Consider the following 143,003-nt stretch of genomic DNA (forward strand, 5'->3'; position numbering starts at 1 on the left):
GATATTCATCTAATTGTCGAGCAGTTCGTCTGCGTATCTTCATTATCATGGTGGGATAGCCATACGAAGACATAACTATACCGTGTTCGTATGTATACTTACTCGTTAATAAAGGTGAAGTTAACTAACTAATTGAACAAGAGCACGCTACGAATAGATATTAAAGTTTAGTACACGAACTCATTTCTGCTTACTATTGAGAATTAATTAATATGGGGAAGTACATTTATCAAATAATTTGCTTGTAACATTTGAGGTTGAATTATTTTTAGATATTCCGTCTGCTGGTGTAAGTCCCATCTCGCATTTTAAAACTTTACAGCTATGTTTTTAGGACATTGAACTCACTGTGTTCCCGCTCGATCATTATTAGCTTGTGTCGCTTCCCAAGTAAGTGACTACAAATGATCCAATATTCATGATTCAAACAGATTTTGGTCATGATTGTCACATCTGAATAGCAACAGCTCATCTCTCTCGTAATTGCACCTAGGGATACTCAAGATAATAAAATTTCCAATTAAACTTCTATTATTTCGTTTGCTTATACGGAAAGTGAATCAACTTCCACATCCGTGCCGAGTGATTGACGATTTTTACGTTTTGGTGTGATACTATAACGTGACACAATTAATATACATATTTTAAAAGACCAACATTGCACGTTTATCTGAAATGTTTTCGCACGTTTAAAGTGTTTAAGATCATGTCGAATAAAATGTCTGCCCTTAAACTTTAAAATAACTCGGGCGTTTACCTAATGCATTTATGAGCCATTAATAGCCGATAGATATCTATACAAATTTGTATTGTTTGCGATTTATGTTTACCTCACCCCGTTTTTTTGCTCGTCACGCAGTTCAAATAATCCCTTGACTTTAGATCAGATTACTCGATGGTATCACATTCATTTGTATTCGGCACTGGAATAATCCTCATGTGCATTGTTTATCCAGCCGCGCCACCAATCCACAGCACGTGCCTTCAGACAAAGTTAGATCCCTAGTATTCTACGTTTCACACTATAAATGTATCCTCAAGTAGTCAGGACGTTCATCAGAGATGTCATCATCAGAGTCATTTTAACCAATACGGGCTTCATGTTACCAGGACAACTGTTTTTTGTTAAAACCAAACATACTAACAGGCGACTTTTTTCGCGATTTCGCTTGAATTATTTAGAAAACTGATAACTTCGACGAGACGGAGCTTTATGGCGTTATTCTTGACATTGCAACGGGATGAATTCAAATGATGGGCATGATATTCTACGAAGTACTTGTGCGCTTACTTTCAATACTATTTTTGCTCAAGATTCGGCAACTGGTTGGCTGCGGACTTCCCCGAGCGCGCCTCCCGGTTGCCCTAAGAGTGTACAGTGGCGATAGATTCGAACGGAAACGACTGTCTGACTAGGCTGCCTGGTACAAAATTGTCGGAAGCTTGGCACGTTTGTGCCTTAGCAAGGCAACACGAGCTTCCTCTTGATTCTCACTTACAGTACTATATCGTGGACTCGAACGTTCATCTCCTATCCCATGTATTTAGTTTCCATGTCTACAGCTACACCCTTCGATTGTACTTCCGGGTCCTGAACGTTGCCCATCGGTGTGTAAAATAGAACACTCCCCTGGGATCATCTCAGCCCGCGAGCCCCTCGTGGGTGGCTAATCAGACCATGACCCCCTGGTTCGTTAGCTTCCATTCCCTCTCCCCCCGTTGGTATACAACGATCTCTTATACAACGGTTAGAACAGCATGAGGGCAGGTGGCTCAAGTAGGGTTTAATCGGTAGGAATCACTTGCTCCAAAGACAGCCATTGTTTCATTAATTTTGTCCTTTAAACATTCAATTACTATTCGGGAATAGTTTCTTTGAAATGCCACCGATAACGGCATGGAACTATATATAATGTATTTAAAACAAACTTATCAATTCCATAGTTGGAAGTTTTCATTATGGCACGTCGTATACTACAGTTTTGAAAAACAGTATATTTGATAGAATTTAACCTCTGCCTTCAGTGCAGAAGTGCACGGTTAAATAACATCACATAAATATATGCATCCTTTTCGAAGAAATAATTTCGCATTTGTTACATGGCTACATGGCGAATGCTATATTTTGTCTACCCTGGTTATATTTAGGTTTTGCTTAATTACGTTGATCTAAGCAATTTTTCGCTGAAGATATATTGGTAATATTTGAATTTAGATTTAGTACACCAGTTCAGTCGATATGGCGGTGAGTTAAGAAATCTGCATAGTTTTTCGAAAAAAACGAAGGAAGTACAGATGTTACAACTGTCAGCATCTTTTCAGGAAACATTTGCAAAAGCTTTTGGGAAGCCATTCAGAACGATGTTCAAATTTTGCATGTCCTAAAATGCTTACAAATATGTATTGAGAAGTCACGTATTCTGCACTTGAATTAATGAATCGCTGACACAACTGAAGTATTTAGAAAATGAAAAATGTTTGCCAATAAAAGGCGTTGTTTCGCAATATAAGTTCTGCCTCCAAACATTGTCTTGGTTTTCGTTATGTTGTGCTTCATGGACTATCGACAAAACATAGATAATCTAAACGTGTCACAGGTAAAATAAAATATGAAATCCACCGGGGTCGAGACTGTAACTACTTAAAACGCTAATTTTTGTTTTTTTTGGAATTGGAATTTAATTGTAGTACTTTCCTAGGAGCATAATTCAAAGGGAAAATTCGATCAATTCAATTCACAGCGTGCTTTATTCGTGATGTTAGTACAACACACACATCGCTACAGCACCCGCACCTAAGTTACCTCATTAAATAGTTCCCAATAACTACTAGGGTTGCAAAACCTTAACAGGAGAATTCACAAAAAATATATTAATAAGAGAGTAATGCTTTTAAAGGTCGAGTAGAACGGGTTAATTAAAATTAGGGTAAATCTTACTTGAAGTTCAACTGTATTTAAGGTTGAACAAGCGTAGTTAATTTCCGACGTGTTTATTAATTTTAACTCGATCTGTTCTAGTTCTACACCGATGTGTAAACGCGTATATTGGCTCAAGGTGGTTCGTTTTTGATGGGGAAAAAAATATAGTGATTGAAGGCTGAAAAATATAGGCCATGTTTTTCTCCTGAACACCGTGAACTCCAGCTATTGTGCTGTTATACAAACTCCAAACTTAAGATTTCGCGGATGGAGGTCTGAATGTAGCAGAGTAACAACTTACTAAATATTCTCGAACTTTTCAGTTTGAATATTGAACAGCAAACATAAACGTAAACAACGGCTATCTCAATTTTACCCGAACCATTTTCATTGCTCTTTCCATAGACGCTTTAGTGTTCTTATGTATACAGGCTGTGGATCACGAAGGACTTCAGGTTCATAAAAAAAATCTAATCATTTATTAGACGAAACAAAAGGGCTTGAGTCACTGGAATTAGCTTGGTCACCCTTTGATGCCTGGCGAGTAGCTTAAGAAATCAATTCGCTGATCAAACCGTAAATGGTCCCCTGATCAGTGTTTCTGTTAGCATTATCTTGACTAAATAGCTGCGGATACTACTTGAACTTGGGAATTCAGCTGAATCCACTGAATTCGAGGAGCAGACAGAGTATCTATGGAGGTAGCCATAATTTTGCTAAACAAACCTAAAGAGAGAAGGCTTCTTATGGCAACCGATTACACTGTTCGGGCCAAAACCTACGGAAAAAGATCACCTACCCAAGATGAGCTTAAGGAGCGTGAGGAATATTTGAGACGTGAGACGATACTTTGAGATGAGCTGCATATGTGTCCCTATTTAACGAATTAATTCGTTCACTAAGGTAGGTGAGTAATCTGAGTGAGCCTGATGATTCAAAGCCGCCAGCCATTCCGTCCTGTTAGAATGTAGCACTCTTTAAGGAAGATCACTTGTTCAAAGTGAAAGTTTACAGAAAAATTGAGCACTAGTGAGTATTAAAGTGGGCCGCAACACTCCATGAGTTGACCTGTCAAAAGATGCACCCGATGTACTGGTCACTATCTTAATCAGCTAAGATGGGTCACCTTTTTGCAGCGAGACCATTTTTGTACGACTATATGCGTGTACCTAATTAGAGCTATTGGATTTTTATAACGGAAATAAAAGCAGCAGAAATATTGATTTTTTATTGATTTGAAAATCAAAGATAAGACAGATTTTAGCTCAGTGTTACCGTTCAGGTTAGCTTTTCGTACCAGCAGGGTTGGTGCTTGGTAATTATAGGTTGCTATATCCTTTCGAAAGGTTTCACCACATCAAAGTAACATTTCCAGTCCAGCGCTGTCTGTGCCGCTTCAAATAAATACACACTAAAATTAGGGGTAAGTCGAAGACTTAAATTAGTTATTCAGCGATGTTAGCGATTTAACACACTTACTCAAATTTGGGTGATGGATCAGGAAATGCTGCTTTGAATAGTATGCAAATTACCTACTAGATATTTATGCGTTAACCATATTTATTCAGCGTAGCTGGACATCTGAGCTACATCACTACTATCACTTCGATCTTAACTGGTTTTACTCGTCACATGCCGGTCTTGGATTATTCGATACCATTCTACTCTCGAATCTTACATTATTGCTCAGTCTTTTTGACACGCTTTCTACACTAAAAGTATTCGAAATTAAAAGTTAATTTTCTTCACCCATAAGACAAACTCCTTGATCGTCCTGCTAAATAATAACACTAATTTGAGTAGACATGAATTTTTTGAGTCTTCTGCGTCGCTAATATTTATTTAATTAACACAATCATCATCCCCCTTTGTCATTCCCTAACCATGTCCAACTTTTTTGTTTTAATCATCGTCAAACTCTATCGTCTTAATACCATATTGAACTGAGGTCATGCAAGGACACACTGAACTGTTCCTCGTTGTTTTTTTCGTTATCTTATATATTCGTTACCACGCAATTTGCTCCACTGTGTGAATGTGTATCTCCTGCTTCGTCTGCCTTAATGTTTTTTAACGCCATTCATTTTTACTTTATCTGCTTATCAATTTCTCTATTAATTCTCTAACCTTGTGTTTGCTTTTTTCTCTAACAGAATTTAAAGTTGTCCACATTTTTGCCGCATCCTTGTCTTCCCTATATAATCCCACAGAAGGAATTTTATTATGAGTAATGATTCTACTAGCATGAGTAGTAATAGTATAGCAGGAGTAGCAGCAATTATGCTAGTACTAGATAATAATTACAGTAGAATGTAAAACAAGCTTTGTTGCTCTTGTCGCTGAACTTGTTGCTGTCGTTGATTACGTTTTAGTAACGAAACGACACGAACACGTTACGCGAGTAGAGGGATTCTAAAGGGCGGGGGGGGGGAGGAGGATGGACTAAGCGAATATCAAGTTCATCGATCAATCGCCATCACCATACATACGTGTTCGTGTATGGACGCATGCTATTACTACGAATTCTATATACGGCATATAGATATGTCAACTAGCATGTAATGATACACAACACAGATCAACGTAAGTGACGATCAGAGCAATCGGACGAGATCAAAATGAGGAACTTAGCCTCGTGCAGATCAGCAGTGTTTCGTACCATCGCCTTTCTCGAAATGTCATGACGAACCCTATACACTACATATTTCTTGTATGTATGTTCGCCCATCACGTTGCACATTGGCTGCCTCCATGTCCCGTCGTCTCGCACATGAGCCGACTCCTCTAGTATTGCCGTCATTAAGGGGAAATAATCAGCCTTAATAGATGTTCTATATTTTATCATTGTTGACGACGTGGCAGAAATTTGTGTACAAATTTACGTAGTAAGCAATTTGTTATCGTTTCTAGTCTATCTATATCTATATATACGCGCGTATGTAGATGCACAAGAACGCAGAACAAAACAAAAAACAACACATGATCAGATAATCTTGGTCGCAAGCAAATAAAGTAAAAATGATATTAGTAATAGTTGTAGTTATAATAATAGCATATAATACAGAGCAACAATTACGGTGCCCCCATTTGATGGTGATGCTATTTATTGGTCTTTCACATATTTTACGGTTATCGCCTCATTACCATCAGCATCATTCATCATTACAGTAATCATAATCTAATGAATTGTTGTTTTATTTTTGCTACACCTTTTTGCTGCTGTCATTGCTGCTTTTGTCGTATTTGCTTTCTTTGCTATTACTTCTTTGTTTATTTGTTTTTATTAGCTCATTATACTGTTGTATAATTTGGCTGCATGAGTGACCGCATGGTGATTGACTTCTGCTGTTTTTGGGTGTAACGTAATGAGCGTCTCTAGCTGGGGAAGTATTATGCAACGGGCTTGTGTATGCAGTGGTTGAAACTGTGCACTTGTGTGCCCGTAAGCGAATTATGGCTTACTGAGCATCATTTTCGTGTGTGAGTGAAGTTAAGCAAAAAAAACTAGATCGACTGATGAACGGATGAATGGATCGGTTGGTTGGTTGATTGATTGATTGAATGATGAAACGAAATACCTTTTTTCACATTATGTACGTTAGTTATCGTGCAAAGTTGCCTTCGTATACTTCCTAGCTGTTTTGTTGCTGTTGCTTCGGTCGGTGTGATGTCATTAGATAGATATTTTGTTGTTGTTGTTGTTGTTGTTTACGTGCATCTCATCTGTGTGCCCTAGTGTCTGTCGTTCAAGAGAGGAAAAATGCAAAACAATGACACTTCACCCTCAAAACATTCTCGCGATCTCTTTGTGTCGCTCTCCTCCTCTTTGTCTTATTTTTTTGCTATGGATTTTTATCCGCACTGCGACGACGATAATATATCGTATTCATTTTTTGTTTTCTCCTTTAGTATTTTTGGACCATGGCGACTATAGGTACACTTTAGTGTTAGTCGAGTTTAATTCATCGACCGCTCTTCTGTCCCTTCAAAGATAAAGGTCAGCGTTTACCTACGATCGACTTGTCTGCTACGCGCTGTCCCAAGTTTGATCTACCGTCTGTACGGGTGGTATGAACCGGCAGCGCCTGGAGGAGCCATCGGTGCGCCGTTGGCCCTCTCAGTGCCTGGAGCTGTCGCTGTTGTATAGGCCGAGCCGTAAGTGTCATATGCGCCCCGGGTAGGTCCATAGCTCGAAGCGTCCTGACCATAATTTCCACCCATATTGTTGTAACCATTAGGCGGCGCTGGCGCAGGACCTCCCGGAGCTCCATAACCACCGTAGGCTGGAGCGGGCGGTGCGGGCCCAGTAGGGCCGCCTGGTGGGCCGTAACTACCTGCCGGGGCACCGTAACCACCATATCCAGGAGCGGCCGCTGCGGCAGCAGGACCAGGCCCTGCATAGCCAGGTCCCGGTGGGTAACTGCTTGGTGGCTGAGAGCTGCTCCACCCTGCATGAGGTGGTGCAGCTGGAGGGGGGCCCCACGCTCCACCTGGACCCGTTTGCGGGCCACCATATCCACCTGAATAAGGAGTAGGGCCTAAATCAACATAAGAAAAGCGTTTAGTTTATATTGAATATTATATCTATGAACAAATATATTTTGAAATAGACTGAACTGAAATCTTTCGCGAGACTCTCAGACTAGCAATATTATTAAGTAATCGTTTTCAATAGTAAAACACCTAACAACTTGCCTTCCTGCGGTCCAGGTGCACCCCATCCTCCTCCGAAGCCTCCGTTGCGGAAATCACCAGGTGGTCCCTGGGGAGGTCCTCTTGGTCCGGCAGGGGTGCCGTACGCATAGAAGTCGCCTCCGCCACGAGGTCCTCCCTGTGGTCCAACGGGTGTCCCCATCTTTGACTCAAGTACGTCACGCGGCTGGGCACGTTTGCACTCGACCTGTGAGCACGGATAATAGATAAAATGGTTAGGTACAAAACAAACATGTATGATTTTGCACCGTCTTGTAGCTCAGAAAAAAGCCACTTCTAATAACGAATTTTTCAAAGACGCAGTTAGCTATTGTCATATTAGAGAATTAAAAACAGCCTTCTCATGTTCTGGCTTTCCAAATAGAAAAGAACAAGCGATACATACAGATGGATTCAGCAGGATATGTCTGATTTCTATATTATAATCGCAAGACATAAGAACATCCCAACAAAACGTTTGTACAATTGAATTAGCTAACTAAGGTATAGCATAGAAATGACAAAATATTGGTAAACACACTTTTTATACTAACCGATCCGTTTAGTTCTAGCTAAACCAAGTTGTTACATTACTATTTGCACTAAAAGTAGTAAGACTTGAAAACGGTGACCAAATAGACACGCAGGTATAGTATTTTCTAATAGATACATAGGTGAATGCGACTACTGGATACAATATTTAGATCTTCGAGCCCACTCAAGGTATACATAGGCCGTACCTATTACTCGTCAATAACAGTACGTAACCAATATCTACAGTCTACGAGCTACTATGTAAATGTATCTAGACGCCGTCACCTACTTACATGTAGCTACTACTTAAAATTATTCCAAATCTAAACCTTAGCAGGTTGTTACACGCTCGAGGAGGGGCCCACGACGCAACAAATGAGAGCCATAGTCAAGTCCAGATTTAATGCACTCTACTCTAACCGTAAGACGTAGTACATTTGAATGAGCTCAAAATCCTTCGCCGTAATAGGAATAAAGCACAGCATATTTATTTACATATTAGATAACGCCTAACCGCCTATAAACTACAGTATACGCTATAGTGGTTTCTGTGAAGGCACCAAACTCAAGTGCAATCACAATTCTCACACTGAACAATAGCGGTAGTGGCAACGGCACACCCGCGTTAAAATCGAATGTCCAGATAATATGGTAACTGAAAAACCATGTAAAAAATAAAATCCTAAAACAGCAATAAAAACAACGAAATCACTAAATTTCCCCACCCTCCCCCTCGAAACCTCGTCCGCGTCAAATCCTATGTTAGTCAGTGTTTTTTTTTGGCTTTACGATGGGCACGTTCAACAGAGGAGGCGCGTAGGAGATGTTTGAGAAAGAAGGTGTGACACAGCGATTTCCGAGAGAAGAGAGACAGACAAATTAATGGTTTTACTCAAGTACCTGTTTTCCATTGATTGATACGTAGTGATCCCTACAAGCCCGTTCGACGGCGTCGTCGTTTTCAAAGGACACGAATCCAAAGCCTACAACAGCAAACCAGAGACAAAGCAACAATACATACAGAATGGCAACACCAAATGGACAACTAACACCGTCACTACACCTCGGCAACGATCAACACCCATCTTCTCCCCAAAAGCCCACAGAGCGCCCTCGTCATTTTACGGCTGACAGGGACTCGCCAACATTTAGCGCAGACTCCTTCTGCCACGAAACGAGGTCAACGTGAACAGAAACGAACAGTCCACTCTTTACGACGAGAGCTACAGCAATACAAACATGATATAAAGAGTGTCTCTGTTGTCACGCACACGGGAATAGGCCGCGAAAAGCACGGAGAAAACTTATTTCATTGAGCAGACATTTATCCGAACACTGGCGTATATATCTCGCGGGTTGCTGGGCTAGGCATCGACGTTTGTCAAAAACTTCGCCTATATCCAATAATTGTTTTGATGGCAATAAAAACCAAGTGTCGCACTTGTAATCGTAAAATCCAACATTCGCTTCGTTCATGCCTCGCGCCAACCCACAAGTGTATGTAACAAACAGCAAGACCTGCTTATATGAACGACCAGATGGTTCACAGTTTCGTGGTAGAACAAAGTCGTCTTTAAATGTCGCGAAGGCTAAATGTACCTACATAAAAAAACGGTTGACGGAACTAAAAAACAAAAGACCAGGACGCTATTTATTTACGGGTGATTGTAGCAGTTAACTAAAACCGACAGAACGTTTTACGTTGTCGTAAAGAATGTCCTGCCTCAGCAAAGCCTGACCCCCTCCCCCCCACCCTGGTAAAAGCGCGGAACGGATCAGCCCGCATCGAGCCCATGTAATGCCGAGACTGCCGGGTGAGTGTGTGTGTGTTGCGCCTCTGTGTGCAGTAGTTGTTCTATAGCACTTCTTAGCAGTAGTAGCTCATAGCGAAGGTAGTACGAAGTAGAACGAGTACTGGTAGTGGCACGAGGTAGATACGTAGATAGTTTCCTAAATAAAAGCTGGTTAGTAACATACATTATATACATAACGGTACATACTACAGTAACCAGACAACAGTTATTCGGTTTGAACATAAATTCGAGGAAAATCAAGACAAAATTTTTGTCAGAAAAACGATAACTTGGGAATATCACTTTTCCCATTACTGCCCGTTGCTTAGGCGATTCCCTTGTCACAGACAAATCTGTTCGGCACTCCACCTTTAACGGAACTCAAGGTTCAAAATGCAGAAATCAGTCCGTAAGGGATTACGTATTTAGAAAAGTGAAAACGGAAAAGTTGTGAAACTGTTAGCGAATTTATGATCAAACTTTGTAACAATGTCCACTACGAAATACGTTTCTACTAAATTACTTAGGTTTAATTAAAACAAACTTACACTTAGTAGGATGGAAAGTGCCTAATACGAGGTAACTCACTGTGTAATTAAACTTGGAAGGACTAAACGAACCAGGGAACTAGGTTATCAAAAGGAAGACGACATGAAGTGCACTTTATACTTTATGAGTGGCTAACTCATTAGCACTAGAGCCAAGCTGCATATAATAATAACACGCCATATCTACGCCTTAGGTTATCTAGACAGAAATTATACCTCTATACTAGTATCAGTAACTATATCAGCCTAATTCGAATAAAGACTGGAACTACTATCAGATATAAGGCTACGGACATCGCGCACGTGATGTTGACTTTTTATGTGTACACGCTCAGCTACGATAGCTCCATATAAACAAACAAGAATCCAACTACATCCAGAAGTATTGCTGTCAAGGCGGGACATCATTTTCACACTTACCTCGAGACTTGCGGCGTTCCTGATCGTACATAATCACCACTTCGAACACCTGCATTTGTTTAGAACAAAACCAAGATAATTTTAAATGCCGAAACTATTAAGTATATTAGTCTAATTTTACGACAGTCGTCTTCTATATTAACATAAGCCAAGAATATAATTGCATATACAAAGGATTCTGCTTTTCAACAAAGGATATTACGACCTGTAGACAAAAAACAAGAAACACAGACTGCCAGCAACTTAGGTCTTCAACAAACCCATAAAACATTAAATGAGAAATAGATGCCATACCTCGTGTTTACAACTGATTAATGAGGACGACAGTTTCTCACTCACAACTATTACTCAGAAAATAGGTAAACGCCTGTATATTCCACAGTGAGAAACTAAACTTATTGTAAATAGAAATTAAATGAATTTCTAAAAAAGATTCAAGATACTTACGTCGCCATAGTGTTCCTGGAAAAATTGTTTCAGTTCGTTTTCGCTAAGCGATGTCGGCAATCCGCCAACAAATATCTTTGGATAGCCTCGACCGCGTTTGCCGCCACCTTTGCCCGGACCACCGCGTGGGTTGCATGGTTTCGGATCTACCACGCGGTTATCGATCCGGTGCGGCCCTCCTTGGCATACAACTTGCACAACCTAAAAACAACAACACGAACGCAGAAATATGCCCAAGTGTGCCGAGTAGATTAGCGGCTGAAATTATCAATACTCAATGGCCTTTTCATATATATATATATATATATATATATATATAGCTTAGCATCACTTTGCGGTGACTAAAACAGTGAGATTCTGGACCGAACACAGCGCCCTTCTCGAGATGGTAACAGTCGAAAAAATTGCACTCGAATAGTACAGCGATTTCAAAGAGATATAGGGGGACACACCTGAGGATCCTTAAACGTGACGAATCCGAATCCACGAGATCTTCCTTGATCGTTGGACATCACGACACAATCCACAATTTCACCGAAACGGCAAAAGTATGTTTGGAGGCCCTCCTTGGTCGTGTCCCAGGAGAGGCCTCCTACAAACATTTTGCTGTAATAAGAACAAAAATTCGTTAATGTGACGACTGATAGTATATGCTGCGTCAAACATGCATTACTCAGTTCGATCATTGCTCATTCGTTTACTCCTTAGAACTCTTCAATAAAATCACTTTAAACGGACTTTGGATCCTTCATCTCTTTTACACATTAATTCTATCAAAGCTTTTAGGGCAAGTCCCCAACGCCAATAAGACTTCAAACTCTTCTGGTTACGAAAGTTACGCTCCTCTGAGTATTCTCCTAAAACAAAATTTGTTTAATTAATAATTAATTAATAAGTAAAAAAATTGTTTGGATTCTTCAGCCAGCAAAAAGACACCCAAAACTATTTTTTAGCCCCAGAAAGATATTCGTCAGAAAGCTAATCACAAGGAGCGCCCGCCTGAACTCCCTCCTTGATTAAACAAACTACATACAGCACATCAAAACTGTCACTCCACTTCGCAAATGTGCTGCACACAAAATCCGAACTCTTCATATGAAATAGTATGTTTTTAATGCTATAACATAATAATGACATACTCGAAATGAATCCGTAGCTTAACCAACAAAAGTTTTCGCTCCATAAATTTTCTACAGACAATTAGGCAACAACGTTTATCATACCTCGTACTGTGATCGACCCACTACCAATGGACTCGGCATGTGATCTAGTAAAGTCCAAGTCTAAATAAGGCGCCTCTATTAATTCACAACCATCCAAAAACTTGGCGGTCAAAAAACATTTGTAAACGCTCCCCATTTCAGTGACAATTATCACTGTGAAGCTTACTAAAACTCAGACAAGACAGTTATTTACGAGAAATAACATATACATCAACGCGTTCAAACCAAAATTCTCGATCTATGCTTACTTAGCCGGCACTAGCGACTTATTATCAACGTTATTCAATTTATCTAGCCGAATAAAACGTGTTAATTGTACACATAACAACGATTTTGACTTAGTCGCGTGCAAAGAAAAACATACAAAAAGCTATATCTATTGTTGTTATTGTGGCCAGTCGTGTTTTCGTGCCAAGAGATCATGACGATTTCACGTAAATTGATCGAGCCGATAGGCCAACCCACCGCATCGCAAAGATGGCAGTTATCAGATTCTGCTGTAGCAGCCAGCTCGGGCTGTCGTCATAACGCTTACGACATGCCATCTTCCTCTAGAGTAAGCACATCGCCAACGAAACGCCGGTGCATGTGCATTAAAAGCGTATCGCTGAAAATTACTCCACTCTCTGCATCAATACGAGCAGAAAGCATTTCTATCATTATTAGATAGTATGTTTGCCCTACAATATCATAACAAATTACCATATACCTAAAAAATAATTAAACGTGCATGAGGTGTGTAAACTTGACTCTACTTAATTCTATGCAAGTGCTCTGTTCCATGAAGCATTCTAAAACGATTCGCTCGCCGGCTCCAGCAACATGGGCAACGGCAGGCGAATCAATTCACGTCGCAGATATAATTTCGCGCAATTTCGTCAAACAACCTTAGTTTTGGAGGGCAATCACTGCCCGCAAAAGCATACACTTTGCGCACAGAGAATACCGACGTTCATTAGATGACCAAAGGGTACCACAATTCGACAGGCTTTTTCGTGCAATTAAATCAAGAGATCAAGCCGTTTTGGGCTAGTCGGGCCATTGTATATACACCGCTAGACTCGTCGAGTAATCGCCTCTTGCGGCGTTTTGGCACCTAACACGAGTGTCGCGCGAAACTGGTCATCCTAACGTATCCACATGAAGTGTTAATGTAAAACACTTACCAGAGGACTTCTTTGTCATCCACCATCCTGCCCGTGGGCACTTGATCGCCGTAGGAATCAATATTTGCGCCAAATAGGTCCGACCCGGTATCGCGTCCCCACGCTAAGCCTAGACTGGACGCCGTTTGCTGGTTTCGAAGACAAAAGACACCACCACACTGACTCCTGACGTCATAACGACTTGTAAACAACCAAGATGGCTGCAAGGGGGCGCTGGCGAAGTGGCGCCAATTATTTCAATGTTCGAACACAGACGCTGACCATCATGGAGAGGGAATAAGGAAACTCAATTTGAGAGTGATGCCTTACGGGAAAATGTGGTGTAAATAGATTCACGTGACGGTCAATCGCAAACGACGAGAAATGTGAGACCTAGATATTTTAAATTGGCTTGACAAATGAGAATGATGATATTTGAGTCTAGACACCAGCATTTCCTAAGACTGGGTTATATTCAAGAGTCGAAAGGAGGAACGGCCGGAATATATACACGGACACACACACACATAAACGGGCAGTATATTATTGTGTTTCGCCATTTGCAGGTATATTATGGCTATAGTAAATTTTCGATTAATGGGAGCAACGCAGTAATACCTGCCGCCAGATATTAATGCGTCCTATGCCCTCGAAGAACTAGTAAAAGATGTCCGATGTCAGATCAGTGAGTTCACTGGCGTTTGCGCGGAAACAACATCCAAACACGATAAAAAATGATAATCAGCTGGCGGCTGGACTTTCTGTTGTAACCGGCGAGCTACCAGGAAACGGATTTTGCGTTGTTTTGACGAGGACATCACAGAAGTACAGAAATAACAGTGAGCTCCGAATCAACAGTACTCATGGGTACCAGACAGAACTCCCTGGTCGATTGGAAGATCGGAATAAACTCTGTGCCTACCTTGTAACTCAAAGGGGAGATCCTGTCATTCAATGTGATGGTGGTCATAGGAAACGCTTTCGTCGGGAAATTCTGCCGAAGCTTCAACTAGATGATGTCAAAGTGGAAGTCAGAAAATGGAGGGGTTCTTCCGATCGCCATATAGAGGACATGTTTGCCAATATGCAACGCACAAAACCAGTGAAAGTTGCGAGCGATCGTGATTTCGAAAAAACAGCAGTGGTAACAGCATCCCCAGCACGCTCAAGCAGTACTTCAAATACCCAAACCGTGGATAGAAAGAGACACGCCAAAGAAGCCAATATTTTATTAAAGCAATTTGAAAAAGCTAAAGCAAAAAAGAACTGTTGTAAAGAAAGCCGACTGAAAGACCCGATAGTCCTCACTTCAGTAGATTCTGACAATCATACTATAAGAACTAAAGCGGACTCACCAGGGAGTCTTACTGCCGACGATCAGACGGAAAAAAAAAGTTCGGACAACGAAAATCCTTCACAGGAGTCACAGACGTGTGACTCCGATGACTTAAGTACCAACAAAAAGCTTGCCCTAAAGGTTCTGAATAATCGGAAGACCTAGACTCGTCCATCAAACCTCAGAATTATTATCAGCCGTAAGTAAGAGGGATGAATGTGAGGCGCTTGCGGTAAGTAGCCACAACACAAAAAATAAACGCAAAGGGTGAACATTTAAAGCGCATTTGAAGAATCCGATGGTTAAGGTGCACCTAGATAAAGAGGACAATAAAGTACTTGTTCCAGGATCGTTAACTCATCGATTGCCCTGAAATAACACCAAAACCAAGGACGATGGACCGCCACTGAAAACATCAAGATTGAACCATGCTCAGAAGTTCCATTCAAGGAAAATATAAACGAAGTCGGGGCCGAGTCAAAGCCGAGGGATGTTTTTGTAAAGGAAATTCCTCATGTTGTTAGCAACGATACTGAAGAATCCGAAAAGAATGATCACGAAAAGAGCGCACAGTCTAAAAAAAATTTTATAGAGCAAAAAATCAACCAAAAAAATCCAATGCAATAACAACAAAAAAGAAAACTTCTAAAACGAAAGGCCCACAGCCCAGAAAACTGAATGCGTTTCTTAAAAAAAGTATGCCTAAGTTGGAATCGGTCTTGGTCTTCTAAGGTAAGGAATAGAAAACCCTATAAATCTATTTCACATGTACCAGATGTGATGGAAACATACAACTGTGTTCATATTGTGGCTTAAGTAGTGAGTCGAACAAGTCAACAAAAACCTGTATAGTGAACAGAAAACCCTATAAATCTATCACACATACATATATTGGATTAGAAAGCACGCATATATGTATATGAACTTGTATAAGATGTCCTGTTACTTTATTTACTTGTTGAACGCTACCTGATAAAGGTGAAACGCTATCTGATGAAGGTGAATAAGTTTGATTGATTGATTATTTAAATTACTGATAACGAATCTGGTAGATTCGTGGCTGTGGCAACGTTTAGAATACAAGGAGTCAATGATCTTTATTCTCAGCAATTATCTATTGAGATTTAAAAATAGGAATTCGCAACACTATATCTATAGACAACTAAAAGAACCTCATAAGGTCTAAAAGGTGCCCATTTGATTTAGCCACCAGCGTCGTGAACGGACATCTGAAAACTGTACTATCAAAAAGCTCTTGTTGTCTTAGTGTGTTAGCTCACAAATGCCGTTTGTCATGCGAACGACTTGTATATGCTAAACAATTCGTACGAATGATATTATTATTAGTTAACCTTACTAGTCAGGCAAACCTTTTTTAGTGGTAAGAATTTTACCATGAAGACTGACTCGAGACTGGAGAGTTCCCCACCGCGACCTACAACAGATAACAAATACTTTGTTTTGGTAGGATATGAAGCGGAGCCCGTGTTTAAAAACCAAATATTTACACTCCATTAGCTGACAATCAAACTTTTAATCAAATAAAAACACGGGCCTTAAATAGCGCATTTATTATGTTTGATAATTATTTACATTATATTCTCACTTCCTGGCTATGTCCTTCAAGTTGTTCTGCGTCTAGTCGTCCTATTTATTGTCGCCCTTGTTTAGCCTGTCTCTGAATACTCACTCCTTCGTCACCTTTCCCTCAGTTTCGCAAATTCTGGTTGGGATTATGCGACTCAAGAATATTCCTATGATTAAATATAAAACGATGCTTTCCAGCCGTTCTCCCCTGTGTCGTGAGTAGACTTTCTTTTATCGATTTTAAATTTTTTATCTATGTCCGTTTCAGAATTCAGACTTTATTTTCCTCCGTTCTGGAGAGCTTGGACTGTGAGTAGCCTTCAGTACCTCTCAGACCTTTAGATTAACAATGTTGTTCTCGATAAAAAACAATGCCATTATATCTCTCTTTCATTTTCGAAGGTTACCTAAAAAAATTTAACATTGAACATAAACAAATGTATAGCCAAGAATAGTTAAAGGCTGAATTATGGTTGCTTTTGCACGCTGCGTTTAAAACTCAGCTTTTTTCACTTGCATTGCAGATATTAATATTTCATGGTAGGGTGCGATGTTTAGATATCAAGTTTCCAGCAATTCATTAAATGTCTTCTCTAATTTTTTGTTTCAACAATTTCTAATTTACATTTTCTTTCACTCAGTCCCTGCGCGAAAAAATCTTGTTTCCTGCGTGAAGACCTTGCTTGTTGCGCTCCCCGGGGACTACCCACTGCGCCTATACACAAATCCCAAGAAATAGGATTTTACTCTGATCAAGCGCTTCAATCTTATAATCTATATGTTAAATGAATACGCACTGCAACAACAGAAACTGACATTAGATTATACAACATATGTGCCCAGTCTGTCCTTGATTCTTTCTCCATAGTTCAATGGGATGAGAAAAACCCAGATCGTTAAAGTCTGTGCTAATTTAACATTTGTTCTTGAAGTTGAAGGGTCTCTTGTTTTTTCAGCGAGCTATAAAACTCTTTTAATAAAAAGACCATTAACCGCACTGTATCTGCCCTGCGTATTTGCCTTCCGTGCGTATTTGCCTTATGATTGACTTCATACTTAGGTTTTAATCACCATTGCCATTTTCTTTCAGCCCAAATAAACGTTAATAATAGCAAGTCCATTGAACGAACGCCAAATCTCCACTAAACCGCGTTTCGCCGTGCATTCGTATTATTGTAGTTTCGTATTATTGCAGTTGCGAATAGTGTTACACATTTTCGTTCGGATTACATTATTGTTCAAAAAGCACGGTCCTGTAAAGAGATCAAGCCTTTTGCTTTTCCGGGCTACATGTGCTGGGGCGCTGACATCGGTGGCTGAGACGCTGGTGGCGAGAGTTGGGTTAACTGTTCAGTTTCCCGAGAGGGGACCGCGCCAGAATTATCTTCGAGTGCTGTTTGAGGAAGAACCGTACCGGCTGGGGGAGAGGTCCTACTAAATACCTGCTGGAACGTAGCAGCAGGTAGAGTGGCCGATACTGTGATAGGTGGCATACCGGGTAATGACAACGGCGTAGTGACCGCGGTTGGCTGGAAAGCGGACATATCTGTAAAGTCAAAAAGAAAAAGGCAACGATAACAGGTTATGTAAAAGACAATACTGAAGAGAAGAAAATTCTCGACCGTTGACTACGGACTCTCCTAGTTGTCACCGCGTGCCTGAATTGATGTGTGCACGCATTATCACACTGTAAAGTATACATGAGACACGACAGTGGAAATATTTGCCAAAGTCATGTCGGAAAATGGATTTGATTCACAGAAGTAATTATTCAAGGAAATAAAGAACAAAGTTTAATATTGATAATTTTCGAGTGTCTAGAACCCAGGTTATCATCTGCAATTCTGCACAATTCTAATATTTATAAGTAAGTTCACACAACATACGGGCTTCGGGTAGCATTTCAGTTATATTCATATTACCAGCTCAGGTATAATGAAAATTACGGCGTCACCGCAAATTACCGCATTGACTAGAATGAGCTAGGGTTACATTAAATTATGGAACCTTCTTATTATTACCATCAAAAACCTAGTCTTCCCTCTCGAATGCGTCGACTGGCATCAAATTATGTGTTAGCTATCATACACCCCTCTGACCTACCCGTAGAATGAGACCAGCGATTTTCACTCAAGATCGCCAACATGTTCTTCGAACCGCTTTATCAAAACAACTCCATGCGCTTCCATATTTCAATCAAAACAAACATAAAACCTATAAAACAAACAAATACGCGGAGAACTAATTGTTCTATAACTAATTATTCTGGCCAATTAATTACGCCGCTTTCTCACAAAAAAAAAATATAGTTTTTAGCCACCTCTCATGTCAAGTCTCGAATGTCAACTCATAGTCTCATTAATTTTCTATATATATATATATAATATACTCATCACCTAAGTATGTGATTCCCGAACCCTACTATCAGGTGCCCAACACCGCTAGTGAAGTATATACTTGCACACCGTGCAGTAAGAAGTAAGTACGTGTGCATACCTACAAGAAGCGCATGAAAACAAAGAAATCACATAGACGCATGTAAGGCTGCATCGTGCAATGAGAAGCACAAAACTTCTTCCGCCTTTTCTTCGCTGGGTCTCATTTTTCAATGAGGATATTTTTATTGACTGAGTTTGAGAGGACTGATCAGTTCAAGACAGTTAAGCACACTACTTATATAAACTAATACATGCGCTGCTTTACAGTACGTTATCTGGAGGTTCAAACCAAAAACAATGACAGATGGGTGCAGTTCGTTTATTTACGTGTAAGATTGTGTGTGTGTATATGTGCAGTAGGAACGATAATAATATATGAGGCATTTTTCTCTAAAGCTTTTTCTGTAGGCTGGCAAAAATCGAAAGCACAGTTTCAGATATTCTCAGTATGCTGGTAATACTAGAAATACACACCCACCTATGGAAATCGATCTGACGGCGTTATCTGTATCTCAGAGAAGAATAGTGGAATGTAGATCGTAAGTGGAGTATTCAACCGCACGCAACAACGGCAGCGTAAATCAAAACAAAAACAAAACATTTAAACGAAAAATGTAACTAAATAAGGTCAATGAAAGATATCTAGAAACGTCATTATAAAAAGAATTAAAGACAATATAGTGGCAAATTACCTGTGAAAATCAAACAGTATTTGTATTATAAATATAAACAATAACAACCCAGTGAACCGAACATTCGCACAAAATATAATTATTTAGAGCTACTAATCGCACTATTTTATTAGAAAACAGTTACATTACTATGCGGAGCAGAAAACTCCGAATAAGCTCAAGTCACCATTAAAATGAGTTATCCTCATTTCCTTTCTTTGCAAAAAATATCATTATAAGAGTGAAATTTAAGTCAACAGCAACAGATAAAACAGCGCTTATAACTAACATACATATTAAGCATAAAATTACCACGTGAGGGACTTCCGAGGCTAAGACAACGAAAAATAGATAAAGTACCAAACAGCACCGATCCGTCATCAGTCGGTACAAAGCAATCGATCACGTCGGGACACAGCAAACAAATCGTACTAACCAAACAAGGGGGTGGCCGTAGGTGGTCCAATGGATTTTTGAGCCGTTGGAATCGCCGTCGGAATCTGCCCTAGGTCACCACCTGCTCCAAGGGACTGCGCCGACTCCTGGGCTGGCGTTGTAATGTTGAAACTGTCTAAAACGTTTTGCGGCGTAAACGTCCGATTAGTTTCGATGGGGTTGTGGTATGGCGCAGCGCCCTGCGAGATTGTTCCAGATGCAACGGAACTTGGCGGAATACCTTGGAACGGAACCTGCTGAGATGATGGTATCAATGGTGGGATGACAGGTGTCGTCCCACTAACAGCCCCAGTCATGTCGGTACTACTCTGTAAAGGAAGTTGTTGTTGCTGTTGGGGGAGCGGTGGAATGGCTGCAGCAGAGACAAAATTAGGTATGAGCTGCCCGTTAGTAGGAGGTGCTGAAGTCTGGAAGAGGGCCGAGGCAGTGGAGTTCGGTGCCATCGTCAAAGACTGAGAAACAGCTAACGGTGGAATCGGAGCTGGAGGGGCTGGTCCTGGGGGCGGTATTTGCTGCCCATCGGTAGTAACTGCAAGAATAGAGTTGACGTTGATATTAACGGGAATGTGGAGAACAATGAAGTGCCGTTAAATCCGTAAATCCTCGATCTCTGTAGCAATTTCTTAACCAATCGCCACTACTATACCGACAGTTCAAAGACAATACCAAAAACGATCACGTACTCGGCACGGGAACCGGAGGCGAAGGCGGACTTTTTAGCGACATCCCGTCAAACTGCTGCATTAAGGGGTTCACTATAGGAGCTTGTTTTGTACCCGGTGGAACTCCCACACTCTGGTACGTCTGTGAGGGCAGCATGACAGGCTGCTGGGGATGATCCTGACCCATGTGACCACGATTATATTGTTCCAACTCTAGTTGCGCCTGTAACATCCAAACATGCTGAGGTTTACTGCAGTAATGATTTAACTAGCAAAAAACGCTTATTTCAATGAAACAGTATGTAAAACTAAATTTACTTCCACAAACATTTTACTAATGCGTTTATAGTTGACTGGAAAATATATATCAATACTTGTGTTTTTCGTTAGTTTGCAAAACGCAACACCTCCTGCATTGTTTCAAGCTTCCCGCGCATTTGTTTCTACTGACCTGCGTCAACTGTTGAGCTCCTGACGGGTTAATGTAACTTGCCTCCCCAGTGGTAGTAAGTTGCGGTCGCTTCTCCTCGCTCATGGGGTCATCTCGGATCGGGATCCGATGCAAGAGTCCATAGCCTATTCCACATCCGAGACTCCCGTCGCCACCCCATCCGCGTTGTGGTGTGATGACCACCTCCCGACACGCATCAGTGTCTGAATTGTACACGTACAGTTTGAGTGCGCGGCCTTCATGTGCATCGATTAGCGTAAATAGGTCTTCCGGCTCGTGCAGGATGGAATCCGCACCAATAATAAAATCGGTATTCGATCGCAAGCCAGCGAGGTCAGCCGGCGAGCCAGGAGTGACATCCTAAAAAACACGAAGCAAATTTAATTGGACGAATTGACCACTTATCTGTTCAAAAAATTAGAATGATTGGTTAATTTACTAATTTAGTTAAATCCTAAAAATACTCAGAATAAATAAACCAAGAACGTATCTTGAACCGGTATATCTACTTATGTGCGTATCAGAACATCTCATCAAATTATAACTAACGAGCGCCTTACCAGTACATGCCAAACAATTTCATTAGCTCCTTCAAAAGAACAAAATCGAATGGAGACGCCGAGCAGACCCTGTCCTCCCCATAAAGTCGATGGCACTATTTGTACTTCTCGAACGCGTTGCGTCTTTGAGGAGTAGACTGTCATTCGTAGAGGTTTCTCTACTGAAGACTTCAGTATGTCTTTTAGTGTATCATTATCCTGGTTCTGTAATAATAATCACAGGGAAGCGTAAGTTTAATGTAAGTCAAATAATTATGAACAATCGATTGCAAGCTCTTTTTCGTTGATTACTTAACCATTATTCGTAGTTTTTTTGCACGTGTCCATGGTCTTCTCAGACGGTAGCGCATTTTAGATGACAGGAGGGGCTTTGAGAACTCTAATCTGCAACTGTTTTCTAATGCTTCGTTTGATCATTAAAATTTAGAAAACTATCGCCGTATTTATAAACCAATATCATTCCTACGCAGAAAACTCTTGGTAAAATGAGCAAGAGTGACATCAATATGCAAGCTTTAACCATAAAGCCTGAGACATGACTAAAGTAAAAGCTAACATCGATAAAGGATTATCTTGTTACGGATGGCTGCCATAAACTTCTGGTGTTTGAAGCCATCGCGAAGAGTGCACCCCGCATGTCTGCTTAATGGCACGTTAATTATAGCCAACCTATTAAGCCTTCTTAATGTTATTACAGATGTTAGTATCGCAGTGTTCCCATAACGAACCAAACAGCTAAATGTCGTCTGGTTTAAACAAATAATAATTACATTAATCTAATAATATAAGAAACCCGCAAAAAACCAGAAGTATATAATGTCACGCCTATATGATGTCACACGATACAATCTGGAAAAACAGTTTAATTTAATCAAGAATTATTTAACAAATGCTGTAAACCTTTGAGTAAAAGATAATATAAACTTTCATAATCGTTGGGTACTCACCAGTCTGGTAGATCCTACAGCCACAACATAGTCAAAAAAAGCTTCTAACCCAGCTTTTTGGCCCGGAGAGTTATCTTGAACCTGCAAATACATTCAATTTGATCGTATACAAGACACCAGAAACAGTTAGGGTACTCCACAGAAAGCCAATCGAGTTACTTTAAAACAGGCTTAAATATCGGCCATGGACAGCCATCAATTAGCGTTCGAATTTTTAGACCATAAAAGGAACTCGAGCCAGAGGATTGAAAAAAAGACTCAATCTTTGCCTAATAAAATACATAGCAGCAAATATAGAACAATATGTGCGTCATCTGCCTGCTAATTATGTTGACTTACGATTTCCGAGTTCCGAAAGAAATCTAATAGAACGCTAATACGATGCCCTGAAAGCATTACAGCCGTCTCATAACATCTTAGGTGAAGCGACGGCAATATTCAACTGTCTTGGCTTTGATTTTTACCATAACTATAGTGTACATTTATCGGGCTATTAGAAAAAGAATTTACGTTAAAAACTACGCGTCAGTTCACTTACTCAGTTTCGGCACATTTACAATTGAAAGTGACAGTTAAGACCGAACGATTTGCTAGTTTCAAGAACATCTGTGCATGCGAATTTTTTCGCGAAAGACGTTCCAAGCTGACGCCTGCTAGGCCCACGTATATCGCAAGGTTTTTCTCGAGTTCTGTACTCACCCTCAGAATGTGGTAACCCTCAGTTCCGCCACCGGGAACAGGGTTGCTCTGGCCCGCTCCCATTGAAAAGTTCACAAAAACCGCACTAAAATATGCCCCGAGTGCAGCGCTCCAAATTACGTGGCAAAGCACAGATGTTCTGATCCATCGATAGCAGACCGGCTGATCGTGTTGCCGGCCACTGTCCTGAGGTATTTTGATGCAAAATCGTTTTGCAGGAAACGTAAATTGTATGCAGAGACATTTGTTGTTTTTGGAATAAATCTGCGTGATTGAATTAGCAAATAAAAATAAAAATCCAACAAAAAGTAAGACATTTTGTCAAAATTTAAAATATAAGGTCCTTCGGAGCGTAGGTCTGCGGCTGTACACACGACAGCGAGCAGACGATGGACAGTTTCGCGCCTTTCCCCTCACCGAGTTTAATGAGACAATACGGACACAGTTTCTCAGTGCGAACTGAGTTTTGGCGGGCATTGTTGGCGCTCCGTTTGCTCACGCTGGTGGTATCAAGGAAGGTTGTCATCTGCATTCTCACCTGCACTCCGTAGTTTCAAATTTAATTTCTACGCGACTGACGGCAAAATTCGACACACGTAGGACAGAAGGTATGCAACAGTGAAAGACGTAAAAATTAATAGAAGTTCACACGTTTCAGAAACTTTCTGAAACTTAATTCGGCAGAAAGATAGATTCGTCACCGATAAATGCCGCAAGCCGGTCGGCCAGAAGGGCATTTAATAGTACCATAATAATGCTAGCTGGATTGTTTTTTAGCTGATTGGACGTAAATGGGGCCTAGCAGTTCAGAAAAGTTATCTACAAAATTTTTGAACCACGGTACAGAATAGACGTTTAAGCTTAAGATAAGTATGTACCGTTCGTGACAAAAAGATTCGCTTAATGGATTGAGTATCCAAAAGGACTTGTGAATTTGTTTTTTGTATTTCGAATGGTCGGACCGTTCCTATTCGGCGTCCTAGCGTACGTACGATTCATTTTTATAGATACATCAGGGCCACAATAATCGATGGATAGTTGGAGGCAGCATTGGCAGGAACTAGTCACAGTCAACCGAACTAATATCTATGTAAATGCTCAATTCACATGGTGTAACCGTTGAACTATGCTTTAACTGTTTTAAACCATTTTAGGCATTTCTAGGTCATTTACTAATATTTTTATCTTGAAAAGAACTATTTGCATAACTCAGAGGCCCCATCACATGTTCTTCAGGGATTTATAGATAGTGTTCACAAAATGACATTTAGATTAAAAAGTTTTGTTAATTATACTTATTCTCCAAATTTTATCAATAAGCTTCTAAAGCGTTGCATTTTTTTATCGTATGTGCTTTTGTTAATTAAGGACTGCAGAATGCCCTGCCAAACCACTTTAAATCCATCGGTACGGAAAACGCGTTCCAGTGCAAAGGCGTTGAAGGAGGTCGCTGCTGAAGTAGCAGTCGGAATTGAGCTTTCGTCGCCGAAGTCATCTGGAAAGATCAGGGTCCGCGACAGTCGGAAGGCCGAGCAAGAGAATGGTAAGTGCAAAATGAGTGTATTGTATACTATACTACGCCTGTAATATTCCAATCTTATTCAGGGCAACATGAAGCATCATCAAGTTTTTGTATATTGTTGATCAACCTACTATTAGTTAATCTTTTGCTCGGCTTCAACGTTGTTCCTATGTACGTTTAGGCTTTTCATGTTACTTTGAGGGTGATTCATATTAATCGTAAAAAAACAGATATTGGTAAACTGAGCGCTATGAGCAGCACGGTTCATAGTACATGGTGATACACGTGGCAAAAAATAGAAGGGGTATACTGCACGCAGGTGGCGCCATAATCGATGATGTTGGCCAAGCACGCATATTTTTGCCTCTCCTCGAAAAATCCGTCTGGCACACTATATAAACGGGATCAAGGTAGCTATTAGTTCTTTTTGTTCGAAAACGTCGTTACAATGGGTCGCCCCAGACGTTCTACAAGGGGCTATTGCCACATCTGCAACCACGTGCCGAACACCCATACGAAGCAGATACTTCTAGGTAAACGTGTCGCTCATTAACGTATCGACACGATTCTGTGGCTGATACTGTGCATTGCTTCTAGAAGATCGCTGTTCATTCTGTAGCCTAATCGAAATTGTTATGAGAGTGGTATTTTGTCTATTAATTCTTATATGCATATAGATTTTCAAGTGACATTTTTTCCGCTTGACGTAATGCTCCAGCCATGAACTGTTGAAGTTTCGATGCAACAGACACACTACATTTTTGCACCTAATTTGTCGTAAGGTTCAGTGAAAGTGCCATTATGTTTGCGTGTATGGTGTAGATCTGAAAATCCGAGACAAAATGCCGTATCGATGTCTTAGCTTGTTCTACCGAATCAGTGCAGTATCGGCAAAAAGAAGCAGTTGTTATAGCGTGGAACAATTTTTCATTATAAGTTAGAATCCATAGATCTTCTTAAATTTAAAGCTCAAGGCAAAAATTACTATATGTATTCGTGATCTCGACCTGCATAGCAACGAAGCTTAGGTAGGGGATCTGCGACGGGAGTCCCCCCGTGTGCTGCTAAAATTGATAAGATGTAGAGTGTATATCTTAAACAGAGAAGTCGTCGGTACGCCAAAGTCACTCACGAACTCCTGCTTCTATGGTCTTTCTGGGTTCGATTATTATGATCTTCACCGAATGTTACACCAAATGGCCTAGCTAGGTTTGCCTGCACGAGCTGTATAGTCATTTGAAATACTAAGTCAAGATTATTATATTTCATGATATGCCTACCAACTTCGCGGCAGCTAAAAGCCCACCTCGAGTCGCTATCAACGGAAGCCTTGCTGTAGCTAAGGCCAATTCTACAGTGTATAGTCAGGCACGACACTTGCTGCATACGCAGCTCACGGACGTGATCATCGGGAGAGATAACGAAATTGCTGCCCTTAAAGGATTCATCGAACCTGCACTAAAAAACAAAACCGCACTTAGCCTCTATATTTCGGGTTGGTGTACTTAAGGACACTATCGCGTGCCGCCGGCTTGAGCCATTATTCATTATGTATGACTATAAGATTTCTCTGATTTATTTACTATATTATGCTAAACCCGCGTAATCAACTCAGTTTGCATATAATTCCCCCATAGGCAAACCGTACTGTCAACATCAAGACTCTTTTTTATAAGCGTAAAGCATTTACAGAGTAAATACACATGGCAACATGGTCAACTAGTGAGTGTGTCGCTATTCTGAATACGAGCCAAAATTTGGTAAGAACTCGCTATTTTTATTATCCTATCGAATCCGTCACTTGTTTTACGAAACCGTAGAAAAAAAAAGGGTTTTATAAGTAATATAGACACCCCCAGTTTTAGGTCATATTATAGCACTAATTTAGCGAAACTGTCACTAAGGGATTTTTTTGTTTACCTAACCTTCGATACCTCCCATTTATTTTGCAGGGGCCCCGGGAACCGGCAAGACTGTATCCTTGACATACGTTTTGGGAAATCTCGAAAACAAATACGACTTCAGGTCCGTATTCATTAATTGTATGACGGTCAAAAATGCATCGTCAATATATGCGAAAATTGCTGGAGGACTAAATTTCACCGGCCAAGATTTGGAAAGCGTACAGAAAGGTGTCCGAAAGCTGCCCTGTGTTGTTGTGCTCGACGAGGTTGATCAACTGCAAAGTTACAACCAACAAGTTCTCTACTCATTGTTCGAATTAGTTAAATTGAAGGACTCGAGGGTGGTTTTAGTCGGAATTGCAAATGCACTTGATCTCACTGACAAAACCGTTCCATTGCTTCAAGCGTATGGCTGTCGACCACAATTGTATCATTTTGCGCCCTATAACGACAAGCAGATTATCGATATTCTGAAGTCTCGTCTTGCTGAATTTTCTTCTATTATCAAGCCAGTGGCCCTCGCATTTTTGGCCAAGAAGGTTGCGACCTGCACCGGAGACGTTCGCAAGGCGCTGGATATCTGTCGGCGAGCTGTCGAAATCGTGGAGCGGCAGGTGCGCCAGCAACGCATTCTGATTGCCCGCGGGGGCCCTACCGCCAGTCCCCAGAAACAGATTCTAGTCGATATCAAGCACATCTCGGAAGTACTCTCTGACATATTCAATACTCGAGCTCGAGGCAACCAAGATCTCCATACAACATTGCCACTTCAGCAAAAATTACTCCTTTGTTCTATCCTGGTTTTCAGCAAGCGCCGTAAAGTTAAAGAGGTAACGATGGGCAAACTTCATGAAGTGTACAGTGGAGTGTGCAAAGTTGCAAAGGTTGCTGCCATTGACTACTCTGAACTTCAATCTATTTGTACGTTGCTTGAAGCACGGGCCTTGGTCTCGATCAAGAAGGCGAAGGTGGGTCGTCAAAGTAAAGTCAGTCTCGCAGTAGACGAGGCCGAAGTTGAACAGGTTTTGCAGGATAAAAGCATCCTAGCCATTTGCCTCGATGAGACGTTTGCAGTATGCTAAGCTTTAGAGGTCAGCGTAATACTGTAATCATTTAAAGCTATTAGCCGGATGCAGCTGCTCCAGAGGAATATTTGTTATATATATGTATAAGACAGATTTAGACTCAACTTCTTCTATCTAATCGAGGTTTAACACATAGTAGAACAATCGTGATTTCATTTAGCAGTCGAGGGATGCTTATAGGCATTGTAATAATAGGCAATTTATATAAAATTATTTAAATTGATTGACCTTCGAAAATAAGTTATCCATCTAGATGTACTATAAGCCATAAAACATGGAGCAACGATAAGTTTACGCGCGACTTGGCTCTAAATTATGTACACAAAATGGTATAACGGAAACAAAATAGTTTAAGGGATTCATTCCTCACATTGTATGATGACACCTTATGATTCGCTTTGTTTTTTGCTACAAGTCAATATATTAATGCGAATACACATATTACACAGTCGAATAATTGTGCTATTCACAACAGTAATGTTGATTTATATAGAGAGAAAACGTCGAAGAACGCTGACGTCAGGAGAAAGAGTACGTCCTCAAGGGGATTTCTTCATGGGGCTTAAGAACTCAGCAGGAGTTCAACGTAAGGATCGAAACGTTCAACTGAACACTTTGTATGTGCTTTAAGAATCTTGACGGTCATAATATTGTGAGCGACATGACGGTATCTGGATACGACTGATCTCCGGATGTATTGTATCTATTGTAAATAAAACTAAATGACTATGACTGAGTATGTATAAGAAAAAATGCGTATTTGATTCACCGAGTTTCTTAGGTTTTTTTGCTGGCTTTTTCAGAATGGAATTTTGGCAGAAACAGATATATATTTGTTTTTTGCGGTTTTCATGTTGGTTATGTCATTTGTAGCAACACTTCATGCAATGTCAATTAGCATAGCATTTTTGCTTTTTATTTCTTCATTTCTGTATAACTAAAAACGTACAAAATTTTTAAATACCGAAAAACTTGATTAAATATTCAAAGAGTAAGCAGAAGGTAAATGCGAGAAACATTTTGTGGAAATTAAACGTAAGTTATATAATGAAATAAGACTGGTGGCTCGCCAGCTACGAAGTAAAAGACCCCTGGCTTGAATCTTGCCACCCGATTCATACGCTTGTTGAATATTGAAAAGAGCCGTTGTAGACGCATAGTGTCCTATTGCAATGCCGCGGATAAAATATATATATATAGAACAAAAAATGTAAGTATAAAATAAACATCAGTTTATCATTCGGTGTCTTTCCCAGTCTTGCGCGCTCTTTTCAAATATTTCACTTTCTCTATAAAAAAAAGTGGCATGAAAATCGTCTGTGCTACTTTATCTGCTGATACACCTAAGCACGCGTACTTTAGCCTCTATTTGTTTTCGTGTACTTTTTAATATTATATACGATGCTTGCTTAAAGTAGTAAGGTGCCGTTTCGTTTGCACTGGGTGTTTTTCTTAGTGATTGAATTGTGACGTATTTAGTGACAAACCTATTGGATTTTGCGTACTGGTCAAAAAAAGGAAATGATAATTATTTACCTTAATTGACAAGCTACTTTATTTGGTTTTATTAAGAAGCAGATATTTGCTGCCATTGAATCTTAGATAATATAACGTCTCATATTGGGGTTGACTCGGCGGGCCAACTCTTGGTGTCGCGTTTGTTTTTGATTTGCTTATCCAAATGTTACCATTATGATGCAGTGGTAACGTGTTTGCCTGTTAGATTTAGAAATCGGCTGTAAACTCACCTCGTTTCTTACTGGGAGCCAGCCGCTCAAAGCAGTGATTAACGCAAGAAATCGACGCAATATTTTTGTGTCTAGTCGCGACTATACCTATGTACATTTGCATAGAGTCTCATTTGGTAAAAAAAAACTGCGCAGAAGAACCATCACAAAAAGCTAGTTTACCTTGGTCCCCACGTTGATACGTGCATAATAATGCTCGTGGCTGTTATTGCAATACTGTTCAACAGTGTGGCGATGGCGTGACGCCATATCTCTAAGCGCCCTTAATGTTAATGAGAAAAAAGTGTGGTTACCAACGCATTTGCTCCTTTGTCAAAGCATGAAAACCTAATTTTGGGTATACGATTGTGCATAGTATGTAGTTAATTAGCGAATTCGATTAATGCTAACAAGGATGCCCCTGCATAAACCCGTTGAAAAAAGATATCATTCAGTTCGTACCAAAATAACTTACGTCAGCAGCATTTGGACACGTACCTCTAACAATCGCCCCAAAAAAGCGACTTCTAAAACGCATTCTATATTAGAAAGACATCATTAGTGCTGACAGATAAAATAAAAAGTAGATTTCAAAAATAAGCATCCAAATGTTTGGGAATATGGTACAGAAGATTCGTATCGTAACAGTGTTTTGTGCTCTAATAATTGATCTCTGAGGAATGGGTTTACATTATAGAAGGTTCCTGATGTCACATACCGGATTTTAAAATTGATAACCTATAGTTTCAGGTGTTAAAATGTATAAAATCAAATCCAAATATTTTTTGTTTTTACAGTTTTCAAACTTTGGCATATTGAGAAAAACTCCTAATTCCTGCTCAATTTTTCTTTTCTGAAACTGTTATTGTTCTTATTGTTATTTATAAATCAGCTACTTTTCTGCGGTTCGCGATCGTCAAATACAGCCTTTATAGGTGATTATTACCTAGGATGTGCTGATTCAGTATTTGGTGGCGCACTTTTTATAGAGAAACCATGAAAGTTGTTGCTTGTGATGTCGGTACTGGTCCGCTGTTTGACCCGAGTACTGCGACGACGCACGGAACCTCGCCAAAATAGCGGCTTCAATTCGTTCCAAACCTGAAACAATCAAGGTAAGTTACGCTGTGCCTTTATTTTGCCTGAAGATTTCAGTCTATTTCGAATAATAGTATTGCGTTTAAATCGTGAGCAAAAAGACCATCCACGACCGAAAAGCGCAGCCCTCTAATGTTCCCTTGCATTAAGCATGGACTAGCAAAATTCTAATTTAATGCCCTGTACATGTGTATAGATCAAATGAACGTGTTCAGAATACTAGTATTATAATAAAGGTTATAAAGTAAATATGCTTACTGACAGTTATTATAAAGTTAAACACGCATAGAAAAAATCAAAGCTGCACAATCGTCGCCATAAGTACGAACACTCGCAACGATTTAACGGTTCCTTGATGCTTCCGTTAATTAGACATAACGCATAATTTTTTTATTCTTCGACATACCTACCTTGCGTTTACACGTAAAGGCAACAAAGATGAAGACCCCCTGTGCGCCTCCTAACACGAAAAACGGATACCACAACCAAGAGATATCAGTGAGGGCAGAAAGCACTCCGAAAAACCACGTAAATCCCAAAACCACCACCAGTCGAATGTACAGTTTAAGGCGGGTCATTTCGGTTTGGTAGCCAGACGGATTCGTACGGAATTTTTCGGATCTCGTCTGTACTTGTCGAACCGTGTATGCGGTGTAAACAAAGAGCATGAAGTTGAAAAGAAGGATCGTAACAATAGGTGCGACAAAAAACGCCATCAGTCCGTATCTTGAACCGATCCAACAAACTTCGCGACCATATCGAGGCGCATAACGACTGTACGGTGAAAATCCATCGTAGATTACGGACGAGCAAACGATAAGAGCGGGGCAGAAGATACCCAGTATACTGTATTTTATCATTAGATAGGGACCACCCGTTGCATTAAACACGTTTACTGCTAGACATCGACATGAGTCAAGAGCCATGACAAGCATCCAGAAAAAGGAGGCAAGATAAAAGTAATGTGCCATAAGCCCGATGCTGAAGCACATGTAGGTACCAGGTTGGATATCGTCCTTAATCAAGAACATTACGTGACCTAGTAGGATGGTTAATGAGAGGGACATAACGATTTTTCCAGGCCGTGTCACGCGTAGGGTTGGGATCAAAAGATAGACAATCAGTTGAAGAAGCAAACAAACCGAAGATGACATAAGACAGACTTCAGCCACCAATTCCTGCGCAGGATTAAGAGACACGGTGATCGCAGTCTTCAGGCAAACCCGTACATGAGTTGGGACGCCACTCTTTGATGTGATATTTGAGTATTGATTGAAGATCTGCTTTGAGTCTAGTAGCATAACCGAACCATTCATCATAAACTTTACCCATTCGGCCTCAAGAGTCAAATAGAAACATCCCACTTCGCCCTCCTGAGAGACACAATGAGCTCCGTTCCAAATCCAGCCGGGCTGACACAGCACAGGACTGCAAAAAGAATTTAACACAGCTACCTCGCCGGGTTTACAAATAAGCTTGTTGCGATACGAATTAAACATGTCCCCTTTCTTGCCAACTGGAGTCGTACGCTCCTCGGGGAGAGATGGCAAGCCGGGATTCAACCTGTTAAGGGGTACACCTCTGCAAAGTGCGCAATGCGCATTTTGATACGCATCTAATGTATCTGAGTGTACATAAGCAGTATAAAGAGGGCAGTACTTTTCCCATTCCTCCACGTCTGGATCAACTTCGAGGTTCTCATCACGAAGGGGACAATCTTCAATAACCGGCACCTCAGGACACAGTCGCGTATTGAAATGCGCAGAAAAGTTCCCCCAATCGTATTCCTCGGCGTCGACTGTGAATTTATAATCACTTCCATTGGCAGCCACGATGTATTGGCGAACTTTTGGGTCGTACTTCCATTTGTTAGTCAAACGAACCACCGACCAAGTGTCAGGCGTCATTTCCTCACTAAACCACATGTATCGCTGCTTCCAATGATAAATATCTCCACGAGCCTCCTTAATATTTGAAAATGGCATATTGCACAGCACACAGTAGATATTTTTATATAGGGTACGACTCTTGAGGTGGAATTGGGGCTGATCTATCAGGTGAGAAACGTTTTCCATGTGCTCTGGATTCTCTTCGCACCGATACTTTGCAAAGGTTGGATCATCTCCATCGTCTTCCCCACAGCCCATTTTAGTATAGAAAAACCGAAGTCCCAGTTGGCTGCAGTGATATCCCTGGCGTTCCTCTTTTTTGTCACGGATGTCCACATCGACACAACAGTCGCCATAGCGTGAACACTGACTGTCGCAGAAACACAGAGCGGTTCTTAATGACACGGGTGTCGGGGCACGTATATTATCTCGGAGGCAGAGGTACTGCTGGCGGTACAACTTACTAAAGTCCCTCTGGACCGCTTCTTTGATATCATGCTGAAGCTGATCAAAGGCAGCGAATGTCCTATAAATTACCAGAATCAACAGAAGGCTCATCAGCATCATTAGGTAGTGACTAAGTGAAGCGTTTGTCCTCATAATAGTTAACGTTATTATATAGTCAACAAGGAGTAACGAACCTTCATTAAATCAACAAACAAGTTTGGCAGAACTCCTGCTATCGACCTGGTGACTAGTCGCACTAGTGCGAGAAGGAATAGATTTATTGATGCTAAAACTAGCGTCGCTGAACGCAATACAAGCACCAACGCTCAGTGATGCGCGATACCTGTGATGCGCTTTAAGAGGCCCTTAGCCTAATAGAAAGTCCCATCCTCTGTAGTAAAGAAAAATGCCAAAACCTAAGATCTCAAAGGGGTGCAGCAACTGTTCTCAGAATATTTATGTATCTAATGCAGTTTAATATATGTGATATATATATGATAAAAGGCAGTCTAAATCGTTTACTCCTGGGCAATCTCTAATGTTGCACCTTTAATAAGATAAACATGTTTAATGCATTGTTGAGTACGTAATAACTATGTGTAACACTTATCTTACTATAGAAATCAACAGAAGATTTAAGGTGTGTACATGGTATTTATTTAGTCTATCTTTCTTTCCTAATTTTCTTTAGAAGGATTAGGAGAGGTTGATGTGCGGCAAACTGTGTTAAAGACTGATGGTCGATACTATCAGCGATCGCCGCTCTTTGTCCCAAACGGAAGCAATCCCTTCATTTTTCCACCAATTTTACCAACAGCGCCTACGAATCTTTGGACAATTCCTGAAAAACTTATCACAAATTACGCGTTTAATTTTCGGTTAGTAAAAACTTGGAACGACACACTCACTAAATATGAGAAAACTACAAAGGTACTACTATGGTTTATCCTAATGGGCTTGGCTTGCCTACAAACGAATGTATTTACTTAAATGTCTAATTTCTATTTTCAGATTGAATGAAAAATACGTGCAAGTTTTTCTACATCTATTTTCTTATATGCGCAGATATTCGATGCATAGAGTACGGTACCCTCTGAAAATGTCGTCAGTAGTAATATGGATGCGAACAGGAAACGATCAAAAAGCATTTAGCATATACATTACGCTAAACTTTTAAAAGACGTAGCGTTTGCTCGAGTTATTCCCCTTCGGAAAACTTTGAAACCGTGCTTATAAACGAAATTAGCTTTATTTGCCAACTCAACTTCACCGATTTACAATTTACATGAATGACGAATTTTGAATTGCACACAAATAATAATGTGTACCCATTTTGATCACCCCCTGGAATTACTCCCTGTTCGATAGTATATATACATATATATATATATATATATATATATATATATATATGTATATATTTACATATAGATTAATCTAGGTGGCACTATTGGTGAAAAAAAGTAATGAGCAAGCTATTTATTGTAGGTTCGCACCTTTCTTTTCCTCGGGTTCGTCATATTCAGCCGGTTCCATGGTGGTCTCGTCGTCCTGTCCTAGCGTCCTATCAACAGCTATAAGAAACAGTAAGACAAACACTAAACTAAACATAATTGAAAGCACAGATCGCATTACGACAATTTATTTTCCACACTTTTGCAGATAGACGCGGCAAACGGTTCGGTGCGGTCAAGTACGCAGTTCCTCTTAAAAGACGATTTAAGTTATGACGGGTAATAATTTTCTCGGAAGCCGCAGTCTTCGCTGCAGCTGAACTTGCGTTAGAGAAATTGTTTGTTTTCTAGCAAGGTGTGCAAACTTGACAGCCGTTAGAAGCATAGTACTTAGACAAATGATTAGTGAAGTAACCTGAGGAAATAAAACTGCTCTATGTAACACATGAGTACCTTAGCTTTAAAGAAGTCTCCGAATCTATTCCCACCCAGAAATTTATCGAAAACAGTAGAAGCTTTATTTTATGGAACGTATGACAAGCGAATAGGAAATTGATATAGTTTTTTGGCTAATCGTGACGGCTACTTTACGATCGAAGGGAATCTGGTAGAACCTGTCGAGATCATCAATGCTAAAACGCTATACTCTCTCGCAGGGTTAGAGGCCGCTTATTGATGTATGATACTTACTGCACTACTCAAAACTGCTCGAATTATTGAGTCAGATTGAAGGTAATTAGCGCTTGCCGGCAACTTACACTTTAAAAATGTTTTCAGAAAGCATTAAAAGACTTCCTCTTACAAAGCGATCACGCGGATCGCTTCATTCACTTACGCAGGAAATTTTCCCCACGTGTGCATTGCTTCGTTAACTTACGCAGGACATTCTGCCTCGCATCGATGCGTGACCGCGTACTATTGTATAAACATTGAACTCTTTCTTGCTTCGTTTATTCATTAAGGAAAGAATTCTGAAATACAAGTCTGGAGTTGTTGTTTAGGATTGTTTAGGATCTTTCAGTAGGATTTTTCACCTGAAAGAGTGCTAAAATGAAGTGCTAAATATTAACCTCATCAACTTCATCATCAGCATTCTGAAGTAAGAATTCTGAACTACGAGCCTCGAGTAGCCTCGAGTTTCTGTACGAGTTTTAGCTTTACTTTGATTTTCCATAGAGTTTTAGCTCTACTTTAGGTTTAGCATTTTTCATAAGTAAGGGTGCTAAAAATGCGTGGTTGACTATGTAAGTTAAGGTTACTTCGGATGAAAAGCTCTGGATATCGACCGAATATGATCCCATGTGTTCACTCCGAATATGATCCCATGTGTTCACTTCGCTACTTCAATGACTATCGACCGAATATGATCTCCGACCGAATATGATCTCATGTGTTCACTTCACTACTTCAATGACGCATTTTTCATAAGTAAGAGTGCTAAAAATGCGTGATTGATCATGTAGGTTAGGATTACTTAAAATGGAAAGCTCTCGATATTGTGATCCCATGTGTTCATGTCACTACTTCAATGACCAGTAATGCTTCTTCAATTGAAGCTTCGAATAATTTGAAATGAAAACAAACGCAGATAATTGTTACACAAGCGCTACAAATTAGGAAAATTTACTAGTTCCACCGTAAGCCTAATACATCAAGGGATTCTTTCCGGTTCAAATAATTTTAATACTGTTCAAATTATTTTTTTGTCATCTCCGTTTAACCTCAGTGGACACCGAGCATTACGATTTAAATGTTCTGAAGTGGCACAATTTCCTTTCTTGGGATGTTTTCTTAGAACTCGTCGCCGCCGTCATCTTCGGCTCCCCCTTCATTAGAGTCGATGCCAACCTCCTCGTAATCCTTTTCGAGGGCGGCTAGATCTTCGCGGGCTTCGGAGAATTCGCCTTCCTCCATGCCCTCGCCAACGTACCAGTGCACAAAGGCACGCTTAGCGTACATCAGATCAAATTTGTGGTCAAGGCGAGCCCAGGCTTCAGCAATAGCGGTGGTATTGGACAGCATGCACACGGCACGGGGAACCTTGGCAGTGTCACCGCCCGGGACAACGGTTGGCGGCTGGTAGTTTATACCGACCTTGAAACCAGTAGGGCACCAATCGACGAATTGAATAGTACGCTTAGTTTTGATTGCAGCAATAGCTGCATTCACGTCCTTTGGCACGACGTCGCCACGATAGAGAAGGCAGCAAGCCATGTATTTGCCATGACGGGGATCGCATTTCACCATCTGATTAGCTGGCTCAAAACATGCGTTGGTGATCTCAGCAACGGTGTGCTGCTCGTGGTAGGCCTTCTCGGCCGAAATGACAGGCGCGTAGGTAACCAGCGGGAAGTGGATACGGGGGTATGGCACCAAGTTGGTCTGGAACTCAGTGAGATCTACGTTCAGAGCGCCATCAAAACGAAGAGAAGCCGTAATCGAGGAGACAATTTGGCCGATAAGACGGTTGAGATTGGTGTACGTTGGACGTTCGATGTCGAGATTGCGGCGACAAATGTCGTAGATAGCCTCGTTGTCAACCATGAAGGCGCAGTCAGAGTGCTCAAGAGTTGTGTGAGTAGTCAAAATCGAGTTGTAGGGCTCAACAACGGCAGTCGATACTTGAGGAGCAGGATAGACGGCAAATTCTAGCTTCGATTTCTTGCCATAATCTACAGACAAACGCTCCATGAGGAGAGAGGTAAAACCAGATCCGGTTCCTCCTCCGAATGAGTGAAAAATAAGGAAGCCCTGAAGACCGGTGCACTGGTCAGCCAGTTTGCGGATACGATCGAGAACTAGGTCAATGAGTTCTTTGCCAATCGTGTAGTGGCCACGGGCATAATTGTTGGCCGCATCTTCCTTTCCAGTGATTAGCTGCTCGGGGTGGAATAGCTGCCTGAAAAAGGTAAAAAGTACATACCGAAATGCTAATTCCTGTATAAAATTCACGCATTGTTATTAACACCATCTTTTTTTAATTAATGCTTTAATTGCAATACATAGCAACTAGCTTGATTATCCTACTATATTATCCCTCAATGCTAGATGTACGGAAGTGGCACAACAGCAATCATACAAACTGCCATTACCCTGGTGGACCTCGTCCATATCGACCGATCCGGCATCTGGTTCATAGAGGCGCCATCTTTCCATTCCGAAAATAGAACGGGCCACCGACCTATCGAAAATCGTCTGCTAGTGCCACTGCGTTTGCGGTTATAATGATGATGGATTGTGAGAGGAGCGCGGCTACGATGGAGCAGCGGTGCAGCCAGCAAAAGCTAATGCTATGCTGCTGTAGCAGCAAAAGCCACTCAACCCGAAGGATGGGAAGTTCCCTGTTTATCGATAAACAGCTCTACCTTTGATGAGCTACGAAGCTGGCAGATGCGAAACTCCGTTAACTTACCAGTAAAATCTAAAAAACTCGTGAAATTTCATTACTAAGCAGATGCTAAACCCACCGATACAAAGTAGTTATGCGGAAGACTTAGTAGCCGTTATAATCATTTGGAAATGATGCGTCTGCAACACATACCTGTAGGTTCCGGTACGAACCTCGTCGACGACAGTAGGCTCCAGGTCGACATACACGGCACGAGGCACGTGCTTACCAGCGCCAGTTTCCGAGAAAAACGTGTTGAAGGAGTCGTCTCCTCCTCCTACGCCTTTATCGGACGGCATCTGGCCGTCTGGCTGGATGCCGTGCTCGAGGCAATACAGCTCCCAGCACGCATTTCCGATCTGCACTCCGGCCTGGCCGACGTGAACCGAGATGCACTCACGCATGATGTCGAGTCTGCATTGAAAAAGAAACTGTTAAATAACGTTCTGAAACAATGCGAAAAGTCGAAAACCAGCGAAAACAAGGAACCGCGCCTGCAAATAAATGTCCTTTACCTACAAAAAATCGGACATTCGTGTGTCTATGCTTGTATCCATTAGGCCACACCCAAATAAAATACAGCAGGTTACCGTAAATAGATACCGTTACTGTCAGAGCCGCTGGTTAAACTTGTGTATATTAGTAGTCATAGGTACGGTTGCACCTCGACGGTTTCAGCAAAATTGAGCAGAGCCCCCATGAATGCAGGATTATAGCGAGCAGAATAACTTCCATCAAATTTTGTCAATAGAGCTAGTCAGGTCGTAACCTAGGACCTCATAACCCCCTATGTTCCCTATGCCTCATATGCTATGTACGGAGTACCCCACCTAGAGCTTCAGACGTGTGTACAGAATGACCTCGTGTCTGACTCATTTGGGTGGTGTCCATTCATGGGTTGGAACGCTGTACATCGGTTGCACCGGCGCCATTAAGGAAACTCAATTGATGGAGAAGTATCTTTCGAACAAACTAAATCTTCGCGCGTATACTGCGATTTGCAGTTTAAACTACGCAGTACAAAATTCGCAAAAGGCAACATTATTTTAATTATACTGTAAGTAGCTAGCCGTTGCATCACGACTATGTGCCAGGTGTAACGGGCTCACGAAAACGTGGCATCGAGCAGTACATCGGAAAATAGTTTTCTTCCTCAGCCTAGCAAAATCGCTGGCGAAGCCAATCTGACCGCTACAGTCCAATGATAAATAAGTGGATCGTAAGCTCTTACAAAACAAAGTCGGTTGCGTGCTGGGCCTACATAAACTCTAGGAAGCAAACATGTGCTCAACACTGAAGTTTACTGGGTTACTCCAGTGCAAAATATAAATAACCCATTACAACTTAAAATAATAAAAACTAATTCCACATTACAATTATATGTATATATCTCAAGCCGAATAGCTAACTACCTCTACACAATAGTAGACCCCCATGTCTGCAAAATGAACCACCGCCCATGTGTGACGTTAGGCCTAACATACGAATATCTACTTCAATTCAAATATATAAGAAAAAATTAGACAAACTTACTATAGTGGACTGTTACTACCTTGTATCTATTAAATTCCTCATTACTACCGCGGTAAAATCGAAAGTCAACTTACTTGATGGTGGCGACGGATAGTCAATTAAACCAAAGCTCAGTTGAACTGCAGTGCAACGTGCACAAGTTCAATTGAATGTGTCACTCCAACGGTCGGATGAGCCTTTTATACGAGCCGCCCTTTCCACAGATTCCTCCGCTATGTGCAAATGCCCTACAATCTACTACCAACCATTTTAAAATTATTTTCAAACTAGGTACACTACAAACACTCCCGAGTTCAACTGTGTACAGATATCATTTGCTAAATGTCGTGAAAAACTGCTTATTACAAAAGACTGAGGATCTAGTTGCCGGCTGCGTGTCCATCGACCAGTCGGTTTGTTACCGTGACGCGGTCATTCTTCCGCCATCAATCTACTTTTCGATTTATTACATTCACTTGATCTAAGAAGTTCACCACATTTATGCGTATCGAAGCCTTTAAAGTAATACATCCATACTACACCTCGTAAGAAGTGAAGATACGAATTTTCAAACCTCTGTAAGAGAAACGTGTGTGGTTTCGTTCAGCCACTTTTGCAGACAAGCTTTCGTTGTTCTGCCAACGCCATCTAAACAAAACATTTAGCAGACATCTATCTAGGTAATCATTAGGCTAGGCAAACCATTGACTTGCGAAAATCGCTAGAGCAAAAGACAATCTTAGTTTCTAAGCTCAATGTCTCAAACGGCGGTTTCAGCGGAAAATGTGGCCTCCCCAGTGCACAGTGCCAAGCAACGGGCACTTGAAGATTATAAGCGAAAGGTTTGTACGGAAGTGTGCAAGTGTGACCTAAGATGTAGCTTTAAAAATCGTTTCAAAGGGATATGGCGGCTACGCATCTGCTATATACCCAATTGTAACTCAGCCATCTCACTATGAATAACGCAAAAGCAGTTGGTTTGTTGACAACACAGGCGTCTTAAAAGGTTTAGGTAAAATTTCCTTTGTAGATTTCAAATTTCAAAAATCTCTTCAGTTTTCTAAATGGCTTGCGATTTCCGAGTTCTTTCATATATATATATATAGGTCTTCCTCGTTTGATTCTTCGACCAGATTATCCATTTTTTTAAACATTTCTTAGTCGTAAAGATCCCTTTAAGAAAGAATAGTGTTCTTAATAAAGGCTTCTAGAACATTTATGCTGGAAGTTCCATTATTCCAGCTGATACCTGCTTGCACACATGCGGAAGTTAAAACTACAATCATTCTATATAATCTAAGAATCCAATGATATACTCAACAGTAGTGAGTATAAGATTATTTATATGCATGTAAAATGCATGTATATACATATCAGCGCACACTACTTGTACTACACGAGTGGGAATATAGTCGAGTCAACTTTTAAAGGAAAATCTGTGTTCCAATTTCACTTTAATTTCGATGTGTTAGGTGCTGGAGCATCGGGAGGTAGAGTCATCCCTGAAGGACATGCGAGAGCAGCTCAAGGAGTTGACAAAACAATACGACAAATCAGAGAACGACTTAAAGGCATTGCAGTCCGTTGGACAAATTGTTGGTTAGTAAAAAGATAAATGTTTTAGAAAACCTTTTATGGCTACATGACTGCAATTAATTATTCATAATAATAAGTGAATTCTACGAATGGATATATCAGCGGCATGTATATTTTAACAAGCTAGATTTAATTGTGAGATATCGCTCTTACAAATATTACATCCGCGATAGTTAGCTAAAATTTTCTGTTATCCCAAATGCCCCATATTTTAATGCGCCGTTTGGTTGAAGAATATTTTTGCCATGTGGTATATTAGATATAATTAGGATGTAACATTTTCACGAGCCTATTTGATGGTAATTTCATGCCCAAGCGTTTACACATCTGTGACATCATAATTGCACAGGTGAGGTATTGAAACAATTGACAGAGGATAAATTTATCGTGAAAGCAACCAATGGGCCTCGCTATGTGGTTGGCTGTCGGCGTCAGCTTAACAAAGAAAAACTCAAGGCTGGGACCCGAGTCGCTCTCGATATGACAACACTCACAATTATGAGGTAAGTCTCATACTGTTAATCATAGTATGTTCGTCTTCGTCTCGATTATACATATTTGTCGTTTACGAACTGCAATAAAAAGAAAAAGGATCTGAAAGTAATCGTCAGTATCACCCTTTTTCATCAAAGATTAGCGAAATGAGAAATCGTAAGAAAACTGTGTGAAATAGGATGTCAGGTAATGTGAAGGACATAAACCGAATGAAGTACTATGATATGAATGTGAACAATGAAGCTAAAATCACACCTGCTTTGGTACCTTCCACACACAGGTACCTTCCCCGTGAAGTCGATCCGTTGGTCTACAATATGTCACATGAAGATCCGGGCAATGTTTCGTATTCGAACATTGGCGGTCTCCAAGAACAGATTCGCGAATTGCGTGAAGTAATTGAGTTACCACTACTCAATCCCGAGCTCTTCCAGCGAGTCGGTATCACTCCACCGAAAGGTTGTTTGCTGTACGGACCTCCAGGGACCGGTAAGACGCTGTTGGCGCGCGCTGTAGCTTCGCAGATGGATGCCAACTTTCTGAAAGTCGTGTCCTCGGCTATTGTCGATAAATACATTGGCGAGTCAGCGCGATTAATTCGTGAAATGTTCAACTATGCTCGCGATCATCAGCCCTGTATTATCTTCATGGATGAAATTGATGCTATTGGTGGACGTCGTTTTAGCGAAGGCACGTCAGCTGATCGTGAGATTCAACGCACACTTATGGAGCTCCTTAACCAAATGGACGGATTCGACGCTCTTGGTCAAGTTAAAATTATCATGGCAACAAACCGACCTGACACATTGGACCCGGCCCTATTAAGGCCAGGTCGTCTGGACCGCAAGATTGAAATTCCGCTCCCAAACGAGCAGGCCCGTCTTGACATCCTCAAGATTCACGCCCGCAAAATCACGAAGCACGGAGACATTGACTGGGAGGCTGTTGTCAAACTCTCCGATGGTTTCAATGGAGCTGATTTAAGAAACATCTGTACTGAGGCTGGCATGTTCGCCATCAGGTACGGCTAGGCTTTTCGTGGTATTGTTATACTGTAGCGTTTTTCTTATTCGCAATATACGTTTTATTATTGGCGATTACTGCGCTATTTAGTAATTTTGAGTGTTTATCTATGTTTGGCAGGGCCGACCGCGAGTATGTGATTGAGGAGGATTTCATGAAAGCTGTACGGAAAGTTGCCGATGTCAAGAAGCTCGAAACCAAGCTTGACTACAAGCCTGTGTAAGCGGATTCGTTGATTTCGCTGAGTCGTGTGCACTGCAAAGCACGTATGACATATAGAAAGCGGCAGTTTTACAACGTTTGTGAAAGTGCTGAATAGACATAAAACTGAAATAAAGATAACTATATTGACATATTAGGTTGATTAAACTTGCTCTTAAACAAGTAATTAGCTTGTGTTCCTTTTAGCTTGTAATCGTGTTACACTGTTACAGTAGAGGTTCGAAATCGAGGTATGAAATGCAGTAATAATTTATGAAACGTAACTATTATTTTGTACCAGTGTACGAAGTAAAAATTCATCTAATATGCTTCGAGAATGTTACTCGCCGGGTTTTACTGTAGTTTATTAGTCACTTTTACTTTTCTCTTTCGATGTCGCTTTGACTATTCGCGTTTTCGTGTATAGGGGCAAGAGACTCACAGATAAAGAAGAAAGAAGTGTTGGGTTGGTACATTTCTGCAAGTCAACATCGTTGCAACATTGTTAGTTCCACCCTATCAGAAAGGAATTTACCTCCCAAAGCTGCAGTAACCCGGTTTACCGACGAACGCAATCTAGATCACGCCTGCTTACAATAGATGTTCCATTTGGAGCTACGGTTCTGAGAACTGTTCTTGGTTTGTTATTTGTTTTTTATAAATAAGTTGCATTTAATATTGGTGAAGTCTATTCTGTAAACCTCAGCAAATGGAAAGGTATGGTGTGTTATGGTAAATTAGTTAAACCTCAGCTAGGTACGTAAGAAACCTAAAGGAATCGAAACGGAGAGGAAGATATGCAAGCAGGTACGAAAGAAAGTTTACTACTGTTGTTTCAAAAATGTGTGGCACAGCGTGAAGGAAAATACGTGGGAAAGCTTTAATACTGGTTCGGAAGTATTTGCCAGTATTTTTGAAGCTTGAGAATTTCTTTAAAAATTGAGAAATGAATATTAGGACGCAAACAAAACCTCACGTCCAAGGCGTTTGGTTGGTGTTGAAAGTCCTCCACTCACTTAAACTTAAGCTATTACCTGGAGCCACTTCGTATTTCTTCGGGCTCCTCAGAAGTCTAATATCACTCCGTGTTGTACCGTCTAACTATGTGCATTATGTCATGTTGTAAACTTTTTAAAAATATACCAATCCTCAACTACTATATGAACAAACCGGGAAATCTAATTCCAGCAAATAATAGTAACAACAATAATAATTGTAATAAAATCGGTATTTTCAGCCCAGTCCCCATGTCCCATCTGCATAACAATGTTTTTCTGTGTTGTAAAATATTTTGAATAATGATAAGTGAGTAGGTTAATAAAACTAACTTAGTATATTCTCCAAGTGCTAAATGCATCCAGTGAAGAATATTTGCGGTCGATTTACATTTAAAACGATATTAATTTTGACACGCGCGGCCAATGTATATAACTATCCATCTCTCTTTTTACCAAAAACATAACTAAGCCGGGCATAGACTAGCTAAAAATTCGGATCCTGATAACATACCGTTTTCTATGTAAGTTGTGTTATATCATAGTTTGTACATTTAATGAGTCCCGTAAGATAGGCACGGCTTATACTTCGTAAAATTGTAATGCCCAAGACGATTTGCATTGTGAATTGAATCTCGACTTCTCCTAGAAAAACATTGTTCTTGTAAGCCTAGGATAAGTGTTATCAACGTATGGAAAGAAGAGAACATTCGTGGCCTTGCATTGCTAACGCCTGGGATTTGTGAAGCCCTGTCCGCGATTGTTGTTAATGCTGTCGATGGAGCTGAGACGAGAAAGCCTGTAAGTAAATGTAAGAAGGCTTGCACTCTCCGCTGTAAAAATCCCGTATGCAATGTCGGATGAAAATCCTGTTTGAGGAATCGGTTGACAAAGCCGGGTCATGAATAAAAAATATGTTCGTCCAGTTTCTAGTACAGTCGGCAGCACCTCTTCCGCCAATCTATTGTTCCATTCCGAAATTGTACGGCTCGATTGTATCATTGCGATAGCAAAAAATAGTTCACACTGTGTAGACGGAAATTGAAAATCCTGTCACTCGATTTAAAGTAATGACATGTCTCCGTCCCAATGCGGTGTCAATCTTGCAAAGCAATACACTACCCGTGTACTAGCGCGACAAAGATTTATCCTGCGTAACTGATATCCATAAGCAGCTGATCATTAAAACTTGGGTCAGTAATAGAGGCGCAGTTCTCTACAATCTGATTTATGAGCAAACACGTTAATCTTCTTTTTATTAAAAACCAGAAATTATTTCGCTATTGACAAATGCCTTACAGAATGTGTGATAAAATGAAGAAATGCAATATGGACTTAAAAAAGAGACAAAGAAACAATTCAGCTTATTGAGTCTGCTTAGAACAAGTCTGTGCTGAGCGGACTAATATATTTATAGCCTGTTGAACACGCAACCAAGCTTATACAACGGCATCTTTCGTTTCAAACAAAAATTATAATTGTCTACTTAGTCGTCGCACGATGTCGCCTTTAGTTGAAATTAATTATAATTGTTTGCTTATCTGCCACTCAAAATATGAACATAAACGCCGCAACAATAAGCGGTAATTCTCAATTGTCTAGGTAAGTTCTACATTTTGATACACATCTGGTCATGTGGTGTCGTGTCATATCGCATCTCTTTGGTATCCAGGATAGCTAGTGGCATGCCCTTACGTCAAACGAAATCAACGATAAAGGATACTATGTCTTGAAACCAAATATGCGTTCGTGTTTTGCTAGCTTTGTCTAAACTAATCAGTTATTTTTCGTTCATCCTTGCATATTCAACATTTTTAGGAAAATGTAAAAAATTATAAAAAAAATTGAAACCAGTTCTAGCGGCAGTTGCGTTTCAGCGTTCCTACTCGTAATGAGGTTCTACCAGATTTCACCACACAAAATACTTATACCACCAACTAAGGTGCTCGTTTCACTTGTTACCAGGTTCCGATATTCCTAGTAATTCAGAGAGGATCTGTACTCTAGAATTATACCGAGGCCTTTAATTTTGCCGCAGATTTAAGGGGTTTACTGACACCTTTTTTGTGTAGATCCGCTACAACTGTCAACGATCAAAGCACTGGATTCATTTACAGTGATTCAAACTAATATGAGTTTTCTACAACTTAGTAAAAGGATTAATAGAACATATAAAAAAAATTATCTCCAAGTTTCATATAGATACAAAAAAATTAAACGTAATGTATCAACGCTCTTTTCAAATATTCGCGGAGCAAGTATTGTACAATACGAGAAAGTACTACTTCAACGTGGGTATAGTTTCTGCTTCAACAAAATAGTAATGCATATATAACACTTTGGTGTAGCAGTATTCATTGAGTCAACAAAATCTGTTTATAGCGTAAATAACGTTTCTGATGGTGCATATGGTAAAAAAAAGTCTTGATACTTTTATAAAATACTTTTTCAAGTAAGTTTCAAGTAAGAAAATAAGTTTTCTTTAAATTAATTTTTATGATTCCCTAGTAATCTACTATTTATCTGCCTTATACATGCACATTTACTACACATTCAGATTGTTAAGATTTACGAAATCTGCATTCTTTATGCTACAAACATTGAAGGTATTTTGAGCGTGTCGAATTTTGTTGTGGGAAAGGCTTTTTCTACTGTGGGTAAAGTGAACACACAAAATTCGATCAGAAACACTAAAGTCGCCATAAAGATAGTTGTTAACTGTAAAATGTTGCTCTCGTTAGGCCTCGTTAACTCTGGGTCAAAATATAAACTAGAAATTGTGTGGAGTAAAGTTTGAGTTCTACTAGTGAACGTATCTGTTCGACTTTGTTTGCTTGATGTAGCTTTGCATCCTTGATGGTGTAACAGAAATTTCACTATTTGATACGATGACAAGCAAGAACAAGGAAATATTTAATATAATAGCGAGGCATATTTACTACTCCATTTAGCCTCCATCCGCTTCGGATTCTGTATAAAACATAATCGTGCGGTACTAAGCGCTGTTGCGCATGTTTTTTGGACTCAACAGGCAAGCTAATTTGTTTAATAGGGCCAAAACTACGCACTCTCATTGACTTTAATTAAACATTTACCCTCTTTTTCTAACAGTTTTTCGAAAGAGTGTTGTTAACATCCTTAGTTCCATAATTTGGTGCATACTAGAATCTCAGATTGGGATAGACTCGGGATAGAGATTCCATCGTGTTACACGGTTAATCGTGACTATATTGCAGGTGTTTGAAAGCACACATAGATTTGCCTTTGGTGGTCAGTCAAAATTCGATTTCTTTCAAAATGAACTGTAAGAACGTCGTACTGATGCGCGAAACCATTCTTTGCCGATTTCCAATAAAAGGGAATTTCAAAGCCACATTGATCTGAATATGAATCAAGTCAATTTCGGGTTCTAATCTGCCATTCAAACACAAACTCTAAGCAGCTCTAAAGCAGTATTGCTTTAAGCATATTTAATCACATATATAATCTCCATGATAATCATCGCGGTTGCAGTCTTGTCGTGACCACTCAACTTAGTCTAGTCGATATGTTTCAGAAGTCGTCACAATAATGTCTCTTTCAATAGAGTCATAATGCTTTATGGAAGCAGAAAAAACGCTTTGATGTATACCTAATACTCGTGGCGATGTATGAGATGGTGTCCGTTGCCGTGATCGAATTGGCTCAAGCACAGCGACTCTGTTGTATGGACTGCAGCCACGTTCGCTGCACAAATGCTGCTTTTTCTCCCTCTTGTCCAGCGCGTGAAACTGTGTTGGTGACGAATGTGGGTAACCCGTGAGGACTTAGTCTGCAGAATGATAATAAGCATCTTCTTCTGACTTTGCCTAATTCTAGACTGACGTAAACAATGTTCAAAAGCAAACTATAAATTGAGCTACTGTGGAGCATCTCGTCATTTGAAGCAGCCTTTTAGATGGACAAAGCTCTACTCGTTTTAGGTGTTAGTAGATTCTGTTCGGATCTAACTGCAGACAGTTCTGGTGCAAAGGTGACTATAGACCGCGAACCGCATATCTTGAATAGCGCACAATATTTATTATAATATCTTAAATTTGATAGTTGAAAATATTTCCCTATAGCATGTTACAACGAGATATTGAAGGCTTCAAAGCGCTCTAACTTTTGCAGAGAAAGATGGCCATTGTCCGTAGCACATATTGCCCCGCTGAACAGCCAGCAAAAAGTGCTGCGTTTGGTTGTTGTCTGCTTTCCGGCTTCAACCAAAAACCTCTAGACCGTGAAAGCACGGTAAGACCTACCTCTGCTTGTATGCGGTAACGGGCGGAGGGTCAAAAAGTTCTAAAGTAATGCATATTCAATACCTTGTTCTACTATATATTAAAGTTGTTTTGTCGCATATAAAAAGATTACCATCCAAGACTGTTTGCAACTATAAAGTGAACTTTTGAAAACTGTTATACTAACTCGTACATTGGACAATTTTGAGCTTCTTCGCTTTTGACCGGTGGCTCTACCTTTTCTCAGTCGTCGACTAAGTCGGTAACGTCGTGTTTGAAGCCTGGAAAGCGTGTGTTTCGATAGAATCGAAATCAAAATTGTGAGTCATATAGGATATAATTTTCACTCAATAAATATTAAAGTGTTTTCGAATCTGTAACCTTGTTGCAAGTGATTATGCAGCAAAATTATACAAATGCAGAGACGAACGCAGCAAATTTGAAAAATTCCCCAAGTTTCTAAACATCTGACATTTCCGGCGACATGAATAAGTCCTTAGAAATTATACAATATGTATTTTGCATTCTTAGCCAAGCGTACTGCATATTTTAGCAGATATAGCAAGCCGTATAAGAGTTCACGTCTCAAGTTTATTTACTATTATATCCCAGATGAGCCAGCTGTATCAATTATAGAACACTGTTACAGTTTTCACTGTATTTTAGAATATCGCACTGAAATGGTGTCTCTATTGCATTTACGATCTACACAGCACCTAATAAAATGTACATCTAACTCAGTACGTGCCTACCTGCTCAGTAATTGAAAATACAGTCCCATAGTACGTTTTGCTCCTTTTGATTTGAAAACACGTGAATAGAAGTGCGTTACCTTTTTGTATCACAAGGTAAACAACAACAATGTGCCATAATAATGTAAAAGAAACTCAAACAAAAATAGACAATATTTTTGTTTGAGTTTCCGAAAACAGTTCCTACAATAGCTATGAACGTGTCGTTTATGTGGTATTATCCTGTTGCAAAAATTAGGGATCTTCATGCTGCTCGAAGTTCAAGCGCATTTTTCATTCAATGAGTTATAGCCAACTGATTAAACTGTGCGTAGAAACTACAGGGAACTTCAATTTCTTTAATAGAACAATTTCTTTACGTAGAAGCCACTTGCAACAAGAAAAAACCCGAAGAATACAAATAAAGTATTTTACCTAAATGTATCGTTAGCATATACACAAAAAATGCTTTATTAATGAAGACATTGCTAGTTCAACAGATTGTACAAGAACAATATAAGGTAAATGTTACTTAAGCTCAGTTCTGTGATGGTCTGTCCCATTTACAGATATTTACGCCTAGATTTTCTCCGCCTCCGGAATCGTCTGTTATAGGAACACTCTTCCCAGCGAATGCCCTCTCTGGTGGGCTCTGAGACCGAATCTTATAACAGGCGACTTCACTACTTGGAATACATCGTCACAGCCACAATGACCCCGTAGACACCAAGTACCTCCGCAAAAACCAAGATAATCATCATTCCGAGAAACATTCGCGGTTGATGAACCATGGCTCGCACTCCACAGTCACCAACAATTCCGATTACAATACCTGCAGCCATACTGCAAAGACCTACAGCCAAACCTGCGCCAAGATGCATGAACCCTGTATAGAGCTTGTAATGTTCTTTTATTGCGTTTGCGATTAGGACGGCGACTACGAGACCGTAGATGGCGAGGATACCCGCCATAACAACAGGAATGATCGACTTCATGATGAGATCCGGCCTCATGACTGCCATCGCTGCAATTCCTGTGCCAGCCTTGGCTGTGCCATACGCCGCCCCAAGTGACGAAAAGACGATAGCCGCTGCAGCACCTATCACTCCGAAGAAGACCGCGTACGGAGGACTTTGATCGTCGCTCATCTTTGCTCCCTTCTCTGACTTCGCGAACTATGAGTTTTCGAGGTATCGGGGTCATGCACGAATTCTACTAAGTATCTGAAGGCGAACACTCAGACGTTTGCAGACATCGGCGCATAAGATGCTGTTACACAAGGCCAAGAACTAGCCAGTGAAACTAGGGAACTGGCAAGATTTGCCGCAGGTAAAAATTTCCGACGCTCGCAGTTGACTGAAGCTGATCTGTGCAGACTGCATTAGCAGCTGATACTCGAAGCCGATTATAGTCGATCTGGTGGAAGCCCTGACGCAGTTAGCTTGAACAAAACAGTCGTCACACCTCCTTTTTTGTAAGTCTGTGACGAAGAAATAACGAAGCGTTGGGGCGATAAGTTGGAAGGTAGGTCAGCGTACCAGTATAAAACATAAAGCAAAATCAATAAATGCCGATGTGTTAGAGTGTATGCATAATGTTATTAGTGTGCACGATTTTTTGACCATAATTGCCGAATACCCTAATCAAGCCAGGACTTTGAACGGTAAACCCTATATTTACTGAAGTGCACGATTATCTGTCAATCCAGTTGCAAGGGATGAAGAATCAGTGCTGAATCGTTGTGCCAGATCAGCTAGAAGCGCGCTTCTTAGTGCTGACTGAAAAATCGAGGCCTAAAAAACAACTCAATATTAACGAGGTCCCAAATATTTTTACTTATCTTTATTTATCTCATAATGTATAACTTACCCAACTGGCCCAAGCGAATGTGTGTATAAAATCAAACAACAGAAAGGAACTTTTTAGTAATGAGAAATTTTCATGTTCTTTTCACGAAACGCTTTCTATGGTACGTATCGACGTAAAGTATCATATAGTATTATCCCTTCTTGCCAACGGTGATACACAATCGCTTCATGCACAACAAAATTCCAAAATACGAGCAGTATATAATGTAGACATAATTGATACACGTAACCTAGAACGAGGTTCACAATTGTACACGAGAGTCGTGAAATAATGTGGATACATGGAAATGCCTCAGCGTGCACGGTAGATTAGACTACCGGATGGGGGTGAGCTATGGGGCAAAATAGGTTTGCAGTTCGGACAAGCTTAGGTAAGCAAATTGGAAAATTAATAATTAGATCACACTTGAAAACTCTATACTATAAACTGTAAATCTACCTTTTGTCAACCTTTACCTTATTCCTGTCACGACTAGAAACTTACATTTGCCGCCGCCTGTTTACGTCATTCTACCTATATAAATCCTCAAATCCGTTACTTCGATGAGTATGCAATGAATCTATTTAGACACTGAGCAAACAAAACAACAACGTGAGGCAGTTACGGTAGAGACTGACTGTTGGTCTATAATAATCACGTATCAGCCAATATGAGTCATTAACGCAATCGAGGGTGTATGTATGGAGTGCCCAGTGCGCTGTAACCGTAATGATTTTTCCTGGTAGCAGGCCATCGTCAGGGACGATAGCTTGACGTCGCGCAAAATGTGTCAATATTACAAAGTGCATGCCTCTTGCTTTTTTTTTGCGAAAACCTGCTGCGAAACCTCACTGGTACAGCTTGTGAGTATTGTCTTGTGAATCTTTCGTGTTAGACAGTTACTTAATCGTAAGTTACGAACTGGTTCGTGTTATTGCAAACAGCCTAACGCTGACAAGGGCCCGTTTTGCATTAGCGCTCCACTACAGGAGGAACGCTTCTTCTAGGATTCTGGTATTTAGGCATACACATGAAATGTCTGGAGTTGCATACTTTAGTTCTATTCCTAGAAACTGTGAAAGCTCTATAGCTTGCACGAATTTCTCGTCGTGTAATGATTGGGTACGCAGTCCTTGGTCAGTCTGGTAACATTGTTGATGCCTCCCATATCATGGCGGTGATGCGTTTCAGTCATAGACACATTTGGAATGGTTCGTTGCTGTTTAAGAAATTCATTGGCAATTCGCAGACATGGCCCTTCAACAAAAACGTATAAACATGTAGACAACGCTAAGGTTACGACGAGATGGCCGCAGAACGAGTAGAGCTGAAATTGTAATCATTATATCAAATTACATAGAATTATTTTTATTTGAACAAAATGAATAGATAACTACAAAAAATGAGAAATTAAAAAAGAAAAAGTAAAGGGAATTTTTTTACGTACAATTGAGTGTTTGTATAGCAAAGATCGTGAGAGGATGGATGGTACAATCGAAACTATGAGATTGGGTGGCTTGAACGATTTTAAATTACAGTTTTAGGTCGCCCAAGTTGTCCCACTGATGGCCGACAGAGAAATAAGTCAAGAACCAAGAACCCCCAGGTAATGGTGCTAGTTGTACGGCCGACCTAAGCTAGACGTCTTAATGCTAGACGAACAACTTATTCAAACGTTTACATTCGAGAGAGATCAATGTGTTATACATAAACAAAAGTCACTGTTAGGTTATCGATAACCATTTTGTTAGCTAGATAGCTTTGAAATTGCGCCAACACAACTTCGAAAAAGCAGCCTTGAGGTCGTCTTAAAGCTGAGATTCCGCAATACCGAATACGCTGAAATAGTTCGAGTGCCTTAGAGAGGAGTAAAATTTATGCAAAAACTCGCTATATTTTCTATTTTTATTAGGCTAAATATAAAAATGCTACCAAGCTGAGAAAAAAATGTCCTAATTATGATTAAACTTATGCGTTGAGATAATTCTATCGCTATCTGGAAATTTCGATGTAAAATGTGTTTCTTGTAGAGGTTAACCGATTACGGAAGAAGTTGATGACATGATTGTGAGTGTTGAGTAAAACCTTTACATAAGTTGCTATGGTACTGCCAAGAAGTTATATATCTACTTCCAAATAACTTTAAAAAACTTGAAAGAAGCTGGGTAGAAAGTTTAACGTTAGAGTGCCATACGAATTGATAGGAAAAGGATTTATTCGATCGTAAGTTATCTTCGAAATTCTACAGGACCGCAATGAAATAGAGCCATTTCTAAAGCGATTGATTACGGGTTGTGAAAAGTGGATCACACGACAATAGAGGGCGAAAAAATGTACCCCGGAGTCTGTGACAAAGCCCAAACTGACGACAAAGAACGTGACGTTATGTATGATGGATTCAAAAGCAATCGTGCATTATGAATTGCTGCCGCCTGGCAAAACAATTGATTCGGACCTCTGTTGTCAACAATTAACAATTCAACAAAGCATTTAAAAACAGATTGGAACTAGTGGGCATTACGACAGTGCCACATCATACACATATTTACCTATTCGAAAATAATTGAGAGAACATGACAAGGAAACTTTAATGCATCCGCTTTCTACATAGTTCGACCCCACACTATGAGACTACTACATGTTTCGGTCTTTGCGGAACCTCCTTAATCGTGTTAACATAGTTTCAATGAATGAGCGCAAAAATCACTTGTCATAATCTCTCGTTCGTAAACTCCCTACTACAGCAATGAGACTCTGGTAGTATAAGAAAAACAAAAAAAAAAGTAGTAAATAGTAGTAGATAAAAATAGCGCATATTTGTTTTACAATGACATAACGAATATCCGCTTCAGTTTCGAGCTAAAAAACAGCCAATACGTTCTTGAAAACTTGATATATCAAATGAATATATATGTATTAGGCGGCCGTAGTGACCTGGCCGACACGATGATTAAATCCTGGATTGATACGCAACGCACATGCGAGTAATAAATAATGTGTCAATAACAACGGAAGGATATTTTACCTTATCGTAATGGGAATAGTAGATAAGGCTTCGAGTTGTTGCTACCTGATACAGGATCAATAATGGGTGGATGAGATAGCCCAGATAGGCTAGTCGACCAAGCACTCCGAAGCCTCCCCACGAAAGAACAGCCGCCACAGGACCTATAAACAAACAATTGCGAAGTCGTTTAGTAGAATCCCGAATAAAAAAACCGCCTTTCTAATGCTCGTGTTTAATAACACTCTATAAATAGATGCTGGAATATTTCATATGATCTCTTTCAAAGAAAGTATGACCTAGTATGAGACACGTAATTCTTTTGTTCAGGATGAACTCATTACTCAATTGAATGTGAATTGTTTCTCGTAGTGTTTTTTCTGTTACCTCCTTTTCCGGAGATGCAGGCAAAGATTAGCCAGGAGATTCCGAGGCTCCATATGACTCGGTGAGTTGCAGCATAGACCGTTGCCACAGGTTGTGGAGGCAATCGTTGATTCCACGGGTATGCCACTACGAGAATCGCAGTACAGCTGATGGCTGAAGTCGTCCATAAGACAAACTGGGTCCACTGAACAGACCGAGCAATGTCCACGGTCGAAAAGATGAATGATATAAGAGAATTTTATTGTCGTGGAAAATATAAAAAATATTTTTGCCAGAGGTATTTTGCATGTGTTTTTTAAGAAATTACTTCAGACCCTTGATTTGTCCCAAGTATTGACTAACAGCAAGGTCAATGACTAATTAAATAGCTTCGATGGTGGTAGAGCTGCACGCTGAGATTAGGATGCGCGTAAAGGTGCTGCACAGGCGTGGAATTCAAATACAGGACAAAATCACACTAGGTATTGCGACAAAAGGCTGTGTAACCTATTTTCAGTAAAAAGTGGTGAAAGCATTACAGGAAAAGTAGTAGGCTTCGATATGGCCTAATTGAACCATAGCCGACACTGAGATCTTCAGTCATTAGTTGCAGATATAGCGTATTTCGTGCATGTGGAATTCGGATAAACTTTGCCGTATTATTTGAATGAGTTAATCTGCTGTTCTTAATATCAAAGGAAAACCTGTTCTTTTTTTCTAACTCATCATGGCGAGAAGCGGTGCGTCATTTTTTGGAATTTAAGCGAAGATCATCAACTGCTTCGCACCTTACCAGCTCCCATCAAGGTTGAAAACTACCTTCAACGTTTAACCAGCTTTGACGGAAATTGGGTTCGCGCTGAAAGTATCGAAAAATTCCTCATAGACACTAACGTAAATAACGAAAAGTTTTGTTTCGAGCAGTTGCCTCAGCTGCAGTTAACTATCTACCAAACGTAATGGAGAAAAAATTACATTTTTTAAAAAGAACGATTATTCATATTACCTGTTTTCTCAAAGGACTCGATCTTTACACAAAATTTTAACAGCTAAAATTAGCTCCGTTTTGATATAGCGGGATAACCGCAAACAAGATATAGGTCAATAGTGGTATACTGAAGGCTTCTATTCAATTAGAGCGCATAATTATTGTTGCAGAGCTACCGGTCGTAGGAAACAGAAAGATTCGAAAGGCACGTTTACGAAGCATGCGAATCGAAGAATTGAATATAGGCTTAAGAAAAAGTTCAGATAAACAGGTCTAAACTTGCTTCGGGTTGCATAAGGGTCTTCATGATAGTGCAAGGGTTGGTCTAAATTCGAACCCATACGTAAGCGTATTTTGTTTCGTATTGAAAAAAGCCGGCCATCAGGAGAAATGCTCAACCGTATATATAAAACTCCGTGGATATAGAACTCGAAAAAATTACTTAGGGTAAATGGAAAAAATAACAGAATGGTATCGGGTGGCGTCTAGTTTATACGCCCACTATCGATCATGTGAATGAAATCAATGAATACGTTAACAAGTTTAATGGGTATCCTCAGCTAGATGTTATTTATGCAGGGTAGCGATTTGTTACGTTACATAACGTAGACCATAAATAGGAGGACAACATTCTAACCGCTAAGGTAGTGGGAACTGATCTAAGGACTAGAGACCGCTGTTTTCATGATAGCTGCGAAATGCAAGGATATATATACTAAAAAATCATTAATTTGCTCACGGCTATGTAAAAGACATTTATGTAGCTGAATCGGCTACACCAAATAGCCTCCCAAAAAAAAAAATACAAAGGATTTAAAACGAAAGACGTTTATTACTTTATCTTTGAACTAGGAGGCGTATTCTTGGTACATAGCAATTTCTTTTAGCAAGACAGACAATTACGGATAAATTGGTAGGTGAGAAAACTTTCAAATGGCTCTCAATAAACTATACTGAGTAATCGTTCTGTTCATAATAAATTTCTGATAGATAACTTCGTGTACAACGTAGTAGTTAGAACGAGTCCATTCTGCACTGTCGTTTCATAAGGTCTTAACTTTCGGGCAAAATTCAGTTAACCATTTTTACGCTATACACATTAAATCGTACATACAAACCTTTGAGATGTACATGTTTCGGTGCTTGCGGATGGCATATCCGAGCAGAATGCCCACACAGAACGGGCCGACATGATTGTAAGGTTTCTGGTAGACTTTTGAGCAGATCTCCACTAACATACTGGAAGAGACAATGTTGGTTCCTTATTTCATTGTTTGTATTTTATTACAGAGTAATATCAATTTCATTATTGGCAGGAGCTTTTGGAGCTCTGGAGGATGGCAGGAGCAATGTTTCAGTTCCTCAGCCTTAGGTATTCAATCAACGTATAATACGTGTAATTATTTTTGCACAGGTATGCAATATTGAAATTAAGATGTAGATTATGCGTTGAACTATCATTTACACAATTGAGCAAAAATGTTTATAAGTATAGATTTGCTTTTGGTCGCAATCGGTCGTAAAATATTGAGAGAGTTGATATACACATATGTATATATATAATCTCCTCAGATACAATAGTTGATGAACATCTTTCTGAAAATAAAATAACCGCTTCAATGTTCAGCCGTGAGATTTACTTGAGGTCAGGGAAGAATATCATCCCTGGTGGGAGATTGTAGAGGAACGTTACTCCGGCGGTGAGCACTGAACCCCCCAAGATGAACAGAAAGTTTACGATAAAGCCGCGCAAGAAGGATCTGTAAAAGATATAACAAAACTTTAATTGGTTCTGGCATATTTTGAAACTTTATCGTCGTCTAACTGATGACGAAACTGGAGGCTTTGATAGGTACCCTTTTCAAAGGCAATAGCTGTGTTTTCGCACACGTTTTTTTCGTACGGCGTCTACTGGCGGTCGTAAAAACCGCGTGAATCGCAGCGGACTACTGCGTGAAGATCTGCTTTTGATTCGCAAATCAAACTGTGTTTTCCATATTGTAAACATTCAAGAATTGTCGGTAATTGGTCTGCAATACTGAAACAGATTTTTTAGCAGCAACTCAATATGTTACGAATTTCTGTTTGAAACCCCATACATTTCGAACTTGTCCAGCCAGCGTCTTCGATTTGAGTAAGGATATTTATATATGAAAATGTTCAAGTGAATCTTCTTGCTCGGTTTTTTCTTCGGTAGTAAATTATCTATTGATACTGGCTTACGTCAAGGATCATCGTATGTGAGTTGTCAGCTAGGCAGCACTTGTTGAGTATGTTTATCAAGTGACAAATTAATCTGTGAGATCTCACCTGTAAAGTGGTATTACGAGCAAGGGGGCCAAAAGGACAAACTGGAACGCACAAGCAAGGTACCACGTTGCCACGAGACACTGCGGTAATGAAACGTCATAATCCTTTGTAATTCATACTGTTCCCGTTTACTCTTTTCATCAAAGTAAATATTAGATAAAGTAGGTATATCAGCGAGGCTGAGCTCGAACAGTTCAGAATACGTCAGTCGCTTCCCTAATGGCTAATTCAACTAGCCAGATTAAGCAAGAACAGGCACCAACCAATACATCTGGCAAAGATTAAATGTATTTAGTATAGTGTTTGACAGAGGTCTTGCCTTGAAACTAATAACTCTTATTTCAAACGACGATTATCAATAAACCGCCGTCGGACGTGTGCAGTTATAAAGTAGCTTACCATTTCCTGATTATTGAAGACGTTGTTCATAAAGATTAGATTTGTCCACCATTTGGATTCGCAAAGGGTGATCTCATTATCAAGAACGTCCTTCCAAAACGGGCCATCGCCAAATAGCGGGAGCAAGAATAGGATCCCCATTGTGGCCATGAGACCAGGCAGCATTCTGAATATGTAAAAGCACACTCCGTAGCGAAGTAGGGTCAAGATAGAGCGTATACGAGGCAAACGGTTATTTTTGTACGATCCTTATGTATTATACTAGTGGCTTTCAAAGCCCAGTCATGGAATTGTCAGTTACTTTACTGTCAATTAACATGGTGAAACATACGAATACGTCTTCCGCTAACAATCAGCTCGCTAAATTCTATAAAAAATGGTGACTATATCTTCATTATAACAGTATATCTAGAAAGAGCTCTAAACCTACCGCCAATATTTGTTGCAGATGAACGGCAGTATCTTCATAGTTCCCGTAAACTCAAATTCTCGCCAATTCGAGTACATAATTAACAAGCCACTAAAATTAAGCAGACGTAAAATGTACTATGAATAATAAAATATGAAAATTTAAATAAAATAAAAAAAAATCTTCTATTTAAGATTTTTTGCTGGCAGCGGTTTGGTGGCTTTTGACAGCGTACGGCTATGTACATCACGGTTGTGCATCAGTTCTTACAGTAAATTGAAACAAAGGAAAGGATACGCCTTGGACCTTCTTTTATAAACATTTGAGGTTCATGGTATAAACTGACGCTCTTTTAAGCAGACACTCCTCCCCATTTGGAGTTGCCAGCTCAAAGCGTTGGACTACTTTGGTTACCAGCATTAGACTTGCTTTGGTCTTTTACACAGAGTAACGATTTATTCTAAAATACAACATTACCTTAGCAAGAAGAACGAATCTACGCTGAGTGTGAAATTCAAAATGGAAGCCATGATTATATTTCCTGTGTGCACCTGATGACCGTTCAAAATCGAACCTGCAAACAACATTGATATAATATTGTAGCTAATATAAACGCACAAACATACTGCTTCGAAACGTCCCGAAGGGAATTAAATTTTATTGATCTAGCGTACATTTTAAAGGTGACTGTCACCGCAAATAAAAAATCTGCTTGATTTTTATATCGTATTGTAATGTCTAAAATTCGTTAATTTCAATTAAAGGCAAATTTACGCAGAGCAGCATGTACGTCATTCAGACGCATAACTAGGGCCTATTACGTTCAATGAAAACTATATATCTTTCAGGAAAATGTTTTATGTTATGTTCTACTCCAATTGGTAAATCTTTTTGGAACAAAAAGTACCTTTACAGAAAACAGCTGTGAAATATACCCTCATTATTATTATTATCTTTTTTGTTTGTTATTATTATTCAAGTATTTCTCTTTACAGAGAATTTTTACTATTTCTAAAACTCATTACCTGCGCCTTCAAACTCCTATCTTATAAGGGACACGTATGCGACTGTGGTATTGCGCGTTTCAAGCATTATACTTAGATTTTTCACCCTGTATTTAGATTATACACTTTGCAGTGTCGGTCAGAACAATCTGCTTCGTATTTATGATTCGAATAACTAGGACACATATGTTTGGTGGCCTTACTGAATACAATGTAGATCTTATAAAAGGCTAGGACACTTTTTTCGTCTGCATACAAATCGCGATAAACTACATCAGAAGAATCCTCATTCAGTGTGTCATTATTGGAACAAGGCCTTTAAGTGTACATAGGCAATACGTGGAAATTATTTCGAATAAATGCAGCATCTGTTTTTAGCGATCCTGCATCGACCACTGGCTGTTGCTAAACGTTGAGACGTATCATTGTGAAAACCGTGTCTTGATTGCCGTTGACTGAACGCTCTTCGCGGAGTAGCAATGAGCTTCGTCTTTGTCAAGGATAACATATTGCCTTTAGTTGGTCAGCACCAAGTTATTAATGGACTACTATCAATCAAAAGGCTTGATACCCACAGTGCTTTAGCTTATTGCCTGTTAGGTAACAAAATCTGTGTTATAGATATACGGCTCCAAACTATCAATGTTGGATGTGCTTGTTAGTATCATGGGCATATCAACTCATTTGACGCTCAGACACGTTACAGATATTAGGGATCCTTTTTTTTTTTCGCCCGTTGACAATTGTAGTGTAGATTAGGTCTTTAATTATATCTCGCATTTAAAAATCCTACAGCTAATGCTGCTTAGGTATGATCTTATCTATCGACTTAGTAGAAAAAAAATCAATTATGACCCTATCGTTTGAACGTGTGTTGATTTGGTCTCTAGAATATGCGTCAATATTTTTACACGTACCTAGTTTACAAACAAATACCTGGATGGAGTTATCGAAACTAGTTTAGACTTCTGTTTAGACTATTGTTTAGACTATTGTAGCCATCAGAAATAAAGTTTTTACTTACGAAATGGCTGAACGTTTTCGACAAAGAAATACGTATGGCCAAATATCACCCACAACATTGAGAGTGATCGAATCCCATCGAGAACCGCCAGATTCGAAATTCTGCTACTCGAAAGTCCTAACAGCTCGGACAGGTTGCCCTGCAACGAGAAACATCGTACAAGGCGGACCAACAGCGAGTCTGCCCAATATCGTAAAAAAAGTGTCAACAAACGACCTTCGGAAAAATAATAGCATTCGTACGTTTTCGTTAGTTTTGAATGGATAATCCAAGTTCCAGGATCACCTGTCGCTACTCTGCAATAAAATCTATTATGGAATATTATTGCTGAACAGCTATCAATGCCATTCTGTAGATAGGCTGAAACCTTTGACGTAAGCATCCCTACCCACGTCAACATTGATTCTGTGGCGGCTTATGTCAACAGATTGTGCCAGCCGGCTTAGACGTAGATTTACCACTGGGAAAATATGTTTGCAATAAAGAATGACCAAACCTGCATGTAACGCGCCATTCGTTTCAAGTGTTAACCTGTCTCATATTATTCCTGCAAACAGGAAGAGTGCGTATACCCACCTATCGATATAGCCTAACGGTTTCAGCATATGTATGCCCACTTCTAACCCCAGCTTTTTTGCGTGAGCGGAGCTATTTGCAACGATATTGCTCAATGATCCTTACACTTCAAGTCTCATTAATGGCACGTACTACACAACCTCTGTGAATAGAAAAAATTACTACTACCTTTACAGGATTCCACTGGATTCTTGGTTTCTAACCGTGTTTTGCTAGTGATCTCTTATTTCGATTGTTCGCCTTTATGAATCGATAAAGGTTAAGTTAAAACGTCTTCTTTCGCATATGCATGAGGTTCTCGTGTACTCCTCTGCCCCCTAGTGCACCAACGCACAAGCGTCTATAGACACACACCGATAGACACATCGAGACTGATACACATAAATGCAATTAGCAAAATGGATAGGCGCTGCTGTTGTTAGTCTCGTTTGTCACGATGTCAAACCCAACTGGTTACGTAATTGGGCATTTTAAGCAATGATAATTCAAGCATGTAGGCCAAGTCAAATCCCTGCCTCAACTTTAACTCACCGTGAGGGAGCCCTTTACCTGGCTCCCTCACGTGAGGGTCCTCGCCAGGGATCCCCTGGTGTATCCAGTAAAAACAATTGAACCAATTGTCATACGATGTCTACCCGCTGTGTAATTACTTTAATTCTTGTGCTTTACCCTTAATCATTTCGTTTTAGTAACTTAACGTTATTGTACGTCTCGTGTTGTGACATCATAACGGCGTTCAATGATCGCAAACGGTTAGGAAAAACAAATTTACTCATGCGACCTTTCAATCGCCTGTAGTCCGTAAAAATGAACACTGTCAAAAAGCCATTTCTATCAAAATTCTTGGCACGCAGCACATGTCCGCTTGCAAAAATCAGCAGCGTTTGGCCCCCTGTAAGATTTCTTACAATCGGCATGTAACTCTAATAGAGTGCAGTGAGTGTTCATTCGGCTATTGAGAATTAGACCGAATACTTAGCCTATCCAAGTACACGAAAGCTTTCGATTTTTAAGACCACCATTTGCTAACTGTGCACTAAATTAATAAATGTAAAACAACCTAACCTAATTCAGTTCCGTTGAGAGCTGCTTCTTTGGCATTCCGAGCGACATCCTCAATTCCGCAACAGGTTTCCAATAAAGTTCCGAGCGTAACCAAGATAAGGCAGATAGCAGCGGTTGCCCTGGCGGATAGAAATAAACGAAAGAACTATTCCAGTACGTAAAAAATGCATCCATATACGTACACTGTATGGGTAAATCCCTTTTTACATTGACTACTTGAATCGGTCAGCTGATCAAGACATGAATGAAGATTTACTGCCGGTGCAGTGCTATAAGCACGATTGGGTCGCTAAACACGCATGATAGTTATAGTTTAACGCACATGATAGCCATTTGCAGGTTCGAAACGGGGACTTCCTCACGGATTTCGCAGCGAGTCACCGATCCCTGGAAATCGACATCCTTCAGCAGGTGTTGGACCACCTGTGAAAAGCATTTTCCATTAGTAATAAACTAATCGCTCCTGTAGTGTGTACATATATATATATATAGTTAATTAATGTTGGCGACGGATCGCAGGTGGTAATTCCTATAAGCGGCCTAGTGCCGTACCGCAATTTTTTTTTTCGGTAGACTTCCTGTTGTCTCCCTTACTAATCAAATTTTAAAGCTAAATGCGTCAAATACTGTCAATCTATGACGGAAACAAACGGATGTTTACAACAGTTGCTGCCCATGTCCGCCAGCATATTGTTTACCGGTGTGACATTCCAAAGTCATGGTCGTAAGCCACGATCAATATCAGCGTAATTGTATAACAGATTTGCGTCACGATCCAGACAATTATTATGGAAAGTCCCCAATGACTCGAATCAAATGGATATGGCAATGTCTATTTGATGTATCGCGGCTAGACAATAGTCATTCAAAGGCGTAGCAACAAACCCGATCGATGTCGTCCTTGGTGCAGGCCGAAGGGACGCAAAGGCCCACGCGGTAACTAACATGGCTGCCTGGGATGCGTAACGTTTTCTCAGCGACCTGAAGCGACAAAGCATCCGCAAACAGCGACCGTATAGTCTGCGTTTTCGTAGTTGGTCTTGGAAAATTCAAGAAGTATGATTTTAAGGCTCTGCATTGTTGTAAGGAAATAGAAGATGAAATGTGCACATTTCAGTGCATTACGGAATAACGCACAAAGCGACTTCGTAACGAATCTCTCGTCCACTATTTAGATTTTTGTATTCTAGCATTGTATTGCAGAAATATTGACTTCGTCGAGTTATATATACTTGAGCCGAATGAGGATTCTTATGAAGTATTCACTTGCTGAAAGATAAGCTGTGATTCAACATGTTAAAATAACAAAATAACGTACATGTCACAGCCAACGTAGACGATTTCGGTCATATTTACTAACCAAAGCTCGTCAATGAATATATTTCGCATAAAATGCGCGATAATCGATTTATTAGCGTCGTTGGGTTCGAGAATTTGGATTGGTAAGTGAGCTGATTGAGAGGATCCCTAAGCGTAAGTCGAAAGAAGTTCAGTAAATATCCTTAACAAATGATCAACGATCGCTGGTGCGGGTGTCAATTATATACACGTTCGTATATATACATACACACACTTACATACATACACATATATAAACTTCAGATCTTTAGAAGATAATTAGTTGAGAGACCCTATCGTACTGTTGTGTATAACTGCGGCTATAGTTTCCACTTCAAATCAAGCCCATTGCATGGTAAGTATCGTTTTCCAACCATTAATATAATTCACGACTTGATATTACTACCGAATCAATACGCCCCAAAAATCATTAACACAATTAGACCTAGCCACATATACGTTACAATATATATATATATATATACTAAAGGGAGTCTGCTACGCAGACAACCGATTCCTTCCCACCTGATCACTGCTCAGATACGAGCCAAGTAGATCGATAGCATGAGTATGATTATGGAATAGTTCTATAAAGTCAAAATTCGGAGCCATTTGAAGGGTGCAGTAGGATCCAACGAAGGCAGGATCCGAGTCGTCGTTGGTCGCAGGCTCCGACGAAGCCGACGAATTCTTCGATTGGGCGTTTGTATCTCGCCTGCCTCGGCTTGAATGGACGTCTGCGCACCGTCAAGGAAAACAAACAGTCATTTTATTAGAAGCTATTTTCCCTTCTCAACAATAAAAAGACAGAAATGTAACAATTCTACTTTTAGCTTTTATCGAACGAGTCGACACACGGATACTCGTTTTAAATAAAAGCATTATGTTATGCCATGTAAAAAGCTTGTTTGAAGCGAAATACAACGGTGACGTTTGGTTACAGAGACCAGCCTCCACTAATATGGAAGACCGGGATCGTTTTAACAAAAAGGTATTTCAATTGTGAATACCAATGCACGTTAGCTTGTTGTGACACATTCGTCTATATGACGTTAAAAATTGGTTTGACGTGTGGCATGGCAAAGCATGACCTACAAGGGACATTTCGCAATTTCTAACAGCCACCGAAGCCTTGAGCAGGAAAAGCTTTCAAAACTGGAATATATATATATATATATATATATATATATATATATATATATATAGAAACGAAATTAAATATTTTATTTTGCATGATATTTGTTTACCCAGCCTTTGTCCTGTGTACACAAACAGGACCACGTACCATCTGAATGCTTCCAAGCTACAGTGGATAAACACTCGTCATAGGATCCAATTAAGGCGAGTGTTCCTTCGAGTAAGCCAGCTGGCGGTTTCCCGGATGCATCAGCCACTGAAAATCAAAGAAAGTCATTTCGAAGTTAAAATAGAGATGTTTTTTTTTATCGTTTGTGCTTTATGGTATTTACTATGAAGTCCCAGAGTCGTAAAGTCCGACTTGGGGTAATTTTTCTAAGACATTTCTATCGTACATCCTCAGATGTATTAAAAGAAGACAGAACTAAGATCGTAAAGAGCATCGTTGAACAAACGTGAAATCATTCTATGAGGAGCAGTTGACTAATGATGATGGACAGTTGAAGAATCGACTTGGCGAAGAACTAGAAGCGGCACGGTAGCTTGTAAGCCGCGTACAATCCAATCCATAATAATGAATGCTTTTGTTTTCATGGACGTACGTATATGAAGCTGTCTATATTTCCGCGAAGTTCCTTTATTAGTTACATTAATATATCAGGTTCACAGACGAAGAAGAAAGAAGTCAAAGTCAATGACACATCCAGCTAAATATATGTCCAATGCTCCTTCACGGAAAATCACATCGGTGTCATAGTTTCTAGCATAACGCCCAACAAGCTGTTGCCAGCGATTATATTTAGACACAATTCGTTTGAGTGAAGAGGCATAAAAGTGCAATTTTCACGATCGTTCATGTACTTATCACCATTATCTTTTTGGGTCCGCTATGATTTTTGGTATCTCTCTGGCCATCTTCGTCTAGTTTTGCTGCTTGATTAGCGGTTACGGTTAGTGCGCATATTAAAGAGCGCGAATCATAGCAACGCCAATGAGAACGCTGTTCGTGTACGATAGGCACAGTGTTACGTGGTCGTTGACGGGTAGTAAGCGTATTGAAGACCGTTTCTCAAAGTAACGCCATGGCGATGTTGTGTGAGACAGTGCTGGCAAAGCGGCTGGATAGGTTCGATGGATCTATACTGACCCCTCCAGACTTCGGCATTGAATATTGTCTTCGCGACAATGAGTCGTTAAGTTCTAATCGTTCATTAAAACGTCTTGTCTCGACAGCATTCATCCGATTGTAGCATTTAGCTATGGCAGACGTTTTACTTCGAAAGCTATTGTACGCGGGCCGCTACACAACAGAAGCCCCAATAATAACGAGGGTACGGAGCAGTGGTTAAACGTCAATAGAAAGTATCTTTTATTCGTGACCCTATTATACGGATGCCGCGTTTGCGGTACCGAAACGATTATCATTGGTAGCCAAAACAAGCCAGATCATATATATAGCTCTACAGTTAACAATGGCTAAGTTAGATCGCTACACATACGCAAAGGCCAAAAAATAATCGTAAAACTAGCTGCATCATGGATAATAAACTTCTGCCCACTAGACCACCATTTACATCAGTATAATATTTATTTGTTTTTTGGAATTACCCACGGCGCGTTCAAGTGTTTCGAGTTCCGGCCCAATGGAGAGGTACATGTATAAAAGTAAAATCATAGATAAGTCGGCTACACGCGCTAAATTACGATCGATCAAAATAATTTTCATTGCTATTTGTATTTAATGCATAGATTATGTCATGCGTATATATTTTCTATTTAAAATCATGGCTACATTCAGGTTCTTCATCAGGTATGGTAACAAATAGTTTCTACTTTTGCCGCGTTTTACAAGTAAGTTACAGTTAGTAGAACAGGGCCGAGCTAGTTATAACATTGTCCTGCTCGCCTCGTATAGGTTAACGACTGCTGCAGTGTGTGTCCGGCACGTGCAGTTCGATCGATTACCGAAACTAGGAAAGCCTTCAGTATACTCATAATTATACGGGTAGAGCTGACCGATGCTATGGTCTAGAGTACAGCAAGATCTCTTCAGTTCCCTTTCAGTACGGTCGACGTATCATAGTTGTCAGCAGTAACTGGCGCGGAAAATGCGTGTGTTCAAATTCTGCTAGATGATGTCGTGAAACGCCAACACAGTATCAATCAATGTCATTTGTAGTTTTACCTTAAATTTGTTTGACGGAACTATCGAGTAATGGTTTTAGAACTTGTTTATGAAATGGCCAAGGAGAAGACCAGATCAGCGATATGCTCCATCATCCAGCGAAATTGATTATCAAAGAGTAATTGTTGCAGAAGGCGCAGGCGCAAACCGAGAATTGAAGCCTCGGTTTTTGCTTTATGCCTACCTAGTGTAAAATAGGTGTACGTACATAATGTAAAGGTTTCTTCCGAGCCGTGATTAGGGTGGAGTTTTCGCATGCAATCCAGCTAAAGGAGTCCCAATAATTCAAATTATAATTCAAACGACTTATCAAAAAAAAAAAATAATACCACACCAGCGAGCGCTTACCATTTCCCCACATAGAATATCCTTGTTTCTAATTACCGTTTCTTTTAATATCAGCTTCGCGCTAATAAAGGTTACTACAGGGTCGCTTCGTGACAATAAGATTTTACGTTAAATACCAAGGGTTAACCTTGCTTGCATAGCACGTGTCGTTATCGTATGCGGCAGTTAGGGATCAGGGCTTAGTTTCAGTGTTTCGCAATGAAATGCGTCAGGCGTTCCAGAAGGCGATGAAAGCATCACTTTTGTGCGCCCCTAGCAAAAATCCGCCCCGGGGAAAACAAAATGATTCGAAGCGAACGTTTTACGGCGGGTAGCAGAAAGGCTAACCCATGGATCTTAGCTGCTTTGTGCCACCCCATTTGTAGCAGTAAACTGCAAACAGCTAAACGAAATCAGCAAAAGTAAAGACTACAGACCTCAGTAACAGCCGAAAAACCCCATTATAATGCTTATACGTTAAGCACGGCGGCCGAACATCAAGAGCTGTTCAATGCTTGACGGACCGTCGTCATCATCATTTCAATTTAGTATATACGATCGGACCACTACTAACAAGTAGTAACCTTCAATAGTGTAAATAAGTATAATGTTTTCTGCATTCAGCCTAACAAAACAATACAACAGAATTGAATGGTATGCCATAATATATCTTAAATGTGTACATTTAGTAGATATTAGATGTATACACAATCTTTTATTGTATAGCACTCCTTTGATATTCTAATAACAGTGATATCTGGCAAGCATTGCCTCGAAAAGTACAAAAGAAGTCTTACAATTTTAAATATACAATGTTCTTATCTCGGCGAAAAGTCGAAAAGACAGTTCTATCCAATAGGTGATAGGTGGTCGCACTCCATTCCGAGAATAAATCATAAATAAAGTAATACTTCGTGCGAACGTAACAAGATAAACATATTTTCCTAACGGTAGCCAATCGAAGTATTCAGACCAGTCCCAACCTCTAGCTGCAACGAAACGAACGAATCGCTCAGCGTACTCCTGCTTACGAAGTATTCTTATTATCACGGATCATCATTTGCCATCCCTTAAAGTGAAGATGCTGATCGTATCATCAGCCAACTTCAGTCAGGGTCAGCAGGCCGTCCTGCTGACCCTGACTGAAGTTGGCTGCCCAGATGAAGACTTTACGCTTCAGCTGACACGACTCACTTAGCTTACGACAAATTCGACCTCATTCTACTCCGTAGCCTTACTATAATACACTTTACTAACTGACAAGTTACGTTGCGAACTCAAGAATTAAATCAAGTTGAAGAGCTATTTTCGGATGCTGAACTTTCATCTGTCCGGCGATATATCACAGCGATTATTTGAAGGTTGCTACTCGCCACGGAAATTGTTGACAATTCTGGAATCACGCGTGAAGGGATTCTTGGGAATGGTAATAATGACTGTTTGTTTTGGTAATAGTACTAATTATGGCGTTGGTACCCGTGTGTAAGAGCTAGAGATTTGTGAAGTATGAACAAATCTAACAGAATGTCAGCTTCAGTATTGTGAAACTAAGAAAGGATATATTATGGCCACTGCGTCATCACTCGGGTTGAGTTGTGAGTCTCTTGAGAAAACGAAAGGTGGCCTAGTTATATATGAGAGCAGCCTTCTTTAGTGAAGAACGATTATTTCTGCTCTACATGTTCCGCGTATCGTACACGAAGGCCGTGATTTGTATCTCACCGAACCTCATCCCAGCTTCACAACGCTTTTGTTGACTCCTACGATAATCGTGTCATGGAATACCATAATAGAAAGTTTCTAGCAAAATACGATCTACATTATTGGATAGAGCTGCTTAAAAATACCGCTCCGGCAACATATAGAGTGACCTTATTAGTAACAGCTTGAGGCCGAAGCTCGTCGGACCTATATGAATACCTTAACATTCATATAGTAAATATGGGAAACTAGTTTACACTTGGCCAAGTCGCAGCTCATAACAGGCAGACTGTACGACTATTTCACTAGATAATATACTTATTGTTGAATGTTTACATATACTAGGGTTGAAGTGACAATTCTAGAATATATATATTTTATACTGATATAACAAAGTGATCAATTAAAAGTGAATTAATTAACTTGAACATTAACTTGAAAAACAAACTTCACATACGCAGGTACCAGCAACATCACTTCCCATATCGTGATAGTCTCAGTAATATATCATATACAAGTTAAGGTAATTATGAATGGGTCACCATAAAGGCAGTGGCAATTGGGTCCAATTACATAAATAAAAATATTAATTTCCACCTACCAATATTCAATGTTGTCAATTTTTTTCTTGTTTGTACCATTTACAGCATTGTCGCAAATTGTCAAAATCAATTAGCGACAAACTCGATAGAAAGTTGTGTTGTTACTCAAAATACGTACGTTATATGCGTAGGTTATTTGTTAACAGTTAACTTGATTGAGCTCCTGCAATATTAGTTGTTCGTAGAAAAAAAATCCGTTTTGAACCGACTTGTCACACTGTAGAACTTATATTTAGGAAATTTTCGAAGCAAATCGAAAAAGTAAATCGGAACACCCGATCAGGACAAAGTAAAAATAGGGGCTAAATAAAGGTCGTTTGCTACCAAACCGATAATACCTGCGCCCGTCCTTCATGTGGGATGGCATGAAGACTGAATTTTTCATCTGAGTGGTTGAAGGTGGTACGCTTTCAATAAATTGTAACGTTGACTGCTGTCACACGATTCGCACGTATAGGCGTGCTACCAAGTCAGTGTAAATGAAAGTCGCTAATGAGATTCACTGGAACTCAGAAACGCAAAACGCTCTACATAGTTCGTTACTAGACAACGCTCTGAGTACAATATTCTCAGTTGTAATGCAGCGTTACACGTATGGTTTGTCGTACGCAATAGCAACATCAAAAATCTGAGCAGACGATTCACTATTGTGCGTCTCTATGTGGTGGTCCGTTATAATAGTTATTATCAACTGTTTTTTCGCTACACTCTATAGCAATATTGTGGTCCGTACCGAGCTTTAATAGACCAAACGACACACTGTTGCTTAGCTGTTAAGCTATACATTTCTGAAATAATAGCACTTTATGCTCTTAACGAATATTTAACAACTATTTATAAGTTTTCCCCTTTGATTCATGGCGGGTGAAAACTAAACAGCGCTTACCTCCCCCAAACTCGAGGCGCTGACCCTTACATATTTCGATCCAGTACCCACAGAGAACTTTCAGTTGACACCAGCTACTCGTGGACTTGGCTAGTCCTGAATGCTTAAGTCTATAGTAAACCCGAGCACTAGAAGATCCCGAAAACTGGTTCCGAGGAAATTACTTGGGGCTTGTGCCTCAACGTGCTTGACGTGCGCGTCATTGTGAAGTTAGCGATACTTCGTCTGCTCAAAAGGGAATTTCGTCAGCAAGCGCCACACGGATACTATCGACTGATTTTATAGCTAGTAAGCCTTACAGCCAATGTCACCCATTCCTTGACGCGTCCTGTTAGCCGTAAAGGACAAGCCGTTTGACCTTCGAAGTTGCGACCTACCGTGGGATCATTCTTGGCTGCTGCTACGTCGTGATGGTGTTTTACATCCAGCTTTTCCACAGCTAAATGTGACAGGCAGCTGGACAGCTCTCCCCTCAATGGCAACAAGGAAGCTCGAGTCCAGCTAATCCGCCTTCTTGTTTCATAGATGTAACTCTTTAACGCAGTCGCACTAATTTCATCTTGCACAGAAAAGCTATTTCCATATTGCGCTGTGTGTACAACTTCGTAATCTTTACGACTACGTGCCGAGCGCACTTACGCTGGCGTTTTTCCCCAAAGCTAACTAGCTGGTAGCCACTGGCGTTCGACACTGTCGGGGGTGTTCACCCTCCTAAACCGAGTTGATGCTGTTCACCTTGTTTCAGCGGTCGATTAGCAGAACGAAAAGAGGTAGTATCACGGTTGGCCAATAAATCAACACCTCGTTGCCATGTACGTACGCACGTGCATTAGCCCGTCCATATGTACGACAAATTGCATGCCTCCAAGCGCTGAGCAATTTTCTGCGCGACTGACTTTTTCTAGTGTCATCAATGTAGATCAGTAAAGCTCCGGCTATTTTTAGAAGTGCGGGTCTTGATTTTTTTGTAGTAACAATAGAGGTTGCTTTATTCGAGTAAGAGGTCGTCTATTATAGTACATTACCGGAACTCGCCGACGACTTGCCAGTTATGCGTCGGAAGGTCAGCATCGTTGCGGCGATCCAGCTAGTTGGCCGCTTTCTCAAACTCCGATCTTCAGGCCGGATCACGTCCACATAATGCAAATCCAGCGTCGTTTGCTCAGGACGCTTCAGCCAGGAAGAGCCAAATTCATCCAGTATATAATTTCGTATCACATAAAATATTTTTGATTAGATAGTTACTACGCCGTGGTAAGACAATCACCGAAAGCGTCTGATTTCGCCGTCCTTCGAATGCTTTCGAAGGATTCGGGATTTTACAATCACCTTACTTTACAAGGATCGCTTAGCCCTTACGACCTTTTTCTGTGTCTTGCCAGCTTTTTTCAGCGACCGAAGATCTATTCCGGCGAGCTAGTCTCCCCAGGAAAAGGACATTCGTAAAGCTTCGCTTTACAGCTTTCCCACGTCTCCCCTGCATCTCCTTGTCTCTCTCAGCCTAGGCCATTCCTCACAAATGTCTACGAGCTCGCCTCACGAACTGGCCCTCTGCCAGCTGTTCGTACCCCAAAGCCCATCGCTTGAGCTTCCTCTTGGTGAAGCCTGTTAGCGGCGATTCCAAATCCGCCAGACGTTCGTCGCCGACCGTTTTGGCCACATCACCAGTCATCCCACTGTTGTCATTAACATAAGTCAAACGGGGGTCAACTTTGTTGCTGGCTGGCTGGCAGGCAGGCAAGCAGGAAGGAACGAGCAAGAACTTCCCAGCCTCTAGCTGTGCGTTCATATAGCCTTAGATATATACATAAATTAATCAATTAACCGGGAATTCCTTGATCCTTCAAGCGGGTAAGCATCATTCCCATTGGGCGGAGCAAACAACTGCTCTTGCCACAGGTAGTGGTCACGAAAACAGGGTGTACCCTGGATCGTCGGTAGGTCTAGATGGCTGGACCTGTTGCGTCAAAGGCCGATAGTGCTATCCGTTAACCGGCTTTGGAATACCCCCGGAGAACCGCATGAAAGATGCCATGAAAAGTCTTGGAAGCTCAGTATAAAATTCCCGGACGTCAAAAAATATCATCCATGGGATAAGGAGGTCTCATCAGGCAAGCAAGCGCCACCGATTCGTAACGAAGGAAATCAAATATTACTCTATGGATAAATACAAGTCTGCCGCTATATAGGATCATGTCGAGCGTTCCTGCCAACAAACGTAAGCCACCCAGTGGTTAAAGTGGTATTTGCTACATAGTATAATATTAGGGCACGTATTAAAGCACAGCTGGAAGAAAACATTTACTAATTCTACCAGCTTAACCTTGTAGTATTTCATAAATCATACAATCAGAGTATGGGAATGATGTTTCGCATAGAGTGAATTAATATATTTTTTCGAGTAAACCGTTAGTCGAGTAGGAGGGGTCTGTTTAGGAAAAGATCGTCTGCAAGCGTCTGTCCCAAGTGGCCTTCTCAGTGCTATAAGAGTATTGTTCCAAGGATCAAATCAATATACGTGTTTGGGATAGTTGAATGAATCAATATAACGATGTAGCAACGCGTCTTTACAAGTACATCGAATTGGTCTGGCTTCATGTTTTAATCAAATAGTTCCATCAACGGGCAGGAGCACGTACTCGACTTCATCTTCAACATCGTCCATATCGTCGGAAACACCCACGAGCGATTACGAGATAGCGTAATGCAAGTATAGATATAAATCGGTAATCGATAAATTGATCCCATATGAATAAATGTATTGGGACATCATATCAGTATCTAATCTCTTGGCTGAGATGAGATAATATAAATAACCAACAATTTTCGTTAAAGGTCATTTACGACATATGGCCTTGGCACGTGCCAGGACTTGTGCTATGCTGCCGCTTCATTTTGTTTATCCGTCATGTTAGCTAATATTTTTGTTACAGTTTGTTTAGATGCCCGTAATAGCGTAAATATTCCGTAAACTGTCATGGCCATATTCCAATAACGACTGCCCATTCCCCGTATATATATATATATATATGTATGTATGTGGGGTAGGTCGTTTATATATATGTCTATATAAAGTAAAGGAAATCGCGCAATGTGTTTTGCGAGCCGTGATCGCTCAGCCGAATACAAATAATGTAGCCAGGGTTATATGTCATCCGACATCGAGGCAGGTCGCATTTGATAGCTAATCTATTTGTTATCTTTCGCGCTTTTTGATGCGGAAAAACGTCCTGTACGCAAATCTCGAGGGCCCACTGTATTCCATAAGGCATGCCCGGGCATACATTGTGAATAGAATTTTTAGTTAAATATTAGCGTTTAGAACAATGATTTTAGTGTGTTACAAGGGTATTTTTACTGCTAAAAGCTGAACGAAACGTTCACCTCAAACCATAAATCAGTCAGATGTCTTAATTTTCTTAACGAACTAGACAAAAAAATATCGTTGAACCGTACATCAAAATCATACGCCTATCTGGACTAAAATGTTTTGATGTACGAAGCGTTGGAAATAGCTGGACGATTAGTCATACGTCCCTAAATGTTATGGCCATAGCGAACTTTATTGGCGTTGTTAAGTAAATCTGATTCTACTAATAAACAAATTTCAAATCCAGTTGTGAGCTTTAGCAATGGGCATCATCTGAAAGTAATAAAGCCTGTAAGCGTTACATGAAGGAACTGAATAGATCAATTTCGAACAGTACCAGTGACTGAGCGGTCGTCCTAGCCAAATATTTTAGCAGTGAAACCTGCACTCCTTAATCTCCTTAGAAAGGGAACAATAGTCAGGACAACTACTAAGCAACGTTCGATATTTTCTTTTCAATATGGGCGATTTTCCCTGGTTCAACAGCAACATGTAGTAATCGCTTGTTCCGTGGGGCAGGTTCCCCGACGCTAACATAAAATACCACATTTCCGACTTGACTTAAATTTTAAATTATAGAAGGCCAAAAGGAAAGGCTTTGCTTGTTATTGCAATGGGACCAACATTGCATGGGCAGTTAATCCTGTTGATTGTACAACCTAGCAATTAGACCAGGCAATTGCCACGGGGACGAAAATGTTTCTGTCCGTCTGGATCGTTAGTGTCCCTAGACATTTGGCCTTGCGAAAAGTCATCACTGCATTTGAATAACACTAATAGGACAGAGACAGCAAATCAAAACCGTTAATATTCTTCGTTGATTAAAAGTAGTCTACGACAATTATTAGAAACAAAGATAAACCTTTTCAGAGGGTCTCGATTCGGTCCCGCTGATAGTTTAGTATGTAACGTATTTGCCTGCTAATCTTGGGGACACACTGTGGATCCTTTTCGTTTCGTGTTGTGAGCCGGACGTCTGATGGAGCGCCTAACGACGATGCCGGCCGTAACATAGACATTGAAACATAAACAGAGAGAAAGTTTTAACCCGTTTTTAGCTCGCTCCTTAATGTATTTGATCTGACATTACGGCTTACTAGCTAGAAGACCGCTAAGACAATCCTAAATCCAAAATAACAACAATAATAATAATAAGAACAAAATCTGTTACTATTAAATCATTATCTAGAATCTATTTTTTGAGGATAATAAAAAAGCCGATTTATATTTTAGCGTGTCTTAGCCCTGTGGCTATCGCCACTTCAACAACACCACCAGTTTACCAATAAGAGTGCACCAATTTAGATTAAGTTTTTTCTTCTGTTTTTTTTTTGAGTTAAGTTGACTATCTGAACATACATATGCACGTGCATATTTTTGTGGATACGACAGGGTGTAAGGTTTATCAACCTTCTACAAAAGGCGCTGCCAATTTCTGGATCTAATTTTATTAACAGACTAGTTATCTAGGCAACTTATCTTTGCATGGCGCAGCTACCGCGCAATATCTTCTGTCTCGCTGCTGCTAAATGCTTCCATCCGCATACACTATGCATTTCATGCATGAAAAAATGCACATGAGTGTATCACCGCGCATTCTCACCAGCTACAGTATTGGTCTGTTTATACAATACAATATTGTATAAAATTCATAAATAATTATTACGATAGCCATCTATCGTCTGTGGCACGAATTGGTGGGGGCAAATCATCACGCTAGTTTAATAAACATATTGTTATATGTTTATCGCATCATATGATACGTTACATATATACGTACGGTTGAATGATTGTTACGTGACAAATTTAGCTCAATAGGGAAATACAGTACACAGTAATAAAATCGTCTATCGGACGGTATTAGCCGATGCGAAAATAGGGAGCCATGAAAAAAGTGTTTTGCTTTTCGAAAGGGTGTTTCATAATTCAGAGTTAATTTTTTTTGTAAAGCAGAAGATCATCAGGAAATACTTCATGCCTGCGTCCGTAAATATTATCATCTTGATGTTTACAATGCGGTGGTCGTTATGATATCGATTGAACAACACTTTTAACACTAATGGCGGAATCCAACTGCCAATCGAAATCGAAAGAGACGGACCCATACAGATATGTTCGATGTTACCCGACCTAAGGTGTTAAAAACCTTTGATAAGTAATTGTGCAAATAAATGATATCTAAGCCTTAATTTGGCCTAAATTTTCAAAACTTGTACAATGGACTAAATTATCTGCCATACAAAACATTTCGCTATCTTAATGTTCAAAGGACATTTAGTCAAAAAGTTACATTCTAACACCCGACTCACGGTGGCTGAAGGCTTAGAAATCATTTTCAAAAATTCAAACTAAAATTTTCCGCATTAATAGTACGTTGAGGAAAAACGTTTTTACAATGTTATCTATACGTTTAAGAAAAATTAGTATATCCGTATGCATAATAAGTAATCGTAGTTCGCTTTTTCATTACATGCACAACGCTATGCTTAAAGAGCTTACTTTGATACGCCAACGTTCTCGACAGACAACCCCGATCTTCTCACCTGCTCGTTCTGAAAATGGCCAATTTATTAGAACGAAAAAAAAATTCTATAGCCTTTCTCGGACAGGTTACGCTAGACGTTATTACCTATTGCTGTTTACCCATATAGAGTGGATAGAAGGCAACAGGTATGTTATTCAAATGACGATAATTATTTTACCTGCAACTGCCATCTTATTGTTCTCTAATATAGAACCTTTTGAGTATACTTGGCCTTATCTGAAAATGTTAAACGATATAGAGTAGACAGTAGTTGCCCTGCGGTCATATACGCCTATGTTGAGCTAAGGGGAACCCAGAGCTTTTTGCGTGCATGTAAAATCCCGCCAGATAACGGCTATAATTTAAGTCGCCGTTTATAATAGGTCCAACTAAAACAACGTTTTTCCTAAATAATGTGACTTTGTTTAGACGCACTCATAGTCGTTACGCTATCGAATGCTACCTTGAATCGAATGGCTGAAATACACGTGCGAATATAATGAGCGTAAGGTTTTCCTCGTGAAATAGTGGCCTTACATGTATGAGCATCGTTAGAGAGATAGAGAAATGTAGTATTAGATATTCTCATATATAACATTGTATCGAGTTATATATAGAGGCTAATGGCTGAGCGGTTCAGAGCATCAAGATTTGTCTTCAGTTCACGCTAATTTACTCTGTGTGTGTCCAAATCGGTCTACTGAACTATCTTGAGACAGGTAACATATTTTTATATTATAATTGTGCTGCTATTAATGGCTAAAGTTGAGTAATAGTCAATGGCATACATTGCTGTAATATGTAGATTAAAGAAATCCTTTTTGTATTCTGTCAGGATCTACTCTATGAAGCAAGCGGACGATGAACGGAGAATTTTTCACACCGTCGTTACTTCGCACAGTTGGATAATACCCTTGTATAGTAGTATATTACGGATAAAATTGATAGTGGTCACCTCACGTGAAGTCCAGGAATGCTCGAGATGTTAGCTTATTTATTCAGTGGGAAACCAATGGAATGAATCGATAATGGTTTTGATTGTTGGCTAGTTATTACGTAGGGCAATGACTATTGGACAGCAGTAGAGTACCACTGAACAATAATATTCCATGTGAGAATTCTGAATGAAAATTATGAGAACGTAACGTTTCGTCGTTGTTTGAGGAGTGTGATGTTGATCGATTCATATGCGCAAAACCATGCGTGCTCCGTGTCATTGCTAATGCGCGTAAAGCAATTCGTATAATACTTGAGGAACTCGTATGACATCCCTTGAAGTAGGCGGGGGCGATGGAAAGCCTTTACTGCCACCCATAAGGTCAGAATTACCTCACGAAGTTCCTATACAACAACAACAACAACTTTGGGCTGGGATAAACGAATAAGTTGCTAATTTTCTTTTGTTTACTTATTTATGTGCTGTTGTCGCTGTTAGTCGAATGCTGCCACTCGGGGTTGGAAGTCGTCGATATACGGGACGCGAATTGAATTCACCATGTTGTTTGTCTACGATATCCCTTCGAAGTTCGCAGGAGTGAGTGGGCTCGATATTGATCATGACGCTACCGGCTGGTTTTCAGCACGACCATTTCAGAATAACGACGTCAACCACGCAGATATACGTCAAAAACGATGGACCACCCATGCTTCGCTACATTGTAGAACTATAAATTATGTCTGTTTGAAACCTATCGATGTTTTCTTGCGTAACAATAAGTTGGTTTCGTGGCTCAACATATGGCATGCCACAGCGTCGTCTGGTACAAAAAAAGCATAAAAAAGTAATTGGCAACTGCCTGTCGAAAAGGTGGGGATCCATTCTAATCGCTACATCAATCGTGGACATTATGGGAAGGCAAAACTTGTCTGTCAGGCTATCAGCAATGAAATGTTCGTCTGTCGGTGTTGGTGGAAATGAGGAGACCATTACGTCAATAAAGAGGCGACAGAATGATGACGTCATGTTAAGTCATAGTGAATACATAGATTTCCCGTGGATCGCAGCTGCTAGTAGATCGAGCTGGCCTTTTCAACTGTATAGCCTCCTGACGAAGTCTGATAATAGGAATAATGACGGTTATAATATTATAGTGCTAGCCATTCATATTTTTATAAAATATCTTTTCTAATGCGATAAATATACGGCGCTCTCCAAGTTCTGCATTGGTGTAATTCAATACAAAACAGATCCCGAGAATGTTCCGCGTTTGACTCGTCAAAATCATAAGGCCATTATACAGCCATGTTGTACAGCTGTGTATAAATATTTCTGAACACCATTCAAAGAACAAAAAGCGTAACAAATAAAAAAAAATGTTGTCAACGAACAATCTTTTTTCTTGTATCTATCATTGAGCTTTTTGCTTTATCAGTTGTGATTATTATAAATTCATTTGTTTCCAGACATATAAAACTACTTGATCAAAGCCGAAAAAAATATCAGTTCAAGTGTCATAAGAAATAAATAAATGTTTCTTTCTAATTCCAGTTTATATATATAGATATAGTTTGTCACCATCGCTTTCTGCTATGGGTATACATGATGTTATATACATACATATCTTTTTAAACGAACATTTCAAGTCATTGGCTTATGCCTGATAGTTTGTCGATGGAAATAACACGAATACCCGTCCGTCTGTCTGTCTGTCTGTCTGTCTGTATGTCTGCCTGCCTGCCTGCCTGCCTGTTCGTCCTCGTGTTGATCAGATCCTGTGACGCGATATTTTATAGGGCATCTAGTATAAAAGCAGGTTCGTCATACATAGACATATATGTAAATCGGTGCTGTTGAAATCTCAGGACTACCCGCGCGCTTATTCAAAACAAACCTTCTCTCCAAGGGACAAGGTTGACATTGTTTACGATGTCATCGAAACTGGCTGAGCTCGCGTACCAGTCGACTGTCAAAAGCAATCGCTTTACGAAGTTATGACAACCGCAGACAAATAGAATACATCATTCATCCGGCCCCTACATATGCCTGAAGCCACTGTTATCGGTGTACGTTTCAGTACCTATGCATCATTTTGGCATGGAACGCGTACATATTCACGATTATTATTGTTTAAGTAGCATATATTTATGCTAATCTTATAGTATTTTGTAAGTCACTAACGACAAATTTTTCCTACATCTAACAAAAAACGAGAGAATACTCATCATCATCATCATAAAGACGCAACGGAAAAGCATCTGGCCGAATAGACAGGTTTCAGCATTGCAATAATTTGTGGAAACACAAATACATGTTGAAATAGTGTCTGTATGCATTGGAAGCATGGTTCTGTTGTGAAAACTACCTGTGCGCTTCGGATGGATTCTGTCAATATCGGTATTCAGCCCTATTAGGCGAGCCGGTCGGTACTGGTGTCGCTAAGTGCTGATGTCAGAAGTCTCTGCCTTTTATTAGCTTAATGCATGATAAATTAAATATCTGAAAACGTATATAATTTTTTAGAAAGCGTCAAAATGTTCATTTGACGAAGTGCCATCGATAAGCTCGAACCATGTTTGACCCTGACAACCTGTCAAAACGACAAAATGGGCGGCCTATAGTCTCATTGGCCGGGTGCTATTATAGAATTGCCGTAGGAGTCGTTCGAGCCCTATAATGATATCTATTATTTGTGATTTTTATTGGGCAAATATCCGTTCAGCTAGCAATTATAAACGCCTAATGATGAAATTACCAACTTTGTTTTCTGCGCGCTTACACACGTCAAGATGCGTTTTACGATTACTACGCTATATGTATATAATATATAATAAACATACACTAATGCACTGGAACGGTTCGCTTCGAATTTTGGCCACCACAAACATCTTTGCGACAGCTTCGAAGTTATCATTATCGTGGCAAAAACCTATAATTGCTACATGGTTTATGTCAGTGAATGAAATTACCATAATTGTGATCTGTTTTCCTATTCTATGATAACCCAAAGATTTTTGCAAAAGGAGAACGCTGAACTTGAACGAACACTTCGACGTAATAGGAAAGCAAGAAATGGCTCTCCACAACGTTTTATTCTTTTTCAAACATCTATTTGCTGACGGTGCTTAGGGCAAAGAAGGCCTAGTTTTATTTGAGGAGTACAGAATATACAACCTGCAGCGAGACATTTCTTTCCTTTAAACATAGAGAAACATAGAGATAGAGATCTAGTATCTAGAAATGTGTTACGACCTTCAAGAGGCAAGTAACTAATAGCAGTTTGATCTTGGCTTTTATGATAATAGAAAACAATATAATGACTAAAATAGGTTCACGTTACGTTAGTTCGAAACTGGTTACAAATTATTGAGAAATATGTTAAAATTCAAGTTGCATGGCTCTTCAACTTTCATTTCAGCCTGTTTGGTATTGATACTTGTTCGATACACAATAGTGATTCGAAAGCGTAGCTAAAAATTACACGAGTAACCAGTCAAGGTTAACCTTGAGCAGACCGACCTGCAAGTACGGCTTAGTCGCAATTACGTTACGATATTTTGTTCAATAATGGATTTTCTCATTTTCAGCTTAATAACCTGTATTAGAATGAATATACTAAATATCCAGCTCGAGCAACAAAATTCAAATTCACCATTCTCTTGGAAGCGGTTACTCTAGATCGTTCCCGACTCTAGTCACAGAAAAAATATTGACCATTTTTATTTAGGTCGAATCTATGTCAGTATTTTTTCAGACATTTCAACATCGCTAAACTTAACATGCTCGACTTTTATCGGTGACTTTCTTCCATTTTTCTAGTAAGAGCATAATCTCATCACTGTAAAAAATCTGTGACTTTTAGGCGAAGTCAAATGAACTTTATCTAGAACGTTTCGCAGAGACAGAAACAGATGACAGTCTGCTGGCGCGAAATCCGGGCTAAACAGACTGTGAATGTATTACAGTTTCCTATCCAGGTTCCAGGTAGCTAAGGGTGTATGTGGTGTGATATTGTCATCGTAAAAGACAATGCCTTCTCTGTTCATTGGTTTCAGTCAATCCTTTCAATATCTCGTTGTAATCCTGTTAATTGTTAACAGTAGACGTCTGAGTCAATCGTTTCCCCAAGCGGCAGCAACTTATGATTCTTTCCAGTCCCATTGAACACATAGCAGCACCTTTGGGTTTTGCACCAGACTGAGGTGCATACATGCTTTTTTCTTTGTTTGCACATTAACTTTGTATGTAATCTACTTTGTCGATCGATTTCGTTGCGTTTTTGTACAATTCTTTGATGCAGGTTCCTTGGCGATATTAAGGCTAGTCATATGAAGATCATGCTGAACTTCCGCAATAGTTTTACTAAATTTTCCGTAATTAGTAATTCCCAGAAGGGAAATCTTTACAGAAAGGGCCGTTTCTGCCGATAACGGATTTTGTCCCTAAACAGCATATTTTTTTTCGGGCCCGATCAGTATTTGCGCCTTTATTGAAACAAAATTTTAAAATCTAAAAAATATACCAAGTCTTGCATAAGTTTCACTCATTTTCGAGGCATTATATCTCGGCATTATGTCTTAATAAAGGCATTCCGACAATTATAACACATCAACCACTTTCAGCTTTCTAATGACGCGAACGCTGATTTGACATCACTCATATCTGATGAGGTATGTGACCTCAAAGCCATCGAGCTAGAAGAGATGTCAGCACTTTTGACGACCCAATATCCTACGTGTTTTTTTCCAATCCCATTCAGACTGCGACTATGTCCAAGGCTGTTTGACTCTACTGGCACTATAGTACCTTTCATACGTCTATACATCTTATTCATCCTTATATAAATTATGAAATATAGTGATTCGACAAGTTAGTCTGCTTTGGCACACTGCAGCTGAGTGACTAGTGAGAAAGAGAACGGTTCGAAAATTGCTCTGGTTCTACCAATCACGACAAACATAATGGCCACAACTACAATGCAGCTATTAAAGCTCACCCCAACACAAATCCATCATCCGGCCAACGCGTCTATTTCTCATCGACTTTCTGTAAAAAGAAAAACGATGTTTCTACGTCAATCACTGTCGGAAACAGGGGAAGCCCTGAACCCGACTAGGTCCACAGCGTTCGAATTAGGGAAGGTCCTTCGTAGTCGCACACATTTACACACTGGCCAATATAGAAAAATGTAAAAAGTCTGCGTTACATTGTCAGAGACCCATATAGGAGGCCCGAATGGTGGTAACACCTCATCGCAGATGATCGCGCGTCAAATCGTTTACGGGGTACTGGCGCGACTCAACTCAAAGTCAGTGTGCTGCGGTCACTGCCTGGCTAACGTGCGTTTGTCTGTTTGTCTATCTGTCTTAGCTGATGTTATTAGCGTCGTGGGCGCCGATGCCATCACCATAACCCCTGCCAACGCAGACCAAATACGCCCAAGCAAAAAAAATGATAAAATGGACAAATCAAGTAAGCAAGAAATGAAGGGAAGCGGGGGACCGGAGGTTATAGTCTATAAAATAAGAGATTAGCTGATTCATATTCACCGTGCTGATGGTGATCATAAGAGTCGTAACGCAATCCATTCCATCGGCTGGGTGTACTGCCGAAAATCTGCGGCGGCTGGCTATTGCTGCTGGCGTATCACATTAGCTTGAGTAACTTCGGTTGAACAGCAGGGCGATGGTAATACCAATAATAACAGAAATGATCTGGTTCTATTACAGGGTTTCCAAGAATGGCCAACGAGAGCATGCTTTGCTCACTGATATTTGCTGAAGAGTTCAGCGTACGTTTACTATAAGCGGTAATTCTGCTCGCAGCAAAGTTGACATGGGGCAGGCAGGGAGTTAACCACGTGTACCTAGATCCGTTGTTTTATAAGAAAAGCAAGGCATTTGATGCATGGCGGATGTGTTCAATTTTGGCTGTTTTTAACGCTGTATAATATATGAAAAGGGGTAGACGGAATCTAAAAATGAAATTATCGAAGCCATGTAATCGTTCGAAATTTCGAGGGTTCAGTGTTAACGCTATTTATGTGGAGTGGACATGAATTAAAGTCTTACACGTAAGAAAATAAGATTTAAAAAAAAAACTAGGCTAAGTTCCTGATATTATAGAGCGTCAGGAGTTGCGTAAATAAGCAGAAAACCAACCACAAACAAAGGTACATTAATCCCATGAACGATGAATGCCAATTTTGCGCATGGGGGACGGGGGGAGGGGTGTAGGTAAACGTTGTTACACTATAAACTGCCATGTTTTTTCCAAATATTAGCCAAACAAACCTCATTGTAAATCTCGGAAACGGACGAAGCTGCCGAAGTTCCAGTTGCAGCGAACTTTTTGACGAAATTATTATTATCTGTATCTTTTTTTTCAAAAAAACTGTAAACACAGTCAGAAATCGATTCATTGAAAAATAATGGCACAGTAAACGCTAAGAATTTGAATAGTGCGCTTATTTTAACTAATTATAAGGCAGCTATCTGCGACATAACAAACTTTAATTAGCCTAAACGAGTGCTATAGTTAACACATCATAAATAATCAAGCAAACCTATTGCGCCATAAAACGAATGCGTTTATCCCGCACATTGATTTAACCTGTTTTTCGAATTCGTGCTTCATTCAACTATGTTCTGCGTAATTGTCCATGTTTTTGTCAGTATCTAAGCACTTAATCTTAGATGTGCACCTCGAGACTTGCAAGAATAGGTAGTCCTACCGCAAATTTCGTCACAGAATGTAAATCATTCATTGCAATAACAAAAATCATAAACACTTAAAACCTGTTAGGAAGCACAAAAGCAGTTCCCAGACGCCAAAATCGACGGAAGCGAGACTGCCTTCAGTTAAAGCAGCTTCCCTCATTCGTCCCGTCAACTTCAAAGCTACTTCTGCCTAAGATAAACGATCTTACAACACGACGATTTAACGTAATGATGGCTTGCTGGAAGCAAGTCGCTCCACCTCGATGAACGTCGACCTCCGGCTGGAACTCCGCTGAATATTGCCTTGGTCGAACTTACCTACGCCGAGATAGGGGCAGTGTTGTAGGAGTGCTTAATTGCCACACATGTTCGATCCATCAATGCGAAATGCGCATGCAGATATACAAGCGGAGAGATGGAGCCACCATATACAGAAATGAATGCTAGCTGAATAGAGCTTGGTAGCGTGGATCTAATATAACGGTAGATAAACGTATAAATAAATATATAGTAACGGTAATGATTAGACTGCATGTGACCAGCTACATAGCTTGCTTCAAGCTAAGATCAGCTGTGAAATTCAAATATGATATAAGGACGCGTGATATAAAGAGGCTCCTCAGAAAGTGATTTCTGTTCTTCTTCATTGCCCCCGTTTGTATTTTATTGTTTGCTGGAGGCCAATTACCATATTGTTTTGGTGTAGTGTGCTTCTCTTGATCCAGTCATGGCACAGCGGGTACCGTGTGTGTGTATTAAATTGAAGGGATACATGGAGATCTGGCCAAGGGACGGTATACTTCGTCGGTGCAAAGCGAGAACCAGGCGCGTGTCGGAATGCCAAACTCGAAACGTTTAGCTTGCTGCTGTTGTTCCTACCACAAAGTTTTACATGGAACTGCGACAATGAAATGGTTATACTGTTGTTAAAACACGAAATTTTGATGGTTCATTAACTAAAGTTAAGATAAAACCACGATAATACTCGACAACAAAATCGCCAGCGATCAAACGGCAGAAAAAGAAATGAAAAATAGTCCAAAACTGATTTTACAAGAAGCAACATACTCTATTAGAAAGAAAAGCAAAGAAAAAAGGGTAATAGGCGCAATGTGAAAAACTGGACTAAATATAAACAAAGCAATTGGAACCGTACTCATTACATTTTAGACACTTTAATATTGTATTTTCTTTTAATATGGAGATTTATTCCGCTTTGTCTGCAGTTAATGTATCTCGATTTGCTATCTGATATGGGCGCAGTTTTTTTATGATTCTCACTTTATGCTACATTGAAATATTTGCATTTTGGAAATACACGCAATTACATTAAAGACGAAATGCCTTGTTGGATTTTGTGATACGGTCTGTCGTTAATAGCAAGTTTGGGAAGCAGAGACATTTTAGACAATTTACTATACTTAGGTATCACTGAACATCGTTGAAGCAGTGAGCACAAATGGCCATTACTTTCCAAACATCCGTTTATGTCATTGTATTATATCGCTAATGATACGTATGAACTGTGGAAGATAAATGTACACATATTCGTTTCTATGTATATGCTATTTATAAGTTAGAGCAAAACTTCTATGAGACTAACAGCTTGCCCCCGAATTAGCTCGCCGGGAGGGCTTGGATATATTCCAACGGTAACAGCAATTAAGTCAGCATGAAACAGCACCAAGGAACACTGTGTTACTTGTTTAATTGCTTTTCCTTACCATTTATATCGGCTACGTAGGCAAAAGCTGCTTTTTATTTCACCATTATACAGATTCGTCAGTTATATTGCTAATATGTACAGAACTATATTTACGCGAAGAACATGTATATATATATATATATATATATATATATACATATAACAACTCGAATCATTAAATGATTCTAGATCAATTGAAAATTAGATTGAAATAATAATATGCGACTTTTTATAGTTGTTGTGATAAAACAAAAGATTCGAATCATCACTATCATCATTGACATCGTTGCTTGTTTCACTTCACAATCTGTCGGCACCTGTCGCACCCAGCTTAATATAGACGTTTGCTACGTATGAGTTGTCTAACTGTAAATCCCAATATTTAAGCTAAACGGAGAAAGCACAAGGCCAGATCGGGGTATCGAGCCGAGTGGATCGTCAGTCCACCAATCGCTCCGATGGATTAGCGGACTGTGTGAGCTGGCGGTGCTCTCCGCTAAATTTTGAATTTTGTTGCAAATATCACAATCAAGCTACCTACCAATGTTATTATACATAAAAATAAATATATATATAGTAGAGTTTCATAACAGACCGCAAAGTAAATTAGACCTCCGCGTTTGTTAGGCTGGCTCGTGTTACTAAACGTAGTAATAGCAATAGCGATCGTGATGTTGATGGTATTAAGAAGATTTTATATGACTTGTTGGGATGAAGCGATGCTAAGTGTAGTGAAAATAAAAAAAAAAAAAGCAAACAACACATATAACTGCTGATTGTTGAAGAAACAAAATTTGAATGCTGATTACTATGGTGGTCGTTGTCGTGGTGGTGTTATTATTGTTGTTGATAGGAACATAAGGACTGCAATAGTAATTGTCGGTCAACTGGCGACCTGTGTCACTGACTGCATGACGGTAGTTCATTTTTTATTTTGATCGCGATATAAGCAGCAATCGACGTCTGCTTGACGAGTGAATGGAAAGTGTTTGTGCTCAGTGACGCCACTACGTAGCCGCTAAGTTGTCGCACAAATTAAGTAGAAGAAAAGGAACTTTTGTTTCATTAGATCTACCATGTAACTATCTGTACAGTGGGTCGCACGCCTATGTTTATAAATCGAGAAAAACTGCTCTTCCGGATATAGTCCTTTTAAATCTATCATACTTGACAGCCATTTCTACGTAAGCATGAATAATATATATGTAACTGGTGAAATGTAGAAAAAATATGCGTCTGATAATTCGTCCAGTCATAAATAGCAATGTTTATCAGATATTGTTCTGTCTAACACTGCATTTTTTTTACGGAGGCTAATCAATCGACTGTTGATATTCCGCTTCCATCAACTGATACGTTTAATAATGTTAGCTTGTTGTCAGAAATCGGGTTAGTGGTGTTACAGTTAAGACAATGCCCTTATAAGGGTTTCAGTACCATGGGCATGCTTTATTCTACGAAATCGACATGCCCTGCATGGTCTAAAACTGAATGTTTTATATATAAACTTCTTAGGTGCTATAGACCGTATACAAGCCCTCGCAAGCCTATAGTCCGTTACAGTCATGGAAAGTAATCTAGCCCATGCTTATGTGTGGGTGTAAGGAATAGGCACAGGGCAACGAACGTGTGCTTTCTTAACGCCAATGTACTACAAAGTCGCTTGGCGACAGCGCGGAAGGCATTCGCTGTCGAATGGTAAATCTGATAGTTGCGGCCCCTAACGAGCAGATTACCTCCTGGGAATATTAGAAGTATCATAGGTGCGTTTTGCCCTTCTACCTGTTGCTGTTTGATGCGCAACTAGCAGCAGTTAACTAACTGTGAATCGAACTGATGTTTTCGCTTCGTATTTAGTTGAATACGTGTTTCTGCAATAAATTTTCTTTATCCGGCCATCTAGCTAATTTTAGGCAGTAAAGTCATTGGCATTTTTTTAATTGTGCTGGAGCTCCTTGCAGTTGCTCAGTTTTTTCAGTCCTTCTTACAGGATCTTTCTAATAGTACCTTTTCGTCCTTATTGAGAACCCGGTGCAGTTTTCAAACGATTCACATCATACGCATAGCTAGGATACGACAAACCTGAGTCGAATTGTTTTCAAAGATTCAGAGAGTTCATATCATGTTGCCGAGACGTCAGTTAATTAGAACTAGCGTTCCTGAACCGTCGACAACAAGTAATTGCAAAATGATTTTACAATAATTCTCAGTGATGTAATGACTTGATAAATAACCTGATCAGTGAGCAGGCAGCTGATCGAAGTGCTCGTTTTGTCAGAAGCCAAATATCGAAGCTAGGCCCGCGTTGTTCGCCCTTTCTTTTTGCCCCACCATAGCCATTTATTGGCATCGTGGCAAAATAAACACCGAACTTGTATTTTACAGATACGAAAGCAGTCAAAGGAACGCAGTCTCGGAGGTTGCTTTTGTGAAAGCCGATTTATATCTTATAGCTCTCACATTTCTTGGTGACTGAATATTCGACCCAGCCCCATCTTGACTACAAATAGCATCTGGGTAACAAAAGGGCAAACCGTGTGAGTAAAAATGAATGAGTCATCGAACACCGACGCGTGCCAACGATTCACATGCTTGCCGTTGCCATCTATAGGGATGCGATGAAAGCTAATAAAAGGATCTGATTTATCTTACTAGGACGTTATCATGTTTTGCACCAGTATAGTAAATCATACTTCGTTCAAAATCACATTCGACATGTAGACTAGAAGAAAGACGACCTACTGCAATTTAAGTTCATATTGAGCAAACTATGGAATCGCTAACTGGTCATGCGTAACTTCAAAAGGAACTTTGATGTTAGATTACCTTTCCCGTATCATTCTTTATCGCCCGCAATTAGCGATAGAAATGTTCTGCGTCATTGATTTAGTTAAAGATAATGAGGAAAGTAGCTGAACAGCAATTTGTTTTTCGTTTTAGTGAGCTCATACTTATCTGCTTACTCGAGAAATATAATAAGTGTCATTTAACGCAATTAAATTAAACGCAATATATGTATACGATCTCTTTTCATGTTGCAGAGAATTTATGACACATATTATTTTTCTATTGATACTATTGACCATAAATTCTTGGCTTACGGATCTTTGATCTGTCTACGTTATTTATATATAAATTGCAATGTTGTAGTCGACCAATAATACGGTAAGGCTTTGAAGACCTAAGAAGAGAAAAGGTCGCAGCGTTCAAAACGAATTAGTTCAAACTACAATAGCATATAGGTGAGGTATATAAGTTCAACAATTTGTCTCGGATTTATTTTTCGAGGACAATTACAATTTCAAGATATCATTTTTCTTACTTATCCTTAATACAAATTATACCTTTTATTTGAGGACTATGAAGTAGACTCGTTTTTTACTTACAGGACCAAATTATGAACTCTTATTGTATCTTACGAAGCCACTTCCGAAATGAATGCTAACTATCTAGGATGAAGGGCGGTGAAGCGATTCTGGTTAGTGGACAATTAAAATCATGAAATTACCAAAAGGTCTCAAAGGTAGAAATGGCGCTTTAATATCACAGAAGACAAAATATTATCCTAATCAAAAAGAAGAAGAAAATAAAAAAAAAAAGCATTCAATCCGTAACATCAAAATACTGCTTATCGTCCCTAAAAAAACTTCCAATAGGCGAAATCCGAACCAGAATTGGCCCTCGCTTGGTAGCAAAACGCCTCATAGCCCCCAACTGATCTTTGTATAAGCTAACACGATTTTCTATCAAAATAAGTAACGAAATCAGTTGCTTTTATCGCATCGAAGCTTCGTATAATGCGGTCAGGCAAGCGCAGTAAATAGCATAAATAACGTTGCTATTGTTAATCTCATGCGAATAGTAAACTATGCGGAGCCGATGGTTGATGCCGTTTCGCCCTACACACAACACAAACATAGAAACTCTCATTGGTCAGCCTCTTTTGATCTCTAATTTCTGTAAGACAAATAGCTGAGTTGTTTAGGATCGGTAGTTCTTATTGACGTTGCAGAATAAAGATTCCCGTGTTACGGTATTTGAGATTCACCGATGCTGTGTCTGAAACACACACCAGATATTGGAAAGGACGCTTACAATACCTAAGACTATGCAATTTTTGAGTAAATTAAGGTTCCTGTCAGTGTGCCTATGTGAGGAAAAATTTGAGCCTCTTGCAACTATTCAGAGTTCGACGGCGAACCTTATATTGTGTTCGTTTTCTTTCACTTTGAACAAACAACATGCGCATGTTGTCACCATGAGACCTAGCTGGACAAAAATACTGACGCTTGTTTCTTAGTCATCGCTTGCGGTTGGACTAGGAACTGGCCTGATTACGAGGTGCTAGCAACGCGTATTTTAACCGCTACGTCGCACCTTATACGAATTAAGCGCACATATCGAATTTTGAACCCCATTTCTAGTATAATAGTGTAGTCTTGATAATTACGGAAGCATGGTACTTCAAATGTATTCCTCTAATAAAAACAGACATAAATAGACATCTTTTCCTGTTTATACTTTTCATCGAAGTTAAAATACATCGACGACTTTTGACTGATTTTGAGCTATAAGGCGGTCGATGGATGAACTTTCCAATTTCCAACAGAAGATGATTTTGTCTATAAGCAAACAGGTAGAAACGCCTAAGAGTGAGGTATTCCCGATACCTTAGTAGTGAAGCGCATCAAATGTATCGGATAAACGACAAGCAATCTTTACTTTTACCCCCTTTCTCCTTTTTAACACTTGCGGACGCGTGGAAGACAGGCAACTTTACGAAACGAACTGACATAGGTAACATTTGGATTAACCTATGTGTTTCATATGTACGCGCAGTTTGGGTGTAGGACGAGGCGGTCACCATGTGCGAAATCCCTCACTTTGCTAAGATACGCTTAGTTATAGGGCATTATTTGATAGTTGATTGAATCAACGAAGTCGCCAGATTAAAGCGTGACTGATGTTGGTAACTGGTATACTATGTACAACCAGCAGCGACCACCGCAATGCCATCTTCATCCACCAGCGCCGCAGCGAGTAAGAAGGCCTACGTTCGCTTAAAATCTCATTCTTCTGCAACTGTAGTGAACCGATCGTCTTAGATATCAGCACAGTTAACCGGACACGCTGTTCGAAAATCGGCTGAATGTAATTTATTCATTTGTAGATTACTGTATCCAAAGCAACAGCAATAACCGCCAAAGGAAACGAAGTATCCTTGCCGCAGGCCACGCATCCGAGTAGATCCGTGCGCAGATATAAATCGATCGCTTTAAAATGCCATTTCCTTATCCACGGCCTAACATAGGAGACACTTATTACACGTTTTGCAGCTGTTACGCTTGTCCCTTGGTAAAGGGTTGTAAAGAACGCTAGATAACCGATTTCATATATGTATGTATTGACGTACGACGTGTATGCGAAAAATCATTGGATGATAGTTGATTTTCACAATTAATAAGAGAGCGGAAATATCATTTCTACTATCAGCCGAGACTGAACTATATTTCGCTTTCGATCTGGACGAATCTAAATAACTAAATTCGATATACGATTCTGGATATGAAGGGCTTCGGATACTTCAAGGCGATCTCTTGCCCTTGCGATATCACAAAATCTGAGTGCGTAAAAAAAGGCCAATTCTCCAATTGTAAAACCGAATCTCTGCAGTGGCTAATTGATTTTTTGTACAAATGAAACCTGATTCTGCGCCAATTCAGCTGAGCAAAAGATGTAAACCTCAGAAAAAAACGTACTCATTTTAATGAGGTTTATTGAGTTTTGTGTGTGTTAGCTTGTTTAGTCGCATGGTACGAAATAGCCTGCATTCAGAAGGAAATTCTGGCGGGTTCGGCATCAATATTATATTTTTTGGCAGATACATTCATTTCAGAAGCCTGAATTTTTGAAGAATTAGGTTAGGTTAGGTTAGGTTATCATTCTTTTCCCACAAAAATGGTACGGCTCAGGAAGTAAGATCACAAAAGAATTGTATTTATAAGACAGTGAAAAGTTCAAGACCTCAGACTACTTCGTTGCCATAGAAATAGCTATTTTCCAGCACATTGTAATTATCAATTTACATGTATTTCACGAGGAAATGCCTGTTTTGCTAGTTCTTTCTAATTATACATACGTGTCATAGAGGAAAATTACTTGACAGCGAAATTCTTACGGGGCCTAAACCCGTTTGTGTCGTATCTGTTTCTCATTAATTGTTATTGCTTCTTCATTCAGTTACATTTGTATGTGCACTTTTTCCAGTCAGACGTCTAGCAGCTCAAGCCATTACGACACCGTTTTTACGAAACCGTCAATCAATATAGTCATCTAAATAATACGAACTAAATTCCAGCTGTGAATCTTCGATAGGCACTAAAACATGCTCGTTCTTTTTCAGTAGACGGCAATGTGACAGTTTGCTAGATTTCCGTCGAAGGATTATTTTAATATTGTGATTATCTATACAGAAGTAGCAAGACAAGTAACGAAGCAAAGCGCTCCATTGATACTGATAGTACTTGCTTTATATACACATATATATACCTTCTCGGAGAAGTTGATATTTTGTTAGTTTTTACTGAACTTCAAACTATTTCAGCATGCTCAGCACGACATAGCTAACTAGACAAACAATACATGTAGCTTAATATAAGGCATTTTAGTCCTCACTGTGCGTGTGTCCGCCCGCTATTAGCGTGCTATACCTGTGCATAGATGTTGAAACTATATCGAAGCTGGCTTGTTAATCAAATGTACAACCATCTCTTTGATATTGAAATAATTACTTATTAATCACCATCATTCTTGAGCAGTAAGGCTGCCAACAAAGACGGCAGAGCGAATTCCGTACGGCAATTACGCGTAAGTGCGCAAAACATTTTCGAGGTATGTTTCATATCAAAGTATTTACAGAGTAACAATTCAATGAAATAAACTATACGGAAGTCACGCGGCTAACAATGTCTAGAGATGCTCTAAAGTCGGAGATTGTAACATAGCCTAGCTTAAGAAGGCACCGAAGCTTTTCAACGAAAGGTGCACAACGAAAGGCAGCTTAGTTTCTGTACTTGCTGTTGCACGTAGCATGCAATTATTCCATAGTCAGTAGCAGCCGTGTATGCCTTCGCATTGCCCCTCCGTTTCGTTCCGAATCACTAATTTTTCTATTGTTCGTATGAGCTTTTTCTAGTTGAATATCTAGTCTAACGAAGCACCGTGCCGACCAATGATATGAGCGGATTAAAATTCAACTTACTTAATATCTATCAGCCCAGTGATATTCCTATAAGGACCAGTTGAAACAATCCTCACTGCCTGGCCTGCCGCAAACCGATTTTTCCGTGTGATCTTCGATAAAAAAAAATCGATTGAGCTATAAATCGCTTTTTCCCGAGCTTCCTTTGGACGGATTCAAAACCACCGTTTGCTCGCTTCTAATCGCGATTACGGTATCGGCAGACCATGATGATACAATCCATTGAAGATCATCATCGAACTCTGGCTCTACGTCGTCTCTTCCGAATGAATTAGCAGCAGGCTTACGTGCTCAATGTCGACATTATGCCACTGGCAACGGTAATTTCCAAGTACATACCATACGGGTGGGTGTACATGCTAATCAGTTACTTCGCTTTCTGCTTTCCTATCAGCCATACACTTGGGCTTTGTATGATCAAATGTTCTGCCATACATATGTACGTAATGTTCAGCATTAACTAATTATATGTGGCAGTAGTAAAGCTGATTATGTACCGAATGTCAAGGCCGACTAGGGATTTCTATTACTTTATGCCACCCACGTGCGGAGTATGGCTCATTTTTATACGCTACAATACGGGTTTAGCTAAGAAAAACAAAACATTGATTGCCGCGATCGTACCATTAAAAATATTTGTTTATTGTTTGAAATGCCACTATGTTTCGGTTTTAATAACCTGTTACATAGGTAGGTCGCTTTTATAATAGCTTCAGTTCACCGTTGTACATCGGATGCGTACATGGGTGTTACTTTACTGCATTTTTCAGTAAAAGCCAATCCTGAGCTCTAGAACACCTTGAACATATTGGGAACACATTCAGATGCACAATTCAAATTTCATACTAAATTATCTGGAGTATACATTTTCAAGTTGAAAACGATCAAAAAGTTAAGCTCTTCACAGAAAACCTGTTCTAGGGCAGTGTTAGCTATTATTCTGAAAAGTCTAACAGTCGTACAATTTTTTTTGCATCAATAAAAAACATTTCCCAATAAGTCAGCAATGGCTGTTGCAAACAATATCATGCTTTTTTTTTTTTACGCGTGTCCTAATAATGTGCTATTTGTGATTAGCCTAGAGCATAGACATAAAAGCAGTTTAGTTTTGAATTACTATTACGTAAAATACGATCATTTACCTGATCACCATAGTTTTTACGCAGGTTATCAGAGGCTATGCGTATCTGTAGACGTCAAACAGCTTCGACTGACTTCACTGAGTCAAGATACTTGCGGATGTCGTACCGTAACTAATGTGGACACTAACACAATAGCAAATGCATTTGGTGCAAAAAACGTACGTAAATAGCACCGATGGAGCCACATTATTAGCCCCTGGTAGCACTAGCTTTACACCAATTGATGCTGCATCTAATTGGTAGTATTTCTATTAGTAGCATTATAAAACAATTAGTTGATAAGCACGTTTAGTTGCTATCTCTCACTGCAAAATTGTTCTCGATTTGAATAAAGCATTAACGAGAAAGATTGCATGTCTCGATGTTTTGTCTCATATCTCTTCACAACTCCGTGAACTGATCGTAATAGCCTTCCCCTTTTTCGGATCACCTGTTTGGCCATTTTTCATCCGACAAACTCATCACTGGAAAAGATCTCCATGACACTACCAATTAGTTTTAAAGGTCGATAGTTTGTACTTTGCGGGAGATATTAAAATCGAATCTATTCAGATCACCTGGCAGAAATGTAACAGGTCATAAGCAGAATTTAAAAATAGGTCTGAGAAGCTTAACAATGGCAAGAAAAACCTCCCGACAGAACTGCTGCACCGTACGTTCAAACTGGCGACTCCCCTCAGAACCCAAACCCCATTGGACACCCGCAATTTAGGTGAAGTTATTTAGTACATAAATGAAATTCGGTTATATTTCATAAATGAAATTCGGTCATGAAGTGAAAATTGCTCTTAATCTGGTTTGAAAAAAGCCTTGGCCGTTAGCGCTGGTTCACTTTGCAATATCCACTGCCATACTTTGGTATCTTCGAAGCTATCGAAGTAACTATCTCTGTATAGAAATAGATTCAAAGTTCGATGTACAATAAATCACAAATTTATCAGATATACTTAATGCAGATGCTATTTTAGTCCGGATCCAGTCTAAACCAGGCGCTGGTGGTGCTCTTGTCGTGACGCGTGTTTATGCCCACAAGATGACTGATTGTCACGTCGTTGTGGACGTGTACACGTGCAGATGAATGCCAGTATTTGGATACCAATCCCTTTGGAACTTTTCAACAACAGCTAGAACTGTTTGCAATCCTACTTATAGCCTGTTTTTATCGAATCTGCACTATATAGGTAGTATGATCTGGCTCGCTAATATGCCTCTGTTCACGTATGATAAGCATGAGATTAATATGCGACCGTCGATAATTCAAATTTCAACGTTATCTAGATGGCTACTATGGGATAAGTCTACTTAGGAAACAAATCCAGCAAGACCCAACCCGACTAGACCTTAGTGCGGTGACAGGTTCTTGACGCCATACCACTGAACATTGACTCTCTGAGCTTTTTCATACTTTCACATACTACAACCAAAGCCTTTAGATTATTATAACGAAAACATGCGGCAATGAACTCCGACTTCAGAGTTAGTTTATTTGATAACACTTGGTGTTCGGAGCAAGTTTACGTGTGTTTTGTTAACAGAACTGGCCTGATCGGCATTTTTGGAGTTACCTAGTGGATCACTATGTTAAGTGGTAGTTCAGACAGGTTTGTTTCGTCTCTGCTCACGATTACTACTTATAATATTAATATCCATGTGCATTTTAACATCCTGCGTCATTTGGATCGGAACGATGTGTTAAACTGGCCATACTTGTAACCTTTATCGTGACAACTTATTGAAGCGCGTTTGCGTGGATCTGACCGCTAACATGGCAAATTGTTTATAGAAAAAACGAACGTCTGGAATTAAATAGATTTTGTTTATGTCTTAATGAGACCCAGACGGTTGCCCACGCCAGCTGGATACAGGTGTCTGATAAGAACTGACTAGAAGTCGACAACGTGCGGTCCAATATAAAAGAGCTTATGTCCCTTGATTTGATTAGTATGCTCCTGAACAAGAAAATTGACCCATATAGGACAGATAAGTGGAGCCACGGCGTGAATACGCGTAACTTGGCCAAGTGGAACTGTAAAGAAGCAAGAGCCGATTCTCTTGTACATATTTTTTTTCACATTAATTCCACTGAGCTATAAATACTGATTATATAACAAAGAGAAGGTGTCGTCATTATGTTGTGACATCGCGCCGTTGCGGAATCACGGAAGTTATCCCGGCCACAAAAGTTCCTGCGGTAACTGCATTATTTAGCTCCGACGAGTATTACCACTTGAGACTTTATGCTCTGTACGGGGGGTCCTTTTTTTTCTTTGTGTCGTTAATTCGACAAAGTTCCTCATCTAACTGCTGACACACGTCAAACGCAATATTGTAGTAGTAGCAGCTATCCTATAGCTAGTATAAGAATCAAATGACAAAAACAGCATTTTCATAGGCATTTTCGATACAACGACGTTAAAATTTGCCGATAGTTAGCGGTGGTTGATTGCTTGCCGAGAACACCGAACGCTGTTTATGCATAGAAATTTATCTCGTTCTAGATACTTATTGGAGATGGGTTATTTATCAGTGCGATACCACTACGGGTCGTGAAAGCACGCTTTTTATTTCAGTTTTTCAGGAGAAGCAGTGTTGTGTTTGATACCGAATTCAACAGTGTAATCAGAGTTAAAACCTAAAATGGCGTACTCACTTACGATCGACGTGAATAATTTAACCCGGTTCCAAGTGGTTACTCTAGCCACCGTGAGACACTGGCATATATTGTTCACACTCGTTGTTAGTTCTAGCTATGATCTAGTTTTTCTCAACGTCGATACTAGCACAATATATACATATATATATAACACCGTCCAACGCATCTTGTTTCTATATAAAGTGTTTTATTTTTGCAGCATTGTTTTGTTTTTAAATTCCGAAATGGACGAAGCATGCAATAGGAGTACGTTGTTACCCTTGCTTTATTGACAATAAATAAATCAAAGCACAGGTTTCAACCTGTACGCGCCGAATTTTCTGGAAAAAGCCCACTGATGCTTATCAGTTCGTCGATATATGCAAATTGCTGATACGTAAAGCTAAGTATGTTATCTGTATCAAGCTTGTGTCATATAGCAAACAGATATCGTATTTTCAAAAAAAATAGAAAAACAAAAATAGAAAAAAAAACACTGTTTCATAAATCAAATCATGTCCTCTTTGTAATGTACTTTGCCTTTGGTCATATACATATTGGACCTTCGTCCTCAGACCGCTTTCATCTGTAACTAACCTGCTTGTTGGTAAGTAATAATATAATAAATATAAATAAAAAAAAAATAAATAAGCGTAATATATGCGTGCGTACCCATTTTTAAGACCATTGAACAGGAATATGGCAGCAAAAACCCTTTTGTAAACCCTATTGCTTGTATATGGACATAATCCAGAACTACAGGACGCACGCTAGCGCCCGCTATTTACTTTCGCTTTCTTTTAGTTCTTCCATTTTTGTTTATTCCTTTGTGAACGTGTCTCGAAAGAAGCTGTTGATCGCAGTCGGCGGCTCTTTCCTTACGGTATAATATAAGTAAAATTACTACAAGCTGCCGCTTTCAAAGCAGATTATTATGCACGAGATCATGTCTAGGATGTATATCTTACTTCCATCGGACTAGGTAGCCAAAAAGGTTCCGGTTGCATGTAACTTCTCGCGTACTTCTGCTTTAAATATATTTCACATAAGAGCATTATGTCATTTGATTGCAAAGGTAAATTTCATCCTTTCAGGTCATCCATATCTTTATCTAAGAAAATATCGGTTAGGAAAATGACCAATAGAGTTGTTCTATTGACAATTACTTGGATATGATAGATTTTTTCTGACAAACCGTTAAATTCTTAAGCCTAAACTGACCAACAGTAAACTTATATGCTGTTTTAACCTGTTTTGATTGGACATCCTGGCTAGGAAACTCATTGTTAACACATTAAATGCGTATTCCTTGTGGAACCAATGGTTCGGTAATTGACAGTCTAGCAATCGTCGTCAATCAATGATTTATGTATTAGGCGTCGGAAAAAACTTAGTTGCCTTCTTGTTTCTCGAAGCCTGTCTTATCGATATGGAGGGCCCACAAACAGTACTATGAATAAAGACGTAATTATAACACGATAGAATATAATAGCTACAGCTTAATTAACTAATAAAGAAGTAAATTACAATATATTAATATTAGGAACTTATTTTTCTGCAAATTATTTTAAATATAGCTGGTGCGTATGGGAAACGCTTTTTTTTTGTCTTCAACTATTGTTATATAACTTCATAAACATAACCAAGAAGAATACTCATTCAAAAAAAGCTACGGTGGTATGAGCAAATTTTTCAAGGGATTGGAATGTTTCAAGAAAACTTCTTAATTAGAATAGTGTTTTTTTTATACGGTGACGGAGACAACATCATATTTACCCCAAATATCGAACTGAAATAGAAAAGCAACTTCATCAAGAAGATCTCACGTGTAAAGGACAGTATTGTCAGTAAATCGATTGGTAGTTGTTAGGCATTTATACTATAATATCACTGGTTGCCCATTTACTTCTTGGACGAAGCTTCTAAAAATGACAGATAAGCTGAAACAAGTACCTTTGTATTAATGAACTCCTTCGTCGAATAGAGCAGCATTTGAGTTTTGATTTCAGCTCGAGAAAGTCACTGTTATTTGTCGGTTAAAAATAAAATATTTTCAAAGAATAAATTCACTTTTACTACCAACGAAACTGTGCTAACGCATCTGCGAAGGTTCCGCGTCATGAGGCGTTGTAGGAGTGGTGTAACCAGTTATATCCTACCCAATGACTGCAACTCTACCAGATCTTTTAGAAGGACGTCATAGGAAAAGCCACACCTATTACACAATTAGCAACTGTCAAATATGAGTCCATGTCGTCAGCCTGTGCTTACATAGGGCGTCAGTCCGTCCAATATGGGAAACCTGAATAATTCTAATCTCGTTAGTATACCCTTACGAATGGTCCACTTCGCCTACTATTGGTACTTGTAGACGCGTCTACAAGAACACGGGTAGACATTCCGTTAACTAGAATTCCGCCAATTTGGCTTAGTAGTACTTCAGAGACCATAATAGTTTTGATGCGTACAGGTGAATTAGTTCCAGGAATTACGAACTCTATGTGATATATTGACTAAGCCATGGCCATGATATTGTGTTTTGGATCATGCAATTTCAGCGGTACCTGCGGTAAAATAGGATATTTTGTCAACACAACGCCGCACAATTAGCCCTCTTCTGCGAGTATATAAATAATCTGACTATGCAGTGTTTAGTAAAATTTATGAAACGTGAAGATGAGTCAGCCTGTTTCCGCGCTTGATGGTACTGATTCATCTCACACTTAGAAACATCAATCAATGCCCAAAATATTTAATAAATGCTTCTCGGTTGAGTAACGTTTACACACGACGAAATAAATAAAAGTATGCTTTGGCCTGGTTTGCCAAGCTTGAGAGCCTTTAATTACGAAACGCAGCTACTGAACGTTCCATTTGTATTCGCCTGTGTCATTTAGCCTTGACCACGACTCTCTTAAAAGCATGTTCAATGTTTCGAGCTTTATGTCTGGTACGCATAGTTTCAGATGGATGGCTCCTTCCAAAGTCGTGTACGTTCAGATTTGAACTCAGACCAACCCGCGTCTTTAGTAGGACGAAACACATTACCATTGGACTCACTTGGACTCATGCATGTTTTCATGGGACCTCAGGGTAATTATGTAATGCCTAAGTGGTCCGTCGTCATATGACCAGCCATAGAAACAGCAATCAGAAGTAATAAACCAAGTGTACTGATGACAACAAGAAAAACAACTTTTACACAAAAAGCAATATGTTTACGATGAAAATGGTAGTTACAAGGCAAAAAAAAGGCAATACATTTGGCCATGAAAATAATTGCACCTTTGCTGATTTTTTTCCTGATATTTTCTCATTTTAATGGGAGTAGAGCTCCATTCTTTTGTAAATTTGCCTCTTTATTAATGTGTAATAAAGATTAGTGCTAAACAATTAATCATAATACTATTAATACTGCTAACAAAACAACAGGCTAAATATACACATCTGATGTACTATAGCCAACGTAGATATCGGAAAATGGCACATTGTGATGACGAACTGCTACAATGCAAGCTATTTAAAAAAATCTCGGTAAGTAGATGGGAACAGATAGTATGGTTATGATTACCTCGGGAACTAATCCTGTATCTGATACTGTTAACTCAAATTTGTCTGACAATGTTTATACATTTCAAATAGTCGATTTTGTATGTCTCTATAAAATAATAGCAATGAAATGAGAAAAGGTGACCAGCTACTATTTTCCATTCAAACAAGGTAGCTAAAGGATTGTGGCAATTAAGTATTTTTTCGTAGACTATTTCGCCAAACGTTTTCTCATAAGAAATGGCTTTCATACACAATTATTCTCTAGCTTTTGTTTGCAGCATGCAATCTTCCCTCATAAGATGAATACATAATAATCACTGACATACACTAGGTATGATTAGACATGCGCTGATATCGCACTGTTCGCTCTGTAACGACTTCAGATAGGTATAATATCAGTGTAGTCTGATACCTTTTTATTCTTCTTCAATTACCTTTACCATATAGTAACAACAACAAAAACAACAAAGGCGGCAATCTCATCTTTATGGATGTAGATCAACACCCTGCACGTACGATATTCAAGCTGAATATGTGTAAACAAAAAATAAGGGTTTTTTTTCTACAATATTTTCGGTAAGGCCGGCAGTTTTACGCTGCAACTGAGCCCACATTTGACTTTTATCAAGTATTGATTCGCAATAATAAAAACGTGCGCTACAGGTTCTTAATGGCTTTACAAAAGAATATAAATGTATCTGCTTCTTTTTTACATTTGCTCTGTAAGGACCTCACTTAAACGAGTTGTCAAAGACACCGATAAAAGCATATATATATATGAAGTATAAACATAGTATTATTGATTTAGAGATGCAATAGCATAACTGCGCTTGTCAGAAATTGTGGGCCTTGCATGCCGTTGCGTGTCTATTTTGTGGGCGCAATGAATGCCTTCAACGCGATTAACGTTTGGTCCCTAAACATCATGAAGACACACCTTCCACAGGTAGTTTTGTTGCAAGTATTTTGAGCATTATGCACAGGTTTGTTGGTGATGAAATTAGATTTCTTGTCACCAAATACATCGGCATGCAATATTAGTATCATTTAACATACTCTATATAGTTATTTATCTGTATATATATATATATATAAGTTACCAGAAGGCTGCGCTAGTGAAAACATCTGGGGAAAAAGATGCATTGTTGAATAAATTCAACTACAACAAACAATGATTTCGGTGCAAAACACTTCCGGCTTTTTCTTGGCCCAAGAGTGCGCTATGGGTGTCACTAGCCTGTACATGCGCTCCGACTGTTACAAACGACCGCTTTGTATTTCGCATATACACATTTTATATCCGTAAAGATGGTGCGACGGTAACATTACAGTCGATCTCGTCAACATATCAGGATCAGATTGTCAAAAAATCACATACGCTGCAAAAACGAATTGATTATGAGATATTAATGATGCCAAAATGTGTTATTTACATTGTACTAAAGAACAAAAATCATACGTACTTCTGAGCGCCCATGGCGTAAGTTTACGCAGTTCAAGAAAGAACTTAAACATCGCGGCGGTGCAATCGGCTCCAATTTCTATTTCGGACGTGGCGCGAACAATATGAGGTAAGGCTTGGTTAAGAATACTACCGATACCGTCTGTTATATTTCCCATTAGGGTGTCCCATGTGAGATTCTGGTTCCGGTTTGACAGGTCAGTTTGTATAAATTTCACAGTTCTTTCGGCCGAGGCACTGCCAAGTAGCGACTGCGTTTCGCATACGAGCACGAAGTAGGTAACATACTTTAACAACATTATAAATGACTCGCGCTTACTATGCAGTATTACTAGATATTTTACTGCCTCCTTGAATTTATTCAGTTGTAAATGCTCACTTCAACCCCAGGCTCTCAATCTCCGTGTGCACTCACGTGATGGAAAATCGTAGAAACGAAATTCACTCTATACGTTCGACGCTCTTCTCGTGGGACTTCAACAAAGTTATTTCGGCATTTTTCACACAACAACGTCGATGTCGCAGTACTACAGACCACTTGTACAGATCCTGAAGAACTTGGAATAGTGTGGGAAGTGAAGACAAACTGCACCAAACGGTATATTCACTATCCCTATACGTAAATGAGTTGGCCGTTAGCAACAGATTAATATCACTAGCGCCAATGGGTGTCCAAGAGTGGTTGTCTGACCGTTCCGTTCCACACGCCCTGCGAAGTCCGCTAGGCGATCACTAAAAAAGACGCCGCTGTTGCACCGATACTGCCGCACGGTGCCGAAGTTTCGAATTTAGACGTTCCTATCAACCAAAATTTTCACCCGGTTAATGTGTGTGCGCGCATAGGGCTGCCCTCTCCCATTAGGGGGAAGTTTACCCCTCACCAGACAACAGGCCCTTCGCTGTTGTAACTATTCAGAAGGTAGAAAACCCCAGCGTCCGCCGAAGAATCAATGCTCCACGCGCCCGCTGTTTATTGTAGTCTAATCACCGCAGCTGGAAAGACTGCCGGGGACGCAGCTTTATAACGGTTTTGCGGAAACAATTACTTACAGTATGTGGTGTACGTACGGTGTATCTGGTGTATTAGAATAAATTCACTGAAAATACCGCGAAATTTTGTAGTACAAGGGTTTAAATTTATTTGCGATTCTAAAATATATAATTCTATAGAGTAATGGATATGTACACTATTTACGATTGGACATGTCGATGCTATATACCCCATCAACGAGGGCATCCTGGCGAGATGGTCCTGTTTAGTACAGCTGAGTACTTTGAGTAAAACCGTATTTGGCACGAAATACATTGAACAAACTGTGTCAAGGAAATTAATACATGCATTTGTTGAATAGATTTCACCGGGTTCATCGGGTTCGATATGTAATAATAACACTGACAACGAGTAAATGTAGAGCTTTTATGGAAGTTCCTGAATTCCGCGACTCTTTTCAAAACAAAACTGGTTCAGCCATTCAGAGTTCTGTGATACAGCAAGAACGCACTACGTGTAACTTAGTCGGTTATTAGACGTGATCCTCAAACGTACTGAAATGAACGTACTAAACGCATGACGTGAAGGCCATCGAATTCAAATAAACGCATAGCAATACAAGTACTTTGTTGTTTTTTCTTACATTAGAAAGCTCTAAAATTAGAAAGTAGAGAACTTTCAGTGGCATCATATAGCAATCGAGTTCCTCGAATACCTTCGAACCGCTTCTACTAAACAAGCCGATTCCGATATCTAAAAGGGATATAATCTAACGAAATCTGCAGCCACCTAAGTGACGAAATTATGCGAAGCTGATGATATTTCAAGAAATTAGGTAGATGCAATCAACGCTAGAGTATATGTGGTGATATCTACTGCAGCTGTCGTTGAAGTAAATGTCATGTTTTTATCTCATCAAATTGCCATTGCGGTCATCTTAAGAACCACTATTATCTACATAACGGCGTATATATGTCAGCAAAAGTACACGCCTAGTACAAAAACTCCTATACGTTTGTTCATTTCCATCATCAAGTGCACTATTTTATTTCATACCCCATTAATATAATCACAGGGATTCATAGTGAGGGTAACCAATGTCAAATAGTTCTCTGAAAAAATTTTCTAACAATATTCAAAGATAGCGTAAATATAGTTTATATCAACAGGGCGCACAAAAGAACGATACCAGATTTTCCACTCGTGTACTTTAGACAATATAAAAAAATATACTATATATATATATATATATATATAGTAATTGGAATTTGTTATTGATATATATTGTTCTTCGTCAGAGGACTTACTATGATGAAAAACCCTATAAACAAATTGAAAAAAGCTTCTAATAACATTAATAGTGAAAAGGGGAATTCAAAAATAAATTTACGACGGTCACATTGTCAAGTTAAATCCATAAGCAGGTATAGTGAAAATTAACTATTTGGTTAAAAATCATATTCCAATGTGAGACAGACAATTTCATACACAGATTCATCACAGATAGAAATATATATTGCTTGCCGTCTGGTCTCATTCGGTCTGGCCAGAGAACTCTCTCTCGTACGACTCAATATTTTGCACTGGGAGCAATTGCAATAGTAGGAGAAAAGGTGCGCTTAGCTGTGAGGGATATAGCACTCATGGGGGAGGACTCCACGCCTAGGATAGAAGGTATGGTTAAGGGAGTAATTCATCAGGTTGGTTACGTGACTCATATATATGTCCGAATATCTGAAAATGATAGATAAGAAGCAATAATTTAGCTAATATCCGATGTAAAAAGCATTACACGCAGCAGTATAGGTGCGTCTAGATGATCAGACACACATTATGGACTTACCTAAACAGCCGTCGGGAGAAGTACGTCGGATTATGATGTGTTCGAAATACAGATCCGAAGTTTGAATTAAAAAGACTTTTTGTTGTTTTTCGAAGCAGATCGCGTTCCTCGAGCAATGTATCGATAAAATCCTGGAATGCAAAAATACATTAATTAGTGAATTGATCTGTATTCTACATATTACTTTAAGGGCAAATCATTTTTCTGTAAGTGGCACAATGATACATGCACCAGAATTTAAGAAAGCAAGCGTACCTGAATGTCGGCTGAATCTTGCATATCCGCAATTAGATGCTGGAGTGTTTGCAACCAACTCGCTGTATGGCGAAACTCCTCTGAATTCGATGTTTTTATTTCGTGCTAAGGACCGCAAAAAAGAAATTAGGGAACAAAGTTTATCGAAACCATCGACTGCTAATTATTGTGAAGCGTGATACACCGTCCTCGACGCACTTGTTTCCACTCAAAAATAAAGCCCTACTAGGCTGAATTGAGCTTTATTTCTGTAATGACTCCTTCACTTTTTTTACTAAGTAAAACTATCTTAACTAAGTAGCTTGCTAAGGCTTGTTGCTGCCAGAGGAATTTCGTATCGAAAGTTTGAACAAATCTAAGCACCTACGGGATCTATCACTCATCCTCGAATAAGCTGTATCTTACAGGACCCACGGTGAAAATATACGCGCGAGATTTGCCGCGAATTTTTAGCGCAACGGGAGAATTCCGGTGCGCGACGTCGACCTCGAGCTGGTAGTTTTTTTTTAACGCATCGATGTATTTTTCGACCAACCCGACATGCTTTTGGTTGGGGACTGTAAATGGGCTCGCGGTGGAAACGTAGTTTGTAAACTTTTGCAAGTCAACTTATGCTTAGCGGTGACACCGGACGTAAAACTTGAAACATAGAGAGGTTGTCTCTGGGATAGTAGCTTTCGGCATCTATTATACAAGGTTTAAAGAAAAATACATTCAAAGAAAACTGTTCTATTTTGCATCGATGAAATTAACAACTGCGTGACAGTGTATTACGCTTTAAAATACAGATTATTGTAGAATAACCTCAGCTTCGGAATAGTCTCAAAAATTAGTTCCATTCGCTGATATCCATCCAAATCCTGATAAAATCTGATTGAGAGACGTGTGTTCTGAGATTAACAATGATTACTGTTAATTATTAATACATAATTATTGTTTATTTGCTAGTCGTTTTGTTACTTGATTGCTGTATCTATACGTACCGCGAGCTCGTAAAGAATGGCACCAGTTCTCCATCCATAGTTGAGGGTTAGATCAGCAAGATCATTATAAATTTGGTCGCCAAAATACAACACAGAATGGCCCACCCAGCCTGTCATTTGTTGGAGTTGGTTAACTGTGCCTTCTACATATACTTTTCCTGCAAAAACAAATCTGTCTTTACTGGCATTGCAAGAAATAAGCTTGCCACTCATTCGTATTCAAATGTAGCAGATGCACTTTGGTCGTGTAATGTATTGGCATCCGCTTTTCAGCGTGTCCGAATTGTTTGGAGCAAAATTGACCTGACTGAAAACTTGACTTGCGACACTTAAAAAACGAACCTTGCTTGAGCCTGACGACACGCTCCCACAATTGACTCTTTGTTTCCTTGTCGTACATCCGGAATGGCCTCAACTGTTCAGTGAAGAATTTGGGCTTGCGTGCTTGTACGATGACAACGTCGAAAAATTCCTGCCACTCTTCTCCTAGCATGTACTGCATCCCCACATCGAGAAATTTAAATGGGCTATTGGTCACAATAAACATCTTCTTTCCATTTTCCTTGAGACGTTGTAGGAACGTTCGAAGTTCTGGATACTTTTCCAGGTAGGTGCCAATGTTACTCTCATTGAACATGTTGTGAATGACTGGGTGGATTGAGCCTACCGCATTTTGCACGTCGTAAAACAAAATCTCAGGGTTGAAAGCGATATTATTCTTGATGAAGTACTCTGTTACATTTGAAATTAGACAGATTTCAGGCACAGAGAACAGGTCGTTTAATTGCTTCGTACGGTTTTTCTGGAAAAAAATAAACATGTAATTTTTACCGTTAGTAAAAGGAGAAAAAAAAACTTAATCTTACGAATACTGAGCAATTTTATTTCTAAATTAACAAAACTAAAGTAAGCCTTTACCTCGTTTCCTGCCCGAATCATATATTGTGGAATATAGCTTCCTCCATAAATGTTCTCGATCTCTTCCCGCGAAAGCGGAGTAAGACCACGGTATACAGATTCATATTGGATTTGATGAAACAAATCGATCTTCATCAATATACCCTCCTTGATGTCGTAATGTAGACCACGAATGGCAAAACCAGGCCGGTACTCCAACTCACCAATACCCTTGGGATACTGTAATGGACCCGATTTGCAATCGACTCATTAGCTCGAAGGTAACTATTTCGTGTCCTGCTAATTGAGCGAAATCAAGCTCCGTTTTAAGGAGGCTGATTTCGTTATCAGACAAGCTTTTTAGTTCCATTGTTAATACCGTCAATATTCGACAATTGGTCCAATGTGTTAATAAATAGGACGAGATCTCACCTTAAATTTATTGATTAGCCAGTCGCGTCCGAGATCATAAATGAGATAATGCAATTGACCCGTATAGACGGCTAGCGTATAATCATAATCGAAGCCGTAAACCTTGATCCCACTCAGATTGAGCTCGTTATTAGCAAACACTCCATATGGGTTTACTTCAGGTGTCGGCATGGCTATAAATAAGTTTGTCACACAAATATCAAAATAAAATTTCACATAACTTAATCTCTCTTGACTATTATACTGATTCACTGGCCGCACATAATTCTAATGCATCATGTATGAAGTATATGAGGCTAGCACGAACAAATACGTAACGTTTATTCATTTTATTAAAAAGCGTAGCCCGATTCCAGTCGAACTAATGACGGTACACATAAACGAATAGCAATTCTGGGTAATAAATTCCGACTGTCCAACAATCGATGGACGAATCTATTTGTCTGACAAGCACTTGTCAGTAAATGGCAAAGAACAGAAAAAATAAAAATCACAACAATCAATTCTTAATCTATTTAGGGGGCAGTTATAATTGGCTAGAATAGGTGTGATTTTAAACAGGAACTACGAATGAACAGTAAAAATCTTTACCAAGCAAAGAATGGAAGACGAGTGAAATTCACCAAATATTGGACATCTTAAGAGGGTACACAGTTACATTAGATACGTTTCACAATAGATAAAAAAAAATATTAAAAATACTGCTTCAAAACTGACAAGAAATGCAAAGTCCGATGTACCGAAAAGATGCATGCACATTTAGCCTCAATGCTCCAACATTATAAAATATTTTCAAGTTCTATATTCTACATTCTGGGCCTAGGGCCATTTTTTTTGTCAACCCCATTCTGTATAGGCTTCGGAAATTAAAGTAGTCGTACGAAGAGAGGCCAGTTTTCAGTAGATATTCTGCAGCCATTTCTTCTCTTAGCCTTCATTACCTTTTGGTAACGAAGTCAAAATGGCAGCGGTTGGACAATGATAATAAAAAGCACATTGTTGCCACACAACCAATTAGTTTTTTATATCAATGGCCCTAATCTGAATTTATCACTGAACATAACAGGAGTTATGGCTATTATCTCCAGTAAACCGATTGAAGATTCATAGTCGTCTACCTAGATGTATTCTGTTTATAAAATTTCCTATTTGTCAAGTCAAAGCTCATCGTCTCTATGTCAGCTTCGAGCTTACGCAAAACTGGCATTGCTGCTATGCTGCTATATATGTAGAGTAAAAATAAGCTCAATTTTTTCCCTTAGCAAGTTGTCTACAAATGTACTCGTTGTACATAAAAGCCAAGTACACGGCGCCTAAAAATGTACATATTTACAGTTAAATCTAGAAAAAAGATATGGATTTTGATTAAACTCGCAAATTTTATTTCGAATAGGACCTGCAGCCTATCATTGTCATGTATGACCGTCTTTTGATGAGAATCTTTTGACTAGATGAATAGGAAGAAGCGGTCGTACTTTAACACTTCTTCTTGTGGGGATACCTTAAAATGAGATCTGAGTCAGGAAACCGACAACACTGGCAAATGTCTAATACGTAATTAACCTAGAATTGGTTACAATATCATATAAAATGTTTAGTGAAGTTTGTGAATCAATAGCCCGTCGTTATTAGTAATGTCAGAATGGTAATCATTTACGGAATATCTGCCGTACAATAAAAGGTTACACATTTTCCTCAGAATAATTTGCAATTTAAATATCTTATGAAACATAAATAACATCTGAAGTTGTAGTTATTCAAACTGTGTGTACATTTTTTTGATACCTTGTATATTCCAGCACATGGAAAAATCACCTTCTAGTACCATGTTTCTATGAAATCGAAGCAATAAGACCTAGGGATCAGAGCGACGGTAATAAACAAAGGAAAATTTCCGATAGCGACTCTCGATAAGACAAAAAACCCCACTAAAAAAATTGTTTATATTACTTCATTGGTTGCCAAGTCACAATCCCACAATATTACCGAAATTAGATTTGAAGGTTGATACGTGAATTTATTGGGGAGGACGACTGACCATTTTACACACATGTATATAGCCACATGATTCAATACGTGCAAAATATATCACATAAGAATAAATCGCTTGTACCTTCACAAGCCTGCTTCGCGCTCATGTACTTCTCGAGCAGACTGAGTTGACCGTGGCCCTGCTGCATTAGTCGTTCGTCGGGATCACGGGGAACTCTGCCTACAAATCTCACCGAACTGCGCTCCCATTGAAGAGCCAATCCAAAAGCCCATCTCTGACTGACTTGTCGAAGCATCGCCTAAATGTTATACGAAACTACACTCTGCAGCAGCTGCAGCGCGAAATACCGCAATATTGTTACCTGGGTCCTCTTTAAGTATGTTCGAATACCGTCGATCATTTCTGAAAAGTGTTCACTAACAAAAGGTCGCTGCTATTTACATGGACACGAAGCCTAATGCACTGTCGGAAACAGTAACGTGCATACTAAAAGCAAATATGCGTCTGTTGTTCTGTGCTTGTACAATGCACTTTAGCTCGAGAGATCTAATATTTAATAATAAGCTAGTCGATACAAGTAGCTATTATAAAGGTGGTTTTTGTTATAAACAAACCATTTTTATGTTCAGGTCAGCGCCGGGCCCGAAGTCTTCAAAATTTAGCTGCTCTTTCTTTGTTTACAAACAACAAGAAGGCCCCCAAATACTCCTGTCAGCTGAAAGTAAACTGATGAACTTAAAGTGAAAGAACGTTAGACGGTCGTTCACGCTTGACAGGGGGTAATTTAGATGTCAGCTAGGATCCTGTGAAGGAACAGTACAGGTATGGTAACTTTTGTCCTTTTATGAGCTCAGTGAATTGACTCTTGAGTTTAGATTGAGGTTGATTGTTGTGCTGTAGTTGACATCTAATGTTGAATTACTGCTATGAGCATTCTATTTAACTAATTACAAGCTAGTTGACTTAACCCGATTTAAAAGCATAAACTTTGATCGGTGATCATGTCTGCTTCGTTCTCAGCTTTATCCAATAGCTACGCATAGTTATATAAATTGAATCTTTCGAAACGGTAAACATGTTCGTTTTTATCCAAATTTGCAACATAATACGAATTCAGTTTCAATTTGTGTATTAAGGGTAGTGTTTTAGAAGAAAGGTGTTTGTTCTAGTTGAAAAAGATGGTCTTTCTTCAAATTTAAATTACAGACGAAAGCGACTCAGTAAACAGCCATGGATGACGACCCGTTTCGAGCCCTGTTTGGATCGCTGAAGGACCCGCGACTCGAAGAGATACGTAAAGCTGTAGCTGAAGTTGATGCTGAAAACGGTAAAGATGATCCTGAAGAGATGGAGATTAACGACGATTACGATGATGCTGATGATGACGACGATCAAAACGAAGTGTCGCTTGATGTCGTCGATGAGACTGAAGCGATTAGCAGGTGCGTCGGATCAACTTTGTGCGTATTCTGGGCCGTGTGAGAGAGTCAGCAATCGGCATATTTGAATCTGATTTCCAAAAATGAATCAAAACTAGCGTGTACTATATCACATTGCATCGTATGCATTTGCTTTCGATCCAGAGTAATACAGAAGCTGCCCGACGCTTTGAACCAGAAAGCTCGACGAATCGCACGTCGACGTCCAGGGGCAAGGTTACCCCTGGAGGATGACTTCGTCGGATTAGACTCATCATCGTCAGAGAGCGAAGTTAGTTATCTAAACCTAAAAACATATTTTGTGCTTTACGTCCAATACCGCTGAAGCATTGCTTCAGGCGGTTGCCTCCTTCCTATAAAAACAACATTTGTCTATGGCCAGCTTTGAGCCTATGCCATTGTACGTGTCTAAAAGTTAGGCAAACGTGCTACCACTGCATCATCACAAGGACCAATCAGATAGTATCGTCAAATAAATTGACATATAATGGTTTGGATTATTTCGGAACCCAAATTTCATTTTTTAAGGAAACTAAAATGTAAATGTAACTGATAACGGATGCAAAATGTAATTTGCTAATTGAGCTTTTTAAAATAACTATATCAATTACAATAAAAACCTTAATACCTTTGGCATCGTAAAGCGCCGTACGCTAATGTATAGGGTTTTTTTTTGCAAATAGTAACAAATTAATAGTATTGTCTCATACATTACCGTTTGTTTTTGTACTTGCAATGGCAGGATTATCGAGATGATGATAAGGATAAAGATTATGAAGTAGGAGCTGCAGAATTGCGAAGACTTGCCAGGGAAAGGCGAACTCAGCGAGAGCTCGAAAGGGACTCACACGCTAGCGGTGAGGAACAACCGGACGGTCCTTCGCAGAGTCGATCTGATGACCCCTTGGGCTCGACTATTCCACACGACGCTTATGAGATTACTAGAAATTTCCTTGAAGGTAGGCTCCTAAATACTCACTAATATTTAACTATTTAGCTGAAATTTATAAACACTATCAATACATGGAGTCAGAGTGAAGGGTCATGACTGACACTAGACCCGTACGAAGACTGGATTCTTGATCGTGCTATGCTATGTTGTGAGTCATAAAATCATGGCACCTTGGTTGAATGCAAAACTTTCAATCAAATGAGAACGAATATTCTAGTTGCTGTAGACAATTTCATGGCTTGCACTAATAGTATGCTTGGAAACAATAATCAAAATAGTTCATAAAATTATTTTACGGAAAATTTCTTACACTTGGTAAGTTCCATCGAGTTTTCAATACCAGCGAGAGTGATAGTGTAAAGAGCTGAACGAATTCCTCAATGAAAAAGCATAGACCATTTCTTTTCTCAGTATTACGCTAGGTCGCCTTTCAATTTGCTCCCCAATAGAGCTCGGTATCTGGCCTCGAAGAGCATCGTTCATCCGATTACATCAGGCGCGCAAAAAGTCGCTGGCAGATTCGATGCTCCTGAATAGAAAACAAAGGGAACTATATATGCGCTTGTTTTATTCTTACGTTAGCCTAGCCCAGGTTTACTTTTAACTACCCACGGAAACAATCTTAGCTAACGTTCCCTTGGGTACCATCCGCATAGCTTGATCATTTTCATGTAATCTCAGCCCTGCGTAGTTCAACGTCAGTTTTACCAGTTGCTATTTTTATGGCCGTTGATTATCCTCAGCGTTGCTTTGTAGACTCGGTCCTATCCATAGATTCATTAGACAAATCGAGAGCGGTTAAATTGCACTACCCAGAAGCCACCTGTTCTCACGTACCGGAATCGGCACGCCTGGAGACCTGGCTTCAAACAGGTTGGTCGCCGTATTTGCCACACAGCGCGATTGCCTCATCTTGTTAAAAGCGAAGATTGTTTGCGTTTAATGTCCTCGAGAGCGTTTCCAATGAGTCATGAAAGAGTTCGCCATTGATGATTACTGCCGTTTTCTTGTTGTTTTTGAATAAAAGTAACTTAGTGGCACTTCCGGCTTTATGAGCTACATGACTTTAAGAACTTTTGTGACCGAAACGGTTGCTCGACACTCGCCCTTGGGTTCTGAGTACGAGTTTTTCATCTTATGATCGGCGGGCGAAGGACACTAGTGATGGTCCTGGATATTTGTTGATTAAGTGTACTTTGTGGGTATGAAGATGCAACTCTCGCTTTCAAATGAGTTTCAGGGTGCCCGTCAGTAGGCCAAGTTGTGGATCATGACGTGGTATTGAGACCGTTAGATCGGCATATACAGTGCTCCATATGTTTGCGATTTATTCGTTTAGATCGACTTTTACCCTGTGTGCAAATGAGCCTCAGTGTTTCCCGTGCCAAGGAGAGTCGTCGTCCAGGCTTTCTGTGAGATTTGCAAAGTTTCACCGTAATCGACTCCTCATTTTGACCGTAAATTTTTAGGACAAATGGAGACTATTTATTCCAAGGTGTTGCGTTTCATTATTACAAAGTGCACACGCTATTCTATTGATCGCTGCCAGCCCTTGCTTGTTTATAGACACCGAAGAGGAATATAATTAGCCGGCAACTTTTTACGCATCTGATGCAATACGTATTCAATGCAGCTGTCGGAGGTATTTTCGCCATATTTTTCAATATCGTAATTTCACCCAATATTTTTATATTGAGAATAAGTTGCTTTGCATTTCAGGGACAATAAGTTTTACTGATTTCGCCGAACAAATGGACGTCGAAGATGACGAAGGTGAGAATTCTGGTGCCGATTCGGACGTTGAAGCTGACAATGAACCGGCGACGAGTACGCGAAAAACGACTGAAACCAAGGTAATTGACAAACATTTTTCTAATATGAATATTGTCTGAGAGTACTTTTGAGAGGCCTCTGGAAAGCTTGCAGGTGAAAGTCCGCCATTACAAATTTTTCATTGAACTATAGTTAGAAAAAAATGCATAGAATTTTTACTAACTTATTATGGGAAATATTATTTGTGCTTTTCCAGAAACCGACACCGACCAGAGGCCCAAGAATTCGTCGTTTCAAGAAACTGCCACGTGACTTACAAGGCTCTCTGGGTCAAGCGTCGCTGCATTTGGCAGCTGGATGTCTAGATAAAGCTATTGAGAAATGTATGGAGGTTATTCGTATAGCCCCTGATGCGGCCGATGCATATAAGACTCTCGGAACGATTTACATGCAACAAGGTATCCTGTCTGATAGATTTTCAAAAGTTATCTTAAGATAACAGCTACATTTTGATTGGGAAAGCATCCTTAGATTTATTTGACGTTAATCATAGGACACATTTGTAACTATTTCGTTGTAAGGTGATGACCTAAAAGCACTGCAAGTATCAATGATTGGGGCATATCTTCGTCCAAAAGATGCCCAAGAGTGGCACCGTTTAGCGACTTGGAGCATCGACCTTGGCGACCGTGAACAAGCCCTCCTCTGCCTTAAAAAGGCAGTAAAAGCAGATCCTGACAACGCTGAGTTCTATTTGGATATTGTGACTCTGGCCAGCGAACTAGGCAACCATTTAGACTGTTTTCGCTATGGAGCTGCGGTTATTCCCCGATTTTCGGAAAACCAGGCGCAAATGTGCATTCAGCTATCTAGAACTATTGCGCAAATTCAGTACAAGTATGGAAAGGTAAATGATATAATCCAAAGTATGGAAAACATAGCTAGAACAAGAATAGAATAACTCTTTGAAGCAGAACCTTGCTACTTAAACATATTAGCACACGCATATCTGTGTAGCTGGCAATGCACTATGTAATACCAGTTCAAATCAAAGAAGTTTTTTATTTTCGAAGACGACATATTTTTACACAATTAACTGTACCTGAGGCGGATTACCTGGACTCGCTAATCTAAATTTACAAGGAAAATTTTCAGCCAAAAAAAGGGGCTGAGGTGCTAGAATTGGCCTTTCAACGTTTTCCGCAGTCGATCTCTTCCGAGGACGTCCACATGCTTCTCGAAATTCAAGTTAGTATAAATACGATTAGAAGTATGAACTGTGTATTCCTTGCTCTGCTATTATATACCGCATTCGTTCACATCTTGCTAAATATATAGTATATATAACATACATTTATTTAGAACATTTAGATGCGAGGTATATGTTGATTCGACTAGGAGTTAATGACGTCGTCTACGATCATATTAATATACAGGTGGAAGCAAAACAGTTTTCGAAGGCGATGCGCGTTCTGGTATCGCACTGTGGGGTTGAATTAACACCGATACCGGAAGAGTTCAGTGACGAAAATACTCCGACGGATACGAAAATTTCCTTGTTGAATTGCAAGTCTGTGCGCCTGGTTGAGCTGCCGCTGGATATATTGGCTAAGGCCGTCATCTGCATGGCCCATTTGGGAGGTGTCCATTTGGCTAAGGAGATAATGGGCCCTATAGCCCGCGACGGAGATATCGAAGTTAGTAATATCTAAGCATTGCACTCAGCTGTGGAAAAGAAAACTTACTTCTAAGGCAATTTTCATTGACTAAAATATTGCTCAAGCATTTAGTCTACGCCATATGCTTGTCATAAATTATATATTATATTATAAATCTCTAATTTTGTACAGTGGTTTTTTGTAAAGAACATCTATAACAATAGCTGTGCGGCAAAATATAGTATCTAAATCGCTCCTGCTTTACTTCTCCAGAATCGTAGAATGTCTAATAAATGTGTAACATAAAGTAAATGTCAGCAATTTGTTCCTAAAAGGTTATGGGAGATCTCGTATTTGATATGGCGGAAGCGTTCGAACAAAGCGGAGAAGTAGGTGTTGCTCGCGAGCTCTGCGATCTCTTGCTCCGCTCACAACGGTTTAACATTGCAGGAGTTTGGTGGCTTCTTGCGCAGTGTCTTGTGAAGGATCCAGAACAGACCGAAAATGCTATTCAGGTAGACACTGTTATAATTCAAATGACAACGGTCCCATTCGGTGCACTCTAAACTCGCTTATGCAAATAACTGCCAACGATGGGTACATTTTTTTACAATCATTCTATTGTTTAATGCTTAACATACGTTGGCATAAAATTTTAATTTGGGAAATGTTCATTCATGGAAAAAAAATCATTAAAAAATTGACGGATTAATGCATTAAACTAAAAAATTTGAAATTTTTATTAATTAATGATCTTAGATGGAGCGGGACTCAAGACTTCAAAAACCTTTCCAAGCATGCGTTTGAAGCACGCGAATCCAGTTGACTTTGCGATACATTGCTTTTTCAAAGATCTGTGGCGCTGTTTTCACTATTTTAACTCGTTTCACTATGGTGAGCCTACGACTTCTCGAGATGTATATGATATGTTGGTTGGCAGTAAACTACTGAAGTAAACGAAAATTACATCACTATGCCTCCAAATCCACCAAACGCCACCTTTAAGCGTCAGTTCTTGTAGAAGTGTGATTGTTGAAACGAGTAGGGAATTAGAATGTATTCCATTAGCAACTATACTGCGCAGCATTAATTGATGTTGACGTAGTTCTGATCATGTCGATTTTGATTTTAAGGCGTATGAAAAAGTGCTGGAGATGGCTCCAGACCATGCTGATGCTCGTCTCATGTTTTCGAAGTTCCTTGAAAGTATAGGCCGTAAACGTCAGGCTAGCGAAGTTCTTCGTGAGACGCGCGATCTGAAACTTGTCAAACGGAGATTTGATTTAGCTCTGGCAGGGGGTACGGCGTCTTTTCATTCTTTCTTATTGTTCTCGTTACTATCAGTTTTAATATTTTTAAGCAGTCCTTGTTATAACATGGCTACATGGGACTGACATAGGGAAGTTCGATTAAAGTTGAACTGTGCCATAAATAGAGAAGTTGCTAGCTAATCTGTGTTGCTAGCGGAGCTACTGCTCTAAAGAAGAAAGCTTGAAGTACAATGATAGAACCGGAATTTCTAGAATAGCTTACTAAATTTAACTTATTCATTGAATTTATTTTAGTTGTGTTCAGAGATATAAAATAGCATTCAACTCATCCTTAGGCCTTGTCTTTTATTGTTTTTTAAATGTAGACCGCATCTTGTTTACGGCATATTAAGAAATCAGCTATAGTAATATGTGTCATTGAACTATCAATCAGTCTATAATTCTTTTTTTTTTTTAATTTTACAATTACAGAAGATATGGATGAGTTCTGTGGGAGTTTGTTTCGGCTACTTTCTTTGGCAACGGTTTATCTGCCTGAAGACCTGAAGTTGCCGATGCTGTGTGAATGGACACAGGCAAAAGGCCGAATAGACTTCATCAAAGCAGAGCTTGCAAAGAGAGGCATACCAAGTTAGTATGAAGTTCGAAGTATTTTTTTAAAAAAATTAACTAAGAGCATTAGGGAAATACAAGATATTTGGAACTCTTCGCGTATTTTAAGCTTAACAGCCACTAGTACCGAAAATCAGTTGGATTGTTTGGGCGGCGGCAACGACAATATTTCCATATATTTATTTTTTTATAGATGACTTTCCTTCATATCGGCCGAACAGAACGGAGTTTCACGCACATATAAAAAAGGTAAAATAATGTATGCATCTTCACCGAACTTCCATATCTGTTATAGATCGCAATATGCTTCAGGTAATGTAGGTAAGTAATTAATCATCAAGGAGCCAATTGTCTCGAATAATCATATATTCAACTTAGATATCAAGTCTCTGCATTCAGGTGATCAAAACGATTGCTTTCGGGGTGGAAGTGGGGGGATTTTTTAGCCTATCGTCCTAAATAAAAAAAATTCCCTCCTTTAGGCATCAAAGGCAGATGTTAACTTGTTCAATTTCATGTGGTTTTTTAATTTTCTTAATTTAAGATAATTTAATTTTGAACGTTATAAAAGGTTTATTCAGTAACCTCTTTGCATATACGTTACCCGCTGCATTAGTTAACGACCATTTGTTTTCCTAACGTATTCTGTTCATTAGCTTAGAAAATAGATTTATTCGATTACTAAAATGTACGATGAATGCAGGCACTGGCTTATTTGCTCCGGGAAGGAAAACTCGAACTTTATTTGGATATCTGCTCTCGAGCCTCAATTATCTACGCTCTCCATGACTCGCTGCAGGACAGTTACCTACTACACCTGATTACGTTAGTTGGAGCAATGCGCCTACGGCTTGACGAAGTCTGCTTTCAGGTATATAAACGAAAAAAATAACTTTTTCGTTGACTACATGGCAACATAGTTTACGTCAGCGTGAGATGAGAGCTATTCTAATGCGGGTCTGATGTCTTTGATGGTTTTTTAGGCCTTGCGGACTCTCTGTCGAAGTAATCCATTGAGTCGGAGATTATGGAATATATTCAATATTCTCGTCAATCGGACACTTATTGTCAGACATAATAAGTACGTTTTTATGTAAAAACTTGTTTAGCATGGATTAGAGTTTGAAAAATTATGCCCAGCTGCGATTGTTGCATATGAAGCTATTCTTCATCTATATTACTTACAATAATAACAATCAATTGGATTGAAAAAGCCTCAACTACCTCTTTATCATTTGTATTTTTTTAAGTATGCAAATATATGCAACTAGTAATCGATTGGCAATTGACAGATTCTTTTCGTCATCATTTGTAGTGACTTGCTGTTTTGCTTAAACGTTTATGTCTATGTTTAGGTTTATTCTTAGATTACTTCGTATGAATCCTGACTCCCTCGAACTTTGCCTCTTCAACGGACATAACGCTCTGACATTGGGTTCGCACCGGCATGCACTAGCCGAGTACTTTTTCCTCCTCGAGCGAGGAGACTGCCCAGCTGAGGTTATTCCCCTTGTGACGCTCTGCATAGCCATCGCCTACCTGCAGATAGCTCTGCAAAAAACTTGTGGTACGTTAACGAGAACTAAGCGACGACCACAGCTACCTAAATGACATTTGGGTCTCGTATTTCTGTGCCCTTTTTGTAAAGCGTACTAGCTCGTGTGGTCGTCGTCGTTGCTGCTACTGTTGTTCGCACCATTGATTAACGCCAACAGTTGCTAGTTCCGAGTTTCCCCAAGCGTGTTAGCTACTACACACACAAAGTACAGGGTTGTCTGTCTTTTAAGCGCCGGGCAATTCCAGGTTGGCTCATGCTATTGAAACGCACACGTTCAACTTTAGATCGTAGGAAGATAGCACAGTAGTTTTACATGTGTCTTTCTAATTTAAGCACAGCACTTTACGTGTGGCTCGATGCACAGAATTAATTTCATAGCCATTTACGAAAATTTGCCTGCATTTTATGACGCATCTTTACAATAGCTATATGTACTAACTATACATAACTAGCAATCATTTATTTAGTCGCCGATAGCTAGTTTTGGCCTCCTAAAATTGTCACCTAAGATAGCTAGGCCAGTGCGGGACCGCCTCAGAAGCCTAACCTCTACGTTTCGGGTTTTACGTTCGACGTATTAAACTTCGTCAATATTGTAAAACAAATGCGTGGTGCGTGTATGTGTCATATTTTTTTTATCAAACACTGCAAATCAGCATTAAAGATCTACCATAGATTCCGAAGTTCAATGTCAAATAAGGCTGACTTGCTGAAATATTTCGTGCACGCCATTTTGTATACTCATAACAGTTACTTGGTTTGCCTTACAGCTAATCGTTATGGCCTCCTTTGTCATGCGATTACGTTTTGCGCTGAATACGTGAGACAACGTGGCGAAGGCTCCCAGGAGACACTATACAACACAGCCCGACTCGCGCACCAGTGCGGCATGCTTAACATTGCATTACACTTCTACCAGAAAGCGCTTAAGGTGCGATACCTTCAATTTTTTTTCAACTCACACGACGGAAATACGTAACACAAGTTTATTTAGTTTAGAAAATTTATCAGAAGATACCAGATTATCGAGTCAAGGGGAACGGATGATGGATAAATTAATGCGAAATAACCGGATGCCGTAATCTTATCGATGTTTGTGCAAGACACTTGTAAACTGAGCGACCGTCGCAGATACCCCCAGTCGCAATTTAAAATTTTGTAAGGCAACTTCCGTTGAAGACGAGCGTACGACGAAAATATATGCCGACGCGCCAAAAGCAGACATTTATTGCCTGGTGAAAGTTAAGGAGTTACGAGATTTAATAGCAAATCACTTCGTTCATTCAGACTAAATAATCAGGCCGACATTTTTCTGTTAATATGCATTTTTACTGTTGACTGTATATCTAGCAAAGGTATTGTTCATGTTTTTTGTTTAAATATGGTTGGTTCTTGACTATTGCAGGCGCCTCCTGTACCTTCTATAGACGGAATGCTTGATCTCAGAATGGAGATTGCTTATAACATTTCAAGGATCTACTTACATTCAGGAAACCAACAACTTGCTCGATATTATGTTCATCAATACCTTGTCGTGTAAATATAATTAATAAACACTAGATGAACGCGTTACCTAAGGGAAAAAGTGCTTTCAACGCTTTGGATGTATCACGCCCGATTTGCCAGCCCTATTTGCGGGCGTTCACTAATGTATTTACTGTATATCTAGCTAGTGACCTACCACGTGTCCATAAGTTTTGCGCTTTGTTTCTTGCTACTGTTTGATGTCATTTTTATCACGACTTCATTGTTTGTACGTTATTATATTGCTAACAAGCTTTTCGAGAAGCTATCAAAAACTGTAATGCGTATTGTTGGAAAAAATGTCATCGTAGGTGGTGGCTCGCTGCTCCGGAAACGGCAAAAAACGTTTCAGTTGTATAGTTTTGATTAACTCTATAAAACAATCTCGAAGTTCCGTAAGATTGTTTCTATTGCACTAGTTAATGCTACATCGACTACGATCAGGTGAGGATAAGAGTGCTTATAATAAAATATCAATGAAAAACATTTTGCCAGTGGACTGAATATGAAATGTGTCTATATTTGCATGTAGTTTAGGTTGGAATGAAACGGAGATAGCAGTTTATTTGTGTTAAATTTATGGATTACTTATTATTATTATACACTTCGCACACCTATAATGTGAGGCTGTAAATAGTTAGCTTTTTCTCCAGGGGCAAATATGCTGCTGAGACAGAAGTAGGCGTGCATATGCGGCCGTTTAGTATTCAGGCTGAAATTAGTCTCATTTACTGGACAACTAGCTTCCTGTAAGATACATGGGGCGTAATTATGAAGGATTCTCCGTTAAACGTTATTGGCCTCTAGCTAAAGCCTCGCTTTGGAACTTTTCACAGCTTCAGCGTTTCACTATTAGCTACTTTTCCTACTAAAAAGCTGTACATATTTTTTCCGACTAGGTGTCTAAGAGTACAGAACATGCTGCAGTCGACTTCTGGCTAAATTCTATCTACTCTGTGGTGGTCACTGGCTCTTTTCGAGTCTAGTCAATTTTCGTTCTATTTGAACTAGATGCCGAAAATGACCAACAAGGACCAGAAGTGTAAACTCAATTACATTTTACGCATCCGACCCCAACATCGAATTATTTCTTATGACGAAAGTAATTTTTCGGTAATTTCGCGAAGACTTGTCGCCAACAGAAGTTATTAAACCGAAAATTACAAATATGTGTTAATGAACGCCTAAACCCCTTAATTATATAACTTGGCGAAGTCGATCGATTTCGTCTGTATTGTATGAACTAGATGTTTTATGTCCCTCGAATATGGTAAGCAGAACTACGTATATATGTACAATTGAGGCTATTCAGAAGTGTGCCGTACGAAATCCTTGTAATCTGACGAAATCGTCGCAGCAAGTAATTCCTACAGAATCACAGCAAAAGTCTTTCACTATGCGAGAGGTTTGCAGCCCTGTTAGAATCGGTTGATGTTCTGGACTTTATCTTAATGATCCGATTGTAGATGGCCTGCAGCGAGATGAACCGGAATAAAGGTTCGCGCTGTTGAAAACGGATGCTGTGCTAAAAATACCATCGGTATCAAGCTCCTTTGCGAGTGTGGAGCGAGGCATTTTAGTGGCGCTGGAAGTAGAGGGCAATCGCATTCAGAAAAAAAACAACAAGTGTTTTTAGGTTGCTCTGGATGGCGGTCTAAAAGGAGCAGCAAATGTCTAATACGCTCTGTAGTACTCTGTAGCGCACTGTGTTTAGCCACCAAAGCAACAAAACATGCCACAAAGCTAAACAGGATCGTTCATTTCGGACCCGCGAATTTGGTATGCCAGCAATGTGAGCTCAAGCAGGTATTGATTGTACACAATCAGTGCCTAACCTATAGAATAAAAATGAAGAGCGCAGCATGACATACGCGTTATATGCGTTTCAGGTTAGACAGATGGAGTGCATCATATTGTACTTGAATGTGAAACCCTTCGAAAAGGGCATAGAGGAATACTGCAAGGTACGTTTTGAATCATGGCCCCTATTAATCAGGTGCTTGGATCCATAGAGGTGTGGGAAAAAGAAAATGACCTTTTTCGAGATCGTTTATGCGCAAGAAAGAAGAACTTGAAAGAGCAGGAAAAAGAGATTCGCAAAGGAACTTCAGGAAGTGTAAGACGTGAGAAAAGAGTAAGGTGAACAAAACAGATCTAGCGCAAACATACCTCTAACAGGAAACTGTGCCTCACAAGGCATACAATCCAGGTATTGCTTCATCTGATCGTTACTTGTTTCGGTCGATGCAGCATGGCCGAAAAAGCAAGCACTTTAGAATAGAGGCTGAAATCCGCAATGGGTCAACGAATTGATCGTTTCCAGCTACAAAGCGTTTTCCTTCGTGGGTCACATCAACGGCCAGATAGATAAGCTAAATCCGTAGAATGCAAATACCACCACCTTGTTTAAGATGTATGTAGTCGTTCAAGAATGACGAACGCAAGCTTTTCTCACATAACTTCATAACACTTAATTCTACGGTGTGTGCGGAAATGCAAACACATTAATCCTATGAAACAATGTTCTATTGATAGTGAATAAATAATCGGACCACAACGTATACGTAACCTGGGTCTTAACGTTAACTATTATAATTTGAAATATAGTGGAACTGAATTATATATTGTTTCAGCACAAGCCGGATTTTACGTTTACTTGGGGCTAGCAAGCCTGAAGTGTATATCTTATATAATTATTCAATAGGTCCGTGTTGCCAGTCCTAAAATATGCATCTCCACTATCTTATATAGGAAGCTCGGGCCAAAACTAAAAGCGTCTGTGACGGGCGCAAACGCTAGGCATATAACCTAAAAACTGGAACTGGTGAAAGTGAAACTGAAACAGGTCGTTTAAAAGGTAGCCTTTCGTAATGATCTTGTCAACGTCAAAAGCTAAAGACAACTAACATTTTATTTGTTGCATTTTTAGTTAGCGCCGTTTCTATGTCAGCCAGAAGCGAATCGAATCCAGAGATGAAAGCGATTGCCATCAATGGTACACGTGGTGCAGATTTTACTCATCTTCAATTTTGAGCCCCACTGTCCTCCGTCTTAGTTTCTGTACAACGAGTATAATTTAATTCATGTATCCAGGTCTAAAGAGCTGAAATGAAAGGGTCTGCCGGTCGAGCTGGATTGCTACCTAATTATTCATTCGTCGAGCGAAAATCAAACGTATCAAAGCCAAATTAAAGGTAAAATATTTTGCCTCGTTGCATTGAGCGCAAAAAAATAGGAACGTGATAGTCTGAAGGTTTTAAGTATGCTACCCTTACGGTTTGTAGGAGGAAAAGCTATTTGGTAAAGGCGTAGCTTCATGGCCAAAAACTGAGCTGCATACGTGAACTTCTACCTGGGCCACCGTGTCATCTCGAAACTTTGCTTGAATCTACAAGCCACTTTTTCGAAAAGCAGCACGAATCTCCACGGGAAAAAACAATGCGCATATTAAACCGCGTTAAATAGGATTTATTCAAACATTAACTGTCGGGGAGCAGTACTTTTGACGATATCTGTGCATTTCAAAACTGCTTTTAAGTCAGCCTAACGGAACATCGCTGATCGGCGACGCGTGGAGGTCGACGCTGCCGCTATCCTTCGTTATATTTAATATCTATACAGAGGGAAACAATTGATTTTAGTAATGCAGTCAAACCTCTTCACGTGCACAGTTTTTGGCATAATCCTATTATTATAATTGATAGCAAAAATACAGATATCAATTAAAGTCCAATGAAACTGAAAATCAGGTTGAAACCATAAGTGTACAAACGACTCTCGTCGCCCCACAGATAGTCCCCACACGAGTTTCGCTTTTTAACATATATTGAATTAATTAAGTAGTGGCGGTGTTTTTGATTTATAAAAACGCAGCGCTTTAGTCGAATTCTAGCGACAATTTAGTTTATTCGATAATCACCTTTAATATTTTCAATATACCTACAGCACTTTAACAAATGTTTTCTGTGTTGGTGTTGAAGAAGATCTTCTGCATTGTCAAATGATCAGAAAAATGGTAATCTGCCGGTACAAAACGAGAGGAATTTAATAGATTTCGTTGGGTTATCTTTGCCGTAAGTGGTTTGGCATTGTCGTAGTGAGGAATGACATTTTCTTTTATTGTTAGACAGCCTCATTTACTATTCTTAAGTTACATTCCTTGTCCGTCTTGCTTTTCCTGAGCATTTCAGTCTCTGTAAGGCTCCTCTAGTTCTTATCAAACGCAAATCATGTTTTCGTTTGATGAAAATATGGCTCCGTTCTAAGTCTAGGCGTATCATCCGAAGCTTTCCATTGTTGTCCACATTTTATGTCGAAACAAAAACAGTACTGCTCATCCCTGGTAACGATTTTGTCCTAGAATTGACATTAGTGACTGCGTCTTGGTTGGCGTTCGGCGTGATGGCGAGAAATAATATAAAATCATATCTTTTTGAGTTGATGGGCACTTAATTCCTAGTTTTTTATTGCTTTTTTTTTTTTTTTTTTATAAATCTCATGGATCCAAGATCTCTAATGATAGCTACATGGCTGCAGTGCAACTTATTGGTCATCCATGGGTCGCTGGAATATTTTGCGCGCTTAAAAAAATCCAGCAGTTATCTTCGGTAGAACCGGTAGTTATCATTGGCATAGCTGTCAAAGTTCACAATTTGGTACACAGACAGATTGACCCGTTGGAAGTTGTGTCGGTTGGATCTAAGTGTTCTTCTACGTTGAAGAAGCTAACCCTCGTTAGTCAGTGGTGAGACCTAGCTGGCGAAGCCTGGTGGCGTTCAGTGATTCCTCCGCAGTATTCTGCGTAGGTATATTTTAGAATCAAGTGAGTCCTTCGGCTCAGACACACGATGACGCCAAAATGAGGCAACTTCTACTCAAGCTTCTTACTATTAAATAAATCAGAGAGCAATGAGCAGATCTAACGTTTCCTCAAAATACTTTGAACTATAATTATTAAGCAATGAGAAGTGCTATAATCATCGCCAAACCACAATTGATTAATACCGATATCAATGTATGTTTATTTTCGTTCTGAAACAAGTCATAGTGCACTAGGGTTAAGATCGTGTCGTCTACAGGCCCCCCATCGTTATCTAATTACTAAGTTCTTCTAAAACAGAACACAAAAACCACTATTTTAGCTACGACGAGGCATTTGCAATCGCATGCTGTAAAAACTTAAAAAAAATATGTCGGAATATAGAATACTCTATCAGATTGTACAATAGGGACATTACGAGAATCAAAGAATATTTGATTTTCTATTTTTAGAGCAAAATCGCATAGTCGAATTAAGTCAGGTAACAAAGTTAGAGGGTACCAGATTTTCTATTTGAACAGTTCTGGTACAATAACAAATGTTTCCTTCTAGTAAATGACCTGCCACGTCCAGCCTGCTGCTCGTAAATAAGTTTTCCTGAAATTGTTATTGAGAAAGATTTTGATTTCCGTATAAAAGTTCGCGTAAGTTGACCCGTATGTGCAAACGATGATTCGACACATAAAACCAGCTTCTCATTTGGTTTGATCATTGATGAGACGAATTGCAGGCAGTACTTGAATAGTATTTAGGCTTCGGTGGAAGCTCCCAGGTTGTATTGACTTCGCATAGAATGTCAAAGTGGTGTATTTAAAATCCATTAAATTGTTATATTTCGAAAAGGTTTAAAGTCCATTTACTTCTCACGTAATTTTGTGCGCTACTTTTCATAACTAAATTTTAAAGTTTCTAGTATTTAGCCAAGGAAAGCCCTAGAAAATAATCGTAGCCATTATTTATAATGTGAGGAGCTGGCCGTTGGTCGGGGACTGGCAATATATCGGCAACGGCTAGGGCTTTTAGACCTTACCGCGTACATTCTTAATTGTAACAAACAAGTAATTATTTTCAAATATTACTAATGAAGTGGCTACATACACGCATACACATACATACATAAACGTAGAATAACATTTTTCGTAATACTAAATACGAAGTTGTCTAAAAAAATACAAAATGCACTTAAGCATTCGCAGTTTCCTACAGTAAATGTGTATCTTCTGTGTACATTTCAGATCTTTTTGGGAAAGAATACTTTGGAGCGCATTTTATGGCCTTCATCAAGGACCTCCTTACCTGAAAAGTCTCTCAATAATATGCCCCGTAACCCGTCAAGAATTTTGTGTCATGGTAGAAGCGTCTCAATATCCTGAATAAGGGTGATAGGTTTTCTTGAGTTATCCCCGTCATAGCTTAGTGCGCAACGTATCTGCTTGCAAATATTAGGGACACTGTGTGGTCTAGATGCGAATTCGGGTAAAGACATACTTGGTTTCTTCTTTGAGTTAAGGTGTTATTATTGTAACGAATACACTTATTGTAAATAACGTATCGATGTGTATCATGGAGAAGTGGCCTGTGTTGCACCGAGAAGGAGTACTCCTATAAAAAACATGACTTTTAAAGATATACACTTCTAAGCTCTAAGTTCAAGGCCTCTACACGAGTTCGAGGACTGTTTGTATACGATACATGCAAGTAAGTCCTTGATACCACAGCGAAATCACACTGAGAATGCTAAATCTGGAATACATTGAGCGTTGAGTTAATGCATTAATAGAACATTAGGTAGAACGTAGCACATTGATGACTTAGAGCTGCGAATGAAAACTTCTACTGAAAGACTACGGAAAGAGTGCTATCGTAAGGTGCTGCAGATTGGGTGCAATACATTAAATAGTCTATCTAAATAAGCGGAAGCATTAAAGAACAAACTAGGAAACAAAAAAAGTTATAGAAATAGCTATAAAAGGAATACTGGTGGTAAAATGGAACGAGATGATACGCATTGACTCAATCTACGGTGAATTAGGTTGTTCTAATTAAAGTCAATTCGAACCCCTTATTATACAGAAAATGTTGGGTATAAAGTGAACACTTTTCCCTGATACCATGTTCCCTATAAAAAAAAAAAAAAGAAAGTACTCGCATTAAAATATCATGACACATCTAGCTTGGAGTCTTGGCTTGGTTTACATGGCTAATTTGTTCTCCAAAAAAAGCTATGTGGTTTACCATAAAATATTGACACACCATTGATTTATTCACTGTTGATAGCATACGTTTAACAACACTTCGCAACAACGAAATTATAGGATCAACAACTATAATTATTTGCGCTTATGTCAACTGAGTTGTAACATTAATAGCATCAAAAGTTTACAGCATTTAAAGCCTGGACTCGCAAGAAAATCAGTAGGGCCGCCTCCGAATTCATAGCTCTAGGGGGCAGCAACTTGCATAGTATTCCTCACTCTCTCGTTAATCTAATGAAAACGCTCATTTGCACATTCACGCTGGGGTTTGTGCCTTGGGTCGCTAAACGGGTGACAACGTGACGGTTTGTCAGCTGAAAAACTTGTCTATTTTGGCGAGCTTTTTCTATCGTTTATTGAAACATATATGGAGAGAGCCTCAGTTGTTTGAGGTCTCAAGTGGTATCTCATATCCCCGATGTGAGTCGAGATGTTGACATGGAGGTAAACTAGTCGATTTGTCGCTTTGAAATGAAAGACTGGAGTATGTTTTAAAAATGAGACATACGACAACCCGAGTGAATTGAGATCTTGTTGTATATGGTTTCCCAGGTTACATTCACTGTCAGGTCAAATAGGCGAAACGCTGTTGTGAGGGGCGGTTTGGGGTCTTGATTGTATTTAACGCAATCAATGGTATTCTACATCATTCTGTGATGTGCAAAGAGGAGATGTGACCATCAAAAAATGTAAGTAGCGCGAAATATCAAAGTTTATAGACAAACATAAGGGAGATCCGGTGAAAGAGAGTGCATCCAGCTACGATCCTGCCTCCTATCTTGAATTTTACGGTCTCTATTTTATCCAGACTGACGGTCTGTTCCGCTCCAATTACTGCCCTGTGGAGCTGTCTTCTGTACTTAGAATCGAGTCCTATATTACAAAGACATGTATGCAGAGGATAAGTTTGACTAGGTTTTTTTTCGGCTTCTTATTATGTCGAAAAGATTCTTAGGTAAGACTTAAGTAAGAGGACTTAGATTACCGCTTCGAGCCTGTCATTGAAAAGAAGAGGGCTGATACGCTATTCCATCGTTTAGGCTTAACTTGTTCTTTTATAGGATCGTAGCCAGCACGGACAGCATATTCAATGGCACACCCACGTACGCCGAAATATGTGGGTCATTTTTCAGGATACAGAGCCAAGGCGCCTTTGAAGTCAATTAACAACGTGAAGGTCGTTGGCATGTACAGTGCCATGCAACGGTATAACGTGATCTTCAGGTAATGTTGACAAGACAAACCATTTTATTATTATAACATATGGATACGCTTTTACTGAGATTCCCTGGGCCACCGCTGTTTGAGCTAAACAGTTCACGGTGTGGAAGTCAGGGAGACCAAGCGTTAAAGTAACAAGGCAGATCTAGAAAGTGCTAATCTTATCAGTCTAAATCTAAGTAAAGGTAATAATCTAAAATTAATAAATTTGATGCAGAATTTGGACAAATCTCTTTTGAAGCGCTTATTTTTTAGCCTTTGAAAACCCAGTAGCTTTTCACTTTTCCGAACGTTACAGAATTTATCGGTATTTATAGAATTGCAGATCTCCGGCGCGGACTTTCAAGCAGTTTTTGTGGCCAGTCGCTCATCGAAATACTCTTATGGCTGCGTCGTCATTTCAGCCGGATAGAGGGCAGAGCTACTCCTTGTTTATTTTCACCCCGCCCAGGACTCAACCTCGCGCCACGTGTAGCATTGCCACGGCGCAGCTAGCAGCTATTTTCAAACCGGTACAAAGGTTTACAAAAGAAATTTTTAAACAAGTTGCATTTTCCTGTAGAATTTATTCATAATAAATAAATAATAATAAATAGGTTACAGTTCCATAGCCAGACGCGCATACAGATTTGGATAACCAGATACCGGAGGACAAAACTATTATGTATACATATATTTGTAAAAGTTTTTACCAAACACTTTGAATAAAGCGACCGTAAAGGTCTTACATATTTCGTTATTTTAATTCACCTGCTAGCTCGTTTAGAAATAATATATACTTCTTGGACTATTTCCTTCCAATTCTATTCTAATGCTATGCCACGATATACATCCTGTTGTTGTTGTTTGTTTGCCTCGAACTGCGGCATCGCTCGCATATCGTTAATGGTGTTCAGTTGCTATTTCAACGGTTTTTTTCCTTTTCTGTTGTGTTTTTTAACGTTTAAGACCATCTGATACAGCAGAGCCCTCCAACGTAGTGGTTAAGGTTCCGAACCGTGGGTGCACACATTTCGTCACGTGCTAGGAGCCAACCGTCTGAAGTAATGTATAGGGACTTTTATTCCGGACGTTTAACGGTTCATAGGCAATTTACAAGATTCGAGCTTAAGGAACTGTATGGGGTTTCATATTTTTTTTTTTGTATACACTTATTAAAATGTAATCGTAGAGTCTTTTGGCTCAGATCTTGCCCTTGAGAGCTTTCTGCCAGGCTTGAATTAGAAATTGGCTAGCGTTGTTTTGCCATATTTGACTAATCAATCGGATTTGCATAATCTGTTGGTAACTCTGATGAGTAGGCAATTAACCCGATTTTGCTATCGTAGTTTCGATTGCTTCTGGAGTAAATGAACAACGTTTTTTCCTAACGATTTTTGAGCCCGCTGATACATTTCTACGGCAGTCATGCAATGCAATGCAGAGAACCAATATTATCCACAGTTTTATCACCTTACAAGAATTATGGTATGTTTTCATTAATCGAACGTAAAATGTTTTGCAGTGGTTGGAATATACGCCATTGCCGTTTAGGGGGAGGGACAGCGCGTACATACTAATGCAATGAATAAAATAGTTGTCAAAAATGCCGTAGAACAGACGCCGATGTGTACTTTATACAGTTTATTTGTCTGGCGTCTGTCACTCTTTTCAGTGTTAGATAAATTTATAAAGAGCTAGTTTTGCTAATTTGCTATTCCAGGCGTTCTCAACAATCGACCAAGTAATCTTTCTCTAGCTTCGAGAGGTCAAATATCTAATCACACCCCAGGCAATACCAACCGTAGTGCGTACTCACAGAGCATCTGGAGTAAATAAACCAATAACTGCGCCATTTCCGACAGCGGTAGCTTCCTCTGTGAAGTTGTCCCTCTCATATCTGTCGAGGAATGGAGTCTTCGACGGCTTCCAGGTGTTTTATATGATCTGCGTTTACGTTGTTCATTTTTGATTCGAGTTTTTCCATCAGGAATCTTTTCTTAGACAATTTTATTTCTGTCACACTTCCACACTGCCAAAATTCATGTGCGCCCCTCGTTTGTAAACGTTAATGAATTAGGAAAAAAAGCTAGTGAAATCAATAGAGCTTTTCTAATCATCAAAATTATCGGCGCGGAACAAAACTTTGGTCTTCGCTTTCTCATGAACGGTGCTTAGTTCATAAACGTCTTTTAGTTCGTTGATGAACGTCTCTATATAGACGCCAAATTTTTTTCGTCCCTCGACTGTCTTCAAGATGAGCTGTTCCTGTCGAAAAAAGGTTTTCAATGAATTCTTTCACAATTTTTGCAAAACTTCACTCCTTCTCTGAAATATTCACATTAAATTAACGGATATGTCAACTTTGCGTTGAGCTGAGTTTATTTTGTAATACAGCATAATAAGCATTCCTCAGCAATTGAATATATAAAAGCAGGGGCGATTTTCAAAATATTCCTTTATTTTAATTCGCAATTAACTTTTTACTAATAAGCGTGCACCAAGTTGTATATTCATTGGCATAGACTCGTGCGAAAGGATTTAGATAAAAGTTCGTTTTCGCTCAACTTCTAAACCAGCGCACTATAACGTATTTGTTTTGTTCTAAAAAACAGGCTCTTTTTTGATGCGAGGAACGGCGAATTTACATGCCCCTTACGACAGACAACCCGTAAAAAGTTTGGGTGCTCTAACTGCTATGTACTGAGTATAGTTATTTCTACGAGCCAGTCCCTTTCGTAGGAAAACAAGTAACCCATTAAGGTGTTGTTTTTAGAATTCTAGAAAAGATCAGCTATTATACAATATTTCCACATTTGGACGAGCTCTAACCAAGATTAAAAAATTATATTCTTCCCCGAAATCGAAAGCTCATATTGTAGCCAGATTTCATGCAGTTGCTGAAAAATTTGATGACACCATTTATGGGGAAAACCAAAACGTCCTCATTGGAGTCTAGAAATCTCCCGTGCTGTGCATGCGTCTACCCCATTTTTACTTGCTAATTACCTGAACACTAGGATTGATAAACCACATGAGTATTAAACGCTCAAACTATTGGATCTGCTCAACTACGTTGGGGCCGTTTACTTTTTGATAGTAGCATTTTGACATTTCAGAGTCATATGGGGAGACCGGTAACTAAGACATCCAGTGCGAATTTCGGAGATGCTGGATACATTGAAGGAAACAACCCGTTAACGAGGCAAGCGCCTTAAAATGACACGTTAGACTACCTAAGGTGCTGGACATGACCAAGCTGTGCCCCTGATTACAATCTTGTTCTTGGTCAAGAGAACCATACACATGAATGGACAAGGAAGTCAACGCTATACCTTATAAACTTCGCACAACTAACAGAACACTTTAAAAGTATGTTTGAGTGGGCAAACCTCATTTCACGAATCGTGCCTAGGTACTCAGGTGCATAGAATAAACAGACATCTACAATCGTAGGGAACTGAAGGCTATGTTTGATGTACTCTGCTTCCTGGAATAACTCCGGAGTGGCTGGACCAAAGCTGACTCGCAATGAACAGTTGGAAAAGTGTGCATGGTATGTTCTTTTGCTGAACAAGTCTATTTAAATTCTGTTTGCAACGTGGACACCAACCGACAAACTGGACTGAAGCTTTTTTCAGCGTATTACACAAGGGAGGGGGCAATCCAGTCGACTTATCTTCAGGGAGGAAAATTGCAAGGAAGACTTGCTGCTACAAGCTTCTGGCGTACGTCATTCGACTAACGAAATCCTGAATGCTCGTTCATGTATTTCTAAAACATACAATACCTCAAGCACGTAGACACGTTTCGACGTTTTCGGCGACAGACTCTTTTATAAGATACAGAGTTTTTGTCGCGGATCAAAATAAACGCTTTCTGCTGTGTTCATCAACTTTAAGGCGACGCTCTACATGGCTCCGAGGGACAAAATTTTAATAAAGCTTCTAGAATGGGAGTTCCACAACACATACTGCATTCAATCAGAGATATATTACAGTAAAGTTTAGCTAACATAGATGACAGAGTGGCTTAACAGGAGCCGTGCATCCAGTCAACTGGCGTTCCTTAGAGTCATAACCTAAATCCTCTGCTCTCCTCTCTACTGCTGACTACTTTGCTACTCCGTGTTTACGGTTCGATGATTTAGGTAAAAACGTTACTATACGCAAATGATCTGGTCGTCTACAAAGGAGTCGGTTTCATGTCCAGCAGGCTTTTGCCAGGCTGTCGTTGTACGTGTATGAGGCCGACTTGATCAACAAAGACAGAGGCCATGGGGGTCCTTGTGCTGCTTCCGACACTCCACATACACAGAACGATTTTGACGTACGTAACTGGCAACAAGTGTTTGGGGGGTGATCTTTTTCATGAACGGTCGAACTATCGCAAAGCGCATTGCGATAGATAAGCAATGGTTACGAATGAAAGAATATGAGATTTTCCTTACGCAAGACGCTGGCCTTATTCAAAATAAAAAATGCCTTGACTGCTTATTATCACCTACATACATAAATTTATTTCAAACATTTCGTATTAAAGCAGCTCGAAATACTTAATTGAGTTAAACTTTTGTTTCTTAAGCGAGTCGTGAGCTTCTATTTATTCATTCTCGAACGTATACTTTCTGGGCGACACACCGCTATCCGTAGACAATCTAAGTACCCCTTCACTCCTGCCTCTTCGGAGTTCATTAGTACTGAGGTCAATGCCCTTTATAATATTAGAACCATGACTAATGAAATCTGGAAAAGGCCGGGTGTGGCAAAGTGGCACATGATTACAGGCTTAACTGTACACCAGCTCTATCACATTATATATTGTAACAGTGAGTTTTCATTTACCAGGAGCTACGTATATCTAAACAGCAGGTAGTGAAATATGGCACATAACCAATGACATAAGGTGTCATATGTTTGGCCATCACTGGTCAGTTTCTCCGGTAGGGCACACCGATCTTATAATTTCTAATTATTCAGTCACATTGTTTATAGAATACAATTTTTAAAAACTATCTTATGCAGCTGTAGATTCACTGTGCTAAACAATTAGGGAAATTACCCAGATGAGTCTTTTGATATACTACGGTCTTTGATACAGAAATTAACGACCATGCTAGAAAAGAAAATATCAATTATCAATGGTATCATCTAGAAAAACCTCAACAGTGTCTCCAAGTCGATGTTTGTAAGACTTTTTGTGCATTTTTGCACTCTTCAAACTTTTTAGCCGTTCGAGCCCTTGCGTTTCTGAGTCTGCTATCGGTCAAAACTTAATTTCCCGTATCTTAAGCAGTTTACATCTACCTATCGCTCGACGCGTGATTACTATTATAATGTTATTTTTGGATTAACGAAGAAATAGTTGGCAAATGACCGTTAGTGGTTTAGATCCCAAATTAAAGCTGTGAATTATGGTTACACTGAAACATGGCCGTCCGCAAGAACCCTTTCACTTTGTGCAAAAAACTTCACTGAATCTCTGCTTTTGCATATATATAGCCGCAGAAACAACCTATGACAAAACATCCACATTTAGTTACTCATCATATATATATATATATATATATATAATTTCTTATCTGTAAGTTATTTAGATCAGCGAAAAGTCTACATTTTTCTCAGAGACTCGCGACATAAATTATACGCGCCTTAACAGGAAACTTTGCTAATAAAGCTAAAAATCAATTGTAAGGGCGTCTGTTTGCATGCACTTATATACGATTTCACAAAAACAGCGGGTAACTGTACAGTTACATATCGTCCACGACAATATGTTCTAAATATTCCGAAAACGCCCCTTGAGTATAGGTGCGACGATCTACAGTTCTAGATTTACAATATCAACCTTGTTCCAGACTATTTTTTAACCCGAAGATACGCTAACTTACTCAAAACAGATTCACGTTTTACTTGACGAACAAGTTGAAGTTAGGTTGCAAATACAAACACACCATAGCAAAGTTCGTATAACTACGAACAAGTGAGAGTCGACATAGTTTCTATGTGATAAAGACATAATTTTACGAACTTGTCCAGAGAACGCGGTCTGCTGTTGAACTTATTAGCATTATTATATTATTATATATTATTGAACGCAGCAATATTAATTAAAGAACTTTATTCTGGCACAATAACGGACTTGTTTTACTAAACTAATACAACTTCTTTTAAATGTACTGGATCCTTGTCTTTGATTTGACCACATCGTTTTCTTGTAATACTTAATAAGAGAAACTTTAAAGTAAACATAAACATAAATGTATCAACTGTATCAACATTTAGTCATACTGCGGCATTCCGCAACACTCCATCTATCATTTGCTCATCTCCCAACATATCACCTTTCTGAATGTCACGCTACATTTCATAAAGTGCTCTTTTCCATTCTGCTATGTAATTCTCATTTCGTTAATATAAACATAGTTCTAATTAGAAATTAATTGACTGGCGTCTCGTTTTACCCTGAAATCAACTTTAATTGACAAATTAATCAAATGATATCTCGGTTGGTTTTTGCATATTGCTTAGATACCTGCAACCACGAGGCAATTTAGCTGGGGCACAACAACTGTATTGAAAGGAAAACCAACTGAGGTGACTTATGCAACTCAACTTCCTTCTAACCCAAAGACTTGCCGGCCTATACGCTGTGATTCCTGTAGACTATTTTAATTTTCGCATGTGCTTAGTTTCATGTGCGCTTCAGCGGTCCTCCGCCGCCGCCACGGCAGCGGCAAAGCAGAGCAGACGACGCGTCGCTGCTCAGTTGGACGATCAAAAAGGATGCGTAGTATTGTTGTTGTTGTTGATAATGATTTGTGTCTAATCAAAAGTAATTTTCGATAGAAAAAGATGGCGCGCTTATTTGTCCCACTGAATTTTGCGTGTGGCCGTCACTACAGTCTAACGTGCCAATCGTGCATTCTTTATAAATAGATAGCAAATTTGTCGCCCCATAGCATTTTTGTGTTTCTATGTAGCGCGCTCTTTCCAATACTTAGATAGCACTGATATTCCCCGTACGTTCGTCAAATTTGCTTTTACGTTTATGAAAGCAAACTGACTCAGGCCGATGATTTGCACGATTATAGACTATGACATTTGATTTATATTTGTCTCACGCTCACTCCTAATACCAATGACGATTATTTTTTGTATTCCTAGAAATTTGCTGCACCTGAATTAACGTTTTGTCGCGACGTTTTCAACAAAAGATGGAACTCACATTCTACAGAACAAACACAGATTATCGCTACTGCCGTTCGTGATTAACGAACAACAAAGTCCGACGTCTTCTCAAACCAAAATTAGGTTCATAGGCCATATTGGTGCTATATTGCTGCTAAAGCTTTAACAATAAGTAAATAAAAAATTATCTTATATTTTTCCCAAAAAGTTCGCTATAATGTACTTTGTTACAAACACAAGCAATTATTCTTCGAACTTATGTGAAGAACGTTAACAGGCAATTCTCTTCATGTATAAAACAATTCCAACCGAGATAGCAATCCGTTAACATAGTAAACACCATTTTTTTGCGATGAAGTCTTTTAATTAAAGAGAGAAGCGGAAGGAGAGAGAGAGAGAGAGGGAGAGCTAAGCGTACTTATAGGCACAGAGCTCAAATTATTCACGCTCAGCAAGATACTGTTATACATCTTATACTTTAATTTGTATTATAATGAACAATGCAAACAACGTCCGCATGTTTCATTTCACTAGATGCGCTATGCAGTTTAATTTTTTTTTTGTTCGCTAAGTATACCGCGATCGCAAAAAGTGGCGGGTCTCATTGGACTTTTTTATTGGAAAGTTTTATTCCACTCGATCGGCGTGTATTCAATTCAATGTGATAAACATACAGTCGCTCCGTTGTCGAACATGCGCGCCTCACGTGCGTAGCACACGACGGAGTGTTTTACTGCTGGGCGACGACACGAACACCATAAGTATGAACGCGGAAACCTCAGCAGCGTATTCGTCACGTTTTCTTATATTTTACAGTGCGAGTCAAATTTATGACTCGATTTTTACAGAATTACTAAGTTCAAAAGCACATAACTAAGGTTATCGTCACATACTTCAGACAGCCGATATTTTGTGTGGTAAAAAATCAATGATAACCGCGGTTAAGCATTGGCTCGATACCAATTTTACACGCCCATCGAAAATTACCGTCACAAATAAATGTAGAGAATACACGAATTTTCTACTGAATAATGAGATGTCCATGTTATACGGCGTTCATCTCTATAATATGACTTCTGGAGAAGCTTCTCAAGGTGTCCCTCAAATTGATCGGCCCTGGAAAACTTTGAGATCATTTCTAACTCAATATTGTACATAGTTTAACAGTAACAAATGAATCGACGTATTGCACTATGTCACGTGGTAGTATAGCTCGCACAAGCTGTCGCCAATGTCGATGACGCAAAAGAACGAACAGAAAGTTTTTCAATGGCTATTTTTTGAAGAAATTACATAAGCTTCGAGCAGCTCGATCAACGTGCAATGTAGCAGACCTCGTTGAAATTAATCATCAATCGTTAACAGTCGAAAAGAGTTCTTGCACCACATACGTAAGCGAAGCGTTTCAAGTCGCATAAGCCTTGCATACAGATCCGCTTACGTACTAAACGGATGAAGGATACTAAGCTAGATCGCGAAGGTGAGAGAGTTTCTGAGAAACCTTTTTATTCAAGCGCTATGACGTCGTTAACGCACTCACGCCAGCCGTAAGAACGATCTCCGGTTTTGAATGACGCAAAACAGAAGACTATATCCTGATCAAGCTGTCGTGGCAGCATCGACCGCTTTGGTTGAAACAATACAACTTGACATGGGACTTGGAGAAAGATGAAGTGTACCAAAAACAGAAGCGATGAGAAACAGAAATACTATATCACCAAGTACATTTTGTTAAAAAATATACATACGTCTTTTCGTGCTAATCGTCCGCTTTTCATTTTGCCTAGAATAGTGCATTTATCGATAGACTCTTTGTGGATTTTGGCGTCTTCACGTTCGTCGTGGCTAAAAGCCGTAACAATCGCCATCATCGACGTATTGGACAAAAGCAACTGCGGCATCACCGTCTTGCCCGCACAGTGACAGCACAATGGGACAATGCTGGAAACGCCGTCTGACACGTCGATGGTGTCTTCTGTGACGAGTTTGCCGTTGCTGTTTCCAACGCTAAGACTGCAAGTTGCGCGTGAGTCGTTCCAAGTCTTACAGCGTAAAACGTTAACTGTTGCTATTTCATATGAGCCATTATGGGGCCGCTAATCAACCGCTTATCTTTCGCACATAACATTCTGCGTCGAACACTTCCTAGTTGAGCGCTGACAGAACGGATTTATAGAGAAAAACATCAAATCCAGTGCGATTTGAAATGAAATATCTAGAATTTTTAATATTTATTAGAGCTATTCTTCTTTGTTTTTTTTATGCATTTGTCTCAGCATTTTGATAGCGTCTGAATAACCATATACCCTCCGTTTACCTTACCACATATAATTTCTCCATCTATTGTTCAATATTTCAAATTTTACGTCGGGCATCGCCGTTAGGCTGTCCATCAAACGAGTGACCCTAGTGCGAAACAAAGTGTATACAATATGTTCTTACAATTAGCAAACAAATACGTTACCTACTAAGTTGTCATATCTATGACTTTTCGAAGTTAACCGATCGTGGGATACACTTGCCTGCCAGCTTCCCCTTTTACGGCATGAGAAGCTTGGTAATTACACTCAGTTGGATTGAGAGAACAAACGGAACAAGCTCGAAGCCAACATCTTTTTCCTAATTAAAGAGTAATTGGGGCATGGCGATAGGGTCTGGCGTTGTCATCAAGTTACCAGACCGCGTGCTTTTGGTTGTTGGGCTAACGGTCCGTAAGTTTCTTAAGGAACTAGATATAGCGGGCTGCGTTCATTGTTTCGTTTTTGGTGAGTATCTCACAGTACCAAATGTGCCGAACGTTTATTGCAAGAGTCTACCCTAACTTTATGTTCGAATTTACTTAGCCTTGCTATCAAACTCGGTTCCTTTTCAGGATGCTATTTGCTTATTTAGTACTTCTACGGGTAAGGGTAAAGGGTCAAACATGCATTTCCGAATGGCCAATGGTCAAGTTTCTACATTTTCGATACTTGGGTTATACTTCTATAACACGTTACATGCGAAATGCCAGTCTTCGCTGACAGAACCTTTAGACTTGAAGCCTTGCTTTCGTGAAAAGACTCCTCGACAGCGGCGATGCGTTTTTGTCCTTCCAGTCTCAACATCTAGTGACCTACTCGTTGGTCTTCAACACTTCAATTTTCATTCTTGAAACGTTTGCACCATTGTTTTATTGTGCTTTTGCTTAAGGTTTTCCCACCTATGACCCGCAGTGCCCTATGAATTTCCACAGTGACGTAGCCTTAGCCGATAAATGTTGATTTTCAACACTCAAAGGTGTTTTTCCTTCTATAATCGTTTCTCCCAGCGTAAACTCGACCTGCTACCACTGATAAGGCTTACCATATATTTATCAGCTAATATTTCGTTTGTTTGTGGCGCGCAGTTTAAAAATTATATTGGACTCAATTTCCATACCTCAGCGTATTCGAGCCGGTTACGTTAATGGTGTTGCTGTCTATGCCGTTCAAGATATAACTCACAATTTCTTTTTTCTTCTTCCAAAATGGTGTATGTGATTACTGATGCTAATTTGTTTTCTAAGCACGTATGTCGTAGACCGGCTTTGCAATGATGCAAAATTCTGTCGACTCAAAGATGCACTACCGAGTTCTTATTAACCACTAGCAATGGGTGAGATTCTAGATTATATACGTCTGATTTGACGGACACGGTCTCGCGGATTTATTTTTTTCCTGTGAAGCTCGACTCCAAACGCATTTTACTGAAATTTGCGTTAGCGGGCTAATAATATAGCATATAGGACTCACTTTCACCTAGTAGTCTGCGACCTTAACAACTCACAACGACAAGTAACTGATTTTCCATTTGCGACAGCAACGATTGAGACATTAGACCAAATCCAAATCTCGTAACTAATAAAAACGCAATTTTATTACGGAAAATTGAATTCTTTAAATATATGGTCTAATATAATATGGTATATAATATGGTATAATATAGAAATCACAACTAATAATGCATCGACATCTTCTTCCTAATCGCTGACAACCATTTTCAATGGGTACTGATGGTTTGTGCTGCATAATCCATAATCTGCAATATTTAGAAAAGTTAGCAGCTTTACGTATCGGAGTTTGAAGAAGTCTTCCAACTCTATGCATACCAACGAATTCGAAGAGCCTATTGAAAGAGACATTGTCGAGATGTTAGATTATTGCGATGGTAATGGCAACGCACAAAATTGCAAAAACGCACAATAGAAAATAACTTTCGATTAAATACAGATCAACAACAACAGAACCAAGCATCTTTTGATCGCCATAGCAGAACGATGATGCTGTGGACGCTGTTGTCTTCTTCGCTGCCGCGGCGGGTTGTTAGAGCGTGGACCGAAGAAACGCTCCAGAAGAAAAAGCGAATTTTCAGAAGTTAAAAATCGAAGTTGCAGAATTAAAACTTCAGGATTTGGAACGCACGCCCAGCAATTAAGTTTTATTTGAAATTTAGTATACTATCGTGCGATAAACTTGTATTCGTTTTTGTCCATCACTGTCAATTGGCAGAATCCAAAATGTGTCGTGTAATAGGTCGTAATCAGTTAAACATAACATCTTGTATGTCGCTCACCATTCAATAGTAATAGCAATAAGAGCCTCATCTGCAACATAACTTTCTCATAAAAGTTCCAACTATTTCATACCAATCGATAATTACTAGTCGCCCATATCTCAAGGGCCCAAGCACAATTCGCTCTTAGATCATTCATAGGCTCAAGTATGTAGCAACATTCTAGTGTGATGACGTATAGACGGAAGTCCTTTCTCACCACCATCTCCGTTTTGAAAAGATCAGATAAAATCTATATTGTCAGGATTACACGGCACGTGTATATTTCTTCATTTAGTGCATTGGTCGTATTCTCATGACAATATTTTTTCCGGTATAAAAAAAACACAGCGTGAAGGGCTGTTCTTATAGCTTCTTCAGCGCTCTCGCTACTAGATGAACAATGCCTGCCTTAAGCAAATTCACAGCAGGTGATTTTGGAGACATATCAGTGTAACACTAGTAGCAACTGCGTCAATTGTAGTGATTTCTCTTCAATTCCTTTCTTCTTCAATTTCAGTAGCTTCATTCAGCAGCAGAAGTTCATCTAGCAAAGCTTTCTGCCTCTCAAGCTCATACTTGTTCTCATTCTCAATATACAGATAAGTTTATTGTATGGATTCTTCAAGTCCGCTGCAAGTACCGTTCCGGCATTCCTGTTTCCTTAAGGAGTTCTATAGCTTTACGCCGAGCATCCTCATGATACTCTTGAACGTCATTGATATCAATTCCCATATGATGATCAATGCTGTTACTCATATGCGTTATGTACGCATCGAGAAATTCACCTGTTATGATTGAATAAGACGCGTGCATCATAACAGTTGACAGTGGCCCCGAATAAGGCGAGTCATTTCTCAAATAGAAATCGCATAAACACTTCACGAAGTTACAAAAGCTTTCCATGGTAAATTTGCGACGGTGGATCATTTTGACTTTGAGTTGCTGTGGAGATAATAGTACTTCGACGAATTTCTTCAAATACTCTGCGAAGCAAAACTCTTTTATTTCTGAAATATGTCAAATGGATATTCTTAACGGTTACTTTATTCGTATTGAGGTGCTTCTAGGTCGTGAACTATGGCGAAGTTATTTCTAGCAGAATTAAATAGATAATTAAAGTTAACTATTATTAGTTCACGTCATTTTTTTCACACTGTTAAATGCAGACCCACTTAGAGCTGAGTAGCCCAGTAGTGTACTTGCTTTCGATACCGGTGTACGGCCTTCGTATCGATACCAGCTACTCGATCGGTTTTACGTTGACTTAACAGTGGTCGAAAAACGATTTTCTGTGAGAAAAGTTTATCTTTCTAGCTAGCCCTTTAGATCCTATTAGCTTATCAATTTCTCTCTATTGAAAATACGAATTTCCATGTTTTTCTAGATCACTGCAAATTAAAATGTAAACTTCTACAAAAATTCTAATAGGCGAATGTTACTTATTAAATCAATATCTTTTCAAGCGTTTTGTTTCGGTTTCTCGGATCGCACTGCATTTATATATATATATCTTGTGCAGTAAAGTTTTGTGCGTTGAATTCGCCAGAAACAAACATAGTACCAACATACAAAGCAGCATAATATGATAAGTGAGCTTGTTTTCAGTATCGCACTTAATGCAGGGCTTCATCATTTTGAACAATTAGTCTGTAACATAACACAAATATGAATTAAACCTTAATAAAACTAATTACCCAAGATCTATATTGAAACAGTACCTTTTACGCTGCCTTTGAATTCAGGTGAAGAGGTGATATGTGTGCCAGGCTTCGGCATCAGAAAGACTCTTGTAGAATCGAAAACACCCTTGATGGTCTCTCGCCATCCTGTTGACTTTTGAGATGCATCGTTCTTGTTCAGCTTGCTAGAATCGAAAAGATAATATAGACATTTCCGCAAATAAAAGAAAACCTTGGGGGTCGTCCACAGTCATGCCGCTTTACGGCAGTCATTAGATTTCTTATTTAATTAGTGTGCTAACATCACTCGCTCGTCTGTTTAGTACCGTACAAGTAAAAGGAAAAAATGTATTGGAATAAACCGTATATTTTCTTATATATATATATAAAACCAAGGTCTTAGAAAACTTTATTTTAATTTTTTAAATAAATAAAATATTTAAATTTATTTTTTAATCTAATAATCTCGAATACACTGGAATATTTTAGAGATAATAGTAAGAAATGCACAAGCTGTATTTCATATATTGTATAATATATAATGTCTTATATTCGTAAACGAATGATGGTCTATGTATATTGTAGCGGATTTTTTTTAGCTTAAATTAAGAAGGAATGAGACGCAACGAGTTGTGGTTAGCCGCTCACTTATTTTAATGCCGGCGCCATTTTTGTATAATTCGTCTGCGAATGGACGTCAACCCTGACGTGAAAGCGAGGAAAAGGATAGAGGTTTTGATACGGTTTTGCTGAGGGGTCGCCAGCTACAGCTTCCCCTTACCACGCTTTTAGGATTTAACACTAGCTTGGGCGGGACGCATGGTGTGCGAAGCGATGCGTGGAACTGGGCGCTTAATGCAGCGAGGTATCCGTCACATGGGGTGACTCCGGGCAGCATCGACTTTTGCCGGGCGAAAACAACTTGAATCGCGAGGCATGGATGACTTATTTCTTTCGTCTGGCCCTTAGTAATGTAGCGTTATCCGCCGTTACGATTTTCATATGCGTCATAGCAGTGACCCTAATTATGACGTTAGGCCTGAAGTACCGGTTTTAGAGCTTGTTGGAAAGCCCAGTCTTACAAACTTATGCGAAGAGTATAATAGAGTTTTAATATTTATTTTATTTACATGAAGCGCCTATACTGATCGCGTCGACCTCTGTTTTGACCTCTTTCTCTTGATCAGCCTAAGTTTGTGCCAATTGTAATGATTGCTGAGTGTTGCCTAGGTTGAAGATTAATTTATTATGATGCTGGAACGATTTGTAGATAGTTGTGGGAACTGTGCGAATAACTTCTTTCGCATTAAGTAAGAGAAACGGCAACTGTTTCGTTGGATATATATATACATATATATACGGGATTGTGTTATATACATAGACTAAAAAGGACCAAGCTTCATTCTAGTCAAACTGACAATTGACAACGAGTTTACCGGGCATGTCGGAGAACGTTCTGTGTCATCATTCGATTATCCCGAATTACTATATTATTATTCATTTATCAGGACGGTGGGTGCTCAATGCATGAGTACGGTTAAAATTCACGATTTCCTGCGCTGAGCCGTCCGGTAAAGTCTCTGCCATTAGGTACTTGGACAGATGACACATGCTGTTGGCTATGTTCTGTTTGTTGTGACGTGTCTAGTTTGACAATTAGTAAATCCAAATGCTATGATAAAAGGGTGACTGAGGTGAGCATAAGGTAGAGGACCGAATTTACTCAGAGATAGTCTCCTTTTTCAGTACTAAACAAGAACAGACAAAGCGTTCTGT

General features: G+C 39.5%; 11 protein-coding genes and 1 pseudogene across 20 annotated transcripts in view; 4 read left to right on the plus strand and 8 right to left on the minus strand.

Moving 5' to 3' along the window:
- Window positions 1–4,714: 4,714 nt before the first annotated feature.
- LOC111253663 (heterogeneous nuclear ribonucleoproteins A2/B1-like) lies at window positions 4,715–13,913 on the minus strand. Its single transcript, XM_022813385.2, has 7 exons — window positions 13,744–13,913; window positions 11,807–11,960; window positions 11,355–11,555; window positions 10,908–10,956; window positions 9,047–9,129; window positions 7,616–7,820; window positions 4,715–7,458 (listed from the first exon to the last, which is right to left on the minus strand). Exons 1-7 carry the CDS (start codon window positions 13,767–13,769, stop codon window positions 6,971–6,973), a joined length of 1,206 nt encoding a protein of 401 aa, XP_022669120.1. The 5' UTR covers window positions 13,770–13,913; the 3' UTR covers window positions 4,715–6,970.
- Window positions 13,914–16,614: 2,701 nt separating this feature from the next.
- Grasp65 (Golgi reassembly-stacking protein 2) lies at window positions 16,615–23,691 on the minus strand. Of its 2 annotated transcripts, XM_022813380.2 has the most exons (8): window positions 23,530–23,691; window positions 22,831–22,911; window positions 21,884–22,087; window positions 21,324–21,683; window positions 20,894–21,095; window positions 20,191–20,739; window positions 19,562–19,588; window positions 16,615–18,191 (listed from the first exon to the last, which is right to left on the minus strand). In XM_022813380.2, exons 1-8 carry the CDS (start codon window positions 23,590–23,592, stop codon window positions 17,932–17,934), a joined length of 1,746 nt encoding a protein of 581 aa, XP_022669115.1. In that variant the 5' UTR covers window positions 23,593–23,691; the 3' UTR covers window positions 16,615–17,931. The 2 variants fall into 2 exon arrangements, with proteins under 2 accessions (XP_022669115.1, XP_022669116.1); XM_022813381.2 differs by lacking the exon at window positions 19,562–19,588.
- Window positions 23,692–23,791: 100 nt separating this feature from the next.
- Cdc6 (Cell division cycle 6) lies at window positions 23,792–28,797 on the plus strand. 3 transcript variants are annotated; one of them, XM_022813382.2, is made up of 4 exons: window positions 23,792–24,137; window positions 24,898–25,072; window positions 26,346–26,546; window positions 27,004–28,797. In XM_022813382.2, the coding sequence occupies exons 2-4, from the start codon at window positions 24,907–24,909 to the stop codon at window positions 28,035–28,037; spliced, it is 1,401 nt and encodes a 466-aa protein (XP_022669117.1). In that variant the 5' UTR covers window positions 23,792–24,137; window positions 24,898–24,906; the 3' UTR covers window positions 28,038–28,797. The 3 variants fall into 3 exon arrangements, with proteins under 3 accessions (XP_022669117.1, XP_022669118.1, XP_022669119.1); XM_022813383.2 differs by having other exon boundaries at window positions 24,906–25,072; XM_022813384.2 differs by lacking the exons at window positions 23,792–24,137; window positions 24,898–25,072 and adding an exon at window positions 25,199–25,584.
- Window positions 28,798–29,568: 771 nt separating this feature from the next.
- LOC111254751 (uncharacterized) lies at window positions 29,569–33,389 on the minus strand. Its single transcript, XM_022815923.2, has 2 exons — window positions 31,276–33,389; window positions 29,569–30,868 (listed from the first exon to the last, which is right to left on the minus strand). The coding sequence occupies exons 1-2, from the start codon at window positions 33,352–33,354 to the stop codon at window positions 30,710–30,712; spliced, it is 2,238 nt and encodes a 745-aa protein (XP_022671658.1). The 5' UTR covers window positions 33,355–33,389; the 3' UTR covers window positions 29,569–30,709.
- On the plus strand, window positions 30,743–43,057 carry Rpt4 (Regulatory particle triple-A ATPase 4). 2 transcript variants are annotated; one of them, XM_086974782.1, is made up of 6 exons: window positions 30,743–30,882; window positions 34,690–34,787; window positions 41,028–41,154; window positions 41,501–41,654; window positions 41,927–42,667; window positions 42,790–43,057. In XM_086974782.1, exons 3-6 carry the CDS (start codon window positions 41,067–41,069, stop codon window positions 42,890–42,892), a joined length of 1,086 nt encoding a protein of 361 aa, XP_086830908.1. In that variant the 5' UTR covers window positions 30,743–30,882; window positions 34,690–34,787; window positions 41,028–41,066; the 3' UTR covers window positions 42,893–43,057. The 2 variants fall into 2 exon arrangements, with proteins under 2 accessions (XP_086830908.1, XP_022671660.1); XM_022815925.2 differs by lacking the exons at window positions 30,743–30,882; window positions 34,690–34,787 and adding an exon at window positions 40,131–40,397.
- Window positions 36,245–39,809, minus strand: LOC111254752 (tubulin alpha-1D chain). Its single transcript, XM_022815924.2, has 3 exons — window positions 39,651–39,809; window positions 38,197–38,457; window positions 36,245–37,554 (listed from the first exon to the last, which is right to left on the minus strand). Exons 2-3 carry the CDS (start codon window positions 38,445–38,447, stop codon window positions 36,447–36,449), a joined length of 1,359 nt encoding a protein of 452 aa, XP_022671659.1. The 5' UTR covers window positions 38,448–38,457; window positions 39,651–39,809; the 3' UTR covers window positions 36,245–36,446.
- A 5,523-nt stretch (window positions 43,058–48,580) lies between the features above and the next one.
- On the minus strand, window positions 48,581–50,531 carry LOC111254003 (V-type proton ATPase 16 kDa proteolipid subunit c pseudogene; annotated as a pseudogene).
- A 138-nt stretch (window positions 50,532–50,669) lies between these two features.
- On the minus strand, window positions 50,670–102,316 carry LOC111254001 (O-acyltransferase like protein-like). Of its 2 annotated transcripts, none has more exons than XM_022814396.2 (16): window positions 101,333–102,316; window positions 64,475–64,582; window positions 63,715–63,926; window positions 62,737–62,832; window positions 62,174–62,274; window positions 61,852–61,970; window positions 60,211–60,390; window positions 58,660–58,756; window positions 58,204–58,293; window positions 57,774–57,939; window positions 57,375–57,454; window positions 56,705–56,824; window positions 56,183–56,303; window positions 54,098–54,281; window positions 53,777–53,874; window positions 50,670–52,033 (listed from the first exon to the last, which is right to left on the minus strand). In XM_022814396.2, exons 1-16 carry the CDS (start codon window positions 101,628–101,630, stop codon window positions 51,791–51,793), a joined length of 2,313 nt encoding a protein of 770 aa, XP_022670131.1. In that variant the 5' UTR covers window positions 101,631–102,316; the 3' UTR covers window positions 50,670–51,790. The 2 variants fall into 2 exon arrangements, with proteins under 2 accessions (XP_022670131.1, XP_022670130.1); XM_022814395.2 differs by having other exon boundaries at window positions 53,732–53,874.
- A 129-nt stretch (window positions 102,317–102,445) lies between these two features.
- On the minus strand, window positions 102,446–109,141 carry Nt5c (5' nucleotidase C). Its single transcript, XM_022816012.2, has 8 exons — window positions 108,846–109,141; window positions 106,733–106,905; window positions 106,322–106,540; window positions 105,746–106,205; window positions 105,404–105,561; window positions 104,421–104,525; window positions 104,166–104,296; window positions 102,446–104,056 (listed from the first exon to the last, which is right to left on the minus strand). The coding sequence occupies exons 1-8, from the start codon at window positions 109,018–109,020 to the stop codon at window positions 103,942–103,944; spliced, it is 1,536 nt and encodes a 511-aa protein (XP_022671747.1). The 5' UTR covers window positions 109,021–109,141; the 3' UTR covers window positions 102,446–103,941.
- A 67-nt stretch (window positions 109,142–109,208) lies between these two features.
- Window positions 109,209–120,016, plus strand: LOC111254788 (general transcription factor 3C polypeptide 3). 3 transcript variants are annotated; one of them, XM_022816009.2, is made up of 18 exons: window positions 109,211–109,547; window positions 109,932–110,167; window positions 110,309–110,435; window positions 110,907–111,123; window positions 112,836–112,969; window positions 113,146–113,347; window positions 113,471–113,796; window positions 114,045–114,137; window positions 114,326–114,586; window positions 114,883–115,062; window positions 115,681–115,846; window positions 116,290–116,448; window positions 116,624–116,679; window positions 117,134–117,301; window positions 117,414–117,511; window positions 117,786–117,997; window positions 118,759–118,919; window positions 119,394–120,016. In XM_022816009.2, the coding sequence occupies exons 2-18, from the start codon at window positions 109,956–109,958 to the stop codon at window positions 119,526–119,528; spliced, it is 2,907 nt and encodes a 968-aa protein (XP_022671744.1). In that variant the 5' UTR covers window positions 109,211–109,547; window positions 109,932–109,955; the 3' UTR covers window positions 119,529–120,016. The 3 variants fall into 3 exon arrangements, 2 of the variants coding, with proteins under 2 accessions (XP_022671745.1, XP_022671744.1); XR_015317019.1 differs by lacking the exons at window positions 117,414–117,511; window positions 117,786–117,997 and having other exon boundaries at window positions 109,209–109,547; window positions 119,394–119,560; XM_022816010.2 differs by lacking the exons at window positions 117,786–117,997; window positions 119,394–120,016 and having other exon boundaries at window positions 109,209–109,547; window positions 118,759–118,898.
- Window positions 120,017–127,138: 7,122 nt separating this feature from the next.
- LOC147754265 (uncharacterized) lies at window positions 127,139–129,650 on the plus strand. 2 transcript variants are annotated; one of them, XR_015317020.1, is made up of 5 exons: window positions 127,139–127,275; window positions 127,648–127,810; window positions 128,133–128,319; window positions 128,756–128,850; window positions 129,510–129,650. XR_015317020.1 is itself a non-coding variant. In XM_086974786.1 (5 exons), the coding sequence occupies exons 2-4, from the start codon at window positions 127,677–127,679 to the stop codon at window positions 128,832–128,834; spliced, it is 408 nt and encodes a 135-aa protein (XP_086830912.1). In that variant the 5' UTR covers window positions 127,139–127,275; window positions 127,648–127,676; the 3' UTR covers window positions 128,835–128,850; window positions 129,510–129,650. The 2 variants fall into 2 exon arrangements, 1 of the variants encoding a protein (XP_086830912.1); XM_086974786.1 differs by having other exon boundaries at window positions 128,133–128,327.
- Window positions 128,354–143,003, minus strand: part of LOC111254792 (atlastin-1-like) — a 16,901-nt gene continuing 2,251 nt past the window's right edge. Inside the window, exons 1-4 of one of the 2 annotated variants that reach the window (XM_086974785.1) lie at window positions 141,876–143,003; window positions 141,267–141,412; window positions 136,725–140,555; window positions 128,354–130,114 (exon numbers count right to left, since the gene is read on the minus strand). The exon at window positions 141,876–143,003 is cut by the window's right edge and continues 93 nt beyond it. In XM_086974785.1, the coding sequence (XP_086830911.1) occupies window positions 140,170–140,555; window positions 141,267–141,324 (444 nt within the window). In that variant the 5' untranslated portion in view covers window positions 141,325–141,412; window positions 141,876–143,003 and the 3' untranslated portion in view covers window positions 128,354–130,114; window positions 136,725–140,169. The remainder of the gene's footprint in view (window positions 130,115–136,724; window positions 140,556–141,266; window positions 141,413–141,875) is intronic. The other variant, XM_086974784.1, reaches the window with a different exon arrangement.

The sequence above is a fragment of the Varroa destructor genome, unplaced genomic scaffold (assembly GCF_002443255.2).
Source record: "Varroa destructor unplaced genomic scaffold, Vdes_3.0 BEIS01000007.1, whole genome shotgun sequence".
NCBI lineage: Eukaryota > Metazoa > Arthropoda > Arachnida > Mesostigmata > Varroidae > Varroa > Varroa destructor.

Coding starts and splice junctions, on each gene's coding strand:
- Rpt4 (XM_022815925.2), top strand. CDS start 40,311: ATGTCTCAAACGGCGGTTTCAGCGGAAAATGTGGCCTCCCCAGTGCAC. Junction 41,655..41,926: donor ACAACACTCACAATTATGAG/GTAAGTCTCATA, acceptor TTCCACACACAG/GTACCTTCCCCGTGAAGTCG. Junction 42,668..42,789: donor GCTGGCATGTTCGCCATCAG/GTACGGCTAGGC, acceptor TATGTTTGGCAG/GGCCGACCGCGAGTATGTGA.
- LOC111253663 (XM_022813385.2), bottom strand. CDS start 13,769: ATGGTGGATGACAAAGAAGTCCTCTG. Junction 11,556..11,806: donor TCACGTTTAAGGATCCTCAG/GTGTGTCCCCCT, acceptor TGTTGTTTTTAG/GTTGTGCAAGTTGTATGCCA. Junction 7,459..7,615: donor TGCACCTGGACCGCAGGAAG/GCAAGTTGTTAG, acceptor ATGTTGATTTAG/GCCCTACTCCTTATTCAGGT.
- LOC111254001 (XM_022814395.2), bottom strand. CDS start 101,630: ATGTTGTTAAAGTATGTTACCTACTTCGTGCTCGTATGCGAAACGCAG. Junction 57,455..57,773: donor TCTTCAATAATCAGGAAATG/GTAAGCTACTTT, acceptor TCATTACCGCAG/TGTCTCGTGGCAACGTGGTA. Junction 53,875..54,097: donor CTGCATCTCCGGAAAAGGAG/GTAACAGAAAAA, acceptor GTTTGTTTATAG/GTCCTGTGGCGGCTGTTCTT.
- Grasp65 (XM_022813380.2), bottom strand. CDS start 23,592: ATGGGAGCGGGCCAGAGCAACCCTGTTCCCGGTGGCGGAACTGAGGGT. Junction 21,096..21,323: donor GAGCTCAACAGTTGACGCAG/GTCAGTAGAAAC, acceptor TGGATGTTACAG/GCGCAACTAGAGTTGGAACA. Junction 18,192..19,561: donor CGTCAGATCGATTTCCATAG/GTGGGTGTGTAT, acceptor TTGACTTTACAG/ATATGTCCGCTTTCCAGCCA.
- LOC147754265 (XM_086974786.1), top strand. CDS start 127,677: ATGGCACACCCACGTACGCCGAAATATGTGGGTCATTTTTCAGGATAC. Junction 127,811..128,132: donor CGGTATAACGTGATCTTCAG/GTAATGTTGACA, acceptor ATAGAATTGCAG/ATCTCCGGCGCGGACTTTCA. Junction 128,328..128,755: donor ATTTTCAAACCGGTACAAAG/GTTTACAAAAGA, acceptor TTAACGTTTAAG/ACCATCTGATACAGCAGAGC.
- Nt5c (XM_022816012.2), bottom strand. CDS start 109,020: ATGCTTCGACAAGTCAGTCAGAGATGGGCTTTTGGATTGGCTCTTCAA. Junction 106,906..108,845: donor CGCGAAGCAGGCTTGTGAAG/GTACAAGCGATT, acceptor ACTTATTTATAG/CCATGCCGACACCTGAAGTA. Junction 104,526..105,403: donor CCATTCTTTACGAGCTCGCG/GTACGTATAGAT, acceptor TGCGGTCCTTAG/CACGAAATAAAAACATCGAA.
- LOC111254788 (XM_022816009.2), top strand. CDS start 109,956: ATGGATGACGACCCGTTTCGAGCCCTGTTTGGATCGCTGAAGGACCCG. Junction 110,436..110,906: donor CATCATCGTCAGAGAGCGAA/GTTAGTTATCTA, acceptor TTGCAATGGCAG/GATTATCGAGATGATGATAA. Junction 118,920..119,393: donor TCTACCAGAAAGCGCTTAAG/GTGCGATACCTT, acceptor TGACTATTGCAG/GCGCCTCCTGTACCTTCTAT.
- LOC111254751 (XM_022815923.2), bottom strand. CDS start 33,354: ATGAGGACAAACGCTTCACTTAGTCACTACCTAATGATGCTGATGAGC. Junction 30,869..31,275: donor CCTTTACGTGTAAACGCAAG/GTAGGTATGTCG, acceptor TGATTGTTTCAG/GTTTGGAACGAATTGAAGCC.
- Cdc6 (XM_022813382.2), top strand. CDS start 24,907: ATGCCCTGCCAAACCACTTTAAATCCATCGGTACGGAAAACGCGTTCC. Junction 25,073..26,345: donor GAAGGCCGAGCAAGAGAATG/GTAAGTGCAAAA, acceptor ACTTCGCGGCAG/CTAAAAGCCCACCTCGAGTC. Junction 26,547..27,003: donor ACTTAGCCTCTATATTTCGG/GTTGGTGTACTT, acceptor TTTATTTTGCAG/GGGCCCCGGGAACCGGCAAG.
- LOC111254752 (XM_022815924.2), bottom strand. CDS start 38,447: ATGCGTGAGTGCATCTCGGTTCACGTCGGCCAGGCCGGAGTGCAGATC. Junction 37,555..38,196: donor GTTCGTACCGGAACCTACAG/GTATGTGTTGCA, acceptor TACCTTTTTCAG/GCAGCTATTCCACCCCGAGC.